General features: G+C 46.3%; 3 protein-coding genes and 2 non-coding genes across 6 annotated transcripts; 4 read left to right on the top strand and 1 right to left on the bottom strand.

The window, feature by feature from the left end:
* Positions 1 to 13,943: 13,943 nt before the first annotated feature.
* Positions 13,944 to 44,701, top strand: CTBS (chitobiase). 2 transcript variants are annotated; one of them, XM_038745738.1, is made up of 7 exons: positions 13,944 to 14,040; positions 18,622 to 18,760; positions 19,306 to 19,514; positions 26,205 to 26,376; positions 30,450 to 30,547; positions 33,739 to 33,900; positions 43,664 to 44,701. In XM_038745738.1, exons 1-7 carry the CDS (start codon positions 13,954 to 13,956, stop codon positions 43,847 to 43,849), a joined length of 1,053 nt encoding a protein of 350 aa, XP_038601666.1. In that variant the 5' UTR covers positions 13,944 to 13,953; the 3' UTR covers positions 43,850 to 44,701. The 2 variants fall into 2 exon arrangements, with proteins under 2 accessions (XP_038601666.1, XP_038601667.1); XM_038745739.1 differs by lacking the exon at positions 13,944 to 14,040 and adding an exon at positions 17,270 to 17,680.
* Positions 44,702 to 48,997: 4,296 nt separating this feature from the next.
* GNG5 (G protein subunit gamma 5) lies at positions 48,998 to 71,040 on the top strand. The gene is made up of 3 exons (XM_038745424.1): positions 48,998 to 49,242; positions 59,927 to 60,078; positions 70,816 to 71,040. The coding sequence occupies exons 1-2, from the start codon at positions 49,162 to 49,164 to the stop codon at positions 60,050 to 60,052; spliced, it is 207 nt and encodes a 68-aa protein (XP_038601352.1). The 5' UTR covers positions 48,998 to 49,161; the 3' UTR covers positions 60,053 to 60,078; positions 70,816 to 71,040.
* A 677-nt stretch (positions 71,041 to 71,717) lies between these two features.
* Positions 71,718 to 102,228, bottom strand: RPF1 (ribosome production factor 1 homolog). The gene is made up of 9 exons (XM_038745088.1): positions 102,025 to 102,228; positions 91,309 to 91,365; positions 90,170 to 90,250; positions 86,078 to 86,173; positions 84,574 to 84,727; positions 81,606 to 81,688; positions 80,230 to 80,411; positions 77,745 to 77,871; positions 71,718 to 72,032 (listed from the first exon to the last, which is right to left on the bottom strand). Exons 1-9 carry the CDS (start codon positions 102,211 to 102,213, stop codon positions 71,991 to 71,993), a joined length of 1,011 nt encoding a protein of 336 aa, XP_038601016.1. The 5' UTR covers positions 102,214 to 102,228; the 3' UTR covers positions 71,718 to 71,990.
* A 22,409-nt stretch (positions 102,229 to 124,637) lies between these two features.
* LOC119927812 lies at positions 124,638 to 124,752 on the top strand. The gene has a single exon (XR_005450781.1). It is a non-coding gene; the product is annotated as a U5 spliceosomal RNA (small nuclear RNA).
* Positions 124,753 to 125,952: 1,200 nt separating this feature from the next.
* Positions 125,953 to 126,067, top strand: LOC119927801. The gene has a single exon (XR_005450770.1). It is a non-coding gene; the product is annotated as a U5 spliceosomal RNA (small nuclear RNA).
* Positions 126,068 to 144,179: the final 18,112 nt, after the last annotated feature.

Below are 144,179 nucleotides of genomic sequence, written 5' to 3'. Positions count from 1 at the left end.
CCGGGCGCAAAAAAAGGGGGCGGGGCCGGGAGGCACGCGGACTGGGCCGGGTGCACAGAAAGGGGCGGGGCCGGGAGGCACGCGGACTGGGCCGGGTGCAGAGAAAGGGGCGGGGCCTGGAGGCGCTTGGTGACGCGCAACGGGCGGGGCGCGGGGGGCGGGTGCAGAGAAAGGGGCGGGACCACGAGGGGGGAAGGGGCCGGGAGGTGCGCAAAGGGGCGGGGCGCAAAAAAGGGGCGGGGCCGGGAGGCGCGCGGAGGGCGGGGTTATGAGGAGGGGCGGGGCGCCTGGAAAGGGGGCGGGGCGCAGAGAAAGGGGCGGGGCTACTTGAAGGGGCAGCGTGGCTCAGTGGAAAGAGCACCGGCTTGGGAGTCAGAGGTCACGGGTTCGAATCCCGCCTCCGCCACCTGTCAGCCGTGTGACTATGGGCAAAGTCACTTCACTTCTCTGGGCCCCAGTTCCCTCATCTGTAAAATGGGGATTAAGACTGTGAACCCCCCGTGGGACAACCTGGATCACCTTGTATCCCCCCCACCCCCCACCCAGCGCTTAGAACAGTGCTTTGCAAATAGTGAACGCTTAATAAATGGCTTTATTATTATTATAAATGGGGATGAAGACTGTGAGCTGCCCGGGGGACAACCTGGTCGCCTTGGAACCTCCCCAGCGCTTAGAACAGTGCTTTGCACATAGTAAGCGCTTAATAAATGCCGTTATTATTATCATCTTTTAGACTGTTAGCCCCCTGTTGGGTAGGGACCGTCTCTATATGTTGCCAACTTGTACCTCCCAAGCGCTTAGTACAGTGCTCTGCACACAGTAAGCGCTCAATAAATACGGTTGATGATGGTGACGGGGGGGGGGGCGCAGATAAATGGGCGGGGCTACGCGGAGGGGCGGGGCTACGAGGAAGGGGCGGAGCCTGGAGGGGCGCAGCGGGAAGGGTCGGGGCTAACAGGAAGGGGCGGGACCGAGGGAAAGGGGCGGGGCCGGGAGGAGCGCGGAGGGGCGGGGCGCAGAGAGAAGGGGCGGGGCTACGAGAAAGGGGGCGGGGCCTGGAGGCGCGCGGAGGGGCGGGGCTGTGAGGGAGGGGGCGGGGCTGGGAGGAGAGCCGAGGGGCGGGGCTTGGAGGGAGGGGGCGGGGCCTGGAGGCGCGCGGAGCGGGGAGGAGGGGGCGGGGCCGGGAGGGGCGCGGCGCTGTGGGGGGGGCGGGGCCGGGGGGCGCGCGGAGCTGGGGGGACGGGGGGCGGGGCCGGGGGGCGCTCGGGGCTGGGGGGAGGGGGCGGGGCCGGGGGGCGGGCGGAGCTGTGAGGGAGGGGGCGGGGCCGGGGGGTGGGCGGAGCTGGGGGGAGGGGGGCGGGGCCTGGGGGCGCGCGGAGCTGTGTGGGAGGGGGGCGGGGGCCGGGGGGCGCGCGGGGCTGGGGGGAGGGGGCGGGGCCGGGGGGCGCGCGGAGCTGAGGGGAGGGGGCGGGGCCGGGAGGCGCGCGGAGCTGTGAGGGAGGGGGCGGGGCCGGGGGGCGCGCGGAGCTGGGGGGAGGGGGCGGGGCCGGGGGGCGGGCGGAGCTGTGAGGAAGGGGGCGGGGCGGGGGGTGGGCGGAGCTGGGGGGAGGGGGGCGGGGCCGGGGGCCGCGCGGAGCTGTGGGGGAGGGGGGCGGGGCCGGGGGGCGGGCGGGGCTGTGGGGAGGGGGGCGGGGCCGGGGGGCGCGCGGAGCTGTGGGGGAGGGGGGCGGGGCCGGGGGGCGCGCGGGGCGGGGGGGGGGGGGGCGGGGCCGGGGGGGCGCGGGGCGGGGGGGGGGGGGCGGGGCCGGGGGGGGCGCGGGGGGGGGGGGGGGGCGGGGCGGGGGGGCGCGCGGGGCGGGGGGGGGCGGGGGCGGGGCCGGGGGGCGCGCGGGGCTGTGAGGGGAGGGGGGCGGGGCCGGGGGGCGCGCGGGGCTGAGGGGGAGGGGGCGGGGCCGGGGGGCGGGCGGAGCTGGGGGGAGGGGGCGGGGCCGGGAGGCGCGCGGAGCTGTGAGGGGAGGGGGGCGGGGCCGGGGGGCGCGCGGAGCTGAGGGGGAGGGGGGCGGGGCCGGGGGCGCGCGGGGCTGGGGGGGAGGGGGGGCGGGGCCGGGGGGGCGCGCGGAGCTGGGGGGGAGGGGGGAGGGGGGGCGGGGCCGGGGGGCGCGCGGGGCGCGCGGGGCTGGGGGGGGAGGGGGGCGGGGCCGGGGGGCGCGAGGAAGCGCGCGGAGTGTCAGGTCGGCTCTCTGCGTCCGGGCCGTGAGGATGCAGGCGCTGCAGCGGAGGGAGGTGCAGCGGTTGCAGCAGCAGCAGCAGCAGCAGCAGCAGCAGCAGCAGCGTGTTTTCCGTCGCAGAGCGTCGGCGGCGGTCGCGGAGCTGGGGGCCGCGGCGCTGAGCCTGCTGTGGGCGGCCGCCGTGGCGGGGGCCGGGGCCGGTGGAGGGGGGGCGGGGGGCCCCGAGCCCTGCCCCGGGCCCTGCCCCTGCGCCCGCCCCGCGCTCTGCCGCCCCGTCGCCCGCACGCCGACCCCGCCCGAGGTCCGAGCCCTCTGACTCCCTTTATTCAATCAATCAATCAATCGTATTGATTGAGCGCTTACTGTGTGCGGAGCACTGTGCTGAGCGCTTGGGAAGGACGAGTTGGCAACCCAGAGAGACAGTCCCTCCCCAACAGTGGGCTCACAGTCACTCCTACACATTCATTCTATTTCTTTGATTTCTTTGGATAAATGACGGCATTTATTAAGCGCTTACTATGTGCAAAGCGAGTCTTCTAGACTGTGAGCCCGCTGTGGGGTAGGGACCGCCTCTAGATGTTGCCGACTTGCCCTTCCCAAGCGCTTAGTACAGTGCCCTGCACACGGTAAGCGCTCAATAAATACGATTGATTGATTGAATGAATGATGGCATTTATTAAGCGCCTACTATGCGCAAAATCTAGGCCGTGAGCCCGCCGTTGGGTAGGGACCGTCCCTATCTGTTGCCAACTTGGACTTCCCAAGCGCTTAGTACAGTGCCCTGCACACGGTAAGCGCTCAATAAATACGACTGAATGAATGAATGAATGATGGCATTTATTAAGCGCTTACTATGCGCAAAATCTAGACCGTTGGGTAGGGACCGTCTCTCTATGCTGCCGACTTGTCCTTCCCAAGCGCTTAGTACAGTGCTGCACACGGTAAGCGCTCGATAAATACGATTGAATGAATGAATGATGGCATTTATTAAGCGCTTACTATGTGCAAAGCGAGTCTAATAGACCGTGAGCCCGCTATTCGTTCGAGACCCTCCCTACATGTTGCCGACTTGGACTTCCCAAGCGCTTAGTACAGTGCTCTGCACACAGTAATCGCTCAATAAATACGAATGAATGAATGAATTTATTACTCCATTCATTTTATTTGTATATATTTATTCTATTTATTTTATTTATTTAGTTAGTTAATATGTTTTGTTCAGACTTCCCAAGCGCTTAGTCCAGTGCTCTGCACACGGTAAGCGCTCAATAAATACGATCGAATGAATGAATGATGGCGTTTATTAAGCGCTTACTATGTGCAAAGCGAGTCTAATAGACCGTGAGCCCACTATTCGTTCGAGACCCTCCCTACATGTTGCCGACTTGGACTTCCCAAGCGCTTAGTACAGTGCTCTGCACACAGTAAGCGCTCAATAAATACGAATGAATGAATGAATTTATTACTCTATTTTATTTGTATATATTTATTCTATTTATTTTATTTATTTTGTTAATATGCTTTGTTTTGGTGTCCGCTCCCCCCTTCTAGACTGTGAGCCCGCTGTTGGGTAGGGACCGTCTCTAGATGTTGCCAACTTGGACTTCCCAAGCGCTTAGTCCAGTGCCCTGCACACGTAAGCGCTCAATAAATACGATTGAATGAATGATGGCATTTATTAAACACTTACTATCCGCAAAGCGAGTCTTCTAGACCCTGAGCCCGCTGTCAGGGAGGGACCGTCTCTATCTGTTACCAGCTTGTACTTCCCAAGCGCTTAATACAGTGCTCTGTACACAGTAAGCGCTCAATAAATACGATTGAATGAATGATGGCGTTTAATAAGCGCTTACTATGCGCAAAGCGAGTCTTCTAGACTGTGAGCCCGCCGTTGGGTAGGGTCCGTCTCTATGTGTTGCCGACTTGGACTTCCCAAGCGTTTAGTCCAGTGCTCTGCACACGGTAAGCGCTCAATAAATACGATTGAATGAATGAATGAACAAACGCCACGGCCTACTGTTATTAACAAAATTATTAAATGGTGCTTAAAGTGCTTAAGTGCTTAAAGAGCCCGGGCTTGGAAGTTAGTTAAGGGTTGGTGGGTTGTAATCCCGGCTCCTCCGCTTGTCAGCTGTGTGATTTTGGGCAGGTCACTTCATTTCTCTGGGCCTCAGTGGCCTCATCCGTAATATGGGGATGAAGACTGTGAGCCCCCCGTGGGACTGATCACCTTGTAACCTCCCCAGCGCTTAGAACAGTGCTTGGCTTCTCACAGTTTTGACACCTGTCTACGTGTTTTGTTGTCCGTCTCCCCCATCTAGACTGTGAGCCTGTTGCTGGGTAGGAACCGTCTCTATATGTTGCCGACTTGTCCTTCCCAAGCGCTTAGTCCAGTGCTCTGCACACAGTAAGCGCTCAATAAATACGACTGAATGACTATAGTAAGCGCTTAACAAATACCATCATTATTATTACTGTGTGCCAAGCAGAGTACTGAGCATGGGAATTGTTGCAAGATCAGGGGTTTCTCCTCGAATACAGCACCCGTTTCCTCTCCTCCTTCCTTTCCCTGCCCCCTACACAAGAAACGGACTGGGTTTCTGTCAAGAGGAGATGGGATTTGGCTGAAGGGGATGGTTTGGGAGAGTGAGATTAAATCCGGGTCCAAAGAGCAGGTGTCTCCACAGCTGCTTGATTAGAAGTTGGGCTACAATTGTGTGCCTTTCTGCCCTGCGTGGGAGCCTTGTGGACTTCTAGATTCGGTTCAGAGCAAAGATAAGAGTTAATATTAACCGTTGGGTCAGAAGAGCGTTGAATCGAAATTCCCGAAATCTTCAATCTGTTCCTCCTGATCTTCGTGACAACAGCGGAGCAAGGCACCATTTTCCAATGGAAAGAGAGCACAGGCCTGGGGGACAGAGGGCCTGGGTTGTTTTGTTGTTTGTTAATGGCATTTATTAAGTGCTTACTACATGCCAAGCACTGTTCTAAGCACTGGGGAGGGTGCAAGGTGATCAGGTTGTCCCACGGGAGGCTCACGGTCTTCATCCCCATTTTCCAGATGAGGGAACGGAGGCCCAAAGTCACCCAGCTGACGGTTGGCGGAGCTGGGATTTGAACCCATGACCTCCGACTCCAAAGCCCGGGCTCTTTCCACTGAGCCACGCTGCTTCTCCTTAATCATCATCATCATCATCATCATCAATCGTATTTATTGAGCGCTTACTGTGTGCAGAGCACTGGACTAAGCGCTTGGGAAGTACAAATTGGCAACATATAGAGACAGTCCCTACCCAACAGTGGGCTCACAGTCTAAAAGGGGGAGACAGAGAACAAAACCAAACATACTAACAAAATAAAATCATCATCATCAATCGTATTTATTGAGCACTTACTATGTGCAGAGCACTGTACTAAGCGCTTGGGAAGTACAAATTGGCAACATATAGAGACAGTCCCTACCCAACAATGGGCTCACAGTCTAAAAGGGGGAGACAAAACCAAACATACTAACAAAATAAAATAAATAGAATAGATATGTACAAGTAAAATAAATAAATAAATAAATAGAGTAATAAATATGTACAAACATATATACATATATACAGGTGCTGTGGGGAAGGGAAGGAGGTAAGATGGGGGGGATGGAGAGGGGGAAATAATAATGATGGCATTTGTTAAGCGCTTGGGGGGATACAAGGTGATCAAGTTGTCCCACGTGGGGCTCACAGTCTTAATTCCCATTTTACAGATGAGGGAACTGAGGCTCAGAGAAGTTAAGTGACTTGCCCAAGGTCACACAGCATCCCTCCTTAATCCCTTAGAAGGGTTCTCATCCCTTCCCGGCTACTTGTCTGCCGTGTGACCTTGGGCAAGTCAGGTTGGCAGCATGTAGAGATGGTCCCTACCCACCGGCGGGCTCACGGTCTAGAAGGGGGAGACAGACAAGAAAACACATTAACAAAAAATAAACAGAACAGTAAATATGTACAAGTAAAATAATAGAGTAATAAATATAACAGGTATAGTTGTCTTTTGTATTCCCCTTCTCAGATGATGGCTTCACCTGGAAGTGTGACTGAAAAGGCCGTCCTTTGTGTTACTGTATTTAATGTTTTCAGCACCGTGTGCTGTTTTCCCTTTTGCCTCCTCGCCTCAGAGTCATTCCTTTCTGGAGTGACACGCACTATTTTTGTGCCGTGCCATTTGGTAAGGGAAAGGTTTTCGGTCTACATTTACTAAACTCTCACTTGCTAAGGGGATTTACGAGAGGCTGAACAAGACAAGGTACCTAACCTTGAGGATCTTTCAATCTAATAAAGACATGGGGTGCAAAATAATTGATGTAGAAAAAAAAAATCCGTGCCTAGCTTGCACCCCGGAGGTCAGAAATAAGAATTCTATATCGAGAAGTCACGGAGATAAAAACCTGGAGGTTGTATCTGCCAAAACTTTCCAACCCTCTGCACTGACTCACAGTGTTTTTTAAGGCATTTATGTGCTTAATATATCATAATATATTATAATGTATAATAATATAATATAGTATAATATAATTATATACAATATTATAATATATAATATAGTTATAATATAATATTATATATAATTATAATATAATTATAGTATTATAATATAATATAATATAATAATAATGGTGGTATTTGAGCACTTACTCCCAGACTAGCACCCTCCTTCCTCTCTCCCTCCTCCCCCTACCCCCCACCTTACCTCCTTCCCCTCCCCACAGCACCTGTATATATATATATATATATATATATAAATATATTTGTGCATATTTAGTACTCTATTTTACTTGTACATATTCTATGTATTTTATTTTGTTAATATGTTTTGTGGTGTTGTCTGTCTCCCCCTTCTAGACTGTGAGCCCGCTGTTGGGTAAGGACCGTCTCTATATGTTGCCAACTTGTACTTCCCATAGCGCTTAGTACAGTGCTCTGCACACAGTAAGCGCTCAATAAATCCGATTGAATGAATGAATGAATTTAACTTCTCTGGGCCTCAGTTCACTCATCTGAAGAATGGGGATTCCATCCCCGTTCTCCCTCCTACCGCCAGTGTGAGCCCCATGTGGGGATCTGATGATCTTGTATTTAGCCCAGCGCTTAGTACGGTGCTCGGCACACGGTGAGCGCGTAACCAGTACAATTATCGTTATTATTATTGTTAATAATTAACAATATTATCATTATTATTATTATTAAGTGCTTACTATGCATCAAGCACCGTTCTAAGCATTAGGAGAGGTACAATTTAATCGGGTGGGTCACGGTCTAAATAGGAGGGAGAACGGGTATCGTTTAATCCCCTCCCGTTTTACGGATGAGGAAACTGAAGTGGAGGGAAAAGACTCACCCAAGGTCACCCAGCAGGCAAATGGCCGATCCCGGATTAGCCGCCGACTCCCAGTTCTGGGCTCTTTCCACGAGGCCAGGCCGCTTCTCGCGTTTCCATCTGCCCCGTGGCAAGATGTGCCCTTCTGCCCCTTGGTGAGCTGAAGGTTGAGGACTGGCATTTGGATCATCTCCCAGCAGGCAGGTTTTCTAGGCTCCTGACTCCCCGCTCCCTCCGTAATCTCTTCATCCCATTTTGGGAAGTCCAAGGAGCCAGGAGGGAGGATGGGGTGTGGAGGCTGGGAGCCTGGGAACTTCCAACTCTGTCTAGCCCCTTAATCCCAGAAATCCTATGTTCCCAACACGATTGGAGCAGGGTTGGAGACCCCGGGGAATTAAGAGTTTTCAGGGAAGGAGACTGAGCCCCTTCCTTCCTCTCCCCATCGTCCCCCTCTCCATCCCCTCCATCTTACCTCCTTCCCTTCCCCACAGCACCTGTATATATGTATATATGTTTGTACATATTTATTACTCTATCATCATCATCATCAATCGTATTTATTGAGCACTTACTATGTGCAGAGCACTGTACTAAGCACTTGGGAAGTACAAATTGGCAACATAGAGAGACAGTCCTTACCCAACAGTGGGCTCACAGTCTATTTATTTATTTTACTTGTACATATCTATTCTGTTTATTTTATTTTGTTAGTATGTTTGGTTTTGTTCTCCGTCTCCCCCTTCTAGACTGTGAGCCCACTGTTGGATAGGGACCGTCTCTATATGTTGCCAACTTGTACTTCCCAAGCGCTTAGTACAGTGCTCTGCACACAGTAAGCGCTCAATAAATACGATTGATTGAGAAGCTTCAGCGTGTCTTACTGGAAACAGCACGGGCTTGGGAGTCAGAGGTCCTGGGTTCTATTCCCGGCTCCGCCGCTTATCAGCTGCCTGACTTTGGGCAAGCCACCGAACTTCTCCGGGCCCCAGTTCCCTCGTCTGGAAAATGGGGATTAAGACTGTGAGCCCCACATGGGACAACCTGATGACCTTGTATCTACACCAGTGCTTGGCATATAGTAAACCCTTAACAAATATCATCAGTATTATTCTTCTAAGCCCCCGTCCTGCCATCGACCATGTGATTCCATCTCATCCCAGGCTGTATCTTGCCAAATGTGAACCAAATTACGGACAAGCCTTTGCTAGGCTGGGTTAAATGGGGGTGACCCCTTAATAACGCTTGCCCTGCACTGTGCTGGCGGCGCTCCTGCAGCCCTGGGATCGGGGGGCTTGGATTTCCCACCCCCGTATAAGAAATCTTCCCTCCCTTCCCCACCACCCCAGCCACCCAGCCAGGTGAGGAAAGAAGAGCTACAGCTGCAGGATGTGCGGTCGAAGAGAATAGCAGAGGCTTGAAGGTCCTCAGGAAAACTCTCCCTGCCTGTCTGTCTCTCTGTCTCTCTCTCTCTCCCTGCCTGTTTCTCTCCCTCCCTGCCAGTCTCTGTCTCCCTCTCCCTGCCAGTCTCTTTCTTTCTTTTCTTTCAATCGTATTGAGCGCTTACTGTGTGCCGAGCACTGTACTAAGCGCTTAGGAAGTACAAGTCGGCAACACGTAGAGACGGTCCCTACCCAACAGCGGGCTCACAGTCTAGAAGGGGGAGACAGACGACAAAACAAAACATATTAACAAAATAAAATAAATAGAATAGGAAATATGTCTGTTCATTCATTCATTCTTTCAATCGTATTTATTGAGCGCTTACTGTGTGCTGAGCACTGTACTAAGCTGTCTCTCCCCCTGCCTGTCTCTCTCTCCCTGCCTGTCTCTCTCTCCCCCTGCCTGTCTCTGTCTCTCTCCCTGCCAGTCTCTGTCTCTCTCCCTGCCAGTCTCTGTCTCTCTCCCTGCCTGTCTCTCTCTCCCTGCCAGTCTCTGTCTCTCTCCCTGCCAGTCTCTGTCTCTCTCCCTGCCTGTCTCTCTCTCCCTGCCTGTCTCTGTCTCCCTGCCTGTCTCTCTCTCCCTGCCTGTCTCTCTCTCTCTCCTTGCCAGTCTCTGTCTCTCCTTGCCAGTCTCTGTCTCTCCTTGCCAGTCTCTGTCTCTCTCCCTGCCTGTCTCTCTCTCCCTGCCAGTGTCTGTCTCTCTCCCTGCCAGTCTCTGTCTCTCTCCCTGCCAGTGTCTGTCTCTCTCCCTGCCAGTCTCTGTCTCTCTCCCTGCCAGTCTCTGTCTCTCTCCCTGCCTGTCTCTCTCTCCCTGCCAGTCTCTGTCTCTCTCCCTGCCTGTCTCTGTCTCCCTGCCTGTCTCTGTCTCTCCTTGCCAGTCTCTGTCTCTCTCCCTGCCAGTCTCTGTCTCCCTGCCTGTCTCTGTTTCCCTGCCTGTCTCTGTCTCCCTGCCTGTCTCTGTCTCCCTGCCTGTCTCTCTGTCTCTCTGCCTGTCTCTCTCCCTGCCTGTCTCTTTCTCCCTGCCTATCTCTGTCTCCCTGTCTGTCTCTGTCTCTCCTTGCCAGTCTCTGTCTCTCTCCCTGCCTGTCTCTCCCTGCCAGTCTCTGTCTCTCTCCCTGCCAGTCTCTGTCTCTCTCCCTGCCAGTCTCTCTCTCTCCCTGCCAGTCTCTGTCTCTCTCCCTGCCTGTCTCTCTCTCCCTGCCTGTCTCTCTCTCCCTGCTTGTCTCTCTCTCTGCCTGTCTGTCTCTCTCCCTGCCTGTCTCTTTCTCGCTCCCTGCCTGTCTCTCATCCCTCTCGCTCCCTGCCTGCCTATCTCTCTCTCTCATGCTCCCCGCCTGTCTCTCTCTCTAATCATAATAATAATTATGGTATTTATTAAGCGCTTACTATGTGCCAAGCACTGTTCCAAGTGCTGAAGTAGATACAAGGTAATCAGGTTGTCCTACGTGGGGCTCACAGTCTTAATCCCCATTTTACAGATGAGGTAACTGAGGCCCAGAGAAGTTAAGTGGCTTGCCCAAGGTCACACAGCAGACAAGTGGCGGAATCGGGATTAGAACCCATGACTTCTGACTCCCAAGCCCGGGCTCTTTCCACTAAGCCAGGCTGCTTCTCTCTCCCTACCTCTCTCTCTCTCTCTCTCCCTGCCTGCAGGGATGAGCCCTAGCCGAGGCCATAAGAACGGGCCCAAAATGTCCAGTTTTACTGGATATTCCAAAACCTTTGCTACAGAGAAGCAGTGGGTCATGGGTTCAAATCCTGGCTCCGCCAATTGTCAGCTGTGTGACTTTGGGCAAGTCACTTCACTTCTCTGGGCCTGTTACCTCATCTGTAAAACGGGGATTGACCGTGACCCGCCCCCCCCCGAGGGACAACCTGATCACCTTGTAACCTCCCCAGTGCTTAGAACAGTGCTTTGCACATAGTAAGCGCTTAATAAATGCCATCGTTATTATTATTATTATTATTATTATTATTATTACGAGTAACTGATTATTCCTCCATTATTTGTAGTAGTTTAGTAACAATGAAAGAGGCTGGGTGGAATCTGATTGCGGTGTACATACCCCAGTGCTTGGGTTGTGAGCCCGTTGTTGGGTAGGGACCGTCTCTATATGTCGCCAACTTGTACTTTCCAAGCGCTTAGTACAGTGCTCTGCGCACAGTAAGCACTCAATAAATACGATTGAATGAATGAATGAATGAATGAATGGCCATAAGCCAGTAACAAATGCCACAGTTATTAGTAGATCAGGGGCTGGCCTTTTATTTTCAGGCTTCATTTTAAGAAATTGCAGAAATTTAGATGACTTTTTCAGGCTCTTTTTCTGGCTTCCACACTAACTCTCCGTGTGTGCCCACGCACACATACGTAAAAGCTTTTTCATGGGTCCCTTTCTCTCACCTTACTCTGCACTCTCTCCCACAGCTTCAGCTACTAACTAAACACCTCTGTGGGGTGGACTTCTGAGCCTAGGTTGCTTGTCCCCTGTCCTTCTCTGCACTTTTACATTTCCTCCTGCCTCCAGATCATGGGTAGAACGCGGGCCTGAGAGTCAGGAGGACCTGGGTTCTAATCCCACCTCCGCCATGTGTCTTCTGTGTGACTTTGGGCAAGTCGCTTCACTTCTCTGGGCCTCAGTTCCCTCATCTGCAAAATGGGGTTAAGACTGTGAGCCCCATGTGGGACAGGGACTGTGACTGAACTCCTTGTCTTCCCTCCCAAACCCTGCCCTCTCCCTGACTTTCCCGTCACTGTAGACGGCACCGCCATCCTTCCCGTCCCACAAGCCCGCAACCTTGGTGTCATCCTCGACTCCGCTCCCTCATTCACCCCTCACATCCAATCCATCACCGAAACCTGCCGGTCTCAGCTCCGCAACATCGCCAAGCTCCGCCCTTTCCTCTCCATCCAAACCACTACCCTGCCCGTTCAAGCTCTCATCCTATCCCGTCTGGACTACTGCATCAGCCTTCTCTCTGATCTCCCATCCTCGTGTCTCTCTCCACTTCAATCCATACTTCATGCTGCTGCCCGGATTATCTTTGTCCAGAAACGCTCTGGGCATGTTACTCTCCTCCTCAAAAATCTCCAGTGGCTACCGATCAATCTGCGCATCAGGCAGAAACTCCTCACCCTGGGCTTCCAGGCTGTCCATCCCCTGGCCCCCTCCTACCTCCCCTCCCTTCTCTCCTTCTCCAGCCCAGCCCGCACCCTCCGCTCCTCCGCCTCTAATCTCCTCACCGTTAGGCCTCGTTCTCGCCCGTCCCGCCATCGACCCCCGGCCCACGTCATCCCCCGGGCCTGGAATGCCCTCCCTCCCTCTGCCCATCCGCCAAGCTAGCTCTCTTCCTCCCTTCAAGGCCCTGCTGAGAGCTCACCTCCTCCAAGAGGCCTTCCCAGACTGAGCCCCTTCCTTCCTCTCCCCCTCGCCCCCCTCTCCATCCCCCCATCTTACCTCCTTCCCTTCCCCACAGCACCTGTATATATGTATATATGTTTGTACATATTTATTACTCTATTTATTTATTTACTTGTACATATCTATTCTATTTATTTAATTTTGTTAGTATGTTTGGTTTTGTTCTCTTTCTCCCCCTTGTAGACTGTGAGCCCACTGTTGGGTAGGGACTGTCTCTATATGTTGCCAATTTGTACTTCCCAAGTGCTTAGTACAGTGCTCTGCACATAGTAAGCGCTCAATAAATATGATTGATTGATTGAGCCCCTTGTTGGGTAGGGCCCGTCTCTTTATGTTGCCAACTTGTACTTCCCAAGCGCTCAGTACAGTGCTCTGCACACAGTAAGCGCTCAATAGATACGATTGAATGACTGAATGAATGAACCTGATTTGTTTGTGTCCATCCCACGGCCTGGAACATAGTAAATGCTTAACCAATACCGCAAGAATTATGATTAGATCCTGCCACCACCCCAAAATCAATGGGTCTAAAGCTCAACTCTTCTTCCTTCCCAAATCCCCTCCTCCTCCTCAATTTTGCAGCCGTCGACAACGGCACCGTTCTTCCTGTCTCCGAGGCTTGCAGTCTTGGCACTATTAATTAATCAGTGATTGTTATTGAACGCTTGCTGTGTGCAGAGCACTGCACTAAGCGCGTGGGACTGTACAGGACAAGAGAGTTGGCAGACTCCTTCCCTATGCACATAAAGCTTACAGCCTAGAAGTAAATACAGGTGTTATAATTAATTATGGATATGTCCATAAATCCTGTGGGTTGAGGGTGTGGTGAATACGGAGTGCTTGAAGCACTCAGAGAAGCAGCGTGGCTCAGTGGAAAGAGCACGGGCTTTAGAGTCAGGGGTCATGGGTTCGAGTCCTGGCTCTGCCAACTGTCAACTGTGTGACTTTGGGCAAGTCACTTCACTGCTCAGTGCCTCAGTTCCCTCATCTGTAGAATGGGGATTAAGACTGTGAGCGCCCCGTGATCTCCTTGTAACCTCCCCAGCGCTTAGAACAGTGCTTGGCACGTAGTAAGCGCTGAATAAATGGCATTATTATTATTATTATTCAGATTCAAGTGCATAGGTGATGCGGAAGGGAGGGGGAGTAGAGGAGACGAGGGCTTAGTCAAGGAAGGCTTCTCGGAGGAGAGGTGAATTTAGTCATCGTTGAAGGAAAAGAGAGCGGCGGTCTGAAGCGGGAGGGAGTTCCAGGCCCAAAGGAGGATGTGAGCAAGGGGTTGGAGGTGAGATAGTGGTGTGTGTCTGTTTATTGTGGTATTGTCCTCTCCCAAGCGTTCAGTACAGTGCCGCGCACACAGTAAGCGCTCGATAAATTTGACTGACTGAAAGATAGATGAGATTGAGGTACAGTGAGATGGAGGGCGCTTAGAACAGTGATTGTCACAGAGTAAGTGCTTAACAAATACGATAATTATTACTATTATTATTATTATCAGAAAAACAGATGACCCAAAGAAAGACTAAGGTCCTGAACTCTTTAGAGAGTCTGACATATAATGATCCGATTATCGACGAGGACAAAAATATCACGGTAATGAATGGAAGAAAAGCACAACTCAGAAATGTGAATGTTTTGTTTTGTTGTCTGTCTCCCCCCTTCTAGACGGTGAGTCCATTTCCAAGAGCCACTGTCTTGGTTTGTTGGTTTGTTGGGTTTTTTTGGTATTTGTTAAACGCTTTCTATGTGCAAAGCACCGTTCTAAGCGCTGAGGAGGTTACAAGGTGATCAGGTTGTCCCACAGGGGGGCTCACAGTCTTCATCCCCATTTTCCAGATGAGGGAACTGAGGCCCAGGGAAGTGAAGCGACTTGCCCAAAGTCACACAGCTGACAGTTGAAGGAGCCGGGATTTGAACCCATGACCTCTGACTCCAAAGCCCGGGCTCTTTCCACTGAGCCACGCTGCTTCTAGGCGGCGAGCCCATTGTGGGCAGGGATTGTCTCTATTTGTTGCTGATTTGTACTTTCCAAATGCTTAGTACAGTGCTCTGCACACAGTAAGCGCTCAATAAGTACTATTGAATGAGTGAATAAATATAAAGCTAGTATTAAGGAGTTTCCGCTTGATGCAGAGATGGTGCTCTGCACACAGTAAGCGCTCAATAAATATGATTGATTGATTGATTGATTGGATGGGCAGCCACTGGAAGTTAAGGAGTGGCGAGACATAGGCTGAACAATTTTTTAGAAAAAGCATCCCAGCGGCAGAGTGAAGGAGGGACCGGACTGGGGGAAGAGTTAGAGAACAGGAAGATAAGGAATTATTCTTAATTTCAACCTCTCTTTCAGCCCTTAGATTGTCACATGTTTCCAAGAGCCACCCGTTACTTCCCGACCAATGGCTGCTTTGTTGGTTTGTTTTGGGGTTTTTTTTGGTATTAAGCGCTTACTATGTGCAAAGCACTGTTCTAAGCGCTGGGGAGGTTACAAGGTGATCAGGTTGTCCCACGGCGGGGGGGGGCTCACAGTTTTAATCCCCATTGTCCAGATGAGGTAACTGAGGCCCAGAGAAGTGAAGTGACTTGCCCACGGTCACACAGGTGACAGTTGGCGGAGCCGGGATTTGAACCCATGACCTCTGACTCCAAAACCCGGGCTCTTTCCACTGAGCCACGCTGCTTCTCTGGCTCAGACACTCTGACTCGGACACTGGTTCATTCATTCATTCATTCAATCGTATGTATTGAGCGCTTACTGTGTGCAGAGCACTGTACTAAGCGCTTGGGAAGTACAAGTCGGTTCAGACAGTGGTAGTAACCCAGCGTGATTACTACTTCAGCCTCCTTGCTGAGCTCGGCCTGTCTCCTCTCTCTCCCTTCTCCAATCCATTGTGCCACCCAGGTGAGTCTTTTAGACTGGGAGCCCACTGTTGGGTAGGGACTGTCTCTATATGTTGCCAACTTGGACTTCCCAAGCGCTTAGTACAGTGCTCTGCACACAGTAAGCGCTCCATAAATCCGATTGATTGATTGATTGATTCTCCTAAAACATCCTGCTCCTGAGAAACGTCTGCATCGAGCGGAAACTCCTCACGGAGTTTAGATATTCAGTCAGCTCTCTCCCTCCTTCTTATCAATCAATCAATCGTATTTATTGAGCGCTTACTGTGTGCAGAGCACTGTACTAAGCGCTTGGGAAGTACAAGTTGGCAACATATAGAGACAGTCCCTACCCAACAGTGGGCTCACAGTCTAAAAGGGGGAGACAGAGAACAAAACCAAACATACTAACAAAATAAAATAAATAGAACACTTATCCGCTCTGTTCTCTCATTACATCCCACCTTGCATTCTTCGCTCCTCAATCAATCAGTTGTATTTCCTGAGCACTTACTGTGCACAGAGAGCACTGTACTAAGCGCTGGGAAAGTACAGGTAACAGAGTTGGTAACAATAATAATAATAATAATGATGGGATTTATTAAGCGCTTACTATCTGCAAAGCAGTGTTCGTTGCACGTGGTAGACACATTCCTTGACCACAGTGAGCTAGAGGGGGAGACAGACATTTATAGAAATAAATAAATTACAGATATGTACATCAGTGCTGTGGGGCTGAGGGAGGGGGGAATAAAGGGTCCAAATTCAAGTACAAGGGCGTCACAGAAGGGAGTGGGAGAAAAGGAAATGAGGGCTTAGTCAGGGAAGGCCTCTTGGTGGAGGTGGGCCTTCAATAATAATAATGATGGTATTTATTAGGCGCTTACTATGTGCAAAGCGCTGTTCTAAGCGCTGAGGAGGTTACAAGGTGATCAGGTTGTCCCACGGGGGGCTCACGGTTTTAATCCCCATTTTCCAGCTGAGGGAACTGAGGCCCAGAGAAGTGAGGTGACTTGCCCAAAGTCACACAGCTGACAGTTGGTGGAGCCGGGATTTGAACCCATGACCTCCGACTCCAAAGCCCGGGCTCTTTCCGCTGAGCCACGCTGCTTCTAGGCTTTGAAGGTGGGGCGATTACTCGCCTGATGGAAATGAAGAGGGAGGGTGCTTCAGGCCAGAGGCAGGATATGGCCAAAACATCATTCATTCAGTCAGTCAGTCATATTTATTCATTCAATTGTACTTATTGAGCACTCATTCATTCAATCGTATTTATTGAGCGCTTACTGTGTGCAGAGCACTGTACTAAGCGCTTGGGAAGTCCAAGTTGGCAACATATAGAGACGGTCCCTACCCAACAGTGGGCTCACGGTCCTGTTTGTAGAGCACTGTACTAGGCACTTGGGAAGTACAAATCGGCAATATATAGAGACGGTCCCTGCCCGAGCACTTACTATTTGCAGAGCACTGTACTAAGCGCTTGGAAAGTACAATTCAGCAACAAAGAGAGACAATCCCTGCCCACAACGGGCCCACAGTCTAGAAGGGGGGAGACAGACATCAAACCAAGTAAACAGGCGTCAATAGTATCAATATAAATAGAATTATAGATATACACTTCTAAGCAAGTATTAATATAAATAAATATACTCTATATGTACATATATGCACCAGTGCTGTGGGGCCGGGACGGGGGTAGAGCAGAGGGAGGGAGTCGGGATGACGGGGAGGGGACGGGGAGCTGAGGAAAAGGGGGGCTTAGTCTGGGAAGCCTTCCTAGAGGAGGAGAGCCTTCAGTAGGGCTTTGAAGGGGGGAAGATTGGTGCGGTGAGATAGATTCATTCATTCAGTCAGTCGTATTTATTGAGCGCTTACTGTGTGCAGAGCGCTGTTCTAAGCGCTTGGGAAGTACAAGACCGTATAAAGACGGTCCCTACCCAACAGCGGGCTCACGTAGATGACTCCGCCTCATTCTCTTCTCAACTGTGGCCCACTTCTTGCTGAGACCTCACACTCCCTTTCATAGCCAGCTCTCCTGAAAGCCCTTCTGAAATCACACCTCCTCCAAGAGGCCTTCCCCGCTTGATTTCCAGCCTCCCCACCGTATGTTTCCCAACTTTCAAAAGCCACCTAATCACCCACGTTCTCTCAATCTCATTTAACACTTACGCACGCATCTATTATCCTCTCTTACTTCCTCCTATTTTCAATGCGTACCTCATCCCGCTCGATTGTAAGCTCCTTGAGGGCAGGGTCACGTCTTCTTGCTCGGTTGTACTCTACCAAGCGCTTAGTGCTGTCTTCCGCCTGAGCCGGAAGGCGGATGATGAACCAAGGCAACGGTCAATCAATGGTATGGATTGAGTGAACCATTCATTCATTCAATCGTATTTATTGAGCGCTTACTGTGTGCAGAGCACTGTACTAAGCGCTTGGGAAGTACAGGTCGGCAACACATAGAGACGGTCCCTACCCAACAGTGGGTTCACAGTCTAGAAGGGGAAGAGAGAGAACAATTTGTACATATTTATTACTCTATTTTACTTGTACATATCTATTCTATTTATTTTATTTTGTTAGTATGTTTAGTTTTGTTCCCTGTCTCCCCCTTTTAGACTGTGAGCCTGCTGTTGGGTAGGGACTGTCTCTATATGTTGCCAACTTGTACTTCCCAAGCGCTTAGTACAGTGCTCTGCACACAGTAAGCGCTCAATAAATACGATTGATTGATTGATAGAAGGGGGAGACAGACGGCCAAACAAAACAGCAAGCACTTAATCTTGAGAAGGCACTTAATGTCATCACTCGTGATATTCCCAGTCATGAATGATAATTCATCAAATCAAATATAATTGTGATATTATTGTATTCCAAATATTGGCAGCTATTCAATGAAGATGGAGAACAGTCTGCCCAGCCCTCCCTGTCGTAAGCTGCTTGGCCGCAGGGAAAGCGGCTACCAACTCTGTTGCGTGGACTCTTCCAAACGTTTAGTGCAGTGCTGTGCATAGAGTAAGCGCTCAATACATACAATTGATTGATAGGCAAGCCCACTTTTGGCCTAATACCCTTCAAAACTCAAGTAGGTTTGATAATATTGCATTTTTTGGAAGACGGAGCCCTCGTTTTTTATACTATTTAATAGGTATCGAGTAGGAAACGTATAGAGAAATAACGTACCTGAACCGGTGTCATTTAAATTAGGGTGAGGAAAAGTGCTTGGTTGTTTTTTTTTTCCAGTTTAAGTGAAGGCCTTTAAATGGAATGCTTGACTTTCCATTGGTTTTCCCGCAGGTCTTTGTGTTTGATGTTGGAAAGAAAACCTGGAAGTTTTATGATTGGTCTCAAATTACAACCGTGGCAGCATTTGGAAAGTATGACCCGGAACTCATGTGTCACGCTCATTCGCAAGGCTCCAGGATAGTGCTGAAAGGTCAGTTAAAGTCGGAATTTGGGGTCGTTCATTAGATTTTAGTTGGAAGAATCTCGAGCCGTCTCCATCTTCCTCAGTTTTTCAAGTAGGAAGTGTTTTCAGGACTTTATTCCGTTCTTATCTCTTTGTCAGATACCAGAACATCATCAATCGTATTTATTGAGCGCTTACTGTGTGCAGAGCACTGTACTAAGCGCTTGATAAAGGACTTTTCAGAAATCTCAAAAGTCCTTTTGTGTAGTTCTGCTTTCTTTACCTCGTGAGTCTAAGCCTTTTTAAAACAAGAATGCCTAGTGAAGGTGTCCGGTGGTGTCCCTGGGTCTCTAAATTGGAAAAAATGGTTTGTCGTGATTGCTTAAAAGATGCTCTTGGGAATTAATGAGGTAGTGGCATTTTTTTGTTGACCTGTAGCCTCTTTAAAGAGAAACGGTACAAACGGAGGGGAAACAGGCCGGAGCACCGTGGTGTGTGATGTTTGCTAAGCATTTCAATCTCACTAGAAGACGTTCGCGTTCAGGTGAAATCTTATGCTTTATTATCTCTAGGAGATGTCCCCTTAAAAGATATTGTTGATCCGGCATTCAGAGCGTCTTGGGTAGCCGAACAACTGGATTTGGCCAAGAAACAGTATATGGATGGAATTAATATAGATATAGAGCAAGAAGTTAACGACTCCTCACCAGAATATGACGCATTGACCGCTTTGGTTAGAGAGACGACGGAAGCATTCCATTCGGAAATTCCAGGATCACAGGTGAAAAGACGAAAATGGACTTTCGCAACTTGAGATATATGCATTTTCTCCTCTCAATCAATCAATCGTATTTATTGAGTGCTTACTGTGTGCAGAGCACTGTACTAAGTGCTTGGGAAGTACAAGTCGGCAACATATAGAGACGGTCCCTACCCAACAGCGGGCTCTCAGTCTAGAAGGGGGAGACAGAGAACAAAACCAAACATACTAACAAAATAAAATAAATAGAATAGATAGGTGCAAGTAAAATAAATAAGTAGAGTAATAACCTAAGAGCGCGGGCCTGGGCGTACGAGGACCCGGGTTCTAATCTTGGCTCTGCCACACACCTGCTGTGTGACCTTGGGCAAGTCACTGAACTTCTGTATGTCTCAGTTCCCTCATCTGCAAAATGGGGATTTTCCACCCTCCTGCTTAGACGGTGAGTCCCCTGTGAGACCTGATTATCTTGTCACAAACCCAGCACTTTGTACAGTGTTTGACATATAGTAAGTAATAATTAGTAATTGTGGTATTTGCTAAGCACTTGCTACGTGCCAGGTACTGTACTAAGCGCTGGGGTGGATACAAGCAAATTAGGTCGGACACAGTCCCTGTCCCATGTGGGGCTCACAGTCTCGGTCCCCACTGGGACCGTCTCTGTGTGTTGCCGACTTGTACTTCCCAAGCGCTTAGTCCAGTGCTCTGCACACAGTAAGCGCTCAATAAATACGATCGATTGATTGATTGATTTTAGAGATGAGGTAACTGCGGCCCAGACGAGTGGAGTGACTTGCCCAAGGTCACACAGCAGACGAGTGGTGGAGCCGGGATGAGAACCCCTGACCTTCTGATTCCCAGGCCTGGGCTCTATCCACAATGCCACGCCATGTGAGTGCATAACAAATACCACAATTATTATTATCGACAATAATACATTATATATTATAATAACATATAATTATAACGTATAATTAATATGATAATACTACATGTTATATGCAGATGTATAATATACATGTTATATGTATATTATATGTATATGTATAATATACATATTATATGTTGCCAACTTGTACTTCCCAAGCGCTCAGTACAGTGCTCTGCACACAGTAAGCACTCAATAAATACGATTGATGATGATGATTGATGATGATATATATTGTAATTAGAACGCTATATACAATACAATACTATTAATATATCATTAATATATAATAATATTATCGATAATAATAATAATAAAAAATAGATTTTTCAAGAGCCTAATGGGGTTATTTGGAGACGTTTTGAAGCGTCTTGTGGAAGACACGGTTAGTTACGGAAGTAAAAGAATTTTACTAAAACGTAGTCGGTAGTTCAGACTCTTCTTTGCTAGCGGAAACACCCTTCTTCATCCCAGACCGAACAACTTCCCCTTCTCGATCTCTCTTCCCTTCCTGGGCTTCACGCTCCCCGGCCCATCATTCACTTCATTCACAGTATACTTTCACCTGTATATATGTATATATGTTTGTACATATTTATTACTCTATTTATTTATTTATTTTACTTGTACCTATCTATTCTATTTATTTTATTTTGTTAGTATGTTTGGTTTTGTTCTCCGTCTCCCCCTTTTAGACTGTGAGCCCAATGTTGGGTAGGGACTGTCTCTATACGTTGCCAATTTGTGCTTCCCAAGCGCTTAGTACAGTGCTCTGCACACAGTAAGCGCTCAATAAATACGATTGATTGATTGATTAATATATAATTAATATATACTAATATTATCGATAATAATAATAAAAAATAGATTTTTCAAGAGCCTAATGGGGTTATTTGGAGACGTTTTGAAGCGTCTTTTGGAAGACACGGTTAGTTATGGAAGTAAAGGAATTTTACTAAAATGTAGTCAGTAGTTCAGACTGTTCTTTGCTAGCGGAAACACCCTTCTTCATCCCAGACCGAACAACTTCCCCTTCTCGATCTCTCTTCCCTTCCTGGGCTTCACGCTCCCCGGCCCATCATTCACTTCATTCACAATATGCACCATTCACCTGTATATATGTATATATGTTTGTACATATTTATTACTCTATTTATTTTACTTGTACATATCTATTCTATTCTATTTTATTTTGTTAGTATGTTTGGTTTTGTTCTCCGTCTCCCCCTTTTAGACTGTGAGCCCAATGTTGGGTAGGGACTGTCTCTAGATGTTGCCAATTTGTGCTTCCCAAGCCCTTAGTACAGTGCTCTGCACATAGTAAGCGCTCAATAAATACGATTGATGATGATGATTCACTTCCACTTTTGCTGTCTGTGTTCCCCTCCGCTGGTCTTTATGTTTGCTAATCCCTTTTCTGTTCATCTTTCTCCCCACTTATTTTGTCCCTGTCACTGTGCCCCCACCCCCGTCCTCCTTCCTCTATTTCCCTCGTCACGTGCTCTGACTTCTGTTTGCCGTCTCGTCGTCCTCTTTCGCTCGGTGTCCCTCTGCTTCTTGCTTCCTCTGATCTTCTGGTTTCCGCTGCCCTGAAATCTTGAGAAGTAGTGGAGGAGAGTGGAAAGAGCGCGGGCCTGGGCGATAGAGGATCTGGGTTCTAATCCTGCCTCTGCCGCTCACCTGCTGGGTGACCTTAAGTCACTTCTCTGGGCCTCAGATCCCTCCCCTGAAAAATAGTGACTAAATCCTACTCCCGTCTGTTTTTTTAATGGTATCTTTTAAGCCCTTACTTTGTGCCAGGCACTGTACTAAGCGCTGGGGTAGATACAAGCGAATCCCCCTTCTAGGCTGTGAGCCCACTGTCGGGTAGGGACCGTCCCTATATGTTGCCAACTTGTATTTCCCAAACGCTTAGTACAGTGCTCTGCTCACAGTAAGCGCTCAATAAATACGACTGATTGATTAGAACAGTGTTTGGCACATAGTAAGCGCTTAAAAGGAAGTAAGTGAGGAAGTAACAGTGCTTGGCACATTGTAAGCGCTTCATGAATACCATCATCGTTATTATTATTATCCTAGGCAACTCTGTCAGGTCAGCTAATAGAGACATAAAATTCTACCGAGGTTCCGGGACGCCTGGGTTCCAGTCTTGTTCATCATCGGGCCGAACACAGTCCGTGTCCCGCCTGGGGTTCACAGCCTTAATCCCCATTTTCCAGATGAGGGAACTGAGGCCCAGAGAAGTGAAGTCTCTTGCCCAAGGTCACACAGCAGACAAACGGCAGAGCCAGGATTAGAACCCAAGTCCTTCCGACTTCCAGGACGATGCTCCATCCACGAGAGCACGCCGCTTATCAGCTGTGTGATTTGGGGCAAGTCACTTCACCTCCTCCAGGAGGCCTTCCCAGACTGAGCCCCTTCCTTCCTCTCCCCCTCGTCCCCCTCTCCATCCCCCCATCTTACCTCCTCCCCTTCCCCACAGCACCTGTAATATATATATATATATGGTTGTACATATTTATTACTCTATTTATTTATTTATTTTACTTGTACATATCTATTCTATTTATTTTGTTAGTATGTTTGGTTTTGTTCTCTGTCTCCCCCTTTTAGACTGTGAGCCCACTGTTGGGTAGGGACTGTCTCTATATGTTGCCAACTTGTACTTCCCAAGCGCTTAGTACAGTGCTCTGCACATAGTAAGTGCTCAATAAATAGGATTGATGATGATGATGATGATTCTATTTATTTTATTTTGTTAGTATGTTTGGTTTTGTTCTCTGTCTCCCCCTTTTAGACTGTGAGCCCAATGTTGGGTAGGGACTGTCTCTATATGTTGCCAATTTGTACTTCCCAAGCGCTTAGTACAGTGCTCTGCACATAGTAAGCGCTCAATAAATATGATTGATTGATTGATTCTCTGGGCCTCAGTGGCCTCATCCGTAATATGGGGTGAAGGCTGTGAGCCCCCCGTGGGGCTGATCACCTTGTAACCTCCCCAGCGCTTAGAACAGTGCTTGGCTTCTCACAGTTTTGACACCTGTCTACGTGTTTTGTTGTCCGTCTCCCCCTTCTAGACTGTGAGCCTGTTGCTAAATCTCTATATGTTGCCGACTTGTCCTTCCCAAGCGCTTAGTCCAGTGCTCTGCACACAGTAAGCGCTCAATAAATGCAATTGAATGAATGAATGCTTCTCCTAGTCAGAATGTGAACCTCAGATGGTACAAAGATGCCATCTGACCCGATTTTCTTTCATTCATTCAGTCGTATTTATTGAGCGCTTACTGTGTGCAGGGCACTGTACTAAGCGCTTGGGAAGTACAGGTCGGCAACATACGGGCTTTGGAGTCAGAGGTCATGGGTTCAAATCCCGGCTCCGCCAATTGTCAGCTGTGTGACTTTGGGCAAGTCACTTCACTTCCCTAGGCCTCAGTTCCCTCATCTGGAAAATGAGGATTAAGACTGGGAGCCCCACGTGGGACAACCTGATCACCTTGTAACCTCCCCAGCGCTTAGAACAGTGCTTTGCACATAGCGCTTAATAAATGCCATTATTATTATTATTATTATTATTTTATAGTCTTTTAGACTGTGAGCCCACTGTTGGGTAGGGACTGTCTTTATATGTTGCCAACTTGTACTTCCCAAGCACTTAGTACAGTGCTCTGCACACAGTAAGCGCTCAATAAATACGATTGATTGATTGATTGATATAGAGACGGTCCCCACCCAACAACGGGCTCACAGTCTCGAAGACTTTCTTGTATCTGCAGTGCTTAGTATAATGCTTGGCACTTACTAAGTGCTTAACAAATACCGCTTCAGTATTATTATGATTAATAATCATAATAATAAGAGTCCTCCCTTTTGCCTCGCCGCTTCCGTCCCCCACGGTGTTTTTTCTTTTTCCGGCTAATCTCCCTTTCTATTTTTCAGCAACCTCTTTGCTCCCCGTCCTTTAGTACTTACTCCGAGAACTCAGAAGAGGCGAGCCCCATGCCCCCCACTTCAACCTCCCCCTCTCCCCCATTCTCCATTGGACCTCAGACGTGCACAGTTCGAACAAGACTGGGACCCAGGCATCCTGAATCCTCCGTAGAATTTCCTGTCTCTATTAGCTGACCTGACAGAGTTGCCTAGGATAATAATAATCAATCAATCAATCAATCGTATTTACTGAGCGCTTACTGTGTGCAGAGCACTGGACTAAGCGCTTGGGAAGTACAAGATGGCAACATATAAAGACAGTCCCTACCCAACAGTGGGCTCACTGTCTAAAAGATAACGACGAACAACTGGATTTGGCCAAGAAACGGTATATGGATGGAATTAATATAGATACAGAGCAAGAAGTTGATGACTCCTCACCAGAATATGATGCACTGACCACTTTGGTTAGAATAGGATAATAATAATAACGATGATGGTATTCATTAAGCTCTTTTTATATGCCAAGCAAGTGCCGGGGGAGATAGAAGGTAATCGGGTTGGACACAGTCAATAGAGTAATAAATCTGTACAAATATACATGTTTGTGAAGCAGCGTGGCTCAGTGGAAAGAGCACGGGTTTTGGAGTCGGGGGTCAGGGGTTCGAATCCCGGCTCTGCCACATGTCTGCTGTGTGACCTTGGGCAAGTCAGTTAACTTCTCGGAGCCTCAGTTCCCTCGTCTGTAAAATGGGGATGATGACTGTGAGCCCCACGCGGGACAACCTGATCACCTTGCATCCCCCCAGCGCTTCGAACAGTGCTTTGCACATAGTAAGCGCTTAACAAATGCCATTATTGTTATTATTATACAGAGTCTTAATCCCCTTTTTACAGATGAGATAACTGAGGCACAGAGAAGTTAAGTGGCTTGCCCAAAGTCGTACAGCGGAGAAGGGGCAGAGCCGGGATTAGAACCCGGGTCCTCTGACTCCCAAGCCCGTGGTCTTTCCACTAAGCCACGCTGCTTCAATAATAATTACGGTGTCCGTGAAGCGCTTGCTCCGTGCCAAGCACTGTCCTAAGTGCTGAGGCAGGTACAAGGCAATCAGGTTGGACAGGAGGCTCACACCCTTCATCCCCATTTTCCAGACGAGGCAACTGAGGCCCATCATCATCATCATCATCAATCGTATTTATTGAGCGCTTACTATGTGCAGAGCACTGTACTAAGCGCTTGGGAAGTACAAATTGGCAACATCTAGAGACAGTCCCTACCCACCAGTGGGCTCACAGTCTAAAAGGGGGAGACAGAGAACAAAACCAAACATACTAACAAAATCAAAGTGACTTGCTCCTGGTCACAAGGCAGACAAGTGACAGAGCCAGGATTAGACTGTGAGCCCACTGTTGGGTAGGGACTGTCTCTATGTGTTGCCAATTTGTACTTCCCAAGCGCTTAGTACAGTGCTCTGCACATAGTAAGCGCTCAATAAATACGATTGATTGATTGATTAGAATGAGACGACGTAGACGAGAGTTGGGCATTGAGATAAATAAGCCAGAGGCATAGTAAGCACTTAAGTACCATAATAATAATAATTATTATTACTGTTAATAATAATTAACAGTACAAGCGTGCAACAGTTCTTCACCCTGCCAGTGAATTTGTTTGTCGGGTCACTTGACCATCCGAGGTTGAACAAATTAAAGGGGCGATATTCAGCGTGCCGAGCTGCGGCTAAATATCCGCAATGAGACTAAGCTATTCCCTTGGTTGCGGGGAATTCTGCCTGGTCTTGCAAGAGGAAATACCCATTTCCCAAAGAACGGCAAGCTGTGCCTTCCTCCCGCAGGTAACTTTTGACGTAGCTTGGTCTCCGAAGTGCGTTGACCGAAGATGCTACAACTACAGCGGGATCGCGGAGGCCTGTGACTTCCTATTTGTGATGTCTTACGACGAACAGAGTCAGATCTGGACGCAGTGCGTCGCAGCAGCCAACGCGCCTTACAACCAGACCCTGCTCGGTGAGAAAAATCTGGCGACGTTTTCTCGGTCTCTAAAAGGGCGTAGGTCCCCCTTTTAGACTGTGAGCCCACTGTTGGGTAGGGACTGTCTCTATATGTTGCCAATTTGTACTTCCCAAGCGCTTAGTCCAGTGCTCTGCACACAGTAAGCGCTCAATAAATATGATCGATGATGATGATGATCATCTGGGTTTTCCAATTACTACAACCCGTATTCCCGGTCTGCGCATTAATGCTTTCTCAGAACAGCTAGTCCGATGGCCTTTTACGGATCGTCTTGAGGTACCGGTGACGCCAACTTGTACTTCCCAAGCGCTTAGTACAGTGCTCTGCACACAGTAAGCGCTCAATAAATACGATCGATGATGATGATGATCATCTGGGTTTTCCAATTACTACAACCCGTATTCCCGGTCTGCGCATTAATGCTTTCTCAGAACAGCTAGTCCGATGGCCTTTTACGGATCGTCTTGAGGTACCGGTGACGCCAGCTTGTACTTCCCAAGCGCTTAGTCCAGTGCTCTGCACACAGTAAGCGCTCAATAAATACGATCGATGGTGATGATGATCATCTGAGTTTTCCAATTACTACAGCCCGTATTCCCGGTCTGCGCATTAATGCTTTCTCAGAACAGCTAGTCCGATGGCCTTTTACGGATCGTCTTGAGGTACCGGTGACGCCAACTTGTACTTCCCAAGCGCTTAGTACAGTGCTCTGCACACAGTAAGCGCTCAATAAATACGATCGATGATGATGATGATCATCTGGGTTTTCCAATTACTACAACCCGTATTCCCGGTCTGCGCATTAATGTTTTCTCAGAACAGCTAGTCCGATTGCCTTTTACGGATCATCTTAAGGTACCGGTGATGCTAACTTGTACTTCCCAAGCGCTTAGTCCAGTGCTCTGCACACAGTAAGCGCTCAATAAATACGATTGATGATGATGATGATCAAAGCGTGCGGTCTTAAATGCGCGGAAAATTTGATAGCAAGTAAATGTCTGCAGTTTTTGAAGGTAATTCATCGCCCACGTTCTGCGGCCTTGGTGCTGAGTCAAACTAAAGTAAGGCCACGATGTCTAGCCGATAATTTATAATTGTTAGATATATAGAATATCATCATCATCGCAGAGCACTACTGAGCACTTGGGAGAGTTCAGTATAACGGCGCTGGTAGACACTTCCCTGCCCACCATGAGTTTACAGTCTAGAGAAACAACGTGGCCAGGGCACGGGCCTGGGATTTGATTCATTAGTCAGTGATATTTGTTGAGCGTATTGAGTGTGAGAAGGACCTGTGCACCTGTATATATATGTTTGTACATATTTATTACCCTATTTATTTATTTATCTTTCTTGTACATATTTATTCTATTCTATTTTATTTCGTTAGTGTGTTTGGTTTTGTTCTCTGTCTCCCCCTTCTAGACTGTGAGCCCGCTGTTGGGTAGGGACCGTCTCTATGTGTCGCCGACTTGTACTTCCCAAGCGCTTAGTCCAGTGCTCTGCACACAGCGCTCAATAAATGCGATTGACTGATAATTAATCCTGGCTCGGCCACTTGTCTACTGTGTGACTTAATAATAATAATAATAATGGCATTTATTGAGCGCTTATTATGTTCAAAGCACTGTTCTAAGCGCTGGGGAGGTTACAGAGTGATCAGGTTGTCCCACCTGGGGCTCACAGTCTTAATCCCCATTTTCCAGATGAGGGAACTGAGGCCCAGAGCAGTGACGTGACTTGCCCAAAGTCACACAGCTGGCAATTGGCGGAGTTGGGATTTGAACCCATGACCTCTGACTCCAAAGCCCGGGCTCTTTCCACTGAGCCACGCTGCTTCTCCGACTTCACTGTGCCTCAGTTACTTCCTCTGTAAAATGGGGATTTCTAGACTGTAAGCCCACTTTTGGGTAGGGACAGTCTCTATATGTTGCCAACTTGGACTTCCCAAGCGCTTAGTACAGTGCTCTGCACACGGAAGCGCTCAATAAATACGATTGATTGATTAAGACTGTGAGCTCCACGCGGGACATGGGCTGTGTCCAACTTGATTATTTCGTAGCTACCCCAGTACTTAATAATAATGATGGTATTTGTTAAGCGCTTCCTCTGTGCGAAGCGCTGTTCTAAGCGCTGGGGAGGTTACGAGGTGATCAGGTTGTCCCACGGGGGGCTCACAGTCTTCATCCCCGTTGGCCCAGAGAAGTGATGTGACTTGCCCAAAGTCACACAGCTGACAGTTGGCGGAGTCGGGATTTGAACCCATGACCTCTGACTCCAAAGCCCGGGCTTTTTCCACTGAGCCACGCTGCTTCTCCGACTTCACTGTGCCTCACTTACTTCCTCTGTAAAATGGGGATTAAGACTGTGAGCTCCACGCGGGACATGGACTGTCCAACCTGATTATTCTGTAGCTACCCTAGTACTTAATAATAATGATGGTATTTGTTAAGCGCCTCCTCTGTGCAAAGCACTGTTCTAAGCACTGGGGAGGTGACTAGGTGATCAGGTTGTCCCACGGGGGGCTCACAGTCGTCATCCCCATTTTCCAGATGAGGTCACTGAGGCCCAGAGAGGTGAAGCGACTTGCCCAGAGTCACACAGCTGACAGTTGGCGGAGTCGGGATTTGAACCCATGACCTCTGACTCCAAAGCCCGGGCTCTTTCCACTGAGCCACGCTGCTTCTCAGAGCCTAGCATGTAAGCACTTAACAAATGCCGTTAAATCAAAAATACGTTTCTGTGCTTACAGCAGACCAGCAAGTAGATGACCCGACTTCATTTTAGTTTCAGAACAGTGAAAATTCCTCATCATAGGAGCGTTCGAAAGATTCGAAAGGCTCAGCTAGGAAGGGTTACGGAATACCTCGAGAAGAGCCCAACTTGATTCCTAGCATTCTGTGAATCACCTTAAAACGCTGCTCACAGTAAGCGCTCCATAAATTCATTCATTCATTCATTCATTCAATCGTATTTATTGAGCGCTTACTGTGTGCAGAGCACTGTACTAAGCGCTTGGGAAGTACAAGTCAGCAACATATAGAGGCAGTCCCTACCCAATAGCAGGCTCACAGTCTAGAAGGGGGAGACGGACAACAAAACGAAACATATTAACAAAATAAAATAAATAGAATAAATATGCACAAGTAAAATAGAGTAATAAATCTGTACAAACATATATACATTCATTTATTCAGTTGTATTTATTGAGCACTTACTGTGTGCAGAGCACTGTACTAAGCGCTTGGGAAGTACAAGTCGGCAACATCTAGAGGCGGTCCCTACCCAATAGTGGGCTCACGGTCTAGAAGGGGGAGACAGAGAACAAAACAAAACATATTAACAAAATAAAATAAATAGAATAAATATGCACAAGTGAAATAGAGTAATAAATATGTACAAACATACATACATAATACAATTGAATGAATGAATGAATGGTTTGTCTTGTATTGGAGTAACATCTACTTTTGTACTTTTGTTGGGAGAAGATTCAGAAGATTCAGCTGAATTTTCTCTGATCATTTCCAGCAATTCTCGCTAATATTTTGGGTAAATACTTGCAAGATACCAAGACTCTTTAAGTACATCTCTCGTAGTAGTTACAAGGACCAGTTCAGTTTTTTTCCTTGCTTCTTTTTTAAGCGTAGACATCACAGAACAGACTTCCCAGTGAGGTATTTTACCAGATAATCTCAGTCTCAATCAGCCGACAATTTATTTTATTTTGCTAATATGTTTTGTTGTGTTCCCTTCTAGACTGTGAGCCCACTGTTGGGTAGGGACCGTCTCTAGATGTCGCCGACTTGGACTTCCCAAGCGCTTAGTACAGTGCTCTGCACACCGTAAGTGCTCAATAAACACGAATGAATGAATGACGGTGTTTATTGAGCGCTTACTGTGGACAGAGCACTGTACTTGCAGTAAGGAGAAGGAACTGTGTATCATAAAAGCACTAATCAACATGACTTGATTTCTATTTCGATAACTTTTACTGCCTTGCTGATGCAGAGTTGAGGTAAGCCAATTAAATAATTAAATCGTATTTTTTTTTTCATTTTAATTAGGGTATGAAGACTATATTCGAATGGGCATCAGCCCAGGGAAACTTGTTATGGGCGTTCCCTGGTACGGTTATGATTACACTTGCATAGATTTATTAGAGGTAATAGTTCATTTTAATATGTTGTAGAGTATTTTTCTTTCTAATTTAAACACGTCTGTTTCATGTTTGATTTTTGCATGAAGGAATGAAGGCAATTAAGACATGATTGCTCACATACCATTTGGGACTGAATACCACATGATGCTAAATGATGTTTACAATCATTCCATATACCAAATGATGCTAAAATGATGTTTACAATCATTCCATTTACCAAATGATGCTAAAATGATGTTTACAATCATTCCATATACCAAATGATGCTAAAATGATGTTTACAATCATTCCATATACCAAATGATGCTAAAATGATGTTTACAATCACTCCATATACCAAATGATGCTAAAATGATGTTTACAATCATTCCAGATACCAAATGATGCTAAAATGATGTTTACAATCACTCCATATACCAAATGATGCTAAAATGATGTTTACAATCACTCCATATACCAAATGATGCTAAAATGATGTTTATAATCATTCCATATACAAAAATGATGCTAAAATGATGTTTACAATCATTCCATATACCAAATGATGCTAAAATGATGTTTACAATCATTCCATATACCAAATGATGCTAAAATGATGTTTACAATCATTCCATATACCAAATGATGCTAAAATGATGTTTGCAATCATTCCATATACCAAATGATGCTAAAATGATGTTTACAATCATTCATATACCAAATGATGCTAAAATGGTGTTTACAATCATTCCATACACCAAATGATGCTAAAATGATGTTTACAATAATTCCATATACCAAATGATGCTAAAATGATGTTTACAATCATTCCATACACCAAATGATGCTAAAATGATGTTTACAATCATTCCATACACTAAATGATGCTAAAATGATGTTTACAATCATTCCATATACAAAAATGATGCTAAAATGATGTTTACAATCATTCCATATACCAAATGATGCTAACATGATGTTTACAATCACTCCATGCACAGAATGTTTTTGAATATTATTCTTTTTTAAATTGAATCTTAACATCTATCTTTTTGCCTGATTATTTATTTTCAAGGTAGGTCGTGCTATCTATTGACCGGTCAGTCCCATTCTGTGCAGAGCACTGTGCTAAACGCTTGACACTGAACTAGGGACACGAATCCATTATTGGGGTTGTAGTATGTTTTCAGCACCCACTTGGTGCGGCGCACTGTGCTAGGCGTTTGGGAAGCAGAGAATAACTAAGCGACATGTTCCCTGCCCACAAGAAACGTGCACTCTCACGGGGGGAGACAAACATAAAAATATTTACAGTGAAATAAATGAGTGCACATGTGTATATCCATGAGTGCCATGGAGGGTGGAATTACTTGTACATATCTATTCTATTTATTTTATTTTGTTAGTATGTTTGGTTTTGTTCTCTGTCTCCCCGTTTTAGACTGTGAGCCCGCTGTTGGGTAGGGACTGTCTCTATATGTTGCCAATTTGTACTTCCCAAGCGCTTAGTACAGTGCTCTGCACATAGTAAGCGCTCAATAAATACGATTGATGATTGATGATGATGATTAATAATAATAATAATGATAGCATTTATTAAGCACTTACTATGTGCAAAGCACTGTTCTAAGTACCGGGGAGATTACAAGGTGATCACGTTGTCCCACGGGGGGTTCGCAGTCTTCATCCCCATTTTACAGATGAGGGAACTGAGGCCCAGAGTGACTTGCCCAAAGTCACCCAGCTGACAATTAGCGGAGTCGGGATTTGAACCCATAACCTCTGACTCCAAAGCCCGGGCTCTTTCCACTGAGCCACACTGATTAAGTGCTAGAGTTGGATCAGTCGGTCAGTCATATTTATTGAATGCTCACCGTGTGAAGCGCATTGCTCAGTGGAAAGAGCCCGGGCTTTGGAGTCAGAGGTCATGGGTTCAAATTCCGGCTCCGCCAACTGTCAGCTGGGTGACTTTGGGCAAGTCACTTCACTTCTCTGGGCCTCACTTACCTCACCCGTAAAATGGGGGTTAAGGCTGTGAGCCCCACGTGGGACAACCTGATCACCTTGTGACCTCCCCAGCGCTTAGGACAGCGCTTTGCACATAGTAAGCGCGTAACAAATACCATCATCATTATTATTATCATTATTACTAAGCACTTGGAGTCAATCATATTTACTGAGCGCTTACTGTGTGCAGAGCACTGTACTAAGCCCTTGAGAAAGTACAATATGTTTGTATATATGTTTGTACGTATTTATTACTCTTTTTTTATTTTACTTGTACATATCTATTCTATTTATTTTATTCCGTTAATATATGTTGTTTGGTTCTCTGTCTCCCCCTTCTAGACTGTGAGCCCACTGTTGGGTAGGGACTGTCTCTATATGTTGCCAACTTGTACTTCCCAAGCGCTTAGTCCAGTGCTCTGCACACAGCAAGCGCTCAATAAATACGATTGAATGAAAGAATGAATTTATTCTATTTATTTTATTTAGCTAATATGTTTTGTTTTGTTGTCCGTCTCCCCCTTCTAGACTGTGAGCCCGCTGTTGGGTAGGGCCCGTCTCTATATGTTGCCAACTTGTACTTCCCAAGCGCTTAGTCCAGTGCTCTGCACATAGTAAGTGCTCAATAAATACAATTGAATGAATGAATGAATTTATTCTATTTATTTTATTTAGCTAATATGTTTTGTTTTGTTGTCCGTCTCCCCCTTCTAGACTGTGAGCCCACTGTTGGGTAGGGACCGTCTCTGTATGTTGCCAACGTGTACTTCCCAAGTGCTTAGTCCAGTGCTCTGCACACAGTAAGCGCTCAATAAATACGATTGAATGAATGAATGAATGAATGAATTCTATTTATTTTATTTAGTTAATATGTTCTGTTTTGTTCCCTGTCTCCCCCTTCTAGACTGTGAGCCCGCTGTTGGGTAGGGCCCGTCTCTAGATGTTGCCGACTTGGACTTCCCAAGCGCTTAGTCCAGTGCTCTGCACACAGTAAGCGCTCAATAAATACGATTGAACGAATGAATGAATGAATACAATACAACAATAAATGGACACATTCCCTGCCCACAATGGGAATACAGTGGTAGAGCAGAGTTGACAGACACATTTCCTGTCCACAGTGAGCGGGTTTGGCTTAGAGGGCTTAGGCCACCACGCCGTGAAGCTTTTCTTGATGTGTAGTGAGCGCTCCGTTGTCGTTCTCCTAGGATCGCGTGTGTACCCTTCCCAAAGTCCCTTTCCGAGGGGCTCCATGCAGCGATGCCGCGGGACGGCAAATTCCCTATGGAGCCATAATGAAGCAAGTGAACGGCTCCATCTCCGGAAGCCAGTGGGACGAGGAGCAGCAGGCCCCGTATTATAACTACAGGGTAAGAGAACTCGGATGCGTCCACACGGAAGAAATATTTAATAATAATAATAATGGAATTTATTAAGCGCTTACTAAATGCCTGCTGAGTGACTAGGGCAAGTGACTTCACTTTTTTGTGATTCAGTTACCTCCTCTGGGAAATGGGGATTCAGGACCTGCTAATAATAATAATAATAATGACATTTATTTTACAATAATAATAATAATAATGGCATTTATTAAGCGCTGACTAAATGCCTGCTGGGTGACTAGGGCAAGTCACTTCACTTTTTTGTGATTCAGTTGCCTCCTCTGGGAAATGGGGATTCAGGACCTGTTAATAATAATAATAATAATAATGACATTTATTAAGCGCTTACTATGTGCAAAGCACTGCTCTAAGCACTGGGGAATTTACAAGGTGATCAGGCTGTCCCGCGGGGGGCTCACAGTCTTCATCCCCATTTTACAGAGGAGGGAACTGAGGCCCAGAGAAGGGAAGTGGGTTGCCCAAAGTCACCCAGCTGACAAGTGGCGGAGCCGGGATTTGAACCGATAATAATAATAATAATAATGTTGGCATTTGTCAAGCGCTTACTATGTGCAAAGCACTGTTCTAAGCGCTGGGGGGGATACAAAGTGATCAGGTTGTCCCACGGGGGGCTCACAGTCTTAATCCCCATTTTACAGATGAGGTAACTGAGGCTCAGAGAAGTTAAGTGACTTGCCCAAGGTCACACAGCAGATATGTGGCAGAGCCGGGATTCGAACCGATGACCTCTGACTTCAAAGCCCGGGCTCTTTCCCCGGAGCCACGCTACTTCCCTACTTCCCAAGCGCTTAGTCCAGTGCTCTGCACACAGTCAGCGTTCAATAAATGCGATGGAATGAATGAATGAATAAAGCACTTTTCTAAGCACTGGGGGGTTACAAGGTGATTCAGGTTGCCCCCAGCGGGGCTCACAGTCTTCATCCCCATTTCCCAGATGAGGGAACTGAGGCCCAGAGAAGTGAAGTGACTTGCCCAAGGTCACACAGCTGACAAGCGGTGGAGCCGGGATTTGAACCCCTGACCTCGGAGTCCAAAGCCCGGGATCTTGCCACTGAACCACACTGCTTCTCTATACTGTACTGTAGTATATACTATTTATACTATCCTATTCCCAAGCGCTTAGTACAGTGCTCTACACACTGTAAGCGCTCAATAAATAAATACGATTGAATGAATGAATGAAGGGTACAGTCCCCAAATCTCTATCAAGCATGTAGTAGACACCCAAGGCTAGAAGTCTATCCACTTAGAATCTCACATAGAGGAGACCCATTATCCAGGTACCCGAGGGAATCGTAATAACGATCGTAATAATGATGTTATTTGAGAAGCAGCGTGCCTCAGTGGAAAGAGCCCGGGCTTTGGAGTCAGAGGTCATGGGTTCAAATCCTGGCTCCGCCAGTTGTCAGCTGTGTGACTTCACTTCTCTGAGCCTCAGTTCCCTCATCTGTCAAATGGGGATGAAGACCGTGAGCCCCCTGTGACAACCTGATCACCTTGGAACCTCCCCAGCGCTTAGAACGGTGCTTTGCACATAGTAAGCGCTTAATAAATGCCATTTATTATTATTATTTTTAAACGCTTGCTATGTGTCAAGCACCGTTCTGAGTGCTGGGGTAGATACAGACTAATCCGGTTGGACAAAAAAGTCCACGGCCCACATGGGAGCTCCCGGTCTTGATCCCCGTTTTACAGATGAGGTAACTGAGGCCCAGAGAAATCAAGTGACTTGCCCACGGTCACGCAACAGACAAGTGGCGGATCTGGGATTGGAACCCAGGTCAATCAATCAATCAATCGTATTTATTGAGCGCTTACTGTGTGCAGAGCACTGTGCTAAGCGCTTGGGAAGTCCAACTTGGCAACGTCTAGAGACGGTCCCTACCCAACAGCGGGCTCACAATCTAGAAGGGGGAGACAGACAACAAAATCAATCAATCATATTTATTGAGCGCTTACTATGTGCAGAGAAGCAGCGTGGCTCAGTGGAAAGAGCCCGGGCTTTGGAGTCAGAGGTCATGGGTTTGAATCCCGGCTCTGCCGCACGTCTGCTGTGTGACCTTGGGCAAGTCACTTAACTTCTCTGAGCCTCAGTGACCTCATCTGTAAAATGAGGATTAAGACTGTGAGCCCCACGTGGGACAACTTGATCCCATTGTATCCCCCCAGTGCTTAGAACAGTGCTTTGCACATAGTAAGCGCTTAACAAATGCCATCATTATTATTATTATTATTACTAAGCGCTTGGGAAGTACAAGTTGGCAACATATAGAGACAAAACCAAACATATTAACAAAATAAAATAAATAGAATCGATATGTACAGGTAAAATAAATAAAGAGTAATAAATCCGTACAAACATATATACATATATACAGGTGCTGTGGGGAAGGGAAGGAGGTAAGACAGGGCGGGGGGGAGGTCCTTCTGACTCCTAAACCCGTGCTCTAACCACTGATCCACACTGATGAACCGCTCCCATTCCCGAAAGCCAGTGGGATTCATTCATTCAATTGTATTTATTGAGCGCTTACTGTGTGCAGAGCACTGTACTAAGCGCTTGGGAAGGACAAGTTGGCAGCATATAGAGACGGTCCCTACCCAACAGTGGGCTCACAGTCTGAAAGGGGGAGACAGACAACAAAACCAAACATACTAATAAAATAAAATAAATAGAATAGATATGTACAAGTAAAATAAATAACTAGAGTAATAAATATGTACACGTATTTATTGAGCACTGTACTAGGTGCTTGGGAAGGACAATTGAGAGGGATGAGACTGTGAGCCCACTGTTGGGTAGGGACTGTCTCTATATGTTGCCAATTTGTGCTTCCCAAGCAGTTAGTACAGTGCTCTGCACACAGTAAGCGCTCAATAAATTCGATTGATTGATTGATTGAGTAGCAGACGCCGTATCGTAAGTACAGAGTAAGAGAACTCGGATGCATCCGGACCGAAGGAGCGTTTATGGGCCTGTATTAGCACCCAAGGCTAAATTTCTATCCGCTGAGAGTCGCACGTAGAGGGGACCCAATCATCCAGGGTATTTGAGGAAACAGATCTCCGGCTCCTAGGAGAAACGGGAATTTCCGTCTCTAGCTGTCCTTCCGGGATTCGACCTGGCTTCCCTCCCAAACCGTGGATAGTGGGCTCGCCATCCCGGACTCCGGGCGGGCCCCAGGATGTTGGTTCTCCTGAGCACCAGGCCGCAGAAGCCTCCCAAGTAGCCAAACTCGAACAGCGCTCAATAAATACGATTGAATGAATGAATGAACTCTAATAATTGTAGACTGTGAGCCCACTCTTGGGTAGGGACTGTCTCTATATGTTGCCAACTTGGACTTCCCAAGCGCTTCGTGCAGTGCTGTGCACACAGTAAGCGCTCAATAAATACGATTGATTGATTAATGTAGTCTCCCAAGAGCTTAGCCCAGTGCTGTGCCCACAGTAAGTGCTCAATAAATATGAGCCAAGCACATTTTGGCTGATTTTTTGGCTTCAGAGAGGGAGAAAACTGCCCGTAGGTTTTGATTTCTAGACTTCTAGACTGTGAGCCCGCTGTTGGGGAGGGACCGTCTCTAGATGTTGCCAACTTGGACTTCCCAAGCGCTTAGTCCAGTGCTCTGCACACAGTAAGTGCTCAATAAATGCGATTGATTGATTGATTGATTAATGCAGTCTCCCAAGAACTTAGCCCAGTGCTGTGCCCACAGTAAGTGCTCAATAAATATGAGCCAAGCGCATTTTGGCGGCTTTTTTTGCTTCAGAGAGGGAGAAAACTTCCCGTAGGTTTTGATTTCTAGACTTCTAGACTGTGAGCCCGCTGTTGGGGAGGGACCGTCTCTAGATGTTGCCAACTTGGACTTCCCAAGCGCTTAGTCCAGTGCTCTGCACACAGTAAGTGCTCAATAAATGCGATTGATTGATTGATTGATTAATGTAGTCTCCCAAGAGCTTAGCCCAGTGCTGTGCCCACAGTAAGTGCTCAATAAATATGAGCCAAGCACATTTTGGCGGCCTTTTTTGCTTCAGAGAGGGAGAACACGGGTTCCCGTAGGTTTTGATTTCTAGACTTGTAGACTGTGAGCCCGCTGTTGGAGCTGGAGCTCAAGAGCCTGGATTCTGCAGTGGGGGACACGTCCCGTCTTCCCAGTCCGAGCTCACGCCCCTTGTCCCGCTCCCATTTTGTGTGGCTCCTTTTTTTTGAAATGTTGTTAGCACTTACCCTGAACCGGGCTCTGTTCTACGTACTGGTGTAGATTCAAGCTCAGCAGGTTGGACACGGTCCAAGTGCCACAGTCTTAACCCCATTTTGTGTGTGTATATATATATATATATATATATATATATATACATATATATATATATATACACACACACACACACACACACACATATATATATACACACACACATATATATGTGTATATATGTATGTATATATGTCCTGTATATATGTATATATGTTTGTACATATTTATTACTCTATTTTACTTGTACGTATCTATTTTATTTTGTTAATATGTTTGGTTTCGTTCTCCGTCTCCCCCTTCTAGACTGTGAGCCCACTGTTGGGTAGGGACCGTCTCTCTATGTTGCCAACTTGGACTTCCCAAGCGCTTAGTACAGTGCTCTGCACACAGTAAGCGCTCAATAAATACGATTGATGCTGATGATGATTTTGTGTATATATGTATATATGTCCTGTATATATGTATATATGTTTGTACATATTTATTACTCTATTTTACTTGTACGTATCTATTTTATTTTGTTAATATGTTTGGTTTCGTTCTCCGTCTCCCCCTTCTAGACTGTGAGCCCACTGTTGGGTAGGGACCGTCTCTCTATGTTGCCAACTTGGACTTCCCAAGCGCTTAGTACAGTGCTTTGCACACAGTAAGCGCTCAATAAATACGATTGATGCTGATGATGATTTTGTGTATATATGTATATATGTCCTGTATATATGTTTGTACATATTTATTACTCTGTTTTACTTGTCCATATCTATTCTATTTATTTTATTTTGTTAATATGTTTGGTTTTGTTGTCTGTCTCCCCCTTCTAGACTGTGAGCCCGCTGGTGGGTAGGGACCGTCTCTCGATGTTGCCAACTTGGACTTCCCAAGCGCTTAGTACAGTGCTCTGCACACAGTAAGCGCTCAATAAATACGATTGATGATGATGATGATTTTGTATATATATATATATATATATATATGACCTGTATATTTGTTTGTACATATTTATTACTCTATTTTACTTGTATGTATCTATTCTATTTGTTTTATTTTGTTAATATGTTTGGTTTTGTTCTCTGTCTCCCCCTTCTAGACTGTAAGCCCGCTGTTGGGTAGGGACCATCTCTAGATGTTGCCAACTTGGACTTCCCAAGCGCTTAGTACAGTGCTCTGCACACAGTAAGTGCTGAATAAATACGATTGATGATGATGATGATTTTGTATATATATATATATATATATATATATATATATATATATATGACCTGTATATATGTTTGTACATATTTATTACTCTATTTTACTTGTATGTATCTATTCTATTTGTTTTATTTTGTTAATATGTTTGGTTTTGTTCTCTGTCTCCCCCTTCTAGACTGTGAACCCGCTGTTGGGTAGGGACCATCTCTAGATGTTGCCAACTTGGACTTCCCAAGCGCTTAGTACAGTGCTCTGCACACAGTAAGCGCTCAATAAATGTGATTGATGATGATGATTTTGTGTATATATATATGTATATATGTCCTGTATATATGTTTGTACATATTTATTACTCTATTTACTTGTACATATCTATTCTATTCTATTTTATTTTGTTAATATGTTTTGTTCTCTGTCTCCTCCTTCTAGACTGTGAGCCCACTGGTGGGTAGGGACCGTCTCTAGAGGTTGCCAACTTGGACTGCCCAAGCGCTTAGTACAGTGCTCTGCACACAGTAAGTGCTCAATAAATACGATTGATGATGATGATGATTTTGTGTATATATATATATGTATATGCATCCTGTATATATGTTTGTACATATTTATTACTCTATTTTACTTGTACGTATCTATTCTATTTATTTTATTTGGTTAATATGTTTGGTTTTGTTCTCTGTCTCCCCCTTCTAGACTGTGAGCCCACTGGTGGGTAGGGACCGTCTCTAGAGGTTGCCAACTTGGACTCCCCAAGCGCTTAGTACAGTGCTCTGCACACAGTAAGCGCTCAATAAATACGATTGATTGATTGATTGATTTCCCTTCTTCCCTCTTTGGAGCTTTTATAGCCTTACACCGGCCTGGTCGAGGTGGAGAAAAATCATCCCCTCGGGCAGATGCCTGCCCGCCTGGAGCCCCGAAAGTGGGCATCGGAGGCTGGGCTGGACCCCCCTCCAGCTCACAGGCACGTGAATTGGGATGGTTCTGCTTCCCCACAGCACCTGTATATATGTTTGGACGTATTTATTACTCTATTTATTTTACTTGTACACATCTATTCTGTTTATTTTATTTTGTTAACACGTTTGGTTTCGTTCTCCGTCTCCCCCTTCTAGACTGTGAGCCCACGGATGGGTAGGGACCGTCTCTAGAGGTCGCCGACTTGGACTTCCCAAGCGCTTAGTCCAGTGCCCTGCACACAGTAAGCGCTCGATAAATACGATTGATTGATTGATTGACTCTGCTGACACACGGCAGCTGCCGTGGCCTCCTTCCTCCCGTATTTCAGAGCCAGGAAGCTCTGTTATCTATCGAAGACTATAGCGACTGATTCCAGATGAGTCACGGGGGGTGCCGAGGGAGAGCGTTTTCTCCACCTCTTCCTAATTCACTCAGTCGTATTTATTGAGCGCTTACTGTGTGCAGAGCACTGTACTAAGCGCTTGGGAAGTCCAAGTAGGCAACATATAGAGACAGTCCCTCCCCAACAACGGGCTCACAGTCTAGAAGGGGGAGACGGAAAACAAAACATCCCCCCTCACCCTCTTCTCCTTTCCATCTTGCCAGCTCCAATGTCCACAACGTACCATGAGCCAGGCACTGTACTGAGCGCTGGGGGGGTACACAAGGTGATCAGATTGGACACCAGTCCCTGCCCCGCGGTCTTAATCCCCATTTTACGGATGAAGAAACTGAGGCCCAGGGAAGGGAAAGCGACTTGCTCAGGGTCACAGAGCAGGCAAGTGGCAGAGCCGGGATTAGAACCCATGACCCTCTGACCCCCAAGCCTGTGATCTATCCAATAGACAGTGCTCAAGCGCTTAGTACAGTGCTCTGCACACAGTAAGCGCTCAATAAATACGATTGATTGCTTAACTCGTAGATTGTGCGTGATGGGGTTCCCAAGAAGTGGACTCCGGATATCTACAGTCCCGGCGCTGTGTGACTTTGGGCAAGTCACTTCACTTCTCTGTGCCTCAGTTCCCTCATCTGTCAAATGGGGGTGAAGACTGTGAGCCCCCGTGGGACAACCTGATCGTCTTGTAACCTCCCCAGCGCTTAGAACAGTGCTTTGCACATACTAAGCGCTTGATAAATGCCATCATCATTATTATTATTAACCCAATTTCCTTTTGAGAAGCAGCCTGGTGTCGTGGATGGAGCCTGGGCCTGGGAGTTGGAAGGTCATGGGTTCTAATCCCTGCTCTGCCACTCGTCTGCTGTGTGCCCTCGGGCAAGTCACTTCACTTCTCTGGGCCTCATATGGAAAATGGGGTTGGAGACTGTGGGCCCCATGTGGGACAGGGACTGTGTCCAACCTGATTCGCTTGGATCCACCCCAACGCTTAGTACGATACGACGCTGAGAAGCAGCGTGGCTCACTGGAAAAGAGCCCGGGCTTTGGAGTCAGAGGTCATGGGTTGAAATCCCGGCTCCTCCAATTGTCAGCCGTGTGATTTGGGGCACGTCACTTCTCTGGGCCTCAGTTCCCTCATCTGTAAAATGGGAATAAAGACTGTGAGACCCCCATGGGACAACCTGATCACCTTGTAACCTCCCCAGCGCTTAGAACAGTGCTTTGCACATAGTAAGCGCTTAATAAATGCTATCATTATTATTATTATTAAAATGGGGATTAAGACTGTGAGCCCCCTGTGGGACAAACTGATCACCTTGTAACCTCCCCATTGCCTAGAACAGTGCTTTGCACATAGTAAGCACTTAATAAATGCTATTATTATTATTACTATTATTACTATTATTATTATTATTATTATTAAAATGGGGATTAAGACTGTGAGCCCCCTGTGGGGCAACCTGATCACCTTGTAATCTCCCCAGCGTTTAGAACAGTGCTTTGCATATAGTAAGCACTTAATAAATGCCATTATTATTATTATTATTATTAAAATGGGGATTAAGACTGGGAACCCCCTGTGGGACAACCTGATCACCTTGTAACCTCCCCAGCTCTTAGAACAGTGCTTTGCACATAGTAAGTGCTTAGTAAATGCCTTTATTATTATTACAGAGCCTGACACATAATGAGCACTTAACAAATACCACAATTATTATTATTATTGTGTTGGAAAATGGGGGAGATGCCCGTTTTACCTCATGGTTGTGAATCACTGGATTGACGAAGCTACTTCCTCTTCTACTATCAATCAATCAATCAGTCGTATTTATTGAGTGTTTACTGTGTGCAGAGCACTGTACTAAGCGCTTGGGAAGTACAAGTTGGCAACATAAAGAGACGGTCCCTACCCAACAGTGGGCTCACAGTCTAGAAGGGAGAGACAGAGTTCGAGCCCGGCCGGGCTTTGGAGTCAGAGGTCGTGGATTCAAATCCCGGCTCTGCCAACTGTCAGCTGTGTGACTTTGGGCAAGTCACTTCACTTCTCTGGGCCTCAGTTCCCTCATCTGGAAAATGGGGATGAAGACTGTGAGCCCCCCGTGGGACAACCTGATCACCTTGCAACCTCCCCAGCGCTTAGAACAGCCCTTCTAGACTGTGAGCCCACTGTTGGGTAGGGACTGTCTCTATGTGTTGCCAACTTGTACTTCCCAGGCGCTTAGTATAGTGCTCTGCACACAGTAAGCGCTCAATAAATTCATTCATTCATTCAATCATCATCATCATCAATCGTATTTATTGAGCGCTTACTGTGTGCAGAGCACTGTACTAAGCGCTTGGGAAGTACAAATTGGCAACATAGGGACAGTCAATCATATTTATTGAGCACTCACTGTGTACAGAGCACTGGACTAAGCGCTTGGGAAGTCCAAGTTGGCAACATCTAGAGACGGTCCCTACCCAACAACGGGCTCACGGTCTAGAGGGGGGAGATGGAGAACAAAACACATATTAACTCAATAAAATAAATAGAATAAATTCGATTGATTGATTCGCACATAGTAAGCGCTTAACAGATGCCAACAGAGAAGCAGCGTGGCTCAGTGGAAAGAGCGCGGGCTTGGGAGTCACAGGTCATGGGTTCGAATGCCGCCTCCCCCACATGTCTGCTGTGTGACCTTGGGCAAGTCACTTCACTTCTCTGGGCCTCAGTTCCCTCATCTGTAAAATGGAGATTAAGACTGTGAGCCCCACGTGGGACAACCTCATCTCCTTGTGTTCCCCCCCAGCGCTTAGAACAGTGCTTTGCACATAGTAAGCGCTTAACAAATACTAAAAAAAAAACCCAAAACATGATTATTATTATTATTATTATTATTATTATTATTATTATTATTCAGTTCTCTTTTCTCCTGAATTTGCTCAGGACCCTGCTGGCCGCTTTCACCAAGTGTGGTACGATGACCCACGGAGCATTTCCGCAAAGGCAGCCTATGCCAGGGACCGGGGCTTAAGGGGCATCGGCATGTGGAATGGAAATAGCCTTGACTACTCCGGGGGGCCCGAGGCCCAAAAAGAGACGGAGGAAATGTGGCAGGCCTTAAAACCTTAGCTCCGACACACCGAGCGGGAACGATCGGAGAGCCCGGAACGTGCGCTCGAGCGCGACTTCTTCTTTTTAAAGACAATTTTCTCTATATATACTGAACTTTAATCACGCTCACAGCCTAATGTCGCCCATGCTAGCCAACATTTCCAGGAGGTTGGGACGAAGAAAACGCTGCCATTATCCGACGGAAGTTCGCTTCTTCACGAAGTCGGCCTTGCAGATGGCAAAATACCCATTCTTTAAAAAAAAAAAACTTTTTGAAAATAATCCCCGTTTTTGCATCCGATATCGTGAATATTTAAAATTGACTGCGCAGCGTCTTCTTTTAGGGCTATCTAGCCGTTGCAAATGGCGGGTGAGATCTTTGCTCTGGCGAGGCAGATAATGTCGGGAAGAAATTTTCCGTTCGGGGTGGCAAGCGATTCTCCCTGCCGTCCTTGACGATATTCCGAATCGCACCTCACCTTTTACAGCGCCCTGCGCCCAGTAAGCGCTCAATAAATACGGTGGATTTTACAGTTACTGAACGTTCTGCTCATTAGACTGTGAGCCCACTGTTGGGTAGGGACCGTCTCTATACGTGGCCAACTTGTACTTCCCAAGCGCTTAGTACAGTGCTCTGCACACAGTAAGCGCTCAATAAATACGATTGATGATGATGATGATTAGAAGCTTTTCGGCTTTAACCTTTTCGTTTTCAAGTGTTCATTTTTTTTTTTTTTACATTTGTATCGCTTCCAGTTTCAAATATCTTGACGCTGTGTTCTCGGCGGGTGTTCCTCTTTCTAAATGAACTTCCCATTTCTGCTTTTTCTGCTCTTTTTCGTGTGATTATTAAACGATCTTAGTTAAGCAGCTTGGAAAACCGCGTGTTCTGTTCTCTCCCCTACTTAGACTGTGAGCCCCGTGAGCCCACGTCCTCCCACTGGCCCGGAATGCCCTCCCTCCGCAGATCCGCCTTTGCATATAGTAAGCGCTTAATAAATGCTATCATTATTATTATTATTATCCGCCAACCTAGCTCTCTTCCCCCCTTCAAAGCCCTACTGAGAGCTCACCTCCTCCAAGGGGCCTTCCCAGACTGAGCCCCCTTTTTCCTCTCCTCCTCCCCATCCCCCCCGCCCTACCTCCTTCCCCTCCCCACAGCACCTGTATAGATGTTTGTACAGATTTATTCTATTTATTTTACTTGTGCATATTGACTATTCTATTTATTTTGTTAATGATGTGCATTTAGCTTTAATTCTATTTGTTCTGACGACTTGACAATCAATCAATCAGTCGTATTTATTGAGCACTTACTGGGTGCAGAGCACTGGACTAAGCGTTTGGGAAGTACAAGTTGGCAATATATAGAGACAGTCCCTACCCAACAGTGGGCTCCCAGTCTAGAAGGGGGAGACAGAGAACAAAACCAAACATATTAACAAAATAAAATAAATAGAATAGATATGTACAAGTTAAATAAATAGAGTAATAAATATGTACAAACATATATACATATATACAGGTGCTGACACCTGTCCACATGTTTTGTTGTCTGTCTCCCCATTCTAGACTGTGAGCCCGTTGTTGGATAGGGACCGTCTCTCTATTTTATTTAATAATGGCATTTATTAAGCGCTTACAATGTGCAAAGCACTGTTCTAAGCGCTGGGGAGGGTACAAGGTGATCAGGTTGTCCCACGGGGGGCTCACAGTCTTCCTCCCCATTTTCCAGATGAGGGAACTGAGGCCCAGAGAAGTGAAGTGACTTGCCCAAAGTCACACAAATGACAGTCGGCGGAGCCGGGGTTTGAACCCATGATCTCTGACTCCAAAGGCCGTGCTCTTTCCACTGAGCCACGCTGCTTCTCTTTAATAATAATGGCATTTGTTAAGCGCCTACTGTGTGCCAAGCACTGTTCCAAGCTCCGGTGAGGGGTGGAGTGGGGGCACACAAGGTAATCAGGTTGTCCCACATGGGGCTCACAGCCTTAATCCCCCTTTTACAGATGAGGGAACTGAGGCCCAGAGAAGTGAAGTGACTTGCCCAAAGTCACGCAGGTGATAAGTGGCGGAGGCGGGATTAGAACCCGTGACCTCCGACTCCCAAGCCCGGGCTCTTTCTACCTGTTACCTCAGACTCACTGATGGCAGGGTTACAGAGGGGCGGGGGGCATATTCATTCATTCATTCATTCAATTGTATTTATTGAGCGCTTACTGTGTGCAGAGCACTGTACTAAGCGCTTGGGAAGGACAAGTCGGCAACATATAGAGACGGTCCCTACCCAGCAATATACACGAGAATTAGCGTGGCTCAGTGGAAAGAGCCTGGGCTTTGGAGTCAGAGGTTACGGGTTCAAATTCCGGCTCTGCCGATTGTCAGCTGGGTGACTTTGGGCAAGTCGCTTCACTTCTCCGGGCCTCAGTTCCCTCATCTGTAAAAAAATGGGGATGAAGACTGTGAGCCCCCCGTGGGACCGCCTGATCACCTTGTCACCTCCCCGGCGCTTAGAACAGTGCTTTGCACATAGTAAGCGCTTAATAAATGCCATCATTATATACACAGACACACCGACTGAAATCCGATTCTTGGGCCCGCGGTGGAGGGCTCGGAAATAAGCAAGCACAGGAATGCGGATACGTTTTCAGCCCAACACAGGCATTCACCTAGAGATTATGATTATTATTTAGGAAGAGGGTGGCCAAAAGAACATTAGGAACATTATTACTCTATATATTTATTTTACTTGTACATATCTATTCTATTTTATTTTGTTAATATGTGTTGTTTTGTTCTCTGTCTCCCCCTTCTAGACTGTGAGCCCGCTGTTGGATAGGGACCGTCTCTAGATGTTGCCAACTTGTACTTCCCAAGCGCTTAGTACAGTGCTCTGCACACAGTAATCGCTCCATAAATACAATTGAATGAATATATTTATGGAGCAGAGCACTGTACTAAGTGCTTGGAGAGTTTATGGCCATCCCTCCCCAATTCCCCCCCCCCCGACTTACCTCCTTCCCCTCCCCACAGCGCCTGTATATATGTATAGATGTTTGTACGTATTTATTACTCTATTTTATTTGTACGTATTATTCCATTTATTTTATTTTGTTAATATGTTTGGTTTTGTTGTGTGTCTCCCCCTTCTAGACTGTGAGCCCGTTGTCGTGTTATCGACAAGTAGGGTGCAAAATAGGTTAAATCGGTGTAAATCGGCCGCAGGGTTCTTGTACCCAGGGTGGTGACGCAGATAGGAAAAATGACTCGGAGACATGAGTTCAGAGAGAGCAGCAAAGAAGGAAAGTGGCTACCTGCCCGGTCACCTCCCGGGAGAGGGACGAGCGACCAGCAGCCCCGATCCCATTCTCACTGTGTCTTTTATTGAGTTACAGCAACATGGGAGCGGAGCAATTGGGAATTTCGGGAATCCAATTAGGACCGACAGGATGTTATACATTCTCATTATTCTCTGTTTTCACTGCCTTGTGCAGGTTGTTGTTATCATCTGCCCTATGGCCTTGCACAGATAGGTGTTACTGGCCTTGAAGACATCTGTTGCTGAGCCTTGCATAAAATACAAAAAAAGGAGTTGTTCTCACGGCCTGCACAAGATGGAGGGTTACTGTCAGCAAACACAAAATGGAGTCAGTCATGTCAAGTCCGCTAGTGGACAACACTACCTGCCCGTTCACCTCCCGGGAGAGGGACGAGTGACAAGCAGCCCCGATCCCAATATCACTGTGTCTTTTATTGAGTTACAGCAACATGGGAGTGGGGCATTTGGAAATTTCAGGAATTCAGTTGGGACCGGCAGGGTGTATGTATATCTGTTTGTACATATTTATTACTCTATTTATTTCTTTATCTTACTTGTACATATCTATTCTATTTATTTTATTTTGTTAGTATGTTTGGTTTTGTTCTCTGTCTCCCCCTTCTAGACTGTGAGCCCGCTGTTGGGTAGGGACCGTCTCTATGTGTTGCCGACTTGTACTTCCCAAGCGCTCTGCACACAGTAAGCGCTCAATAAATATGATTGATTGATTGATCAGCAGGGTGTTACAAATTCTTTGTTCTCCGTTCCTAGGGCCTTGTGCAAGATGTTGTTATTTGCCCTGTGGCCTTGCACGGATAGGTCTGCAAATTCTCCTAAATAGGGATGTAAATTCTCCTTAGGAAGGGTGTTACTTGATGGCCTTGAAGGCATCTGTTGCAGACTTGTTCTCTCGGCCTGCACAAATGGAGGGCTACTGTCAGCATACACAAAATGGAGTCAGTCATGTCAAGTCCGCTAGTGGACAACACTGTATATACGTATAGATGTTTGTACGTATTTATTACTCTATTTATTTTATTTGTACATATTATTCTATTTATTTTATTTTAATATGTTTGGTTTTGTTCTGTGTCTCCCCCTTCTAGATTGTGAGCCCGCTGTTGGGTAGGGACCGTCTCTACATGTTGCCAACTTGGACTTCCCAAGCGCTTAGTACAGTGCTCTGCACACAGTAAGCGCTCAATAAATACGACTGACTGACTGACTGAATCCCTCCCCTCCCGTTCAGGGGTAAAAGTCCGAGGGAACCGTATAAACGTCCCTCAAGACCCGCCCATTTGCTGTCTTCCAACCATTTGCCTCAGGCCGCCATGGGCCTTTCCTATCCTTCCCTTCCCTTTGGCCCGCTCTCTTCTCGCGAGAACTGGAGAATGATCGGGGCGGGCCCGAGCGAGAGAGTCGTCCTCGGAGGAAGGGGCCGCGGCGCATGCGCGCGGCCCGCTCTATTCTCGCGAGAACTGGAGAATGAACGGGGCGGGCCCGAGCGAGAGGAGAGTCCTATGAGGGAGGGCACGCGGCGCATGCGCGCAGCCCGCTCTTTTCTCGCGAGAACTGGAGAATGATCGGAGCGGATCCGAACGAGAAGAGAGTCCTCGGAGGGAGAGGCCGAATTGCATGCGCGCAGCCCGCTCTCTTCTCGCGAGAACTGGAGGATGATCGGGGCGGGCCCGAGCGAGAGGAGTCCACGATGCGCGCAGCCCACTCTGTTCTCGCGAGAACTGAAGATGGATCGGGGCGGGCCCGAACGAGAGGAGAGTCCTCGGAGGGCGGGGCCGCGGCGCATGCGCGCAGCGCGCTCTCCTCTCGCGAGAACTGGAGAATAATCGGGGCGGGCCCGAGCGAGAGGGGAGGAGAGTCTTCGGAGGGAGGGGCCGCGGCGCATGCGCGCAACCCGCTGGCCGCTCAGTCGGTGAAGAGCCGGAAACTTGGGAGACAAAGTTAGGATCGGCACCGCCTCCTTCTCCCGCCCGCCCGTCCCGGTTCTCGCGCCATGTCGGGCTCCTCCAACGTGGCCGCCATGAAGAAGGTGGTGCAGCAGCTGCGGCTGGAGGCCGGCCTCCACCGGGTGAAGGTGAGCTGAGCGGGGGGCCGGCGAGGGGGAGGCGGGGCCTCGGGGTTAGGTTGACGGGGCTCCGAGGGGGCGGGGCCTCGGGGCGACGTCGGCGGGGACTCCGAAGGGGCGTGACCTCGGGGCGGTGACAGGCGGGGCTCCCGATGGGCGGGCCCTCAAAGGGGCGGGGGCTTCTCGGGCGGAGCCGTGTGCAGAGGGGTGGGGCCTCCAGGGGGCGGGGCCGTGTGCAGAGGGGTGGGGTAGGGGACAGGGTTTACAGGGGGTGGGGCCGTGTGCCGAGAGGCGGGGGCTCCAGGGGCGGGCCCGCGGGGGCCGTGTGCAGAAGGGCGGGGCTCCCAGGGGAGGGGTAGTGGGGCCGTGTGCAGAGGGGCGGGGCTGTGGGACCGTGTGTGGGCGGGGCCGTGTCACCGTGTGTAGAGGGGCAGGGCGTGCAAGGGGCGGGGCTTTCAAGGGGCGTGGTTGTGAGGCCGTGCGCAGAGGGGCGGGGTCTCCAGGGGTGAGGCCGTGGGACCGTGTGCAGAGGGGCGGGGCCTCCAGTTGTGGGGTAGTGGTGTCGTGTGCAGATGGGCGGGGCCTCCAGGGGTGGGGCCGTGGTGTCGTGTGCACAGGGGGCGGGGCCTCCAGGGGTGGAGCTGCTTCTAAGAGAAGCGGTGTGCCTCAGTGGAAAGAGCCCGGGCTTTGGAGTCAGAGGTCATGGGTTCAAATCCTGGCTCTGCCAATTGTCAGCTGTGTGACTTTGGGCAAGGCACTTAATTTGTCTGGGCCTCAGTTCCCTCATCTGTAAAATGGGGATTAAGACTGTGAGCCCCAGGTGGGACAACCAGATCACCTTGTGTCCTCTCCAGCGCTTAGAACAGTGCTTTGCGCATAGTAAGTGCTTAACAAATGCCATTATTATTATAATAAGCGCTTAGTACAGTGCTCTGCACACAGTAAGCGCTCAATGAATACAATTGATTGATTGGAGCCGTGGTGTCGTTTGCGGAGGTGCGGGGCCTCCAGGGGCGGAGCCGTGGTGTCGTGTGCACAGGGGGCGGGGTCCCCAGGGGGCGGAGCCGTGGTGTCGTGTGCAGAGGGGCGGGGCCCCAGCGGGCGGGGCCGTGCGCAGAGGGGCGGGGTGTGGCAGGGAGAATAATCATTCATTCAGTCGTCTTTATTCATTCATTCAGTCAGTCGTCTTTATGGAGCGCTTACTACTACTACTACTACTAATAATAATAATGGCATTTGTTAAGTGCTTACTATGTGCAAAGCACTGTTGTGGGAGAGGACAAATCGGCAACATTAATGTCCCCTCCCCAACAGCGGGCTAATTAATAATAAGCAGTAATAATTGTGGGATTTGTTCAGCGCTTACTATGTGCCAGGCACTGTACTAAACAGTGGGGTGGATCCAAGCAAATCGGGTTGGACACCGTCCCCGTCCCGCAGAAGGCTCACAGTCTCAATCCACATTTTCCAGATGTGGTCACCGAGGCACAAGGAAGTATAATAATAATAATAAGAAGAAGAAGAAGAATGATGATGGCATTTATTAAGCGCTTACTATGTGCCAGGCACTGTACTAAACACTGGGGTGGATCCAAGCAAATCGGTTTGGACACCGTCCCCGTCCCACAGAAGGCTCACAGTCTCGATCCACATTTTCCAGATGTGGTCACCGAGGCACAAGGAATAATAATAATAATAATGGCATTTATTAAGAGCTTACTATGTGCCAGGCACTGTACTAAACACGGGTGGATCCAAGCAAATCAGGTTGGACACCGTCCCCGTCCCACAGAAGGCTCACAGTCTCAATCCACATTTTCCAGATGTGGTCACCGAGGCACAAGGAAGTATAATAATAATAAGAATAAGAATAATAATGATGGTGGCATTTATTAAGTGCTTACTATGTGCCAGGCACTGTACTAAACACGGGTGGATCCAAGCAAATCGGGTTGGATGCAGTCCCCGTCCCACAGATGGCTCACAGTCTCAATCCATGTTTTCCAGATGTGGTCACCGAGGCACAAGGAAGTATAATAATAATAATAATAATGATGATGATGGCATTTATTAAGCACTTACTATGTGCCAGGCACTGTACTAAACACTGGGGTGGATCCAAGCAAATCGGTTTGGACACCGTCCCCATCCCACAGAAGGCTCACAGTCTCAATCCACATTTTCCAGATGTGGTCACCGAGGCACAAGGAAGTATAATAATAATAAGAAGAAGAAGAATGATGATGGCATTTATTAAGTGCTTACTATGTGCCAGGCAGTATACTAAACACGGGTGGATCCAAGCAAATCGGTTTGGACACCGTCCCCGTCCCGCAGAAGGCTCACAGTCTCAATCCACATTTTCCAGGTGTGGTCACCGAGGCACAAGGAAGTATAATAATAATAATAATAATAATAATAATAATAATGATAATGATGATGGCATTTATTAAGTGCTTACTATGTGCCAGGCACTGCACTAAACACCGGGCTGGATCCTAGCAAATCGGGTTGGACACCGTCCCCGTCCCACAGAAGGCTCACAGTCTCAATCCACATTTTCCAGATGTGGTCACCGAGGCACAAGGAAGCATAATAATAATAATAATAATGATGATGGCATTTATTAAGTGCTTACTATGTGCCAGGCACTGTACTATACACTGGGGTGGATCCAAGTAAATCGGGTTGGACACAGTCCCCGTCCCACAGAAGGCTCACAGTCTCAATCCACATTTTCCAGATGTGGTCACTGAGGCACAAGGAAGTATAATAATAATGATGATGATGATGATGGCATTTATTAAGCGCTTACTATGTGCCAGGTACTGTACTAAACACAGGTGGATGCAAGCAAATCGGGTTGGACACGTCCCCGTCCCACAGAAGGCTCACAGTCTCAATCCACATTTTCCAGATGTGGTCATCGAGGCACAAGGATGTATAATAATAATAATAATAATAATGATGGTGATGATGACGGCATTTATTAAGCGCTTACTATGTGCCAGGCACTGTACTAAACACGGGTGGATCCAAGCAAATCGGGTTGGACACAGTCCCCATCCCACAGAAGGCTCACAGTCTCAATCCACATTTTCCAGATGTGGTCACTGAGGCACAAGGAAGTATTATAATAACAATAATAATGGTGGCATTTATTAAGCACTTTCTATGTGCCAAGCACTGTTCTAAGCACTGGGGAGGTAACAAGGTGACCAGGTTGTCCCACGGGTGGCTCACAGTCTTCATCCCCATTTTCCAGATGAGGGAACTGAGGCCCAGAGAAGTGAAGTGACTTGCCCAAAGTCACCCAGCTGACAATTGGCAGAGCTGGGATTTGAACCCATGACCTCTGACTCCAAAGCCCGGGCTCTTTCCACTGAGCCACGCTGCTTCTCAAGCGGCGATCTCCACTCTCCCTCTGAGTTAGGACGCCCGGGTGGGAACTAACCAGGGTCTTTTCGAATCCATGCCTTGATCGACAGCGGGTGTGAATCTGCACGACCGTTGCTTCCAAAATCCGCCCAAGGCAGGAGAGTATCATGGGAAGAACGTTCCCTAATTCCCTGACGGTGTTCATCATCATCATCAGTCGTATTTACTGAGCGCTTACTGTGTGCAGAGCATTGGACTAAGCGCTTGGGAAGGACAAGTCGGCAACATATAGAAACGGTCCCTACCCAACAGTGGGCTTATGGTCTAGAAGGGGGAAATTCATTCATTCATTCATTCAATCGTATTTATTGAGCGCATACTGTGTGCAGAGCACTGGACTAAGTGCTTGGGAAGTACGAGTCGGCAATGTTTAGAGACGGTCCTGACCCAACCACGGGCTTATGGTCTAGAAGGGGGAAATTCATTCATTCATTCATTCATTCAATCATATTTATTGAGCGCTTCCCGTGTGCAGAGCACTGGACTAAGCGCTTGGGAAGTACAAGTCGGCAACGGGTAGAGACGGTCCCTACCCAACAACGGGCTCACCGTCTAGAAGGGGGAAATGGGGATTGAGGCCCTGAGCCCCACATGGGCCAGGGACTGCGTCCAACCCGATTTGCTTGGACCCACCCCAGCGCTTAGCACAGTGCCTGGCACATCCTAAGCGCTGAACAAATACCACAATTATTACTATTATTATTATTTCATTCAGTCACCCAACTCTGGAGAGCGTTTCCACGCGGAGGAAACCAGACGGTGAGCCCGCCGTTGGGTAGGGACCGTCTCTATCTGTTGCCGACTTGGGCTTCCCAAGCGCTTAGTACAGTGCTCTGCGCACAGGAAGCGCTCAATAAATACGATTGAATGAATAAATGATGAGGTCTCGGGGCGGACCCTCTGAGGGACGGGGGGGCTCTGGCGTCCTTCAAAGCCACCATGCTGCCCCGCCGGCCCCCGCCTAAGTGAAGGCAGCCCTGCCGCTCCTCTTACTGAGTTTCAGGAGCGCTTAGTAAATGCCATTATTATCATTATTATTATTATTATTATTATTACTGTTATCATTATTAGTACACCATACTGCTTCTCTTCCAGACTGGGAGCCCGTTGTTGGGTAGGGAAGAATCAATCAATCAATTGATCAATTGATCAATCAATCAATTAGAGGAGCAGCGTGGCTTAGTGGAAAGAGCCCGGGCTTTGGAGTCAGAGGTCATGGGTTCGAATCCCGACTCCCCCACATGTCTGCTGTGTGACCTTGGGCAAGTCGCTTAACTTCTCTGAGCCTCAGTTACCTCATCTGTAAAATGGGGATTAAGACTGTGAGCCCCCCGTGGGACAACTTGATCACCTTGTAACCCCCCCCCCCAGCGCTTAGAACAGTGCTCTGCACATAGTAAGCGCTTAACAAATGCCATTATTATTAATTGTATTTATTGAGCGCTTACTGTGGAATTGTGAGGTAAACAGCGAATGGGCCCCATTCTCCCCTCGCTCCCTCCCAGAAATATCAAACTCGCACATACCGCTCCAGCCTTCCAGAGTTTTGGGCCTCAATAATAATAATAATAATAATAATAATGATAATAAAAATAATAATATTTATTAAGCGCCTACTATGTGCCAAGCACTGTTCTAAGCGCTGGGGAAGATACAGAGTAATTAATTAGGTTGTCCCACGTGGGGCCCACAGTCTTAACGTGGCTCAGTGGAAAGAGCCTCGGCTTGGGAGTCAGAGGTCATGGGTTCAAACCCCGGCCCTGCCCATTATTAATAATAATAATAATAGTAATGGCATTTATTAAGCGCTTACTCTGTGCAGAGCACTGTTCGAAGCGCTGGGGAGATTACAAGGTGATCACGTCAATCAGTCGTGTTTATTGAGCGCTTCCTGTGTGCAGAGCACTGTGCTAAGCGCTGGGGAAGGACAAGTTGGCAACATCTAGAGACGGTCCCTACCCAACGGGGGGCTTACAGTCTTCCTCCCCATTTTCCAGATGAGGTAACTGAGGCCCAGAGAAGTGCCCACTGTTGGGTAGGGACTGTCTCTATATGTTGCCAATTTGTACTTCCCAAGCGCTTAGTACAGTGCTCTGCACACAGTAAGCGCTCAATAAATACGATTGATGATGATGATGATGGAGTGCCTTCCCCGAAGTCACACAGCTGACAATTGGCGGAGGGGGGATTTGAACCCATGACCTCTGACTCCAAAGCCCGGGCTCTTTCCACTGAGCCACGCTGCTTCTCCAGTTGTCAGCTGTGTGACTTTGGGCAAGTCACTTCACTTCTCTGGGCCTCAGTTACCTCAGCTGGAAAACGGGGACAACCTGATCACCTTGTAACCTCCCCAGCGCTCAGAACGGTGCTTTGCACTTAGTAAGCGCTTAATAAATGCCATTATTATTATTATTATTATTATTGTTATTATTCCCCATTTTCCAGATGAGGGAACTGAGGCCCAGAGAAGTGAAGTGACTTGCCCAAGGATACACAGCAGACAAGTGGCGGAGCCGGGATTAGAACCCACGTCCTCTGGCTCCCAAGCCCGGGCTCATTCCACTAAGCCATGCCGCTTAAGGCTGCAATGGGTAGTAGTTATCATTTTTATTAAGTGCTTATTGTGTGCAGAGCAGTGTACTGAGCGCTGGGGTGAGGGAGATTCACTCATTCATTCAATTGTATTTATTGAGCGCTTACTGTGTGCAGAGCACTGTACTAAGCACTTGGGAAGTACAAGTTGGCAACATATAGAGGCGGTCCCTCCCCAACAACGGGCTCCCAGTCTGGAAGAGAAGCAGCATGGTGCAATAATTATAATAATAATAATAATGGCATTTATTAAGTGCTTACTATGTGGAAAGCACTGTTCTAAGCGCTGGGGAGGTTACAAGGTGATCAGGTTGTCCGACGGGGGACTTACAGTCTTAATCCCCATTTTACAGATGAGGGAACTGAGGCCCAGAGAAGTGAAGTGACTTGCCCAAAGTCATTCGTTCATTCAGTTGTATTTATTGAGCGCTTACTGTGTGCAGAGCACTGGACTAAGCGCTTGGGAAGCACAAGTCGGTAACATCTAGAGACGGTCCCTACCCAACAACGGGCTCACAGTAGAAGGGGGAGATGGACCACAAAACAAAACGTGTAAAAAATCTTTTCAGGGTGGACTCTGAGGAAATCCCAGGTTTCTCTCTGTCACATTTCATTCAATCGGTCGTATTTATTGAGCGCTTCCTGTGTGCAGAGCACTGTACTAAGCGCTTGGGAAGTCCAAGCTGGCAACATCTAGAGACGGTCCCTACCCAACAGCGGGTTCACAGTCTAGAAGAAGAAACAAGGTAATCAGGTTGTCCCACGGGGGGCTCACAGTCTTAATCCCCGTTTTACAGATGAGGGAACTGAGGCACAGAGAAGTGACGTGACTTGCCTGAGGTCACACAGCAGACAAGTGGTGGAGCCGGCATTAGAACCCATGACCTTCTGTCTCCCAAGGCGAAGTCCCCCAGCTGACAAGTGGCAGAGCTGGGATTTGAACCCGTGCCCTCGGACTCCAAAGCCCGGGCTCTTTCCACGCTGCTTCTCTGACGTTCAGATTACATTTAAACGGCTTAAGTGTAAGAACAAAATTAGCACTTTGATGGGCGTTTCTATCCACCTGCCATCCTGATACCATTGAAAATATTTATTCAATGGTATTTATCGAGCGCTTACTGTGTGCAGAGCACTGGACTAAGCGCTTGGGAAGGACAAGCCGGCATGTGTCCTGACCCCTGGGTAATATTATTATGGTATATTTTTAAAGGTATTTGTTATGCGCTTGCTATGTGCCAGGCACCGTACAAAGTGCTGCAGGGGTAGGTGATCACAATAATAACGATTTATTTTATTTTGTTAATATGTTTTGTTTTGTTGTCCGTCTCCCCCCTCTAGACTGTGAGCCCACTGTTGGGTAGGGACCGTCTCTAGATGTTGCCAACTTGGACTTCCCAAGCGCTTAGTACAGTGCTCTGCACACAGTCAGCGCTCAATAAATACAATTGATTGATTGATTGATTCCCCACAGCATCTGTATATATGTATATATGTTTGTACTGATTTATTACTCTATTTATTTATTTTACTTGAACATATCCATTCTATTTATCTTATTTTGTTAATATGTTTTGTTTTATTCTCTGTCTCCCCCCTCTAGACTGTGAGCCCACTGTTGGGTAGGGACCGTCTCTAGATGTTGCCAACTTGTACTTCCCAAGCGCTTAGTACAGTGCTCTGCACACAGTAAGCGCTCAATAAATACGATTGATTGATTGATTCCCCACAGCATCTGTATATATGTATATATGTTTGTACTGATTTATTACTCTATTTATTTATTTTACTTGTACATATCTATTCTATTTATCTTATTTTGTTAATATGTTTTGTTTTGTTCTCTGTCTCCCCCCTCTAGACTGTGAGCCCACTGTTGGGTAGGGACCATCTTTATATGTTGCCAATTTGTACTTCCCAAGCGCTTAGTACAGTGCTCTGCACATAGTAAGCGCTCAATAAATACAATTGATGATGATGATATGTTTGTACTGATTTATTACTCTATTTATTTATTTTACTTGTACATATCCATTCTATCTTATTTTGTTAATATGTTTTGTTTTGTTGTCTGTCTCCCCCCTCTAGACTGTGAGCCCACTGTTGGGTAGGGACCGTCTCTATAGGTTGCCACCTTGTACTTCCCAAGTGCTTAGTACAGTGCTCTGCACACAGTAAGCGCTCAATAAATACGATTGATGATGATGATATGTTTGTACTGATTTATTACTCTATTTATTTATTTATTTTACTTGTACATATCCTTTCTATCTTATTTTGTTACTATGTTTTGTTCTGTTCTCTGTCTCCCCCCCTAGACTGTGAGCCCACTGTTGGGTAGGGACCGTCTCTATATGTTGCCACCTTGTACTTCCCAAGCGCTTAGTACAGTGCTCTGCACACAGGAAGCGCTCAATAAATACGACTGATTGATTATGGTATTCGTTAAGTGCTTACTATGTGCCAAGCTAAGCACTGGGATAAATACAAGATAATCGGTGGGGCACAGTCCATGTCCCGCAGTGGGCTCACAGTCTTCATCTCCATTTTACAGATAAGGGAACTGAGGCACAGAGAAATGAAGGGGTTTTCCCAGGATTCATTCATTCACTCAGTCGTATTTATTGAGCGCTTACTGTGAGCAGAGCACCGGACTAAGCGCTTGGGAAGTCCAAGTCGGCAACATCTAGAGACGGTCCCTACCCAAAAGCGGGCTCGCAATCTAGAAATTGAGATCTAGTCTAGAAATCTTGTAATCTTCCCGCACGCAGAATCACTATCTTGTCTTCTGCAAGAGCAATCGAATGCTTGATCAGATTTCTGCAATAGTCATTCATTCATTCAATCGTATCTATTGAGCGCTTACTGTGTGCAGAGCACTGTACTAAGCGCTTGGGAAGTACAAGTTGGCAACATCTAGAGACGGTCCCTACCCAACAGTGGGCTCACGGTCTAGAAGGGGGAGACAGAGGACAAAACAAAGCATATTAACAAAATAAAATAAAGAGAATAAATATGTACAAATACAATAGAGTAATAAATCTGTACAAACATATACATATATACAGGTGCTGTAGGGAGGGGAAGGACTGTGAGCCCACTGTTGGGTAGGGACCGTCTCTAGATGTTGCCAGCTTGGACTTTCCAAGCACTTAGTACAGTGCTGTGCACACAGGAAGCGCTCAATAAATATGATTGATTGATTGGTTGATTACTGCATTTATTTTTCTTGTACATATTTACTATTCAGTTTATTTCGTTAATCTGTTTTGTTTTGTTGTCCATCTCCCCCTTCTAGACTGTGAGCCCGCTGTTGGGTAGGGACTGTCTCTAGATGTTGCCAACTTGGACTTCCCAAGCGCTTAGTACAGTGCTCTGTACACAGTAAGCGCTCAATAAGTACGATTGACTGATTGATTGATTACTCCATTTATTTTACTTGTACATATTTACTATTCTGTTTATTTTGTTAATGTTTCGTTTTGTTTTCTGTCTCCCCCTTCTAGACTGTAAGCCCGCTGTTGGGTAGGGACTGTCTCTATATGTTGCCAACTTGGACTTCCCAAGCGCTTAGTACAGTGCTCTGCACACAGTAAGCGCTTAATAAATATGATTGATTGATTACTCCATTTATTTAACTTGTACATATTTACTATTCTATTTATTTTATTTTGTTAATATGTTTTGTTTTGCTGTCTGTCTCCCCCTTCTAGACAGTGAGCCTGCTGTTGGGTAGGGACCGGCTCTAGATGTTGCCAATTTGCACTTCCCAAGCGCTTAGTACAGTGCTCTGCACACACTAAGCCCTCAATAAATAGGATTGATTGATTACTCCATTTATTTTATTTTGTTAATATGTTTTGTTTTGTTCTCTGTCTCCCCCTTCTAGACTGTGAGCCCACTCTTGGGTAGGGACCGTCTCTAGATGTTGCCAACTTGGACTTCCCAAGCGCTTACTTAGTACAGTGCTCTGCACACAGTAAGCCCTCAATAACTACGATTGATTGATTGATTACTCCATTTATTTTACTTGTACATATTTACTCTTCTGTTTATTTTATTTTGTTAATCTGTTTCGTTTTGTTGTCCGTCTCCCCCTTCTAGACTGTGAGCCCGCTGTTGGGTAGGGACCGTCTCTACATGTTGCCAACTTGGACTTCCCAAGGGCTTAGTACAGTGCCCTGCACACAGTAAGCGCTCAACAAATACAATTGATTGATTGATTGATTGCGGAGGGGGAGAGGAAGGAGGGGGCTCAGTCCGGGAAGGCCTCCACTATCAAATCACTTGTGTAGGCCTAGAGTTTAACTCGGTGCTAGCCCAGCCAAAGATGAAAATACACCGTGTCCTAGCCTGTTTCGGTCAGCGGTATTTATTGAGCGCCTCCGATGTGCAGAACACCGTACCAAGTAAGCACTTGGGAGGGTACAACAGGACCTGAAATATTTATACGTGTGGATTAGTCAGATGGCCCGTCTGCTGGGCTTCAACGAGTCAAAAATCTCTTTGAGGCGTGAGAATGTGTTTGAGGGTGTTTCCTGGGGTTTTCAATAAGACCATCTTCGCGCTTAGTACAGTGCTCTGCACACAGTAAGCGCTCAATAAATACAATTGATTGATTGATTGATCTTCGCACCCATTACCTCTCTTTTCTGTTCCCAAATAGGTTTCTCAGGCGGCCGCAGATCTGAAGCAGTTCTGTCTGCAGAATGCACAGCACGATCCCCTGTTGACCGGCGTATCCTCAAGCACAAACCCTTTTAGACCCCAGAAAGTCTGTTCGTTTTTGTAATGAGGGGAATTTCCAGGTTTTCAATGGTAAGTTGCCCTTTCATTTTTGCTCTTTAATTCATTCGGTCGTATTTGTTGAGCGCTTGCTGCGCGCGGAGCGCCGTACCAAGCGCTTGGGAAGTACAAAGAATGGGGATTGAGACTGGGAGCCCGCCGTGGGACAACCTGATCACGTTGTAACCTCCCCAGCGCTTAGAACAGTGCTTTGCACATAGTAAGCGCTTAATAAATGCCATAATTATCATTATTACTATTATTATTATTACAAGTTGATTGGAACCGGGTCGTGCTTTCCTTTCCCAATCTAGGTAGCTTTCATTCATTCATTCATTCATTCAATCAATCATATTTCTTGAGCGCTTACTGTGTGCAGAGCAGTGTACTAAGTGCTTGGGAAGTACAAGCTGGCAACATAGACGGTCCCAATCAATCAATCGTATTTATTGAGCGCTTACTGTGTGCAAAGCACTGTGCTAAGCGCTTTGGAAGTACAAGTTGGCAACATAGTAGTAATAATAATAATGATGGCATTTATTAAGCGCTTATTATGTGCAAAGCAGAGAGACCGTCTCATCACGCCCTCCTTTTCCAATCTAGGTAGCATTCATTCATTCAGTCGTATTTATTGAGCGCTCACTGTGTGCAGAGCACTGTACTGAGCGCTTGGGAAGTACAAGCTGGCAACATAGACGGTCCCTATCAATCAATCAATTGATCGTATTTATTGAGCGCTTACTGTGGGCAGAGCACTGTACTAAGCGCTTGGGAGGTACAAGTTGGCAACATAATAATAATAATAATGATGGCATTTATTAAGCGCTTACTATGTGCAAAGCAGAGAGACCGTCCCGTCATGCCCTCCTTTCCCAATCTAGGTAGCATTCATTCATTCATTCATTCATTCAGTCGTATTTATTGAGCACTCACTGTGTGCAGAGCACTGTACTAAGCGCTTGGGAAGTACAAGTTGGCAACATAGAGAGACGGTCCCTATCAGTCAATCGATTGTATTTATTGAGCGCTTACTGTGTGCAGAGCACTGTGCTAAGCGATTGGGAAGTACAAGTTGGCAACATAGTAATAATAATAATGATGGCATTTATTAAGTGCTTATTATGTGCAAAGCAGAGAGACCGTCTCATCACGCCCTCCTTTTCCAATCTAGGTAGCATTCATTCATTCAGTCGTATTTATTGAGCGCTCACTGTGTGCAGAGCACTACTGAGCGCTTGGGAAGTACAAGCTGGCAACATAGAGAGACGGTCCCTATCAATCAATCATATTTATTGAGCGCTTACTGTGTGCAGAGCACTGTGCTAAGCGCTTGGGAAGTACAAGTTGGCAACATAATAATAATAATAATAATAATGATGGCATTTATTAAGCACTTACTATGTGCAAAGCAGAGAGACGGTCCCGTCACACCCTCCTTTCCCAATCTAGGTAGCATTCATTCATTCATTCAATCGTATTTATTGAGCGCTCACTGTGTGCAGAGCACTGTACTGAGCGCTTGGGAAGTACAAGTTGGCAACATAGATGGTCCCTATCAATCAATCGTATTTATTGAGCGCTTACTGTGTGCAGATCACTGTACCAAGCCGCTTACTGTGTGCAGAGCACTGTGCTAATCAATCAATCAATCGTATTTATTGAGCGCTTACTATGTGCAGAGCACTGTACTAAGCACTTGGGAAGTACAAATTGGCATCACATAGAGACAGTCCCTACCCAACAGTGGGCTCACAGTCTAAAAGGGGGAGACAGAGAACTGAACCAAACATACCAACAAAATAAAATAAGTAGGATAGAAATGTACAAGTAAAATAAATAAATAAATAGAGTAATAAATATGTACAACCATATATACATATATACAGGTGCTGTGGGGAAGGGAAGGAGGTAAGACGGGGGGATGGAGAGGGGGACGAGGGGGAGAGGAAAGAAGGGGCTCAGTCTGGGAAGGCCTCCTGGAGGAAGTGAGCTCTCAGCAGGGCCTTGAAGGGAGGAAGAGAGCTAGCTTGGCCGATGGGCAGAGGGAGGGCATTCCGGGCCCGGGGGAGGACGTGGGCCGGGGGTCGATGGCGGGACAGGCGAGAACGAGGCCTAACGGTGAGGAGATTAGCGGTGGAGGAGCGGAGGGTGCGGGCTGGGCTGGAGAAGGAGAGAAGGGAGGGGAGGTAGGAGGGGGCGAGGGGATGGACAGCCTTGAAGCCCAGGGTGAGGAGTTTCTGCTTGATGCGCAGATTGATCGGTAGCCATTGGAGGTTTTTGAGGAGGGGAGTAATATGTCCAGAGCGTTTCTGGACAAAGATAATCCGGGCAGCAGCGTGAAGTATGGATTGAAGTGGAGAGAGACACGAGGATGGGAGATCAGAGAGAAGGCTAGTGCAGTAGTCCAAACGGGATAGGATGAGAGCTTGAATTAGCAGGGTAGCGGTATGGATGGAGAGGAAAGGGCGGATCTTGGCAATGTTGCGGAGCTGAGACCGGCAGGTTTTGGTGACAGCTTGGATGTGAGGGGTGAATGAGAGAGCGGAGTCGAGGATGACACCAAGGTTGCGGGCCTGTGAGACGGGAAGGATGGTAGTGCCGTCAACAGAGATGGGAAAGTCAGGGAGAGGACAAGGTTTGGGAGGGAAGACAAGGAGCTCAGTCTTGGACATGTTGAGCTTTAGGTGGCGGGCGGACATCCAGATGGAGATGTCCTGAAGGCAGGAGGAGATGTGAGCCTGGAGGGAGGGGGAGAGAGCAGGGGCAGAGGTGTAGATCTGGGTGTCATCAGCGTAGAGATGATAGTTGAAGCCGTGGGAGCGAATGAGGTCACCAAGGGAGTGAGTGTAGATTGAGAACAGAAGGGGACCAAGCACTGAACCTTGGGGAACCCCCACAGTAAGAGGATGGGAGGGGGAGGAGGAGCCTGCAAAAGAGACTGAGAAAGAACGACCGCAGAGAAAAGAGGAGAACCAGGAGAGATCGGAGTCTGTGAAGCCAAGGTCAGATAGCGTGTTGAGGAGAAGGGGGTGGTCCACAGTGTCAAAGGCAGCTGAGAGGTCGAGGAGGATTAGGACAGAGTAGGAGCCGTTGGATTTGGCAAGCAGGAGGTCATTGGTGACCTTTGAGAGGGCAGTTTCCGTGGAATGAAGGGGACGGAAGCCAGACTGGAGGGGGTCGAGGAGAGAGTTGGCAACATAATAAGAATGATGGCATTTATTAAGCGCTTACTATGTGCAAAGCAGAGAGACGGTCCCTACCCAACAGTGGGCTCACAGCCTAGAGGAACGCCGCCATTCTAGCATGATCTAGCATGATCTCGTCATGATCTAGCGTGACTTGTAGCATGAAGTCACATTTGGAAAAATTTTTTAAAGACAGTAAACTTTTCAGGGTGTTTCTAAATCTTTCCTGCCCGAGGGGAAATGTCTGTGGGCAAAAAGGAAGTGCTAATGAGGTTTCCGTTTAGCCTCAAATCGAGTGGCAAGAATATGAAAGCAAGTTTGACCCAAATAATACCACAGATTTGCTGGTCGCTCTCGTCTTCTCCTCACGATGTCCCTGGGAAAGAAGGGATGATTTGATCATCTCCATTTTTACACCAGGAAACTGGAGCGCACAGTGAATAAAAACCTTTCCCAGGGTTTCCCCGGACTCCCAGTGGTTCACACATGGCCGAAAAAGGTTACTGTTTGCTGTTTAGTAGAAGCCAGGACTAATCAATCAATCAGTCATATTTATTGAGCACTTACTGTGTGCAGAGCACTGTACTAAGCGCTTGGGAAGTCCAAGTCAGCAACATGTAGAGACGGTCCCCACCCAACAGTGGGCTCACAGTCTAGAAGGGGGAGACTAGACCGTGAGCCCGCTGTTGGGTAGTGATCGTTTCAATATGTTGCCGACTTGGACTTCCCAAGCGCTTAGTGCTCTGCACACAGTAAGCGCTCAATAAATATGATTGAATGAATAAGACCCAGGACCCTTATTCTTCCCACTAGCCCTCCCCCCGCGTAAGGCCTGGGCTCTTCCCATTAGGCCTTGCTGCCTCTCAAGTATACATGTTTGTACATATTTATTACTCTATTTTACTTGTACATATTTATTCTATTTATTTTATTTGGTTAATAGGTTTTGTTTCGTTGTCCGTCTCCCCCTTCTAGACTGGGAGCCCACTGTTGGGTAGGGACCGTCTCTAAATGTTGCCGACTTGGACTTCCCAAGCGCTTAGTCCAGTGCTCTGCACACAGTAAGCGCTCCATAAATACGATTGAATGAATGAATGAATGCGATTGATTGATTGATCTTCCCTCAGCTGTAAAATGGGGCTAAGATTAAGATAAAATGGGGCTTGCCCTGAAGGGGACAGGAGCTGCGTTGGATTTCCTAACGTCATCTCTACCCCAGCCCTTAGCCGATAGGGCCCCGTCATTATAGCCGCCGACTCTTGACTGAAATGAAAAGTGAGGGTCTCAGAAACACTGACAGGGGTGGCAGGGGGAAAAAACCCAAAAAGGACAAGAAAATTAGAAGGAAAACTTACTGCATTTGTTACTTATCCTGTCCTCCTCGTTCCATTCTGGCGCCCTAGCCAAACAATCCGAATTTTCCGGTCCTCTAAGTGGTCGGAGGTAAACCAATCCTTTCCTTTACTGGGCTTCGCTATAATAATAAAGGCCTGGCCTTGGATTATAATAATAATAATAATGGCATTTATTAAGCGCTTACGATGTGTAAAGCACTGTTCTAAGCGCTGGGGAGGTTACAAGGCGATCAGGTTGTCCCACGGGGGGCTCACAAGTCTTCATCCCCATTTTACAGATAAGGGAACTGAGGCTTGGAGAAGTGAAGTGACTTGCCCAAAGTCACACAGCTGACAGTTGGCAGAGCCGGGATTTGAACCCATGTGACCTCTGACTCCAAAGCCCGGGCTCTTTCCACTGAGCCACGCTGCTTCTGTATGCCACTCTCAAACACCTATTAGCTTTTGCTGAATTTTTCTCTTTTTAGATGGTATTTAAGTACTTTGTGCCCAGCACGGTACAACGCACTGGGGTAATAATAATAATAATAATAATGGCACTTATTAAGCGCTTACTACGTGCAAAGCACTGTTCTAAGCGCTGGGGAGGTTATAAGGTGATCAGGTTGTCCCACGGGGGGCTCACAGTCTTAATCCCCATTTTACAGAGGAGGGAACCGAGGCCCGGAGAAGTGAAGTGACTTGCCTAAAGTTACACAGCTGACAGTTGGCAGAGGCGGAATTTGAACCCATGACCTCTTAAGTTCCCTACTTTCATTCATTCAGTCGCATTTATTGAGCGCTTACTGTGCGCAGAGCACTGTACTAAGCGCTTGGGAAGTACAAGTTGGCAACATATACTTCAGCTCAGCCTCCACGCTTCAATTCTCTAGTGTGGGCTTGCTCACTGTGCCCTGATGATGATGGTGGTGGTGGTGGTGGTGGTGGTATTTCAGCGTTTGAACCCGTGACCTCTGATTCCAAAGCCCGGGCTCTTTCCACTGAGCCACGCTGCTTCTCCATTGTCCTTCCCAAGCGCTTAGTCCAGTGCTCTGCACACAGTAAGCGCTCAATAAATACGACTGAATGAATGAATGCTCAGGAAGCAGCTCCCTAAAATATAATCCATAACTTTATTAGGCATTGTGGAGTTGGGAGTAGATAGGAAGTCATCAGTGTGTGGAGTTTGGCAGCAGGGCCTTCAGGAAGTAGTGACTACAGAGACAAGCGCTTAGTACAGTGCTCTGCACACAGTAAGCGCTCAATATCTATTCTATTTTATTTTGTGAATATGTTTGGTTTTGTTGTCTGTCTCCCCCTTCTCGACTGTGAGCCCGCTGTTGGGTAGGGACTGTCTCTGGATGTTGCCAAGTTGGACTTCCCAAGCGCTCAGTACAGTGCTGTGCACACAGTAAGCACTCAATAAATACGATTGATTGATTGAATAAATACAATTGAATGAATGAATGACCACAGCAGCAGGAAAAGACATTACAACATCTATTTTTCCATGACTAGCAATTGCTGTTCCACTTTAACACTTCATTTTCACACAACTGGTTTTGGTCAGAATTGACCCTCCTAAATGAAGAGACCGTAATGTACATTTCCCCCCTTCTAGACTGTGAACCCGCTGTTGGGGAGGGACCGTCTCTGTATTCATTCATTCAGTCATATTTATTGAGCACTTACTGTGTGCAGAGCATTGGACTAAGCGCTTGGGAAGTACATTCATTCATTCATTCGTATTTATTGAGCGCTTCCTGTGTGCAGAGCACTGGACTAAGCTCTTGAGAAGTACATTCATTCAATCATATTTATTGAGCACTTCCTGTGTGCAGAGCACTGTACTAAGCGCTTGGGAAGTACATTCATTCATTCAGTCGTATTGAGCGCTTCCTGTGTGCAGAGCACTGGACTAAGCATTTGGGAAGTACATTCATTCAGTCGTATTTATTGAGCGCTTCCTGTGTGCAGAGCACTGGACTAAGCGCTTGGGAAGTACATTCATTCAATCATATTGAGTGCTTACTGTGTGCAGAGCACTGTACTAAGCGCTTGGGAAGTACATTCATTCAGTCGTATTTATTGAGCTCTTCCTATGTGCAGAGCACTGGACTAAGCACTTGGAAAGTACATTCATTCAATCATATTTATTGAGCGCTTCCTGTGTGCAGAGCACTGGACTAAGCGCTTGGGAAGTACATTCATTCATTCAGTCGTATTTATTGAGCACTTCCTGTGTGCGGAGCACTGGACTAAGCACTTGGGAAGTACTTTCATTCAGTCGTATTTATTGAGTGCTTCCTGTGTGCAGAGCACTGGACTAAGCGCTTGGGAAGTACATTCATTCATTCAATCATATTTATTGAGCACTTACTGTGTGCAGAGCACTGGACTAAGCGCTTGGGAAGCCCAAGTTGGCAACGTCTAGAGACGGTCCCTACCCAACAGCGGGCTCACAGTCTAGAAGGGGGAGACAGACAGCAAAACATATTAACAAAATGAAATAAATAGAATATGTACAGAGTAATAAATACGTACAAACATATATACATATGCTTGTACTTCCGTGCTCTGCACACGGTAAGCGCTCAATAAATACGATTTAATGAATGAATTTCATCCGAGGCTTTTCGGCTAAGCTCCATGAAGGCAGGAATCCTGTTTTCTTCCAGTCCCCTCAGGCCTAGAAGCGTCTTTCACACGATGTGCGGTCCTCCATCCTGGTGATGAGTGGGCTTTTGACCAGTTGATTCATTCAATCGTATTCATTGAGCGCTTCCTGTGTGCAGAGCACTGTACTAAGCGCTTGGGAAGTCCAAGTCGGCAACGTCTGGAGACGGTCCCTCCCCAACAGCGGGCTCACGGTCTAGAATGAAATGAGGGTTTAATCAAGGAAGGCCTCTTGAATCAATCAATCGTATTTATTGAGCGCTTACTGTGTGCAGAGCACTGTACTAAGCGCTTGAAGGAGATGTGCCTTCAGTAAGACTTCGCAGGTGGGGAGAGTAATTGTCTGTAGGATATGAAGAGGCCAGAGGCGGGATGTGAGAGGTCAGCGGCGAGGTGGACGACGTCTAGGTAAAGCGAAAACGTTAGCACGAGAGGAGCGAAGCTTGCAATTTGGGTTATAGTGGGATATCAGGGAAATAAGACTGGGAGCCCCCCGTGATCACATTGTAACCTCCCCAGCGCTTAGAACAGTGCTTTGCACATAGTAGGCGCTTAATAAATGCCATGATAAAAAACCAGGGCAGTAAGGTAAGAGATTGAATGCTTTAAAGCCAATGGTAAAGAGTTTGCGTTTGATGCAGATGGACACCCGGTAATGCCAGCACGTCAATTCTTCATCTCCTCCCCTGTGTTCTTTGCTTAATAAGCTTCTCGAGGGCAAGAATTGGGCCTACCCACCGCACCCACCCGTTCAGTGCTCCGCACAAAAAAAGCACTTAGGAAATACCACTGGTTGGTCGAGCGATAGTCCTGAATTTAGTTGTAGGAGGGAGAGGGTCCTAAAGGATTCCTTTGGCAGCTCAGGAAGCTGGAACCCTCTTGGGTGGCACCTCTTGGGTGCCTCATTCTTGCCTGTCCCGCCATCGACCCCCGGGCCTGGAATGCCCCCAATCCCTCTGCCCATCCACCAAGCTGGCTCTCTTCCTCCCTTCAAGGCCCTGCTGAGAGCTCACCTCCTCCAGGAGGCCTTCCCAGACTGAGCCCCTTCCTTCCTCTCCCCCTCGTCCCCCTCTCCATCCCCCCCATCTTACCTCCTTCCCTTCCCCACAGCACCTGTATATATGTATATATTTGTACATATTTATTACTCTATTTTACTTGTACATATCTATTCTATTTATTGTATTTTGTTAGTATGATAATACTAATAATGGCATTTATTAAGCGCTTACTATGGGCAAAGCACTGTTCTAAGCGCTGGGGAGGTTACAGGCTGATCAGGTAGTTCCACGGGGGGGGCTCACAGTCTTAATCCCCATTTTACAGATGAGGTAACTGAGGCACAGAGAAGTTAAGTGACTCGCCCAAAGTCACACAGCTGACATGTGGTGGAGCCGGGATTTGAACCGATGACCTCTGACTCCAAAGCCTGGGCTCCTTCCACTGAGCCACGCTGCTTCTCTGTGTATGTTTCGTTTTGGTCTCCCCCTTTTAGACTGTGAGCCCACTGTCGGGTAGGGACCGTCTCTATATGTTGCCAACTTGGGACTTCCCAAGTGCTTAGTACAGTGTTCTGCACACAGTAAGCGCTCAATAAATACGATTGATTGATGTAATAATATGGCTCAATAGTTCAGCTGTCGGAAATGAGGGAAGTTCGGCGTGCAGGGATGGGGACAGGAAAGCTACTAGAAAGGAAGGAGATTGGATGGAGGGGACAGGGAGGGAAATACTGCCTTGGGCCAGGGCATATTCATTCATTCATCCATTCATTCATTCATCAGTTGTCCGTTGAGTGCTGGGAACAAAGCTAGGAATAAAAGCCAAGCAGAATGGTTGGGCGGGTGGCTTACCTAAGCGACATTCTCATTCATTCTGTCGGATTTATTGAGTGCTTACCCTGTGCGGGGCATTGATTCTCAAATAGGCCCCGCTAAATGTCTAACAAGGGTACATTCGTTCATTCAATCGTATTTATTGAGCGCTCACTGTGTGCAGAGCACTGGACTAAGCGCTTGGGAAGTACAGGTTGGCGGCATCGTCAGAGGCTGCTGAATTCCTTTCGGTCGTCTTTTAGGGAGGGGATCTGAGACAGGGCGAACGGGTTAGGGGACAGAATACGAGGTCAGCGCTAAAATGTTCCTATTTAAGCGCTTACTATGTGCAAAGCACTGTTCTAAGCGCTGGGGAGGTTATAAGGTGATCAGGTTGTCCCACGGGGGGCTCACAGTCTTAATCCCCATTTTCCAGCTGAGGGAACTGAGGCCCAGAGAAGTGAAGTGACTGGCCCAAAGTCACCCAGCTGACAGTTGGCAGAGCTGGGATTTGAACCCATGACCTCTGACTCCAAAGCCCGGGCTCTGTCCACTGAGCCGCAGCAGCTTCTCAGAAGTTGGCTTCTTCAGCTAAAACTGAAGACAAGAGAAAAGCGGCCCTAAAGAAGTGCTGTTGATGACGTCTACTAGTGGTTCACGGTCATGACTGAGGGAAGAAATCCCATTTTGGCCCCAGGAATCTTCTCCCTAAAGTTGGTCTGGTCGCCACAAGAACGGGAAGAGAACGGGCCTGGGAAATGGGATCTGGGTTCTAATCCCCCACCTTGCCACTTTCATTCATTCAATCGTATTTATTAAGCGCTTACTGTGTGCAGAGCACTGTACTAAGCGCTTGGGAAGTAAAATTAGCAACATGTAGAGATGGTCCCTACCCAACAACGGGCTCACAGTCTAGAAGACTGCCTGCTCTGTGGCTTTAGACAAGTCCCTTAACTTCTCGGGGCCTCAGTTACCTCATCCGCAAAATGGGGTCTCAGTGTCAGTTCCTTCTACTTTGATTGTGTCCATCCTGTTATCTTGTATCACTTAATACAGTGGCACGTAAGTGCTTAATAATAATGGCATTTATTAAGCGCTTACTATGTGCAAAGCACTAAGCGCTGAAAAACTCATTAGCAGAGGATGATTAATACAATCATTAGCCACCAAAAAGTTGGTCTACTGAGCCCTACTCCGTACATTTCAGTGATTTCCCCCTGCCCCACAAGGCGGAGAAAATAATGGTATTATTTAAATTCGTTACGGGCCAAGCACTGTATTAGCGCTGGGATACATACAGGATAATCAGGTTAGAGACAATTCCCCGTCTAAATCGGAGTGAGTGGTATTCAGTCATTTTACAGATGAGAAAGCTCAGGCCCAGAGAAGGTACGTGATTTGCCCGAGGTCACACAGCAGACAAGTGATGGAACTGGGATTAGAACCCAGGTCCTCTGGGTCCCAAGCCCAAACTCTTTCCACTAGACCATTAATAATGGCATTTATTAAGCGCTTACTATGTGCAAAGCACTGTTCTAAGCGCTGATTCTGCTTCCCACTGCCTTAATTCCTAATCGCTTGGGAATTGGTCTGTTCAAAAATATTCGTCTTGACCTTTGTATTTCAAGAGGGCAGCTTTCGGCAATTCGGTCACACCAGTGGGGCTTTACATCTTTTTTTCCCCCCTCTTTTCATCTTTTGGCAATTCCGTAACACCAGTGGAGTTTAAAAAAAAAATCGTTTTTTTTCCCCTCTTTTCAGATTTTCTCAACTCGTACGAGGAGACGGATGATGCCATTCAGACCAGGGACGTGATTCTTCCGCCTGTACAAAAGCTTAGCCTTAACCTGTGCCAAGTTAACTGTATAAATTTCTACTTTTGTCAAACTAACATCTACCTCTCACTTCATTAATTTCTCTTATGAGGGCAGTATAATCAATTTTATACATTTACAGAGCAACGGCAATAAAATGGTTGGATAATGAGTGTTGTTTGGTTTTTTTTTTTCTTTTTTGGAGGGAGAGAAATGCAGGCCCATCCCAAGAAGGCTTTTTGTTCTCCCAGGGCCTGCTTCGCCCTTCGATGGCGAGTGGAAGCCAAGCCGATGGGAAAATCCGGAGTTTGGGGTGTACGGGAAGTCGTATGAAGGGGCTTTAACTTACCCCAGCCTTCGGTTTTATTACTTATCTAACCCCGTAAGACTCGAGATCATCATCATCATCATCAATCGTATTTATTGAGCGCTTACTATGTGCAGAGCACTGTACTAAGCGCTTGGGAAGTACAAATTGGCAACATATAGAGACAGTCCCTACCCAACAGTGGGCTCACAGTCTAAAAGGGGGAAACAGAGAACAAAACCAACCATACTAACAAAATAAAATAAATAGAATAGATATGTACAAATAAGTTAAATAAATAGAGTAAAAAAATATGTACAAACATATAGACATATATATATAGGTGCTGTGGGGAAGGGAGGGAGGTAAGATGGGGGGATGGAGACGGGGACGAGGGGGACAGGAAGGAAGGGGATGATGATGATTATGTTGCCAATTTGTACTTCCCAAGCGCTTAGTACAGTGCTCTGCACACAGTAAGCGCTCAATAAATACAATTGATGATGATGATAAGTGAGAGACGGCAGAATTAAGACCAAGGCTCAACAAACCTGTTATTAAAAATAACTTTCCATACTCCCTTTATTTTAGTTCCTCTGGCAGGAAGGATGTGATGAAACAATCCACTGCAGCTTGTCCAACTGCAGGCTATAAAAAGGTCAAAGAATAAGCAACGGTCGTGTCTGGGCTGTTGGCAAACACATCTGTGGTCCCGGCTCGGAAGAGGCCGTCCAAAATAACTTTAGGTGGAGAAACCTTCCAGGGCAGCCAGGCCCAGGTGACCGATTCAACAAGGTACCATTTCCTCGCTTGCTTTATAAATGGAATTTCCTCCTACTCGTATCCATTTCACGTGGCTGAAATGTAAAACAGGAAGACCTCATGGTAACCGTGGCATTTGAGAAGTGAAACACGAGCGACGGCAATATTGGTAAACAGCCTCTAATTTAGCATGCACGCATTTGACTACATACTTAATATTAAACCTAACTTGAAAGAGGCCAAGTGCAGGTATATCTCTGCGCTTCGATTCCACCTGAGCCTTGAGCAGTACATCCTTATTGATCCCCAAACACCAGCTGTTTCAACTTTAGCTTCCTCTTCACAGGAAGAGGAACTTCCTATTCCTCTTCAAATCCCACCTCTCGCCCCTAACGAACAAATTTGCCACCTATTTCATCAGTAAAATTCCTATTCCTCTTTAAATCCCACCTCTCGCCCCTAACGAACAAATTTGCCACCTATTTCATCAGTAAAATTCCTATTCCTCTTCAAATCCCACCTCTCGCCCCTAACAAACTTGCCACCTATTTCATCAGTAAAATTCCTATTCCTCTTCAAATCCCACCTCTCGCCCCTAACAAACTTGCCACCTATTTCATCAGTAAAATGGAAACTATCATCAGGAGTCATCTCCCTACAATTTGCATCTCTCCATCCTTCCAATGCTGCAAGGGGTAGAAATCCAGCCGCAGAGTAAATCTTCCTCCTAAAATTCTTGCCCGCTCCCCTACAACTCTCTCCACTAGGTCCTTCCCCTATGTCTTCAAAAAAATACAACAAAATAAAGTAGTGTTTTGACTCCCTCTGGTTATCATCCCACCATTTCTTTCCCTCTGAGATCTCATTCTCACTACCTTCACTCCTCATGAAACAGAGAAGTGAAGTGACAGGCCCAGGGTCGCACAGCAGACGGATGGAGGTGGTAGGATTAGAACCCAGGCCCGTCCTCCATCCACCCTCCCTCCCTTCAAAGCCCTACTGAGAGCTCACCTCCTCCAGGAGGCCTTCCCACACTGAGCCCCCTCCTTTCCTTCCCCACAATCAATCGTATTTATTGAGCGCTTACCGTGTGCAGAGCACTGGACTAAGCGCTTGGGAAGCACAAGTCGGCAACATCTAGAGACGGTCCCTACCCAACAACGGGCTCACAGTAGAAGGGGGAGACAGACAGCAAAACATGTAAAAAATCTTTTCAATCAATCGCTTACTGTGTGCAGAGCACTGGACTAAGCGCTTGGGAAGCACAAGTCAGCAACGACAACAAAACATGTAAAAAATGTTTGTGTTATTTATTTTACTTGTACATATTTATTTTATTTTGTTAATATTTTTGTTTTGTTCTCTGTCTCCCCCTTCTAGACTGTGAGCCTGCTGTTGGGGAGGGACCGTCTCTATATGTTGCCAACTTGTACTTCCCAAGCGCTTAGTACAGTGCTCTGCACACAGTAAGTGCTCAATAAATACGATTGATTGATTGATTGATGTTGCCAACTTGTAATAATAATAATAATAATAATAATGGCATTTATTAAGCACTTACTATGTGCAAAGCACTGTTCTAAGCACTGGGGAGGACCAAGGTGATCAGGTTGTCCCACGGGGGGCTCACAGTCTTCATCCCCATTTTACAGATGAGGTAACTGAGGCCCAGAGAAGTGAAGTGACTTCCCCAAAGTCATACAGCTGATAGTTGGCGGAGCTGGGATTTGAACCCGTGACCTCTGACTCCAAAGCCCAAGCTCTTTCCACTGAGCCACGTGGCTTCTCTAATTGCGATGATCAGAGCAGGGTTTTTTTTTTTTTTAGTGTTGGACTAGTTTAGATTAGCTGTGGGCAAATTTCCTGTTTGGTTACAACCTTATCTTTCATTCATTCATTCAATCGTATTTACTGAGCGCTTACTGTGTGCAGAGCACTGGACTAAGCGCTTGGGAAGTCCAAGCTGGCAACATCTAGAGACGGTCCCTACCCAACAGCGGGCTCACAGTCTAGAAGGGGGAGACAGAGAACATATGCAAAGCACTGTATTAAGCGCTTGCCTTAACTAGCCTTAACTTGGCAAAATATGAATGTTGATACAGAACAAATTTAGGGCTGTGCCAAGAACAAAAATCTTTATAACAGTTAGGAGGCCTTCCCAGACTGAGCCCCCTCCTTCCTCTCCCCACCCCCTTGCCTTACCTCCTTCCCCTCCCCACAGCACCTGGATATATGTTTGTACGGATTTATTACCCTATTCATTTTACTTGTACATACTTATTCTATTTTATTTGGTTAATATGTTTTGTTTTGTTGTCCATCTCCCCCTTCTAGACCGTGAGCCCGCTGTTGGGTAGGGACCGGCTCTATGTTTCATTCAGTCGTACTTCCCCAGCGCTTAGTCCAGTGCTCTGCACACAGTAAGCGCTCAATAAATACGATTGAATGAGTGAATGGATGAAAACCAACCCCTCTGACATCCTTCTAGCCAAATCCAACGGGCGGCTACTCCATGCTAACCTTGCTTGGCCTCTCAGTGGCCTCCTACGTTGTGTTTTCCCCTCCTCACTCCCGGAAAAATTCCAACTTTGGCTTGGCTGCCGTTGTCCTCTCCCGGTTCTCCTTCTACCTGTGGCAGCTCCTTAATGCCTTTCATGCTTCTAGACTGTGAGCCCACGGTTGGGTAGCGACCGTCTCTATGTTGCCAACTTGTACTTCCCAAGCGCTTAGTACAGTGCTCTGCACACAGTAAGCCGTCAATAAATACGATTGATTGATTGATTGATTTCATCAGCTCCTCTTCCTCCTTAATGCCTTTCATGCTCCTAGACTGTGAGCCCGCTGTTGGGTAGGGACCGTCTCTATATGTTGCCAACTTGGACTTCCCAAGCGCTTAGTACGGTGCTCTGCACACAGTAAGCGCTCAATAAATACGATTGATTGATTGATTGATTGATTTTCATCGGCTCCTCTTTTTCCCGGCTCCTAACTCAGGGGGATCCCTAGTTCAGTTCTGAGTGCCTTTCTATTCTCCGACTCCATCCGCGCCCTTAGAGACAGAAAGGCCCCCACAACTCAGCTTCCACTTGCTTCCCGTCTCTATATGTTGCCAACTTGTACTTCCCAAGCGCTTAGTACAGTGCTCTGCACACAGTAAGCGCTCAATAAATACGATTGATTGATTCCCTTGACTTCAACTCCAATCCCATGAAGGGAGATTCCCCAATCCCCCTTTTCAACCCCAACTTCTCTCCTCTCCAGTATTACTCTACTTACTGATTTATTTTACTTGTACACATCTATTCATTTTATTTTGTTAATACGTTTTGTTTTGTTGTCTGTCTCCCCCTTCTAGACTGCGAGCCCACTGTTGGGTAGGGACCGTCTCTCTATGTGTTGCCAACTTGTACTTCCCAAGCGCTTAGTACAGTGCTCTGCACACAGTAAGCGCTCAATAAATACGATTGATTGATTGATTCCCTTGACTTCAACTTTGATCCCATGGAGGGAGATTCTCCAATCCCCCTTTTCAACCCCGACCTCTCCCCTCTCCAGTATTACTCTATCTTATTTTAATATGTTTTGTTCTGTTCTCTGTCTCCCCCTTCTAGACTGTGAGCCCAGTCGGGTAGGGACCGTCTCTCGCCGTTGCCGACTTGTCCTTCCCAAGCGCTTAGTACAGTGCTCTGCACACAGTAAACGCTCAATAAATACGATTGATTAAGTACTTCATCCTGCTGCCATCCCCATCTTGACATGTCATCTAAAATGCAGACTCATCTTTCCACCCTCAGTGTGGCTCAGTAGGAAGAGCCCAGGCTTTGGAGTCAGAGGTCATGCGTTCAAATCCTGACTCCACCACTTAGCTGTGTGACTTTGGGCAAGTCACTTCAATTCTATATAGAAGACATCTAGAGACGGTCCCTACCGAACGGTGGGCTCAGTCTTTAACTTCTAGACTGTGAGCCCACTGTTGGGTAGGGACCGTCTCTATGTTGCCAACGTGTACTTCCCAAGCACTTAGTACAGTGCTCTGCACACAGTAAGCGCTCAATAAATACGATTGATTGATTGACTTGCCCAAGGTTACCCAGCTGACAAGTGGCAGAGCTGGGATTCGAACCCATGACCTCTGACTCCAAAGCCCGGGTTCTTCCCACTGAGCCACGCGGATCTCCTCCAAAAATCCTTCCCCAACTGAGCCCTCACTTCTGCATCAAACGGGGATTTGTACCCTTTAACCACGCCCTATTTACCCCACAGCATTAAAATTTATTTTAATGCCTGTCCCACCTCTAGGCTATAAGCTCTTTGTGGGCAGGGAACGTGTCAACCGAATCTGTTAAACTGTACTCTCCCAAGCGCTTAGTACAGTGAAGAAGCAGGGAACAAGTGTGGCTCGGTGGAAGGAGCCCGGGCTTTGGAGTCAGAGGTCATGGGTTCGAATCCCCGCTCCCCACTTAGCTGTGTGACTTCAGGCAAGTCACTTCGCTTCTCTGGGCCTCAGTGACCTCATCTGGAAAATGGGGATGGAGACTGTGAGCTCCACGTGGGATGACCTGATCACCTTGTGCTTAGAACAGTGCTTGGCACATAGTAAGCGCTTTAACAAATTTATTCTATTTATTTTATTGTGTTAATATGTTTGGTTTTGTTCTCTGTCTCCCCCTTCTAGCCTGTGAGCCTGCTGTTGGGTAGGGACCATCTCTCTATGTGTTGCCGACTTAGTACAGTGCTCTGCACACAGTAAGCGCTCAATAAATACGACTGACTTGTACTTCCCAAGCGCTTAGTCCAGTGCTCTGCACACAGTAAGCGCTCAATAAATACGACAATGAATGAAAATATTATAGCGCTCGGCGCACGGTAAGCATGACTGATTGCTATGCACCCCTTCGGCATTAACTGCCGATAAGCCACAGATCTGGCAATAATCAATCTACGACCAGTTTCGATCGTGCACTTTCAATCAGTCTTTCCATCGTATTTACTGAGCACTTACTGTGTGCAGAGCACTGTACTAAGCGCTTGGGAGGTACAAGTTGGCAACACATAGAAACGGTCCCTACCCAACAATGGGCTCACAGTCTAGGCAAGGCACTGTACTAAGAGCGTGGGAGAGTACAATATAAGGTAGACGTGATCCCCCCCCATAAGGATGAATATATATTTGTACGTATTTATTATAATGGCATTTATTAAGCGCTTACTATGTGCAAAGCACTGTTCTAAGCGCTGGGGAGTTTACAAGGTGATCGGGTTGTCCCACGTGGGGCTCACAGTCTTAATCCCCATTTTACAGAGGAGGGAACTGAGGCACAGAGAAGTTAAGTGACCTGCCCAAAGTCACACAGCTGACAAGCGGCGGAGGCGGAATATGAACCCATGACCTCTGACTCCAAAGCCCGGGCTCTTTTCCACTGAGCCACGTTGTTTAACTTGTACATATTTACTATTCTATTTATTTTACTTTGTTAATATGTTTTGTTCTGTTGTCTGTCTCCCCCTCTAGACTGTGAGCCCGCTGTTGGGTAGGGACCGTCTCTAGATGTTGCCAACTTGGACTTCCCAAGCGCTTAGTACAGTGCTCTGCACACAGTAAGCGCTCAATAAATACGACTGAATGAATGAATAAGGAGCTTACAGTCTACCGGGGGGAGACGGACATGAAAATAAATTACAGATCGGGGAAAGGAGAGAGTCCAAGGAGAGGTACGGAAGTACAAAACCTCCTTTAGGGCTATGGGTTGTGAAGAATCCTGAGCTGCTTGTTCTGCGACATTTCAAACCAGGACAGGCCAACGTACCTTATGGACCCATTCGTACTCTCCGTATTTAGAGTCAAAGGTTCCTTTCTGAAGAGACCGGAGTTTTAAGGTAAAACGGGGGCCCAGCTCTTGAATTCCCACCTTCTTCTCACTTTGAAAAATGTACCTTCGGAGACAAAAGCCACGAGGAACCGTGTCAGTGGAAGAACTGAAAAGGCGACAAATCTGACCCGTGAATTAAGGCTCCCATAGCCCTTATCGGACAGGAAGAAAAAAAACCCCCTCAAAACTCCGTTTTCCCAGGTGTGTAAAATGGGGATAAATGCAGGAACGATATTGCCTTGGAGAAGCAGATTTTTTTCAGCGGGACAGTTGGACTGTGAGCCCACTGTTGGGTAGGGACTGTCTCTATATGTTGCCAACTTGTACTTCCCAAGCGCTTAGTCCAGTGCTCTGCACACAGTAAGCGCTCAATAAATACGATTGATTGATTGAATCTTTCTTTAAACGTAATAGTTAAACCTGAAAACGTAAGGTGGTGTATTGTGGAAGCCTCGAGCAGTGTGTGCTTGCAGCACGGCCAAGGAGAAAGAGACTGGGCTCCACGGGACCTGGATTATTTATTTTACTTGTACATATTTACTATTCATTTTGTTAATGATGTGCACCTAGCTTTATTTCTATTTCTTCTGATGACCTGACCCCTGTCCCCATGTTTTGTTTCATTGTCCATCTCCCCCTTCTAGACTGTGAGCCTGTTGTGGGGTAGGGACCGTCTCTATCTGTTGCCAACTTGTACTTCCCAAGCGCTCAGTACAGTGCTCTGCACACAGTAAGCGCTCAATAAATACGATTGAGTGAATTTGCCTGTCATGAGACATTGGGCAAGCGACTTCACTTCTCCGTGCCTTAACTTCCTCGTCTGCAAAATGGGACTCTAATGCCCTTTCTGTCTCCCTCTGAGACTGAGCCCTGTGTGAGACAGGGTGTGTGTCCGATCTGCTTCTACAGTTTCAATCCCAGTGCTTAGTGCAGTGCTCTGCACACAGTAAGCGCTCAATAAATACGATTGACTGAATGGATGAATTTGCCTGTCATGAGACCTTGGGCAAGCGACTTCACTTTTCTGTGCCTTAACTTCCTTGTCTGCAAAATGGGAATCTAATGCCCTTTCTCTCTCCTTCTGAGACAGGGTGTGTGTCCGATCTGCTTCTGTAGTTTCAATCCCAGGGCTTAGCGCAGTGCTCTGCACACAGTAAGCGCTCAATAAATACGATTGAATGAATGGATGAATTTGCCTGTCGTGAGACCTTGGGCAAGCCACTTCACTTCTCCGTGCCTTAACTTCCTCGTCTGCAAAATGGGAATCTAATGCCCTTTCTCTCTCCCTCTGAGACTGTGAGCCCCGTGTGAGACAGGGTGTGTGTCCGATCTGCTTCTACAGTTTCAATCCCAGTGCTTAGTGCAGTGCTCTGCACACAGTAAGCGCTCAATAAATAGCACATTGACAATGCATCAGTGTTTCTTCCTTCTCCCCTCTCTGCGAACTTTCCCGTAAACTCCTTGTGGGCAGGAGATGAGTTTGCCAACTCTGTTGTACTGTACTCTCCTAAGAGTTTAGTACGGTGCTCTGCACACGGCAAGCACTCAATAAATAATAATAATGACAGTATTTATTAAGCACTTACTATGCACAAAGCACTGTTCTATACAAGGTGATCAGGTTGTCCCACGGTGGGGGCTCACAGTCTTAACCCCCATTTTACAGATGAGGGAACCGAGGCCCAGAGAATAATAATAATAATGTCGGCATTTGTTAAGCGCTTACTATGTGCAAAGCACTGTTCTAAGCGCTGGGGGGGTACAAAGTGATCAGGTTGTCCCACGTGGGGCTCACAGTCTTAACCCCCATTTTACAGATGAGGTAACTGAGGCTCAGAGAAGTTAAGTGACTTGCCCAAGGTCACACAGCAGAGATGTGGCGGAGCCAGGATTCGAACCCATGACCTCTGACTCCAAAGCCCGTGATCTTTCCACTGAGCCACGCTGCTTCTCCGAAGTGAAGTGAGGTGAGGTAACTGAGGCTCAGAGAAGGGAAGTGACTTGCCCACAGTCACACGGCTGACAAGTGGCGGAGCCGGGATTTGAACCCATGACCTCTGCCTCCAATATACCGTTGATAGACTGAACGACTGGGTAACCCAGAGTCTATTTCTGTTTCATCAAAGTCTCATTATTCTACTCACTCGCTATACAATCCCAACCTCAAAACCAAGGTTTGGATACTGTCCCGTGGGGGATCGACGTCGGAGGCCAACATTTTCAATCGAGCGAAACCGTTCCGCGGGCCGGCTGGGATACTCATCCCCGGTTCAGCCGTTTGCAAACCCTGGAGGGGACGGGGGTGTTACCGTAGCAACTGCCACGAACGGTCAAACTTGAAATTTTGGAAACTTAAACCCCGATAATTACCCCCTGGGTCACCCCAGGATCGAAACCCTCTGGGTTAAAACTTCCCTTTCACCTGTGGAATCGGAAAAAGATGTAATCCCGCTGGTTGTGGAACGTGGCAACTTGTCTCCCGACGAACTGGGGGTCGTGCGGAAAGAGCGAAGCAAGCATGCGTCCGATGGAATGACCCAGGCGCGTGGTGAAATTATTCAGAATGACTTCGGGTAAATGTTCAGTGGGTGCCTTCCCCTTTCTCTGGAAAAGTTACCGGCGAATAATTACTACAGGATAAGGAGGCTGAGGACATGGCGGCAGACGCCAAACCCCCAGCGGCTGCGTCTTTTTACGTTAAAAAAAAAATTTCCGCCCAATTAGGGAATTTCACGCTTCAGATTTGAAAAGGGCACTCTGCTCAGACGAATCTACAACTCGGATCTGAAAAGCTGATCGCGTGATCAGTGACCTCATCTGGAAAATGGGGATGGAGACTGTGAGCTCCATGTGGGATGACCTGATCACCTTGTGCTTAGAACAGTGCTTGGCACATAGTAAGCGCTTTAACAAATTTATTCTATTTATTTTGTTAATATGTTTTGTTTTGTTGTCTGTCTCCCCCATCTAGACTGTGAGCCCGCTGCTAGGTAGGGACCGTCTCTCTATGTGTTGCCGACTTAGTACAGTGCTCTGCACACGGTAAGCGCTCAATAAATACGATTGATTGATTGACTTGTACTTCCCAAGCGCTTAGTACAGTGCTCTGCACACAGTAAGCGCTCAATAAATACGATTGAATGAATGAATGAATATCTCGCAGAGAGATGGAAAATTAGAGACTGCGATAAACCCACAGAGAAGGAGGCAGACCCGGGGTTTGGAGAAAGAAGGGGGGGAAGAAAATAGAGACAAGGAGGCAGATGAGAGGGGGAAAGAGGTTCGGAAGTAAGAACGGGAGGAAAAAAAAGTCAGGCCAAGATTAAGTCAGAGAAACAGAATGAAGAGTAATTAAATAGGAGAGTGCAGAGTTGGCAGATTAAGTGAGTGGGGTAAGGGGATGGGAAAGAGCCAGTAGGTCTGTTTTAAATTCAGTGGTAGTCACAGCCATTAGCTTCAATGACTCTTTCTAAATTGTAGGTATTAAATAAGATCCTTTTATCCAGCGCAATTGCCTCAAAAGAAAAGATTAGGCTCAGTTCTTTGAACTACTCTGAACAGACGGCTCAACTTCTCGTTAAACTGGCGACGGGTAACGTGGCAGTAACATTTCCTTATAAAACTGGAGAAGTGGTTGGCATTTGCAAGGAATGGCAACTCTTCCAGGTTTCCCTCACAGTAAAAATCACTCTCCACAGAAACACAAACCACCGAGGACTTGAACCACGCAGGCCCAGCACGAACGCACGGAGGAACTTGAGGGGTGTAATTTTAAAAGACGCACAATAAACTCCTCACCTTGATTTCTTTTCGCAGGCGAACGCTGCTCATTCTGAAGTGAGCGGTGGGGCCATTCGGCAGATGACTTAATACGAGGCCATCTGTTTATAAGGTTAAGAACACGAACACGCAGATTCAACTTTCAGCTGAGGTAGATGAATGGGTGGGTTCTCGCGTGCCCGGCACGCCGGGTTGGAGGATGGATCGGGATTAAGCCCCGCTGCCCCTGTTACACTGTGTCCCTGACTGGATTTAAACAGCCACCCTTCCCATCAAAAAACCCACTTCCGGATGAACACCACCACAGAAGCCTAATCCTGAGCCTGGTGTCCCCGGTAATGAGGTCAAGGACACGGGGAGCCCCCAAACTCCCGCGGTAATCCAAGTTTATCGGAGACCGGCTGCTCTAAGATGGACTCTGAGGAAATCCCAGGTTTCTCTCTGTCACATTTCATTCAGTCAGTCGTATTTATTGAGCGCTTACTGTGTGCAGAGCACTGTGCTAAGCGCTTGGGAAGCACAAGTCAGCAACATCTAGAGATGGTCCGTACCCAACAACGGGCTCACAGTAGAAGGGGGAGACAGACAACAAAACACGTAAAAAATCTTGTCAAGGTGGACCCTGAGGAAATCCCAGGTTTCTCTCTGTCACATTTCATTCAATCATATTTATTGAGCGCGTACTGTGTGCAGAGCACTGTACTAAGCGCTTGGGAAGCACAAGTCGGCGACATCTAGAGACGGTCCCTACCCAACAACAGGCTCACAGTAGAAGGGGGAGACAGACAACAAAACAAAACATGTAAAAAATCTTTTCAAGGCTGTCACATTTCATTCAATCGTATCTATTGAGCGCTTACTGTGTGCAGAGCACTGTACTAAGCGCTTGGGAAGCACAAGTCGGCAACATCTAGAGACGGTCCCTACCCAACAACAGGCTCACAGTAGAAGGGGGAGACAGACGACAAAACAAAACATGTAAAAAATCTTGTCAAGGTGGACCCTGAGGAAATCCCAGGTTTCTCTCTGTCACATTTCATTCAATCATATTTACTGAGCGCGTACTGTGTGCAGAGCACTGTGCTAAGCGCTTGGGAAGCACAAGTCGGTAACATATAGAGACAGTCCCTACCCAACAACGGACTCACAGTAGAAGGGGGAGACAGACAACAAAACGAAACATGTAAAAAATCTTGTCAAGGTGGACTCTGAGGAAATCCCAGGTTTCTCTCTGTCACATTTCATTCAATCGTATTTGAGTGCTTACTGTGTGCAGAGCACTGTACTAAGCGCTTGGGAAGCACAAGTCGGCAACATCTAGAGACGGTCCCTACCCAACAACGGGCTCACAATAGAAGGGGGAGACAGACAAAACAAAACATGTAAAAAATCTTGTCAAGGTGGACTCTGAGGAAATCCCAGGTTTCTGTCACATTTTAATCAATTGTATTTATTGAGCACTTACTGTGTGCAGAGCACTGTACTAAGCGCTTGGAAAGCACAAGTCGGCAACATATAGAGACGGTCCCTACCCAACAATGGGCTCACGGTAGAAGGGGGAGACAGACAACAAAACAAAACATATAAAAAATCTTTTCAAGAAGCCAGTCTCCCCCGACTCTGAATGTACGGGCTAGCAGGAGAAGCGGTGTGGCTTAGCGGACAGAGCCCGGGCTTGGGAATTGGAGGACTGGGTTCTAATCCCAGCTCTGCCACTTGTCTGCTGTGTGACCTTGGGCAGGTCACGTAAGTTCTCTCTGCCTCAGTTCCCTCACCTGTAAAATGGGGCTAGGGACCGTGAGCTCTGGATGGGATAGGGACTGTGTCCACCCCAATTACCCAGTAGCTACCCCAGCCCTTAGTACAGTGCCTGGCACGTAGGAAGCGCTAAACAAACATCGCCATTATTTTTCTTCTTGTCATGACTCATTGAATTGTATTTATTGAGCGCTTACTGTGTGCAGAGCACTGTACTAAGCGCTTGGGAAGTACAAGTTGGCAACATATGTGACACGGGTGGAGGGAAGGGAAAGGGATAAGGCGGCTTTCATCCCTCAATCGCCTTGGGTAATTGTGGCCTGGGTCAAGGTGGGTGATCTGAACATTCATTCGTATTTCTTGAGCGCTTACTGTATGCAGAGCACTGTACTAAGCGCTTGGGAAGTACAAGTTGGCAACATATAGAGACGGTCCCTACCCAACAACAGGCTCACAGTCTATCTGTAGCACTCATCTTGTGCAGCTACAATGCCCAGAAACACTTTAAAATCGAGCCATTTTTAGTTGTAGGTTTTGGATTTCAATCAATTAAGTCCAGTGTTCAGTACAGTGCCTGGCACATCATAATGATGGCATTTATTCAGCACTTACTATGTGCAAAGCACTGTTCTAAGCGCTGGGGAGGTAACAAGGCGATCAAGTTGTCCCACGGGGGGCTCACAGTCTTCATCCCCATTTTCCAGATGAGGGAACTGAGGCCCAGAGAAGTGCCTTGTCCAAAGTCACACAGCTGACAACTGGCGGAACTGGGATTTGAACCCCTGACCTGTGACTCCAAAGCCCGGCCTCTTTAAACCGAGCCACACTGCTTCTAAGTAACGAAGTTACTTACTAAGTTACTCAGGAACATAGTAAGCCCTTAATATAATAATAATAATTATTATGTTCATTAAGTCGCTGAATTTGGACCTACCAACTTCAGTAAAGATGCCGAAGGATCAAGATGGGAGAGAATTCACCGGTTTTCCTAAAGAGTGCTTCGGCGGGTGATAATTACAGGACGCCTGAGGAAGCAAAGCACGCCTGAGAGCAGGTGATAGACTACCTATCTTACACATTAGGGCAGTATATGATCGTCGGTACCTAAAGGAAATTAGAATGAGAAACAACAGCACATCCTGATGACTTTATCTTGGATTCAGCAGTAAGGGCACGATCACCTCACGCGAGACAACTGGAATACGGTGACTTATTTTTCAAAGGATACTCGGTACTTTGCGATCTTCGTTGATGACGATCAGATCGGTGAAATCTCTGGCGACACACTGCGGGATGATTTTCTTCAGGGCCAGGCCTCTTCGGTAATAAACGTGCGAGTTCGGTATGACAGTGGACAGCTGTTCACAGAATCTCACGGTTCTCTGTAAAACGGAAATCGCAGCGGCTAAAACGGGCTCAAAAATCACCTGGCGTCAGGTTGTCCTGCTATATCAATCAATCGTATTTATTGAGCGCTTACTGTGTGCAGAGCACTGTGCTAAGCGCTTGGGAAGTACAAGTTGGCAACATAGAGAGACGGTCCCTACCCAACAGTGGGCTCACATATCCCGAGAAGCAGCGTGGCTCAGTGGAAAGAGCCCGGGCTTTGGAGTCAGAGGTCATGGGATCAAATCCCCGCTCCGCCAACTGTCGGCTGTGTGACTTTGGGCAAGTCACTTCACTTCTCTGGGCCTCAGTTCCCTCATCTGGAAAATGGGGATGAAGACTGTGAGCCCCACGTGGGACAACCTGATGACCTGGTAACCTCCTCAGCGCTTAGAACAGTGCTTGGCACATAGTAAGTGCTTACCAAATGCCATCATTATTATTATAACGTGCACTGACTGTGAGCCCCTTCTAGACTGTGAGCCCACTGTTGGGTAGGGACTGTCTCTAGATGTTGCCACCTTGTACTTCCCAAGCGCTTAGTACAGTGCTCTGCACACAGTAAGCGCTCAATCAATACGATTGATTGCTTGATTCTACTGCGTGATTCGGACTGAGCGCTCCTGAGCAACTGGAGAGCGTTCCTCTCGCGTCTAGAATCGAGACCAAACCAGCTGGCCCGAAGAGACGCAATGCGGGAAGGACTGTGGTCTTGTGTCTGTGTAAAGCATCGGTCAGTTTTCTTTTACCCGAGATTTACCAAAAACAGAACTGGGAAACGAAAAGTGACGGAAACAAATCAATGGGATGAAAAAGAAAACCCAAAAAAGATGCGCCGGGAGGCTTCCTGGACAGAACACAGGCCCCTGCTAAGAATCTGAACCTCAAGGACATCGTATTTAGGCTACACGAATCTGAAGAGAAGCAGCGTGGCTCAGTGGAAAGAGCCCGGGCTTTGGAGTCACAGGTCATGGGTTCAAATCCCCGCTCCGCTGTCAGCTGGGTGACTTTGGGCAAGTCACTTCTCTTCTCTGGGCCTCAGTTCCCTCATCTGTAAAATGGGGATGAAGACTGTGAGCCCCACGTGGGACAACCTGATCACCTTGAATTCCCCCCCGGCGCTTAGAACAGTGCTTGGCACATGGTAAGTGCTTAACAAATACCATCATTATTATTATTATTCCGTGGGGACCACGGGGAATGTGAAGGGGCGAGACGGTCACGTCATTCGGCCTGACTTCACTCAGATTTTTCAACCTCTTCGACACAGAACACGATGATTCTCTGTACGAGTGCCAGAACCGAACGGAAGGGTTCCGGCATCAGACTTCAGGAGATAGGTTTACCCCACGAGGTCTGTCCGACGTTGTGACGAGGATCTTGGGAGACGTCTGTCTGTTGAAATATGAAGCAAATTCATCTGTCGCCTCATCAAAAGTCACCTGAGAAGAAAAGGGATGAATTGAATAAAATATATGGATATACCTTCCACTGTAGACAACTGGGCCTGGGGCACGGAGAAAGGTGGGTTTCACCTCAATTTAACTCTGCTGATGCCCCTTTAAAGAGGCTTTAATCATGTACGTTCATGGGCCATAATCTTTAAGAGACTTTTAGACCATGGCCCTTAAATGATTCAGTAAGCTCCTCCATTAGAGTGTCAGCTCCTTGACAGCAGGAACTGGGTCTCTACAAGCAGAAAATAGCGCTCGACAAACACTACTAGACAAATCCAATTTAACGTCCTAATACAACTGAGCCAAGGACTCGACCACAGTGGCAAAGTAGCCCTTCTAAATAATGTTAAAAATCTGTTCAGGATTAATCCTACCTGATTTTAGCCAACGACTGGAGTCACCATTTGCCAAACACCGGGGCTAGAAGGGACCTCTCCTCAAATATATCTCAAGTTTTTGCCCAGGGCAGATTTTTTAATCACTCAGGGGTATTTATTGAGTACTATGTTTGGAGCACTGTACTAAGCGCCCGGGACAGTACATCTTTTAAGAGTTTTTAGCCAGTACAGTACTGTACCCAGTACAGTACATCTTTTAAGAGTTTTGTTCTCTGTCTCCCCCTTTTAGACTGTGAGCCCATTGTTGGGTAGGGACTGTCTCTATATGTTGCCAATTTGTACTTCCCAAGCACTTAGTACAGTGCTCTGCACACAGTAAGCGCTCAATAAATACGATTGATGATGATGATTTACACGTCACTTCTACATAAGAGTTCCCAGCTCAAACAGACCCCATGAAACAGGGTGGTCCTAATGGATAGAAAACCGGCCTGGAAATCAGAAGGACCTGGGTTCTAGTCCCAGTTCTGCCACTCATTCATTCATTCATTCAATCGTATTTATTGAGCGCTTACTGTGTGCAGAGCACTGTACTAAGCGCTTGGGAAGTACAAGTTGGTAACATATAGAGACGGTCCCTACCCAACAGCAGGCTCATAGTCTAGAAGGGGGAGACAGACAACAAAACATATTAACAAAATAAAATGAATAGAATAAACATGTACAAGTAAAATAGAGTAATAAATATGTACAAACATATATACAGGTCTATATACTCGTCTGCTGGGTGACACTGGGCAAGTAGCTTAACTTCTCTGTGCCTCAGTTACCTCGCCTGTCAGTCGAGGATTAAACCGTTGAGCCCATGAGGGCCATGGACTGTGCCCAATCTGATTAGCTTGGATCTACCCCAGCGCTTAGTACAGTGCGTGGCACACAGTAAGCGCTTAGACCGTGGCCCTTCAATGACTCAGTAAGCTCTGTAAGTCTTCTACACTGTGAGCCTGCTGTTGGGTAGGGATCGTCTCTATGTGTTGCCAACTTGTGCTTCCCAAGCGCTTAGTCCAGTGCTCTGCACACAGTAAGCGCTCAATAAATACAACTGAATGAATGAATGAACAAATACCATTAAAAAGAACATAAAACCCAACAGGGCCAGGGCCAGCAATGCCTCCATGGGATGATGGCTCCTTCTCTTCTCCATCCAAACAGCGACCGCTCTTTTTACCAACTCAAAGATGTTACTGCATCAGCCTTCTCTCCCACTCCCACGCTGTGATACACACCCTCTGAAACCTCGCTAGGCCGGTATTTCTCCGCTCCAAAAATTTCAACGAGTACCCACCACCCATCTTACACATCACCTCTGGTCCCCTGCTCCTCCAAAATTCACCTCCTAACTGGACACGAGAAGCGGCGTGGCTCAGTGGAAAGAGCCCGGGCTTGGGAGTCGGAGGTGGTGGGTCCTAATTCCGGCTCCGTGCCTCTGGGCAAGTCACTTCACTTCTCTGTGCCTCGGTGACCTCATCTGTAAAATGGGGATGTCAGCCCCACGTGGGACAACCTGATTACCTTGTATGTCCCCCAGTGTTTAGAACAGTGCTTGGCACATAGTAAACGCTTAACAAATGCCATTATTATCTCCCTCCCGACTCTCCTGCCTGATCCTTGGCTCCTTGGCTGTTGCCCTGGCATAGATTAGAAACACCCTGACAGAATGAAGCGTGTGTGTCTGCTTCTATTTCACCCTCTCAAGCACTTAGTGTAGTGTTTTATCCTCAAGACGGCAACCCATCAACAGTATTTGTTGAGCGATTATGCGCAGAGCACCGTTCTAAAGCACTCGACGGTACGACAGTCTTAATAGAGACGTTCCCTGCCCACAACAAGCTTTCAGTCTAGAGAGGGAGACAGACAAAAACATTCACTCATTCATTCAATCGTATTTGTTGAGCGCTTACAGTGGGCTCACAGTCTTGTCTGTTGTGTCGTGCTCTCCCTAGTCGCCCATGGTTGGGTAGGGACCGTCTCTATGTGTTGCCAACTTGTACTTCCCAAGCGCTTAGTGCAGTGCTCTGCACACAGTAAGTGCTCAATAAATACGATCGAATGAGTGAATGAATGAATGAGTCCTTAGTACAGTTAGTAAGCGCTCAGTAAATCCCACGAAGGGAATGATGGAGGTAGTGACAGAGGGAATGTGATAGAACCTGACACAGAGAAGCAGCGTGGCTCAGTGGACAGAGCCCGGGCTTTGGAGTCAGAGGTCATGAGTTCGAATCCCGGCTCCACCACAAGTCTGCTGTGTGACCTTGGGCAAGTCACTTTACTTCTCTGAGCCTCAGGTACCTCACCTGTAAAAATGGGGTTTAAGACTGTAAGCCCTACGTGGGACAACTTGATCACACTGTATCCCCCCCCAGCGCTTAGAACAGTGCTTTGCACATAGTAAGCGCTTAACAAATGCCCTTATTATTATTATGAATAATTCGTAACATTATATAATTTACAGACATGTACACAAGTGCTGGGGGGAAGGGGGTGGCGTGAATATCAAATGCCCTAACGTCACAGATCCAAAGCATCGGTGATATACGAGGATATGATGATATTAAGAGGCTTAATCGGGGAAGGCCTCTTGGAGGGGATATGACCGTAATAATGCTTTGTATATAGAGGGGGACGGAGCTCAGGGCAAGGGGGAGGATGTGGGAAAGGGGTCGGCGGTGAGATAGACGAGGCTGGGGCATAGTGAGGACGCTGGCTCTAGCGGAGCAGAGTGTGTGGGCTGGAGGAAATCAGCAAGGTGAGGTAGGAGGGGGCGGGCTGAGTGCTTTAGAGCTGACGAAAAGGAGTTCCTGTTTGATGCAGGAGTAGGTGGGCAATCGCTGGAGGCTCTTGAGGAGTGGGGAGATGTGGACTGATTTTGCTGAAAAATGACCCACGCTGCAGAGTGAACTATGGACTGGAGTGGGGAGAGGCGGGAAGTCCGTGAGAAGGCGGATGCGTTACTCAAAGCGCGACAGTAAATAACAATTTCTAGACCGTGAGCCCGCTGTTGGGTAGGGACCGTCTCTACATGTTGCCAACTTGGACTTCCCAAGCGCTTAGTACGGTGCTCTGCACACGGTAAGCGCTCAATAAATATGACTGAATGACGGTGCTAAATACCACTTCTTGAACTATCTTGAAACCAAGTGTGAGACACTAAAATATACAAACACACACCTCTAGGCACCAAAAAAGTAATGAAATCTCACAAGGCAAAATAGTCAAGTTCAAATTCTAACAATCTGGCTAAAATAACACTTGATAATTTAACTTGTAGGTAGGGGAGAAACGGACAGTTATCAATAAATAACGGCAAAGCAGATAGAATGTCAGGCGATCCAAGGAATTCAAAGCCTTAAACTCGTCGAAAAATTAGAGCGCGTAATTGCGAACGGGATCGTCAAATTTCCCGTATAACGCATATCACATTTTGGGAATCCACACCCTGACTTAGCACGAACAGCGATTTATCAGAATTCAGAAAACAGCTGAATCGCCGTTATTCCGTCAAAATTTTGGTTCAAAAACTGCAGTTTACAAGCATGTGGTAGAAACAAGGCTGGCATTTCTCCAGGTAAAACGATAAAATTACCTCTTCGTCATTAGGGTCCACTATGGTTTCGTCGTAAACTCGCTGGTTGTCGATGGTCTTGGGCACTGGTTTGGGTGGCGCCTGGCGAACGTGGTCGGAAAGAATGGAGTTATTTACTTTCTCTATGTTCGCAAAAGCAACTGAAACTGTCAGACGATCGGCAGAACACGTTTTTTACTCGTTAGGAAATATGGGGGCAGGGGGCTTTAACTGTCAAATCATTAGCAGAGTAAGTTATTTATGCATTGGGGCCTATGGGAAGCCCACAGAATCACCGTCCTCACAGAACCGCCGAAAAATGATTTTGTCCACCGTTCCCGTCCTCCTGCTCCAAACCATTCAGCGGAGCTCCCGGTACGATCGACATCGGTGTTTTCTCTTTGCTAAAGCTGCTAACAAGTCTGAGAAGCCGCGTGGCTCGGTGGGAAGAGCCCGGGCTTTGGAGTCAGAGGTCATGGGTTCAAATCCCCCGGCTCTGCCGACTGTCAGCTGGGTGACTTTGGGCAAGTCACTTCGCTTCTCTGGGCCTCAGTTCCCTCATCTGGAAAATGGGGGTGAAGACTGTGAGCCCCCTGTGGGACAACCTTGTACCTCTCCCAGTGCTTAGAACAGTGCTTTGCACATAGTAAGCGCTTAATAAATACCATTATTATTATTAAGTCATGAAGTGGCCAAGCAGTTGGCTGGAGGGAAGAGAAGCCCAGAGCATCTCCAACCTAGATCATCGTCCTTCACAATAAAACGCTAGAGTAGGATCTAGGTCATCTGGAGCAGCGCGGCTCAGCGGAAAGAGCCCGGGCTTTAGAGTCAGAGGTGATGGGTTCGAATCCCGGCTCCGCCATATGTCTGCTGTGTGACCTTGGGCAAGTCACTTAACTTCTCTGAGCCTCAGTTACCTCATCTGTAAAATGGGGATTAAGACTGTGAACCCCACATGGGACAACCTGATCACTTTACATCCCCCCCAGCGCTTAGAACAGTGCTTTGCACATAGTAAGCGCTTAACAAATGCCAACATTATTATTATTATTATTATTATTATCTGGAGCCCGGTAAACCACCCCGATCAATTGAAAAAGGCCAACCGACTAAAACTAAAGGCTGCAGGGCCTAAGACAGAAAAGAGTGATCTCATTTACCTTATCTCCGAGTGCCTCTCTCTCCTTTTTTAGCTTCTTCTTGGCAGCCAGCTTCTCCTACAGCACAGAGTTAAGAAACGACTCGTTAGTAAGAACCTGGAGGTCAGATCGTGGCGTATTTAAAAACAAAAACCATCTTCAACCATTAAGAGAGGACGTATCTTTGGGTGACTTCTTAAATACAGGTTATGGGGCAGTGATGCCCGTGACTACAAAGGGAAAGAAACGATGTAGCAGCTCCTCACACCTCTCTGGCTGTTGGCACCTTATTTTTTTCCGATTGCAAAGTCGTACTGTTTCCCTGGAGGGGTTCCCTAGCTTCTATACATGGGCAAAAATCGAGGGGTGGGGATGCGTGAAAGAATCCGGATGCAAAGGTCAATCTCTGTGTGTGCTCTGCACACAGTAAGTGCTCAATAAATATGATTGATTGATTGATGAGGTCAAACGGTGCTGCCGGTCCTGGCTTCAAACCAGCGACCCGTGAAACGGGCAAGGGAGCTGGGGTCGGTCAGGGTCCAAATCCCCCTGCCTTTTTCTCACCCATAACTCAATCAAGCACGTCAAATACACAGCCTGCTACGCCGTACTCGCCCAAATGTCTCGTCCAGAGCGCGGCCCGCACGGTAAGCGCTCAATAAATACCGCCGACTGATCGATGGATTTCTAGACCGTGAGCCCGTTGTCGGGTAGGGATCGTCTCTGCCCCCGACTTGTACTTTCCGAGCGCTTAGTACAGTGCTCTGCACACGGTAAGTGCTCAATAAATACGACTGAATGCATGAATTGATTGCTAGGCTCCGGGCCCCCTTAGTAGGCAGCTGGCTACTGTGGGAGGAAAACGGGAGGAGAGAGGAGGTCCCGGTTGGCCCTTCCCCACCTCTGGAAGCCCCCGGCCTTCCCCTGTCCCCCCGTAAGCCCCGGAGAGCAGACCCTGTCAGCGGCAGCCTGGAGGAATTATAATAATAATAATAATGATAATAATGGCATTTATTAAGCGCTTACTATGTGCAAAGCACTGTTCTAAGCGCTGAAAAGCCCCCTGCCCTCCATTTAGCTCCACTTATTTACCTCCCACGGTACAGAGCACCCCGGGGAATACGTCCGTAGCTTCTCCTCCCGGCTTCTCGCTAATCTTGGCGTACTGCCCCGTCTCCGGGGAACCGAGCCCACTAACAGTGCAGCTGCAAGAACTGAATGCTACCGCTGCTTCCCCTTATTCTCTTCGAGTCGGAAGGTCACGGGTTCTAATTCCGCCTCTTGTCCGCTGAGGCAAGTCGCTTCACTCCTCCGGGCCTCGGTCACCTCAGCTGTAAAATGGGGATCGGGACTGGGAGCCCCACGTGGGACAGGGACTGTGTCCAACTTGATTTGCTTGTATCCACCCAAGCACCTAGTAAAATGGCTGGTACAGAGTAAGCGCTTAACGAATACTATAATAATAGCTGTTATTATTATTATTAATTATTACACTATGAGGCCCACACACGAGGAGCCAATCATCATCATCATCAATTGTATTTATGGAGCGCTTACTGTGTGCAGAGCACTGTACTAAGCGCTTGGGAAGTCCAAGTTGGCAACATATAGAGACAGTCCCTATAGTGGGCTTCTCATTCATTCATCCACTCAATTCATTCAATCGCATTTACTGAGCACTTACTGTGTGCAGAGCACCGTACTAAGCGCTTGGGAAGGACAAGTTGGCAACACAGAGAGACGGTCCCTACCCAACAACGGGCTCACAGTCTAGAAGGGGGAGACAGACAACAAAACAAAACACGTGGACAGGTGTCAAGTCATCAGAATAAATACAAGAAAAGCTAGATGCACATCATTAACAAAATAGAATAGTAAATATGTACAAGATGCAGGAACCAGCATGGCACACCTGGTGTTTTTTTAAGGACAAAGTACAACAAATCCCCCAACAGTGCTGCATCTCGGCTAAAGTCTGGAAGTCGACTGGCAAGCCCAGCGGACTGCCATCCGACGATTTTGACACCTGTCTACATGTTTTGTTTCGTTGTCCGTCTTCCCCTTCTAGACTGTGAGCCCGCTGTTGGGTAGGGACCGTCTCTATATGTTGCCGATTTGTACTGCCCAAGCGCTTAGTACAGTGCTCTGCACACAGTAAGCGCTCAATAAATACGACTGAATGAATGAATAAATGGATGAGAGTACAACAGAACAACAGATAGACCGATTCCCTGCCCACAATGAGTTGAGAGTCAGAAGACCTGGCCGGGTTCCTTCACTCATATTTACTGAGAGAAGCAGCGTGGCTCAGTGGAAAGAGCCCGGGCTTTGGAGTCAGAGGTCATGGGTTCAAATCCCGGCTCCGCCAATTGTCAGCTGGGTGACAACTTCTCTGTGCCTCAGTTCCCTCATCTGCAAAATGGGGATGAAGACTGTGAGCCCCCGTGGGACAACCTGATCACCCTGTACCCTCCCCAGCGCTTAGAACAGTGCTTTACACATAGTAAGGGCTTAACAAATGCCGTTATTATTATTATTGAGCGCTTAGAACAGTGCTTTGCACAAAGTAAGGGCTTAACAAATGCCATTATTATTATTATTGAGCGCTTAGAACAGTGCTTTGCACATAGTAAGGGCTTAACAAATGCCATCATTATTATTATTATTATTGAGCGCTTACTGTGTGCAGAGCACTGTATTAAGTGCTTGGAAAGTACAATACAGCAATAAAGAGAGACAATCCCTGCCCACAATAGGCTCACAGTCTTGGGGGGGGGGCGGACACAGACCTCAATAGACAAGCACCAATATAAATATTGGTAGACAAGCACCAATATAAACAGAATTATAGCTCTAGACATAAGTGCTGTGGGGCGGGGAAGGGGGAACAGCAAAGGGGGCGAGTCAGGGTGATGCGGAAGGGAGGGGGAGATGAGGAAAGTTTGGGAAGGCCTCCTGGAGGAGGTGAGCTCTCAGTAGGGCTTTGAAGGGAGGAAGAGAGTTGGTTTGGTGGATGTGTGGAGGGAGGGCATCCCGGGCCAGGGGGAGGATGCGGGCCGGGGGTCGACGGCAGGACAGGCGAGAACGAGGCCCAGTGAGGAGGTTAGCGGTGGCAAAGGAGCAGATGGTGCGGGCTGGGCTGGAGAAGGAAAGGAGGGAGGTGAGGAAGGAGGGGGCGAGGTGATGGACAGCCTTGAAGCCGAGAGTGAGGACTGTTTGCTCTAATCCCGACTCCACTGCTCGACGGCTGTGCGACGCTGGGCGAATCACTTCACTGTGCCTCTATAAAATGGGGGATTAAAAGTGCGAGCCCCATAATGATAATAATATGGTATTTGTTAAGCGCTTACTATGTGCCAAGCATTGGGTAGATTCAAGCTAATCAGGTTGCCCCACTGGGGCTCCGCCTTCATCCCCATTTTACAGATGAGGTAACCGAGGCCTGGAGAAGTGAAGCGGCTTGCCCAAGGTCACCTAGCAGAACCCATGACCTTCTGACCCCGAAGCCCAGGCTCTTGCCACTAAGCCACGCTGCTTCTCTAATTGGGACAGGGCCTATGTCCAATCTGAGTAATAATAATAGTAATGATGGTATTTGTTACGTGCTTACTATCTGCTAGACGCTGGGGTGGATCCAAGGTGATCAGGTTGTCCCACGTGGGGCCCACGGTCTTAATCCCCATTTTACAGATGAAGCAACTGAGGCCCAGAGAGGAGAAGTGACTTGCCCAAAGTCACACAGCTGATAAGTGCCGGAGCCGCGATTAGAACCCACGTCCTCTGATTCCCAAACCCGGGATCTTTCCTCTAAGCCACACTGCTTCCAGTAGTTTGTATCCGCTGCAGCGCTTAGTACAGTGCCTAGCACATTATCATCATGGTATTTGTTAAGCGCTTCCTCTATATGTTGCCGACTTGTCCTTCCCAAGCGCTTAGTACAGTGCTCTGCACACAGTAAGCACTCAATAAATACAACTGAATGAATGAATGAATGCTTCTCCTATTCAGAATGTGAACCTCCGCCAACTGTCAGCTGTGTGACTTTGGGCAAGTCACTTAACTTCTCTGTGCCTCAGTTCCCTCATCTGTAAAATGGGGATTAAGACTGTGAGCCCCCCGTGGGACAACCTGATCGCCTTGTTTTCCCCAGCGCTTAGAACAGTGCTTTGCACATAGTAAGCGCTTAACAAATACCATTATTATTATTATTATTACTCCGTGCCAAGCACTGTTCTAAGCACTGGGTGGATACAAGGTTATCAGGTTGTCCCACGTGGGGCTCACCGTTTCTAATCCCCATTTTCCAGATGAGGTAACTGAGGCACAGAGGAAGTGAAGCGACTTGCCCAAAGTCACAGCTGACAAGTGGGGGGACTGAGATTAGAAGCCACGACCTCTGACCCCCAAGCCCGGGCTCTTTCCACCGAGCCATGTTGCTTCTTAATTAATAATGACGGTGGCATTTGCTAAGCACTTACTATGTGCCAAGCACTGTTCTAAGTGCTGGGGTACATACAGGCTAATCAGGTTAATCCCCATTTGCCAGATGGGGGAACTGAGGCCAAGAGAAGTGAAGCGACTTGCCCAAGGTCACACAGTGGACAAGTGGCGAAAGCAGGGTTAGAACCCATGACCATCTCTCTCCCGCTGCTTCTAGTAGTGTGTATCCGCCCCAACGGTTAGTAGTAATAATAAAAATGATATTTGTTAAGCGTTTACTATGTGCCAAGAACTGCTCTAAGCGCTGAGGGGGATACAAGGTGATCAGGTTGTCCAACGAGGGGCTCACAGTCTTAATCCCCATTTTACAGATGAGGGAACTGAGACTCAGAGAATAATAATTATGATGATGGTATCTGCTAAGCGCTTACTATGTGCCAAGCACTGTCCTGAGCGCCGGGGAGGATACAATGTGATCGGGTTGTCCCACGTGGGGCTTACAGTCTTAATCCCCATTTTCATAATAATGTTGGTATGTTAGCGCTTACTATGTGCCAAGCACTGTTCTAAGCATTGGAGGTGATACAAAGGGAATCAGGGCTCACAGACTTCATCCCCATTTTACAGATTAGGGAACTGAGACTCAGAGAATAATAATAATAATAATGATGGTATTTGCTAAGCACTTACTATGTGCCAAGCACTGTTCTGAGCGCCGGGGAGGATACAATGTGATCAGGTTGTCCCACGTGGGGCTCACAGTCTTAATCCCCATTTTAATAATAATGTTGGTATTTGTTAGCGCTTACTATGTGCCAAGCACCGTTCTAAGCACTGGGGGTGATACGAAGGTAATCAGGGCTCACAGACTTCATCCCCATTTTACAGATGAGGTAACTGAGTCCCAGAGAATAACAATACTAATAATAATATTAATGAAGGTATTTGTTATGCACCTACTATGTGCCAAGCACTGTTCTAAGTGATGGGGAAGATACAAGGTGATCAGGTTGCCTGACGTGGGGCTCACAAGCTGAAGCAGCGTGGCTCAGTGGAAAGAGCCCGGGCTTTGGAGTTAGAGGCCACGGGTTCAAATCCCGGCCCCGCCACGTGTCAGCTGTGTGACTTTGGGCAAGACACTTCACTTCTCTGGGCCTCAGTTCCCTCATCCGGAAAATGGGGATGAAGACTGTGAGCCCCCCGTGGGACAACCTGATTACCTTGTATCTACCCCAGCACTTAGGACAGTGCTTTGCACATAGTAAGCGCTTAATGAATACCAACATTATTATTATTATTATTATTATCCCCGTTTTGGATGAGGTAACTGTGGCACAGAGGAAAAAAAAACATTTGTTAAGCGCTTACTCTGTGCCAAGCACTGTTCTAAATGCTGGGGAAGATACAATCAATCAATCGTATTTATTGAGCGCTTACTGTGTGCAGAGCGCTGTACTAAGCGCTTGGGAAGTCCAAGTTGGCAACATATAGAGACGGTCCCTATCCAACAGAGGGCTCACAGTCTAGAAGGAGGAGACAGAGAACAAAACCAAACATACTAATAAAATAAAATAAATAGAATAGATAGGTACAAGTAAAATAGAGTAATAAATATGTACAAACATATATACATATATACAAGGTGCTCAGGTTGTCCCACGGGGGGGCTCAATCCTAATCCCCATTTCACAGATGAGAGAATAAGCGCTCAATAAATACGATTGAATGAATGAATGAATGAATGATGACGGTATTTATTAAGCGCTTACTCTGTGCCAAGCACTGTTCTAAGTGCTGGGGAAGATACAAGGTGATCAGGTTGTCTCACGTGGGGCTCACAGTCTTCCTCATAATAAGATTCCCTACCTTCGGCCTCTCCCTTCCTTTGCTCTTTTTAATTTTCTCACGCTCGTGACAGGTTGGCTGCTGGGCTTTGAACGGGTCCAAACATTGGGTAGACTTTTACTCCTCCCTGCGCTGTACAGTCCTCTAGACTGTAAGCTCGTTGCGGGCAGGGAGTATGTCTGTTTCTAGACTGTGAGCCCGCTGTTGGGTAGGGACCGTCTCTAGATGTTGCCAACTTGTACTTCCCAAGCGCTTAGTACAGTGCTCTGCACACAGTAAGCGCTTAATAAATACGATTGATGATGATGATGATGATGACTGTCTCTATATGTTGCCAACATGGACTTTCCAAGCGCTTAGTACAGTGCTCTGCACACAGTATACGCTCACTAAATATGATTGATTGATCGACTGATTAGGCCTCAGTTCCCTCTTCTGTAAAATGGGGATGAAGACTATGAGCCCCCCCGGGACAACCTGATCACCTTGTAATCTCCCCAGCGCTTTGAACAGTGCTTTGCACAAAGTAAACGCTTAACAAATACCATTATTATAGAGAAGCAGCGTGGCTCAGTGGAAAGAGTCCGGGCTTTGGAGTCAAGAGGTCATGGGTTCAAATCCCGGCTCTGCCACTTTGGGCAAGTCACTTCACTTCTCTGGGCCTCAGTTACCTCACCTGTAAAATGGGGATGAAGACCGTGAGCCCCCCGTGGGACAACCTGATCATCTTGTAACCTCCTCAGCGCTTACAACAACAGTATGTTGCACATAGTAAGCGCTTAACAAACACCATTATTATAGAGAAGCAGCGTGGCTCAGTGGAAAGAGCATGAGCTTCGGAGCCGGAGGTCATGGGTTCAAATCCCGGCTCCGCCACTTGTCAGCTGGGTGACTTTGGGCAAGTCGCTTCACTTCTCTGTGACTCAGTTCCCTTATCTGTAAAATGGAGGTGAAGACTGTGAGCCCCCCATGGGACAACCTGATCACCTTGTAACCTCCCCAGCGCTTAGAATAGTGCTTTGCACATAGTAAGCACTTAACCAACACCATTATTATAGAGAAGCAGCGTGGCTCAGTGGAAAGAGTCCGGGCTCTGGAGTCAAGAGGTCATGGGTTCAAATCCCGGCTCCGCCACTTGTCAGCTAGGTGACTTTGGGCAAGTCACTTCACTTCTCTGGGCCTCAGTTACCTCACCTGTAAAATGGGGAAGACTGTGAGCCCCCCATGGGACAACCTGATCACCTTGTAACCTCCCCAGTGCCTAGAACAGTACTTTGCACATAGTAAACGCTTAACAAACACCATTATTATAGAGAAGCAGCGTGGCTCAGTGGAAAGAGCACGAGCTTTGGAGTCAGGGGTCATGGGTTCAAATCCCGGCTCCGCCACTTGTCAGCTGGGTGACTTTGGGCTAGTCACTTCACTAGGCCTCCCCCTTCTAGACTGTGAGCCCACTGTTGGGTAGGGACCGTCTCTAGATGTTGCCAACTTGTACTTCCCAAGCGCTTAGTACAGTGCTCTGCACACAGTAAGCACTCAATAAATATGATTGATTGATTGATTAGGCCTCAGTTCCATCATCTGTAAAATGGGAATGAAGACTGTGAGCCCCCTGTGGGACAACCTGATCACCTTGTAACCTCCCCAGCGCTTAGAACAGTATGTTGCACATAGTAAGCGCTTAACAAACACCATTATTATAGAGAAGCAGCGTGGCTCAGTGGAAAGAGCCCGGGCTTTGGAGTCAGAGGTCAGGGGTTCAAATCCCAGCTCCGCCACTTGTCAGCTGTGTGACTTTGGGCAAGTCGCTTCACTTCTCTGGGCCTGTTACCTCATCTGGAAAATGGGGATGAAGACTGGGAGCCCCCCGTGGGACCTGATCACCTTGTAACCTCCCCAGCACTTAGAACAGTGCTTGGCACATATTAAGCGCTTAATAAATGCTATTATTATTATTATTAAAATGGGGATTAAGACTGTGAGCCCCTTGTGGGACAACCTGATCACCTTGTAACCTCCCCAGCGCTTAGAACAGTGCTTTGCACATAGTAAGCGCTTAACAAATACCATTATTATAGAGAAGCAGCTTGGCTCAGTAGAAAGAGCGCGAGCTTTGGAGTCAGAGGTTATGGGTTCAAATCCCGGCTCCGCCACTTGTCAGCTGGGTGACTTTGGGCAAGTCACTTCACTTCTCTGGGCCTCAGTTACCTCACCTGGGGGATGAAGACAGTGAGCCCCCCGTGGGACAACCTGATCACCTTGTAACCTCCCCAGCGCTTAGAACAATGCTTGGCGCATAGTAAGCGCTTAATAAATGCTATTATTATTATTATCATTAAAATGGGGATTAAGACTGTGAGCCCCTTGTGGGCCAACCTGATCACCTTGTAACCTCCCCAGCGCTTAGAACAGTATTTTGCACATAGTAAGCGCTTAACAAACGCCATTATTACAGAGAAGCAGCGTGGCTCGGTGGAAAGAGCGCGAGCCTTGGAGTCAGAGGTCATGGGTTCAAATCCCGGCTCCGCCACTTGTCAGCTGGGTGACTCCGGTCAAATAAATAAATAAATATTTTATTTATTTATTTATTTTACTTGTACCTATCTATTCTATTTATTTTATTTTGTTAGTATATTTGGTTTTGTTCTCTGTCTCCCCCTTTTAGACTGTGAGCCCACTGGTGGGTAGGGACCGTCTCTATACGTTGCCAACTTGTACTTCCCAAGCGCTTGTCCAGTGCTCTGCACACAGTAAGCGCTCAATAAATACGATTGATGATGATGAAGTCACTTCACCAGGCCTCAGTTCCTTCATCTGTAAAATGGGGGTGAAGACTGTGAGCCCCCCGTGGGCCAACCAGATCACCTTGGAACCTCCCCAGCGCTTAGAACAGTGCTTGGCACATAGTAAGCGCTTAATAAATGCTATTATTATTATTATCATTAAAATGGGGATTAAGACTGTGAGCCCCTTGTGGGCCAAGCTGATCACCTTGTAGCCTCCCCAGCGCTTAGAACAGTATTTTGCACATAGTAAGTGCTTAACAAACGCCATTATTACAGAGAAGCAGCGTGGCTCGGTGGAAAGAGCACGAGCTTTGGAGTCAAAGGCCATGGGTTCAAATCCCGGCTCCGCCACTTGTCAGCTGGGTGAATCTGGTCAAGTCACTTCACCTCTCTGCGCCTCAGTTCCCTCATCTGTATAATGGAGGTGAAGACTGTGAGCCCTCCATGGGATAACCTGATGTCCTTGTAACCTCCCCAGCGCTTAGAACAGTGCTTTGCACATAGTAAGCGCTTAACAAACGCCATTATTAGAGAGAAGCAGCGTGGCTCGGTGGAAAGAGCCCGAGCTTTGGAGTCAGAGGTCCTGGGTTCAAATCCCGGCTCCGCCACTTGTCAGCTGGGTGACTCCGGCCAAGTAAATATACAAATAAATACTCTATTTATTTATTTATTTTACTTGTACCTATCTATTCTATTTATTTTATTTTCTTAGTATGTTTGGTTTTGTTCTCTGTCTCCCCCTTTTAGACTGTGAGCCCACTGTTGGGTAGGGACCGTCTCTATATGTTGCCAGCTTGTACTTCAAGCGCTTAGTACAGTGCTCTGCACATAGTAAGCGCTCAATAAATACGATTGACGATGATGAAGTCACTTGACGAGGCCTCAGTTCCTTCATCTGTAAAATGGGGGTGAAGACTGTGAGCCCCCCGTGGGCCAACCAGATCACCTTGGAACCTCCCCAGCGCTTAGAACAGTGCTTGGCGCATAGTAAGCGCTTAATAAACGCTATTATTATTATTATCATTAAAATGGGGATTAAGACTGTGAGCCCCTTGTGGGACAACCTGATCACCTTGTAGCCTCCCCAGCGCTTAGAACAGTATTTTGCACATAGTAAGCGCTTAACATTAATAATAACATTGATTATCATTATTATTACTAATTATTAATAACATTATTATAGAGGAGCAGTGTGGCTCCGTGGAAAGAGCCCGAGCTTTGGAGTCAAAGGTCATGGGTTCAAATGGCTGGGTGACTCCGGTCAAGCAAATAAATACATAAATACTTTACTTATTATTTATTTATTTATTTTACTTGTACCTATCTATTTATTTTATTTTCTTAGTATGTTTGGTTTTGTTCTCTGCCTCCCCCTTTTAGACTGTGAGCCCACTGTTGGGTAGGGACCGTCTCTATATGTTGCCAACTTGTACTTCCCAAGCGCTTAGTACAGCGCTCTGCACATGGTAAGCGCTCAATAAATACGATTGATGATGATGAAGTGACCTGACGAGGCCTCAGTTCCTTCATCTGTAAAATGGGGGTGAAGACTGTGAGCCCCCCGTGGGACCACCTGGTCACCTTGGTAACCTCCCCAGCGCTTAGAACAGGGCTTGGCACCTAGTAAGCGCTGACTAGATGCTGTCAAGGGTCGTCGGCCCGGCACCTTGCGCTGCTGCTGCTTCCAGCGGAGGAACATGAAGTGGCGCCGCTGCTTGTTCTTGATTTCGGAGATGGAGAAGGCCGGGGGGAACAGGGCCGGGACCGGGCCCGACCCGGGGGAAGAACCGTCCGCCATCGTCGTCGTCGTCGCCGCCGCCGCTGTGGTGACGGTGGTCGCCCCGCCGGCCGCCATGATGGCGCCGCTCTCCCTCCTGCCGCCTCACGCGGCGACCCGGAAGCGCCGCGCGCCCCCTCGCGTTCACTTCCGGGGCACCGCCCTCCCACACCGGAAGCGCCGCGCGCCCCCGCGCGTTCACTTCCGGGGCACCGCCCTCCCACACCGGAAGTGACGCCCCTGTTGCCCGCCCGGGCCTGAGGCCTAAACGCGTCCCCTCCCCTCCTTTTTAAATAATAATAAAAGTAATGATAACAATAATGATAATAATGGTGTTTATTACGTAAATATACTTACTATGTAAATACACTTACTATGTAAAAGCCCTGTTTGAGTCGCTATCCTCCCTTTTTAAATAATAATAACGGTATTTATTAAGCGCTTACTAGGTGCAAGCCCTGTTTTAAACGCTATCCCCCCCTTTAAATAATAATAATAATAATAATAATAACAATAATAATAATGATAATAACGGGTTTATTAACTGCTTACTATGTGCAAGCCCTCTTTGAAGCGCTGTCCTCCCTTTTTAAATAATAATAACGGTATTTATTAAGCGCTTACTATGTGCAAGCCCTATTTTAAGCGCTATCCCCCCCTTTAAATAATAATAAAAATAATGATAATAACGGGTTTATTAACTGCTTACTATGTGCAAGCCCTGTTTGAAGCGCTATCCTCCCTCTTTAAATAATGATAACGGTATTTATTAAGCGCTTACTATGTGCAAGCCCTGTTTTAAGCGCTATCCCCCCCCTTTAAATAATAATAAAAATAATGATAATAATAATGATAATAACGGTGTTTATTAACTGCTTACTATGTGCAAGCCCTCTTTGACGCTCCCTTTTCAAATAATAATAATAACGGTATTAAGCGCTTACTATGTGCAAGCCCTGTTTTAAGCGCTATCCCCCCCCTTTAATTAATAATAATAATAATAATGATAATAACGGTGTTTATTAACTGCTTACTATGTGCAAGCCCTGTTTGACGCGCTATCCCCCCCTTTTTAAATAATGATAACGGTATTTATTAAGCGCTTACTATGTGCAAGCCCTGTTTTAAGCGCTATCCCCCCCCTTTAAATAATAATAATAATAATGATAATAACGGGTTTATTAACTGCTTACTATGTGCAAGCCCTCTTTGAAGCGCTATCCTCCCTTTTAAAATAATAATAATAACGGTATTTATTAAGCGCTTACTATGTGCAAGCCCTGTTTTAAGCGCTATCCCCCCCTTAATAATAATAATAATAATAATAATAATAATAACGGTGTTTATTAACTGCTTACTATGTAAAAGCCCTTTTTGACGCGCTACCCTCCCTTTTTAAATAATGATAACGGTATTTATTAAGCGCTTACTATATGCAAGCCCTGTTTTAAGCGCTATCCCCCCCCTTTAAATAACAATAAAAATAATGATAATAATAATGATAATAACGGGGTTTATTAACTGCTTACTCTGTGCAAGCCCTCTTTGAAGCGCTATCCTCCCTTTTTAACTAATGATAACGGTATTTATTAAGCGCTTACTATGTGCAAGCCCTGTTTGAAGCGCTATCCCCCCATTTAAATAATAATAAAAATAATGATAACAATAATGATAATAACGGTGTTTATTAACTGCTTACTATGTGCAAGCCCTGTTTGGCGCGCTATCCTCCCTTTTTAAATAATAATGATAACGGTATTTATTAAGCGCTTACTATGTGCAAGCCCTGTTTTAAGCGCTATCCCCCCCTTTTTAATAATAATGATCATAATAATAATAATGATAATGCATATTAAGCGCTTACTATGTGCAAGCCCTGTTTTAAGCGCTATCCCCCCTTTTTAATAATAATGATCATAATAATAATGATAATATATATTAAGCGCTTACTATGTGCAAGCCCTGTTTTAAACGCTATCCCCCCCTTTTTAAATAATAATAATAATAACGGTATTTATTAAGGGCTTACTATGTGCAAACCCCGTTTTAAGCGCTATCCCCACTATTTAATAATAATGATCATAATAATAATAATGATAATATATACTAAGCGCTTACTATGTGCAAGCCCTCTTTTAAGCGCTACCCTCCCTTTTTAAATAATAATAATAACGGTATTTATTAAGCGCTTACTATGTGCAAACCCCGTTTTAAGCGCTATCCCCACTATTTAAGAATAATGATCATAATAATGATAATATATATTAAGCGCTTACCATGTGCAAGCCCTCTTTTAAGTGCTATCCTCCCTTTTTAAATAATAATAATAATGGTATTTATTAAGCGCTTACTATGTGCAAGCCCTGTTTTAAGCACTATCTCCCTTTTAATAATAATGATGATGATAATACTAATAGTAATAATAATAATGATATATATTAAGTGCTTACTATGTGCAAGCCCTCTTTTAAGCACTATACCCCCTTTTAAATAATAATAATGATAACATGGTAACTGCTTACCATGTGCAAGCCCTATTTTAAGCACTATCCCCTGTCTCTCTTGTTGTTTCTGTTGACAGTAAGTGCACACAGTAAGCGCTCAATAAATACGATTAATTGACTCACTAAATCTGGCTCTATTGGCTGGGCCAGGAGAGGGAAGAGGAGGGGGAAGAGAAAAGAAAGAAAGCAGTGGGAGTCTGGAGGCAGAAGGACAGACAGGTCTTTCTGGAATGATTAGGGGGTACTTAATAATAATAATAATGGCATTTATTAAGCGCTTACTACGTGCAAAGCACTGTTCTAAGCGCTGGGGAGGTGACAAGGTGATAAGCAGAGAAGCAGCATGGCTCAGTGGAAAGAGCCCGGGCTTTGGAGTCAGAGGTCAGGGGTTCAAATCCCGGCTCCGTCAATTGTCAGCTGGGTGACTTTGGGCCAGTCACTTCATTCATTCATTCAATCGTATTTATTGAGCGCTTACTGTGTGCAGAGCGCTGTACTTCACTTCTCCGGGCCTCAGTTCCCTCATCTGTAAAATGGGGATTAAGACTGTGAGCCCCCCCCCGTGGGACAACCTGATCATCTTGTAACTTCCCCAGCGCTTAGAACAGTGCTTTGCACATAGTAAGCGCTTAAAAAATGTCATTATTATTATTATTATTGTAAGGTTGTCCCACGGGGGGCTCAGTCTTAATCCCCATTTTACAGATGAGGGAACTGAGGCACAGAGAAGTTAAGTAGTATGGCTCAGTGGAAAGTGTACGGGCCTTAGAGTCAGAGGTCATGGGTTCAAATTCTGGCTCCACCACTTGTCAGCTGTGTGACTTTGGGCAAGTCACTTCACTTCTCTGGGCCTCAGTTCCCTCATCTGTCAAATGGGGATGAAGACTGTGAGCCCCCCGGGGGACAACCTGATCACCTTTTAACCTCCCCAGTGCTTAGAACAGTGCTTTGCACATAATAAGTGCCTAATAAATACCATTATTATTATTATTCTTATTAGAACAGTGCTTTGCACATAATAAGTGCTATATAAATGTTATTATTATTATTACTATTATTATTATTAATCCCCATTTTACAGATGAGGGAACTGAGGCCCAGAGAAGTTAAGTGACTTGCCCAAAGTCACACAGCTGACAATTGGCGGAGCCGGGATTTGAACCCATGACCTCTGCCTCCAGAGCCCGTGATCTTTCCACTGAGACCAGCTGCTTCAATTGTACTTTCCCAGCGCTTAGTACAGTGCTCTGCACACAGTAAGCGCTCAATAAATATGATTGAATGAGGGAATGATCTTGTAGCTACCACAGTCCTTAGAACAGTGTTGGACAAAGCACTTAACAAATATCATCATCAATATTATTATTACAATGCTCAATTGTATTTATTGAGCACTTCCTTAAGTGCTTACTATATGCTGCTACTTATTTATTCACCTATGTATCTAATAATAGTAGTAATAATAGTAGCACTTGCTTAATTAATTAATTAATGAGGGCATTTATTAAGCGCTTACTATGTGCAAAGCACTGTTCTAAGCGCTGGGGAGGTTACAAGGTGATCAGGTTGTCCCATGGGGGACTCACAGTCTTAATCCCCATTTTACAGATGAGGTAACCTGAGGCCCAGAGAAGTGAAGTGACTTGCCCAAAGTCACACAGCTGACAAGTGGCAGAGCAGGGATTTGAACCCATGACCTCTGACTCCAAAGCCCGGGCTCTTCCCACTGAGCCACGCTGTTTCTCTGCTGCTTGGAGTCAGCGGTCATGGGTTCGAATCCCGACTCCGCCACATGTCTGTTGTGTGACCTTGGGCAAGTCACTTCACTTCTCGGAGCCTCAGTTCCCTCATCTGGAAAATGGGGATTAAGACTGTGAGCCCCACGAGGGACAACTTGATCACCTTGGATTCCTCCCGGTGCTTAGAACAGTGCTCTGCACATAGTAAGCGCTTTACAAATGCCATTATTAGTATTATTATTATAATAAGTGCTCCCCTCGTCCCCCTCTCCATCCCCACCATCTTACCTCCTTCCCTTCCTCACAGCACCTGTATATATGTATATATGTCTGTACATATTTATTACTCTATTTATTTTACTTGTACATATCTATTCTATTTATTTTATTTTGTTAGTATGTTTGGTTTTGTTGTCTGTCTCCCCCTTTTATACTGTGAGCCCACTGGTGGGTAGGGACCGTCTCTATATGTTGCCAACTTGGACTTCCCAAGCGCTTAGTCCAGTGCTCTGCACACAGTAAGCGCTCAATAAATACGATTGATTGATTCATAAACACTATTATTTTAATTACTACCATTATTATTCAATTCTGCCTTGCCTACGAGCCCCATTTCATCTCCCTGTCTAGACTCCAGGCCCTTGCGGGCAGGGAACGTGTCTGCTGATCCGATCCTGATCTGGTCTCTATATTGTCCGTCTCCCCCTTCTAGACTGTGAGCCCACTGTTGGGTAGGGACCGCCTCTATATGTTGCCAACTTGGACTTCCCAAGCGCTTAGTACAGTGCTCTGCACGCAGTAAGCGCTCAATAAGTACGATTGAATGAATGAATGAATGAGAGTACAGTACAACCATAACTGTACAACTTGACACCCGTCCACATGCTTGGTTTTGTTGTCCGTCTCCCCCTTCTAGACTGTGAACCCGCTGTCGGGTAGGGACCGTCTCTATATGTTGCCAACTTGGACTTCCCAGGTGCTTATTACAGTGCTCTGCACACTTTAAGCGCTCAATAAATACAATTGAATGAATGAATGAATGCGAGTACAGTACAACCATAACTGTACAATTTGACACCCGTCCACATGTTTTCTTTTGTCGTCTGTCTCCCCTTTCTAGACTATGAGCCCACTGTTGGGTAGGGACTGTCTCTATATGTTGCCAGCTTGTACTTCCCAAGCGGTTAGTACAACGCTCTGCACACAGGAAGCACTCAATAAATACGATTAAATGAGAGTACGGTACAACCATAACTGTACAATTTGACACCCATCCACATGTTTTCTTTTGTCGTCTGTCTCCCCTTTCTAGACTGTGAGCCCACTGTTGGGTAGGGACCGTCTCTAGATGTTGCCAACTTGGACTTCCCAAGCGCTTAGTACAGCGCTCTGCACACAGGAAGCGCTCAATAAATACGATTGAATGAATGAGAGTACAGTACAACCATAACTGTACAATTTGACACCCGTCCACATGTTTTGTTTTGTTCTCTGTCTCCCCTTCCTAGACTGTGAGCCCACTGTTGGGTAGGGACCGTCTCTAGATTTTGCCAACTTGGACTTCCCAAGCGCTTAGTACAGTGCTCTGCACACAGTAAGCGCTCAATAAATACGATTGAATGAATGAACGGAGGCTGAATCACAATTCTTGGAAGGAAATAGGGATCTGCTGAAATCCCGTTTCCCAAGAGGAAACGTGACATCCCAGGTTAACTGGGATACCTGGATCCTGACAGATCTAAAATCAGATGAGGCACTTCAGGTTTTGCGTGGCTCAGTGGAAAGAGCTGGGGCTTTGGAGTCAGAGGTCATGGGTTCGAATCCTGGCTCTGCCACACGTCACCTCACTTCTCTGAGCTTCAGTGACCTCATCTGGAAAATGGGGATTAAAACTGTGAGCCCCATGTGGGACAACCTCATCGCCTTGTAACCTCCCCAGCGCTTAGAACAGTGCTTTGCACATAGTAAGCGCTTCATAAATGCCCTCATTAATTAATTAATTAATTAATTATGCAAGTGCTGCTATTATTACTATTATTATTAGATACACAGGTGAATAAATAAGTAGCAGCATATAGTAAGCACTTAACAAGGAAGTGCTCAGTAAATATGATTGAGCATTGCAATAATAATATTGATGATGGTATTTGTTAAGTGCTTTGCACATAGTAAGTGCTTAACAAATGCCATTATTATTATTATTATTATTATTATTATTATTATTATTATTATTATTATTATTGTCTAAATTTTAAGGACGCCAGGGCTCACCCCATCACAGCCTTACTGGGCAGTGAATGTGAGGAGTCAGGGTGATCAGAAGGTATGTAAGTAGCTGCCAAACAGGGAAATCAATCAATCAATGGTATTTATTGAGCGCTTACTATGTGTAACTATGTGTGACCTCCTGTCGGTGGTATTTTACTTTCCCAAGCACTTAGTACAGTGCTCTGCACATAGTAAGCACTCAATAAATACTATCAGTTGATTGACCTTCTCCCCTCTCATTTTCCAAACTGTGCCTCTCTCTATTTTACTTGGACATAGTTACTATTCTATTTATTTTATTTTGTTAATGAGGTGCATCTAGCTTTACTTGTATTTATTCTGATGGCTTGACACCTGTTCACATGCCTTGTTTTGTTGTCTGTCTCCCCCTTCTAGACTGTGAGCCCGTTGTTGGGTAGGGACCGTCTCTAGATGTTGCCAGCTTGTATTTCCCAAGCGCTTAGTACAGTGCTGTGCACACAGTAAGCACTCAATAAATACAATTGAATGAATGAATGAATGAATGTGCAGAGCAATATCCTGGGAGGGTACAACAGAACGGTATAACAGACACAATACAGCCTAGCGAGGGAGACAGACATTGATATGTTGCCAACTTGTACTTCCCAAGCGCTTAGTACAGTGCTCTGCACACAGTAAGTGCTCAATAAATACGAATGATTGAGTGATTGATATAAATAAATCATTTATAGTATATAATTTTAAGTGCATAGGTGAGGCAGTAGGGAAAGCGAGCCAGGGAAAAGAGGCCTTAATCTGGGGAGGCCTTCTGACGCTTCTCAGTACTTAAGTATATATCAATATATAGACAGGTGGCAGAAAATCTACTTCTGCTACTTATTTATTCACCTATGTATCGAATAATAATCATAATAATAGTAGCACTTGTTGATTCATTCATTCAATCGTATTTTTGAGCACTTCCTTAAGTGCTTACTGTACGCTGCTACTTATTTATTCACCTATGTATCTAATAATAATCATAATAATAGTAGCACTTGTTGATTCGTTCATTCAATCATATTTATTGAGTGCTTCCTTGTTAAGTGCTTACTATATGCTGCTACTTATTTATTCACCTATGAATCTAATAATAATCATAATCATAGTAGCACTTTATCGATAGATTCATTCAATCGTATTTATTGAGTGCTTCCTTGTTAAGTGCTTACTATATGCTGCTACTTATTTATTCCCCTATGTGTCTAATAATAATTGTAATAATAGTAGCACTTGTTGATTCATTTATTCAATTGTATTTATTGAGCGCTTCCTTGTTAAGTGCTTACTATACGCGCTACTTATTTATTCACCTATGTATCTAATAATCATCATAATCATAGTAGCACTTGTTGATTCATTCATTCAATCGTATTTATTGAGCGCTTCCTTATTAAGTGCTTACTATACGCTGCTACTTATTTATTCCCCTATGTGTCTAATAGTAATTGTAATAATAGTAGCACTTGTTAATTCATTAATTCAATCGTATTTATTGAGTGCTTCCTTAAGTGCGTACTAAATGCTGCTACTTATTTATTCACCTATGTATCTAATAATAATCGTAATAATAGTAGCACTTGTTGATTCATTCATTCAATCATATTTATTGAGTGCTTCCTTGTTAAGTGCTTCCTACATGCTGCTACTTATTTATTCACCTATGTATCTAATAATAATCATAATAATGGTAGCACTTATTGATTCATTCATTCAATCGTATTTATTGGGCACTTCCTTGTTAAGTGCTTACTATATGCTGCTACTTATTTATTCACCTATGTATCTAATAATAATCATAATAATAGTAGCACTTGATTCATTAAATCGTATTTATTGAGCGCTTCCTTAAGTGCTTACTATATGCTGCTACTTATTTATTCACCTATGTATCTAATAATAATCATAATAATAGTAGCACTTGTTGATTCATTCATTCAATTGTATTTATTGGGTGCTTCCTTGTTAAGTGCTTCCTATATGCTGCTACTTATTTATTCACCTATGTATCTAATAATAATCGTAATAATAGTAGCACTTGATTCATTCATTCAATCATATTTATTGAACGCTTCTTTGTTGAGTGCTTACTATATGCTGCTACTTATTTATTCACCTATGTATCTAATAATAATCATAATAATAGTAACACTTGTTGATTCATTCATTCAACAGTATTTATTGAGTGCTTCCTTAAGTGCTTACTATATGCCGCTACTTATTCACCTATGTATCTAATAATAATTGTAATAATAGTAGCACTTGTTGATTCATTCATTCAATCGTATTTATTGAGCGCTTCCTTGTTAAGTCTTTACTATATGCCAAGCACTGTTCTAAACACTGGGGTAGATACAAGTTAATACCTATATACACATAATAATAATAATAATTAAGGTATTTGTTAAGCGATTGCTTTGTGCCAAGCACTGTTCTATGTCATCTTTCCTTACTCATGCTACTACTACTACTACTAATAATAATAATGATGGCATTTGTTAAGCGCTTACTATGTGCAAAGCACTGTTCTAAGCACTGGGGGGGATAAAATGGGATCAAGTTGTCCCACGTGGGGCTCACATCTTAATCCCCATTTTCCAGATGAGGTAACTGAGGCTCAGAGAAATTAAGTGACTTGCCCAAGGTCACACAGCAGACATGTGGTGGAGCTGGAATTCGAACCCATGACCTCTGACTCTTTCCACTGAGCCACGCTACTACTAATAATAATAATGATGGTATTTCTTAAGTGCTTCTTAGAACAGTGCTTCGGCACTTAGAACAGTGCTTGGCACATAGTAAGCGCTTAATAAATGCCATCCTTATTATTATTATGTACCAGGCACTGTACTAAGCGCTGGGGTGCGTACAAGCAGTTCGGGTTGGACACAGTCTCTGTCCCGCATATTTATTGAGCGCTTACTATGTGCAGAGCACTGCACTGAGTGCTTGGGAAGGTGTAACAGAACAATATAACAGACACATTACAGTCTAGAGAGGGAGGCGGACATTAATATAAATAAGTAATTTAAAATATAAATTTAAAGTGCAGAGGTGAGGCAGAAGGGAGAACTGTTGCTCCCAGTCTCAATCCCCATTTTTTACAGACGAGGTATTTGAGGCACAGAGAAGTGAAGCAACACACAGCTGTAGCCTTGCTCTGGTGATTTATAAATCATTTTATTCATAATAATAATGATGATGATGGCATTTATTAAGCGCTTACTGTGCGCAAAGCACTGTTCTAAGCGCTGGAGAGGTTACAAGGTGATCAGGTTGTCCCACGAGGGGCTCAGAGTCTTCACCCCCATTTTCCAGATGAGGTAACTGAGGCCCAGAGAAGTGAAGCGACTTGCCCAAAGTCACACAGCGGACAATTGGCAGAGCCGGGATTTGAACCCAGGACCTCTGACTCCAAAGTCCGGGCTCTTTCCACTGAGCTACGCCTCTGTTCTGCATTACAGTGTCAGCTCCTCGAGGGCAGACATCATTTAAGCCTTTACTTTGGGCCAGGCCCTGTACTAAGCACTGGGGTAGATACAAGTTAATCAAGTTGGACACAGTCCCTGTCCCACGTGGGGCTCACAGTCTTCATCCCCATTATACAGATGAGGTAACTGAGGCCCAGGGAAGTTAAGTTCATTCATTCATTCATTCATTCATGTTTATTGAGTGCTTACTGTGTGCAGAGCGCTGTACTAAGCGCTTGGAGAGTACAATTCAGCAACAAATAGAGACACTTCTTGCCCACAACGGGCTCACAGTCTAGAAGGAGGGAGACAGACATCAAAATGAGGAAACAGGCTTCAATAGCATCGATGTAAATAAATAGAATAATAATAATAATAATAATAATAATAGCATTTTGTAAGCGCTTATTATGTGCAAATCACTGTTCTAAGAGCTGGGGAGGATACAGGGTGATCAGGTTGTCCCACGGGGGGCTTACAATCTTAATCCCCATTTTACAGATGAGGGAACTGAGGCCCAGAGAAGTGAATAATAATAATAATAATAATAATAATAATGGCATTTATTAAGTGCTTACTATGTGCAAAGCACTGTTCTAAGCGCTGGGGAGGATACAAGGTGATCAGGTTGTCCCACGGGGGGCTCACAGTCTTCCTCCCCATTTTACAGATGAGGTAACTGAGGCCCAGAGAAGTGAAGTGACTTGCCCAAAGTCACACAGCTGACAAGTGGCGGAGCCGGGATTTGAACCCATGACCTCTGACTCCAAAGCCCGGGCTCTTTCCACTGAGCCACGTTGCTTCCCTATGGGCAAGTGAAGTGACTTGCCTCCTAGACTGTGAGCCCATTGTTGGGTAGGGACCATCTCTATATGTTGCCGACTTGGATTTACCAAGTGCTTAGTACAGTGCTCTGCGCACAGTAAGCACTCAATAAATATGATTGATTGATTGATTGATTGCCCAAAGTCACACAGCTGACAGTTGGCAGAGCTGGGATAGATATATACACATCGTTAATATAAATAAATAGAATTATAAATATGGGAAGGGAGAGCAGAGGAATAGGGGGGCTTAGCTGGGTAAGATATGTATGCATCATTAATATAAATAAATGGAAATATGGGAAGGGAGAGCAGAGGAAAAGGGGGGCTTATCTGGGATAGATATGTATACCTCATTAATATAAATAAATAGAATTGTAAATATGGGAAGGGAGAGCAGAGGAAAAGGGGGGCTTAGCTGAGATAGATATGTATACATCATTAATATAAATAAATAGAATTATAAATAGGGGAAGGGAGAGCAGAGGAAAAGGGGGGCTTAGTCTGGGATAGATATGTATACATCATTAATATAAATAAATAGAATTATAAATATGGGAAGGGAGAGCAGAGGAAAAGGGGGGCTTAGCTGGGATAGATATGTATACATCATTAATATAAATAAATAGAATTGTAAATATGGGAAGGGAGAGCAGAGGAAAAGGGGGGCTTAGTCTGGGATAGATATGTTTACATCATTAATATAAATAGAATTATAAATATGGGAAGGGAGAGCAGAGGAAAAGGGGGGCTTAGCTGGGATAGGTATGTATACATCATTAATATAAATAAATAGAATTGTAAATATGGGAAGGGAGAGCAGAGGAAAAGGGGGGCTTATCTGGGATAGATATGTATACATCATTAATATTAATAAATAGAATTATAAATATGGGAAGGGAGAGCAGAGGAAAAGGAGGGCTTAGCTGGGATCGATATGTATACATCATTAATATAAATAGAATTGTAAATTTGGGAAGGGAAAGCAGAGGAAAAGGGGGGCTTAGCTGGGATAGATATGTATGCATTATTAATATAAATAAATAGAATTATAAATATGGGAAGGGAGAGCAGAGGAAAAGGGGGCTTAGCTGGGATAGGTATGTATACATCATTAATATAAATAAATAGAATTGTAAATATGGGAAGGGAGGGCAGAGGAAAAGGGGGGCTTAGTCTGGGAAGGCCTCCTGGAGGAGGTGAGCCTTCAATAATAATAATAATAATAATAATAATAGCATTTATTAAGCGCTTACTATGTGCAAAGCACTGTTCTAAGCGTTGGGTAGGGCTTTGAAGGAGGGAGGTGTGATTGGCGGATTTGAGACGGGAGGGCTTTCCACGCCAGAGGTAGGACGCGGGCCAGGGATGGACGGCGGGACAGGCGAGAAGGAGGCACAGTGAGGTTATTACCAGAGGATTGGGCTGTAGGAGGGGGCAAGGTGATGGAGAGCTTTGAAGCCGATTGTGAGGAGTTTTTTGCTTGATAGGTGACCACCAGAGATTTTTCAGTCATTCAATCGTATTTATTGAGCGCTTACTGTGTGCAGAGCACTGTACTAAGCGCTTGGGAAGTACAAGTTGGCAACATACAGAGACGGGCCCTACCCACCAGCAGGCTTACAGTCTGGAAGGGGGAGACAGATAACAAAACATTAATAAAATAAGTAGAACAGTAAATATGTACAAGTGAAATACAGTAGAGGAAGGAGGGGGCGAGGTGATGGACAGCCTTGAGGAGGGGGTGCCCAAAACGTTTCTGTAGAAAGATAATCCAGGCAGCAGAGAGAAGTGTATGCTGAAGTGGAGAGAGAGAGGAGGTTGGGAGATCAGAAAGGATGCAGTAATCCAGTCGGGATAGGATGAGGGATTTTCCCAACGAGGTACCGGTTTGGATGGAGACGAAAGGGTGGATCTTGACGACGTCGTGAAGGAGATTCCAGCAGGTTTCGGTGATGGACTGGATCTGTGGGGTTGAATGAGAGAGCAGAGTCAAGGATGACACCAAGGATGCGGGCTTGTGGGACGGGAAGGATGGTAGTGCCGTCAACGGTGATGGGAAAATCAGGGAGAGGGCAGGGTTTGGGAGGGAAGATGAGTAGCTCAATCTTGGACATGTTGAGTTTGAGGTGGCGGGCGGACAGCCAGGTGGAGATGCCCTCAAGGTAGGAGGAGATGCGCTTAGAACAGTGCTTTGCACATAGTAAGCGCTTAATAAATGCCATTATTATATTATTAGTATGCGAGCCTGGAGGGAGGGAGAGAGGACGGGAGGAGATGTAGATTTGGGTGTCATCCGCGTAGAGATCGTAGTCGAAGCCGTGGGAGCGAATGAGTTCACCAAGGGAGTGAGTATAGATGGAGAACAGAAGGGGACCAAGAACTTATATGTATTTATTACTCTATTTTACTTGTACATATTTATTCTATTTATTTTATTCTGTTAATATGTTTTGTTTTGTTGTCTATTTCCCCCTTCTAGACTGTGAGCCCACTGTCGGGTAGGGACCGTCTCTATATGTTGCCAACTTGGACTTCCCAAGCGCTTAGTCCAGTGCTCTGCACGCAGTAAGCGCTCAATAAATACGACAGAATGAATGAATGAATGAATTAACTGACCCTTGAGAAACCCCTACAGTTAGGGGATGGGACTTGCCCAAGTTCACACAGCAGAAAAGTGGTGGAGCTGGGAGATTAGAACCCAGGCCCTTCTGACTCCCAATCCAGTTTTCTATGTCTTGCTCCTGTTGAAGAGCTCTGGGATAATACTGTAGAATGACTGAAATACTAGCAGAAATCCCTGGAACATCTGGGGCATTTAAAATTATTCCTGTGGTCTTTACTTTTCTCAGTCCACGTCTCTATGTATATCTGCAGGCCTGAATGTCTCTGAGGTCATTCAGAAATCCTTTGGTAGCCATAAAAGAGTAATATTACTCATATTACTCGAGTAATATAGTACTACTCGAGTAGTATTACTCTAGTAGCTTTCTACCCAAGGGGCTAAAATATCCAATGGAGTGAGCTTCTGTGCCCAATTTTTCCATCAGGATTCATCTCCAGGGATCGGTTGGAACGTGCTGATGCATTGCTTTAATCAATCAATCAATCAATCGTATTTATTGAGCACTTACTGTGTACAGAGCACTGTACTAAGCGCTGGGGAAGTACAAGTTGGCAACATAGAGAGACAGTCCCTAACCAACAGTGGGCTCACAGTCTAAAAGGGGGAAACAGAGAACAAAACCAAACATACTAACAAAATAAAATAAATAGAATAGATATGTACAAGTAAAATAAATAAATAGAGTAATAAACATGTACAAACATATATACATATATACAGGTGCTGTGGGGAAGGGAAGGAGGGAAGATGAGGGGGATGGTCTTTTACTCTCCTATAGTGCTCCCTATGTATCCAGCAGAAAGGTGGACTTGGTTCATTCATTCATTCATTCATTCATTCATTCATTCATTCATTCGTATTTATTGAGCGCTTACTGTGTGCAGAGCACTGGACTAAGCGCTTGGGAAGTCCAAGTTGGCAACATCTAGAGACGGTCCCTACCCAACAGCGGGCTCCCGGTCTAGAAGGGGAAGGTGGACGACAAAGCAAAACATATTAACAAAATAAAATAAATAGAATAAATAGGTATAAATAAAATAAATCAATAAATAGAGTAATAAATCCTTACAAACACCTATACATATATACAGGTGCTGTGGGGAGGGGAAGAAGGGAAGGCAGGGGGGATGGGGAGCGTGAGGAGGGGGAGAGGAAAGAGGGGGCTCAGTCTGTTTTTTGGTTGCCAAAAATTGTCAAGTATCTTTTTTTTGGTTTAAAATGGCATTTGTTAAGCGCTTACTATGTGCAGAGCACTGTTCTAAGCACTGGAGAGTTTACAGGATGATCAGGTTGTCCCACGGGGGGCTCACAATCTTCATCCCCATTTTCCAGATGAGGTAACTGAGGCCCAGAGAAGTGAAATGACTTCCCCAAAGTCACACAGCTGACAGTTGGCAGAGCCAGAATTTGAACCCATGACCTCTGACTCCAAAGCCCGGGCTCTTTCCACCGAGCCACAATGCTTGTCTGTTTCTTGTTTCTGACATGAGCAAACTTGGGCGATCTGATAAGAACGCAACCTTAAGGCAACATTCATTTCCAGATCAGATCTCCCCTGTTCCTCTGATGCCCTTAACGCCCTTGGCCCTATCAGAGAAGCAGCGTGGCTCAGTGGAAAGAGCCCAGGCTCGGGAGTCAGAGGTCATGGGTTCAAATCCCGGCTCCTCCACTTGTCAGCTGTGTGACTTTGGGCACGTCACTTCACTTCTCTGGGCCTCTGTTCCCTCATCTGGAAAATGGGGATTAAGACTGTGAGACCCCCATGGGACTACCTCATCACCCTGTACCCCCCCAGCGCTTAGAACAGTGCTTAGCACATAGTAAGTGCTTAACAAATACCATTATTATTATTATTATTATTATTATTATCATTGTCAGCTGTGTGACTTTGGGCAAGTCACTTCACTTCTCTGGGCCTCAGTTCCCTCCTCTGTAAAATGGGGATGAAGACTGTGAGCCCCACGTGGGACAACCTGATCACCTTGTAGCCTCCCCAGCGCTTAGAACAGCGCTTTGCACATAGTAAGCGCTTAACAAATACCATCTTTATTATTATTATTATTGTCAGCTGTGTGACTTCGGGCAAGTCACTTCACTTCTCTGTGCCTCTGTTCCCTCATCTGTAAAATGGGGATGGAGACTGTGACCCCCCGTGGGACAACCTGATCACCTTGTAGCCTCCCCAGCGCTTAGAACAGCGCTTTGCACATAGTAAGTGCTTAACCAATGCCATCATTATTATTATTCATTCACTCATTTATTTTACTTGTACATATCTATTCTATTTATTTTATTTTCTTAATATGTTTTGTTCTGTTCTCTGTCTCCCCCTTCTAGACTGTGAGCTCGCAGTTGGGTAGGGACCGTCTCTAGATGTCGCCAACTTGGACTTCCCAAGCCCTTAGTACGGTGCTCTGCACACAGTAAGTGCTCAATAAATACGATTGAGTGATTGATTCATTCATTCAATCATATTTATTGAGCCCTTACTGTGTGCAGAGCACCGTACTAAGCGCTTGAATTATTATCAGGCAATAGACTGACCGTGTAATGACAGGTCTGAAACCATCAGCTCTTAGAGCAGTGTCTAACACATAGCGCTCAAAAAAATACCCTAATAATTATTATTATTATCTGTGCTTCCTACGGCCCTCAGCTAGTTATGCCCATCCTGTACTCTCTAGGCTGTAAGTTTGTTGTGTGCAGGCACTTTGTCTGTTATATTGTTTTGTTGTACTCTCCTAAACGCTTGGTACAGTGCTCTGCACACAGTAAGTGCTCAATAAATAATAATAATAATAATAATGGCATTTGTTAAGCGCTTACTATGTGCAAAACACTGTTCTAAGTGCTGGGGAGGTTACAAGGTAATCAGATTGTCCCACGGGGGGCTCACAGTCTTAATCCCCACTTTACAGTTGAGGTAACTGAGGCACAGAGAAGCTAAGTGACTGGCCCAAGGTCACACAGCTGACAAATACCACCGATTACTTGATTGTAGTGCCCTGAAAGCAATGTGGCTTAGCGGAAAGACCCCGGGATTGGGAGTCAGAGGTTGTGGGTTCTAATCCCGGCTCTGCCATTTACCAGCTGTGGGACTTGGAGTAAGTCACTTCACTTCTCTGGGCCTCAGTTACCTCATCTGGAAAATGGGGGTGAAGACTATGAGCCCCACGTGGGACAACTTAATTACCTTGTAGCTACCCCAGTGCTTGGAACAGTGCTTGGCACATAATAAGCGCTTAACAAGTATCATCATTATTATTATTATTCATTCATTCAATCATATTTATTGAGCGCTTACTGTGTGCAGAGCACTGTACTAAGCGCTTGGGAAGTACAAGTTGGCGACATAGAGAGACGGTCCCTACCCAACAGCGGGCTCACAGTCTAGAAGGGGGAGACAGAATCTGAGGATACCTTTGGTGAACTGCTCCTGTAGACAGATTTAGGGGCAATTTAGACCTTGCCTTGTCTGGTGATAATAACAATAATTGAGGCATTTGTTAAGCACTTACTGTGTGGCCAGCACTCTACTAGTTGCAAACTTGTACTTCCCAAGCGCTTAGTACAGTGCTCTGCACACAGTAAGCGCTCAATAAATACGATTGATTGATTGATTACTAGGTGCTGGGGTAGTTAATAATAATAATAATAATAATGATAATGATGGCATTTGTTAAGCGCTTACTATGTGCAAAGCACTGTTCTAAGCGCTGGGGGGATACAAGGTGAGCAGGTTGTCCCCCGTGGGGCTCACAGTCTTCATCCCCATTTTACAGATGAGGGAACTGAGGCCCAGAGAAGTGAAGTGGCTTGCCCAAGGTCACACAGCAGACAAGTGGCGGAGTCGGAATTCGAACCCTTGACCTTTGACTCCCAAGCCCGGGCTCTTTCCACTGAGCCACGCTGCTTCCTGTCCCACCTGGGGTTCACAGTTTAAGTAGGAAGAAGAATGGGACCTGAATCCCCATCAAGCGCTTACTACAGTGCTCTGTATACAGTAAGTACTCAATAAATACGATTGAATGAAATAATTTTATTGTTATTATCATCAAGTGCCGTTGTCATTTTTATGATTTAGAGCGACTCTGTAATAATAATAATAATGACATTTATTAAGCGCTTACTACGTGCAAAGCACTGTTCTAAGCGCCAGGGAGGTTGCAAGGTGATCAGATTGTTCCCCGGGGGGCTCACAGTCTTCATCCCCATTTTACAGATGAGGGAACTGAGGCACAGAGAAGTGAAATGACTTACCCAAAGTCACACAGCTGTGAGCCCACGGTTGGGTCGGGACCGTCTCTATATGTTGCCAATTTGTCCTTCCCAAGCGCTTAGTATGGTGCTCTGCACACAGTAAGCGCTCAATAAATACGATTGAATGAGGTGGCAGAGCCGGGATTAGAACCCATGACCTCTGACTCCCAAGCCCGGGCTCTTTCCACTGAGCCACGCTGCTTCTCGGCTTTCCCGGCACCGTGGATGGAATTTCAAAGACAGGCAAAGGGCAAGAACAGATGATAAAATGGCTTCGGCAAACTCCAAATGATCCTGGATTTTTTTTCTACATAATCTCATAAATTGACATATAGTTGGCCTGTAGTAAGTGCTTAACCAAACCAACTCTATGTCATTTTTCTCATAATCATAAAGAGAAATAATCTCTTTCTGGGGCACATCCATCGATATATAATTGGGGGCACACGACTTACGATAGGGGAAAAGGATTCGAAGGAAAATTTCACACAGACCAGTTTTTTGAAGATCCAGATTGGCGAAGACATAGTTGATACGTAGGGTTCCCAGGAGGCATCAACGAATTACCGTTATTTATAAAATGCTTACCGTGTGCAGAGCACTGCATTAATCAATCAATCAATTGTATTTATTGAGCATGTACTGTGTGCAGAGCACTGTACTAAGCGCTTGGGAAGTACAATTTGGCAACATATAGAGACAGTCCCTACCCAACAGAGGGCTCACAGTCTAAAAGGGGGAGACAGAGAACAAAACCAAACATACTAACAAAATAAAATAAATAGAATAGATATGTGCAAGTAAAATAAATAGAGTAATAAATATGTACAAACATATATACGTATATACAGGTGCTGTGGGGAAGGGAAGGAGGTAAGATGGGGGGATGGAGAGGGGGACGAGGGGGAGAGGAAGGAAACACTTGGGAGGATACAGTACGATTGGTAGAAATGATCCCTGTTCACAAGGAGTTTAAAACCTAGTGGGGAAGCCGGACAATAAAATAAAATATAGACACGGAATCAATCAAGCAATCAATCGTATTTATTGAGCGCTTACTATGTGCAGAGCACTGTACTAAGCGTTTGGAAAGCAACACGGAAAGCAAGAGAGTATAAGGCAATGTACAGACGTGCTGAGGGGGTCGGGTGAATATATGAATGTTTCTTCTGCCTTCTCCACTCTGTGGAAGTCACCTTCTCTAAGGTCGCCAGTGACCTTCATCTTACCAAATCTAACAGCCCCTACTCTGTCCTAATCCTTCTCAACCTCTTAGCTGCCTTCAACACCGCGGATCACCGATTTCTCCTGGAAACGCCATCCAACCTCGGCTTCTCCCGACACTGTCCTCTCCTGGTTCTCCTCTTATCTCTCCGTCTGTGCTCTTCCCAGTCTCTTTCTCTGGCTCTTCATCTGCCTCCCACCCTCAGTCTGTGGGGGTTCCTCAAGGCTCAGTTCTGGGCCCCCTTCTATTCTCCATCTACACCCACTCCCTTGGAGAACTCACTCACTCCCTCGGCCTCGACTCCCATCTCTCTGTGGATGATTCCCAAATCTGCCCACTGTTGGGTGGGGACTGTCTCTATATGTTGCCAATTTGTACTTCCCAAGCGCTTAGTACAGTGCTCTGCACATAGTAAGCGCTCAATACGATTGATGATGATGATGATGATCTCCATCTTCAGCCCTGATCTCTCTCCTTCTCTGCAGTCTTGCATTTCCTCCTGCCTTCAGGACACCTCTCCTTGGATGTCTTCAAGACCGTGAGCCCGCTGTTGGGTAGGGACCGTCTCTCTATGTTGCCAACTTGTACTTCCCAAGCGCTTAGTCCAGTGCTCTGCACACAGTAAGCACTCAATAAATACGATTGAATGAATGAATGTCCCCTCAATACCCCAAACATATCTCGTTCAAAACAGAACTCCTTGTATTTGCACTCAACTCGCTCCTCCCCACAACTTTCCCATCACTGCTGATATTAACATGATATTATGTTATTATGATATTATGTTGCCAACTTGTGCTTCCCAAGCGCTTAGTACAGTGCTCTGCACACAGTAATTGCTCAATAAATACGATTGAATGAATGAATGAATGATAAATTGTCAACTCTATGGTGAGAATGTAATATCCGAAAGCTGGACGGTGAAAAAACAGGACAGAGAGAACATCGATTCTTTTGAAATATGGTGTTGGAGAAGGCTTTTGCATATACCATGGACTTCCTGAAAGACAAAAAAAATGGGTTTTGGAGCAAATTAAACCCAAATGGTCTTTGGAAGGCCAAATGACTCACCTTAGATTAGCATATTTTGGACACATAATCAAGAGGAATAATTCTCTGTAAAATGGGGATTAATAATTATGGCTTTGGTTAAGCACTTACTATATGCCAAGCGCTGTTCTAAGCCCTGGGGTAGATATCAGATAATCAGGTTGGACACAGTCCCTGTCCCACATGGAGCTCACTGTCTTAATCCCCATTTTATAGACGAGGTAACTGAGGCTCAGAGAAGGGAAGTGACTTGCCCAAAGTCACACAGCAGACGAGCAGTGGAGCTGGAATTAGAACCCACGACCTTCTGATTCCCAGATCTGTTTTCTATCCGCTTCGCCATGATGACTGTGAGCTCCATGCGGGACAGGGATTGTACCCAACCTGGTTAGCTTGAAGAAAACTCTGTGGATACACTACCGGAACGATTGCAGACGGAGGCGGGGAGTTCTGGGTGAGATGCATCCACGGTCGTCATTGTGGGTCAGAGACGACTCGACAGCGCTTAGAACAGTGCTTTGCACATAGTTAGCGCTTAATAAATGCCATTATTATTATTATTATTATAAGACAAGACCCCTGCGCTTAGTTCCGTTCCTGGAACCTAGTAACCACTTAACCAATAACATAAAAATGAATAAATGAACTCATTCATTCATAAAAATGAATGAATAAAACAAACATCCAGCCCAAGACAAAAGCATTTAAAATACCAAAGGGAGGTGTCTTCTAAGACTCCATTATCTTTCAGGGTCAGTATTCAGGAGGTGCATTTTTATTAATATTAAGTGCCGTCGAGTCATTTCTGATTCGCAGTGACTCCATGGATGTACTTTCTCCAGAACGTCCTGTCCTCTGCCATAATCCACAACCTTTCTACTGATTCTTCCGTTATCGTTGTTATGGCCTCTATGCACCTATCTGTCAGTGTGCCTCTTCCACGTTTTCCCTGGACTTTTCCTAGCATTAATTTCTCCAGAGAATTATTCCTCTGTCCAAAATATGCTAATCTAAGTCGAGTCATTTGGCCTTCCAAAGACCATTTGGTTTTAATTGGCTCCAAAATCCACTTGTTTGTCTTTCGGGCAGTCCATGGTATATGCAAAAGCCTTCTCCAACACCACATTTCAAAAGAATCGATGTTCTCTCTGTCCTGTTTTTTTCACCGTCCAGCTTTCAGATCTGTACAGTCTCACTGCAAATACCGTAGAATTGACAGTTTGTATTTTTGTGGCACTCGTTACATCAATCAATCAAGCAATCATATTTATTGAGCGCTTACTGTGTGCAGAGCACTGTACCAAGCGGTTGGGAAGTACAAGTTGGCAACATACTTGAGCCTACATAAACAGGAATGCTCCCTGAATTTTTAAAATATATTTCAATGCTTGAACATCACTAAGCCCTCATTTTTATCTTAATCTGAATACCTGGGAGCTAATGCTTGAACATCACTAAGCACTCATTTTTATCTTAATCTGAATACCTGGGAGCTGTTGTGTGACTCAATCGATGGTATTTATTGAGTACATCAGCACATTTCGTGACTTTTTCCAGGCTCTTCAGAGCTAGTATCCCTAACATTAGTCTTCGGCGTATTTCTTGGCTTCTATTTCCTTTACTATTGATTATCGATCCCAGGAGAGAAAAATGTCATCAAGGAAGAAAGGTGCATTTTAGGCCTGACTAATCTCCCTGCCATTGTTTCCTCCTTGTGGCCCCAAAGCAGGCATGTGGCTCAGCGGGAAGCAGCGTGGCTCAGTGGAAAGACCCCGGGCTTTGGAGTCAGAAGTCGTGGGTTCAAATCCCGGCTCCGCCACTTGTCAGCTGGGTGACTTTGGGCAAGTCACTTCACTTCTCTGGGCCTCGGTTCCCTCATCTGGAAAATGGGGATGAAGACTGTGAGCCCTACGTGGGACAACCTGATTACCTTGTATCCACCCCAGCACTTTGAACGGTGCTTGGCGCATAGTAAGTGCTTAACAAATACCAACATTATTATTATGTGGGGGGGGTAATCAGGGCCCACAAGCCAAGAAGTGGCCACCCACTACTTTTTTTTTTTTCTTTTATGGTGTTTGTTAAGGGCTTACTGTGCATCAAACACTGTTTTAAGTGCTGGGGCAGGTACAAATTAATCAGTTCGTCCATAAGGCCTGTTCCCCATGGGGCTCACAGTCTAAATAGGAGAGACCCCTAATCTCTTCCTGGATCGGACCCTCCCCTTCTTCGCCCACCAACCGTGTTCTGCTTTCCCCTCCCTCCCACACCTCTGTCCTATTCATATCTGCCTCCCTCTCTAGACTATAAGCTCATTGTGGGCAGGGAGTATGTCTACCAATTCTGGTATAGTGTACTCTCTTCGAACAGTGCTCGGCACGTAGTAAGCGTGCAACAAATACCATCATCATTATTATTATTATTATTATTACTCTCCCAAGCGCTTAAGCAGTAAGCACTCAATAAATACGTTGGACCGACTAACTGGAAATCTGTCTGTCTAGCAATAATAATTACCCTCGTTTCCCTTCAAAGCGCATAAATCTTTCGCCTTTTACCAAAGATTTCCGTGGAGAGGAGTAACGGAGAAACTGAAGGCAATTTTTGATTTGAGAAGCAGCGTGGCCCAGTGGAAGGAGCCCGGGCTTTGGAGTCAGAGGTCATGGGTTCAAAGCCCGGCTCCGCCAATTGTCAGCTGTGTGACTTTGGGCAAGTCACTTCATCATCATCATCAGTCATATTTATTGAGCGCTTACTATGTGCAGAGCACTGTAGTAAGCACTTGGGAAGTACAAATTGGCAACATATAGAGACAGTCCCTACCCAACAGTGGGCTCACAGTCTAAAAGGGGGAGACAGAGAACAAAACCAAACATACTAACAAAATAAAATAAATAGAATAGATATGTACAAGTAAAATAAATAAATAAATAGAGTAATAAATATGTACAAACATATATACATATATACAGGTGCTGTGGGGAAGGGAAGGAGGTAAGATGGGGGGATGGAGAGGGGGACGAGGGGGAGAGGAAGGAAGGGGCTCAGTCTGGGAAGGCCTCCTGGAGGAGGTGAGCTCTCAGTAGGGCCTTGAAGGGAGGAAGAGAGCTAGCTTGGCGGATGGGCAGAGGGAGGGCATTCCAGGCCCGGGGGAGGACGTGGGCCGGGGGTCGATGGCGGGACAGGCAAGAACGAGGTACGGTGAGGAGATTAGCGGCGGAGGAGCGGAGGATGCGGGCTGGGCTGGAGAAGGAGAGAAGGGAGGGGAGGTAGGAGGGGGCGAGGGGATGGATGGAGAGCCTTGAAGCCCAGGGTGAGGAGTTTCTGCCTGATGCGCAGACTGATTGGTAGCCACTGGAGATTTTTGCGGAGGGGAGTGATATGCCCAGAGCGTTTCTGGACAAAGATAATCCGGGCAGCAGCATGAAGTATGGATTGAAGTGGGGAGAGACACGAGGATGGGAGATCAGAGAGAAGGCTGATGCAGTAGTCCAGACAGGATAGGATGAGAGCTTGAATGAGCAGGGTAGCGCTATGGATGGAGAGGAAAGGGCGGATCTTGGCAATGTTGCGGAGCTGCTCCCACACCTCTGTCCTGTTCATATCTGCCTCCCTCTCTAGACTATAAGCTCGTTGTGGGCAGGGAGTGTGTCTACCAACTCTGTTATAGTGTACTCTCTTAGAACAGTGCTCGGCACGTAGTAAGCGCGCAACAAAAACCATCATTATTATTATTATTATTATTACTCTCCCAAGCGCCTAAGCAGTAAGCATTCAATAAATACGTTGGACTGACTAACTGGAAATCTGTCTGTCTAGCAATAATAATTACCCTCGCTTCCTTTCAAAGCGCATAAATCTTTCGCCTTTTACCAAAGATTTCCGTGGAGAGGAGTAACAGAGAAACTGAAGGCAATTTTTGATTAGAGAAGCAGCGTGGCTCAGTGGAAGGAGCCCGGGCTTTGGAGTCAGAGGTCATCATCATCATCATCATCATCAATCGTATTTATTGAGCGCTTACTATGTGCAGAGCACTGTATTAAGCGCTTGGGAAGTACAAATTGGCAACATATAGAGACAGTCCCTACCCAACAGTGGGCTCACAGTCTAAAAGGGGGAGGCAGAGAACAAAACCAACCATACTAACAAAATAAAATAAATAGAATAGATAGGTACAAGTAAAATAAATAAATAAATGGGTTCAAAGCCCGGCTCCGCCAATTGTCAGCTGTGTGACTTTGAGCAAGTCACTTCACTTCTCTGGGCCTCAGTTCCCTCATCTGGAAAATGGGGATTAATACTGTGAGCCCCCCCGTGGGACAATCTGATCATCTTGTAACCTCCCCAGTGCTTAGAACAGTGCTTTGCACATAGTAAGCGCCTAATAAATGCCATTATTATTATTATTACTCAATCAATCATATTTATTGAGCGCTTACTGTGTGCAAAGCACTGTATTAAGCACCTTGGAGAACACAACATGATAATATAACAGATATATTCCTTGCCCACGGTGAGCTTACACAGTAGATGTTTTATTATTAAGTATTCTCATTATGGCTACCTTCCTTGAGCCAAGGCAGTCCACCTATAGGAAGTCCTGGGATTTCTGACCCAATCGTCTCCTGAAAAATATGTCTTTAATTGATATGTTTTATGTCAGACCATTTTTCTCCTAGGAACAATGCTCTTTATGGGGAACTGGTTTCTGAATCAATGTTAGATTCCTTCAATTACACTCTTAAAAGCACTTAGGACAGTGTTCTGCACACAATGGGCACTCAGTAAGTGTTACTTTTTTCCCCCAAATTACCCACAATTAGGGACTCATTCAATGATTGGAAAGTAATATAGCCACATAACAGTATTTATATTGGATAATACTAATGATGGTATTTGTTAAGTGCTTACTATGTGCCGGGCACCGTTCTAAGAACTGGGGTGGATACAAGAAAATTGGTGGGGCTCGGTCTCAATCCCCATTTTATAGATGAGGTAACTGAGGTCCAGAGAGGTGAAGTGACTTGCCCGAGGCCACACAGCAGACAAGTGGTGGAGTCAGGATTAGAACCCATGATCTTCTGACTCCCATGCTCACCGTGAGGTAGGTGATGATGATGATGATGATAATCATAATAATAATAGAGAAGCAGCGTGGCTAAGTGGAAAGAGCCTGGGATTGGGAGTCAGAGGTCATGGGTTTGAATCCCGGCTCCGCCAATTGTCAGCTGTGTGACTTTGGGCAAGTCACTTCACTTCTCTGGGCCTCAGTTCCCTCATCTGTAAAATGGAGATTAAGATTGTGAGCCCCACGTGGGACAACCTGATCACCTTATCAATCAATCAATCAATCGTATTTATTGAGCGCTTACTGTGTGCAGAGCACTGTACTAAGCACTTGGGAAGTACAAGTTGGCAACATATTGAGACAGTCCCTACCCAACAGTGGGCTCACAGTCTAAAATAAGCAGCGTGGCTCAGTGGAAAGAGCACGGGCTTTCGAGTCAGAGGTCATGGGTTCGAATCCCGCCTCCACCACATGTCTGCTGTGTGATCTTGGGCAAGTCACTTAACTTCTCTGGGCCTCAGCTCATCTGTAAAATGGGGATTAAGACTGTGAGCCCCACATGGGACAACCTGATCACCCTGTATCCTCCCTAGCGCTTAGAACAGTGCTTTGCACATAGTAAGCGCTTAACAAATGCTTATTATTATTATTATTATTATTATTATCATTATTATTATTATTATTATTATTAAAAGGGGGGCTCATATCCTCCCCAGCACTTAGAACAGTGCTTTGCACGTAGTAAGGGCTTAACAAATGCCATTATTCTTATTATCATCATTATTTGTTAAGGGCTTACTCTGCGTAAAGGACTGCGGTAGATTCGAGGCATTTAGATAAGACCCAGACCCTGTCCCAAAGAGGGGCAAGGAGAACAGGAATTTAAAGTCCATTTTTCAGATGAAGAAACGGAGGCTTAAAGGAATGAAGCGGCTTGCCCAAGGTCACACACAGCATGCAAGTGGAAGCAACTGGGGTTCGAACGCAGGCCTCCTGATGACCACTTCTGCTGCTTCTGGAAGTCGAGTTAGGGTAGCTGACTTTAAAACTTCCTCACCAGTCCAACAAAAGATCTTGACCCTCCCTGATTTGGGAATCAGAAAATAATAATAATAATAACATTTATTAAGTGCTTACTATGTGCAAAGCACTGTTCTAAGCGCTGGGGAGGTTACAAGGGTGATCAGGTTGTCCCACGGGGGGCTCACAGTCTTAATCCCCATTTTACAGATGAGGGAACTGAGGCCCAGAGAAGTTAAGTGACTTGCCCCAAGTCACACAGCTGACAGTTGGCAGAGCCAGGATTTGAACCCACGACCTCTGGCTCCAAAGCCCGTTACCCTTTCCACTGAGACACGCTGCTTCTCTAAAATCCTCTTTAGAAAATCCTCTTTCCTCCCTGCCTCCTGGCTCTTCCCACTCCTCACCCGACCATGGGGCCGCTTAATACCACCTCCCCTCCCTAGAACCTTTCTAGTTATCTTGAACCTTTGGAATTGTTTTCCCATTTTCTCTCAACTCCAAAGCACCACCCCACTCCACCCCACCATATACCCGCATCCTTCCCCCAGGGCTGGAGCCAGAAATAATGATGGCATTTATTAAGTGCTTACTATGTGCCAAGCGCTGTTCTAAGCGCTGGGGAGGTAACAAGGTGATCAGGTTGTCCCACGGGGGGCTCACAGTCTTCATCCCCGTTTTACAGATGAGGGAACTGAGGCACAGATAATAATAATAATAATAATAATAATAATAATAATAATAATGGCATTTATTAAGCACTTACTATATGTGCAAAGAATAAAAATAATGATGGCATTTGTTAAGCACTTACTACGTGCAAAGCGCTGTTCTAAGTGCTGGGGAGGTAACAAGGTGATCAGGTTGTCCCACGGGGGGCTCACAGTCTTCATCCCCATTTTACAGATGAGGGAACCGAGGCATAGATAATAACAATAATAATAATAATGGCATTTATTAAGCACTTACTATGTGCAAATAATAATAATAATAATGATGGCATTTGTTAAGCACTTACTATGTGCAAAGCGCTGTTCTAAGAGCTGGGGAGGTAACAAGGTGATCAGGTTGTCCCATGGGGGGCTCACAATCTTCATCCCCATTTTACAGATGAGGGAACTGAGGCACAGATAATGATAATAATAATAATAATAATGGCATTTATTAAGCACTTACTATGTGCAAATAATAATAATAATAATAATAGCATTTGTTAAGCACTTACTATGTGCAAAGCACTGTTCTAAGCGCTGGGGAGGTAACAAGGTGATCAGGTTGTCCCACAGGAGGCTCACAGTCTTCATCCCCATTTTACAGATGAGGGAACGGAGGCACAGATAATGATAATAATAATAATAATAATAATGGCATTTATTAAGCACTTACTATGTGCAAATAATAATAATAATAATAATGATGACACTTGTTAAGCACTTACTATGTGCAAAGCGCTGTTCTAAGCTCTGGGGAGGTAACAAGGTGATCAAGTTGTCCCACAGGGGGCTCACAGTCTTCATCCCCATTTTACAGATGAGGGAACTGAGTCACAGATACTACTACTACTACTACTACTACTAATAATAATAATAATGGCATTTATTAAGCACTTACTATGTGCAAATAATAATAATAATAATAATAATAATAATAATGAGGACATTTGTTAAGCACTTACTATGTGCAAAGCACTGTTCTAAGCACTGGGGAGGATACAAGTTGATCAGGTTGTCCCACGAGGGGCTCACAGTCTTAATCCCCATCTTACAAATGAGGGAACTGAGGCAGAGAGAAGTTAATTGACTTGCCCCAAGTCACACAGCGGACAACTGGTGGAGCCAGGATTTGAACCCATGACCTTTGACTCCAAAGCCCGGGCTCTTTCCACTGAGCCACACTGCTTCTATACACACATACTTCCCCCAGGACTGGAGCCAGAAATAATGACAGCATTTATTAAGCACTTATTATGTGCAAAGCACTGTTCTAAACACTGGGGAGGTATCAAGGTAATCCGGTTGTCCAACGAGGGGGCTCACAGTCTTCACCCCCATTTTACAGATGAGGGAACTGAGGCACAGAGAAGCCAAGTGACTTGCCCAAAGCCACCCAGCTGACAATTGGCGGGGCCGGAATTTGAACCCATGACCTCCGACTCCAAAGCCCGGGCTCTTTCCACTGAGCCACGCTATCGGAAAGATGAAACCGATAATTTCTAAAGCCGAAACAGGGTGCAAATTTAGAAACGTTGGAAGTGTCGTTCATCTTGACTCTAAGTGTCTTAAATCAAGGACTTCTTAGTACAGCCTCTAATCTTCCGTTGTCTAAATCCAGCTGGGCATGCCCTGCTGAGGATTTTGACGCTGTTTTGTTTTCTTGGGATTTAGAAAAACAGCTCAAAGGCATGGTGTGTTAAAATAGCTTAGCGTGTGTATAAGGCATAACTTGTCTCCTGTCTTCTGCAGCCTGAGCAGGAATAGAGATTTCGATCAGTACAGTCTCCCTCTTGACTGTAAGCTCGTTGCAGGCAGGAAATGTGTCTGTTTATTGTTGCAGTGTACTCTCCCAAGTAGTACAGCGCTCTGCACACAGTAAGCACTCAATAAATAGAATAATAATGGCATTTATTAAGTGCTTACTATGTGCAAAGCACTGTTCAGGTTACAAGGTGATCAGGTTGTCCCACGGGGGGCTCACAGTCTTCATCCCCATTTTGCAGATGAGGGAACTGAGGCCCAGAGAAGTGGAGTGACCTGCCCAAAGTCACACAGCTGACAAGTGGCAGAGCCGGGATTTGAACCGCTGACTCCAAAGCCCGAGCTCTTTGTCTTCAGCAGCCTGAGCAGGAATAGAGATTTCGATCTGTACAGTCTCCCTCTAGACTGTAAGCTCGTTGCAGGCAGGAAATGTGTCTGTTTATTGTTGTAGTGTACTCTCCCAAGTAGCACTCTGCACACAGTAAGCACTCAATAAATATAATAATAATGACATTTATTAAGTGCTTACTATGTGCAAAGCACTGTTCAGGTTACAAGGTGATCAGGTTGTCCCATCGGGGCCTCACAGTCTTCATCCCCATTTTGCAGATGAGGGAACCGAGGCCCAGAGAAGTGGAGTGACTTGCCCAAAGTCACCCAGCTGACAAGTGGCGGAGCCGGGATTTGAACCGCTGACTCCAAAGCCCGGGCTCTTTGTCTTCAGCAGCCTGAGCAGGAATAGAGAGTTCGATCAATACAGTCTCCCTCTTGACTGTAAGCTCGTTGCAGGCAGGAAATGTGTCTGTTATTGTTGTAGTGTACACTCCCAAGTAGTACAGCGCTCTGCACACAGTAAGCACTCAACAATAGAATAATAATGGCATTTATTAAGTGCTTACTATGTGCAAAGCACAGTCAGGTTACAAGGTGATCAGGTTGTCCCACGGGGGGCTCACAGTCTTCATCCCCATTTTGCAGATGAGGGAACTGAGGCCCAGAGAAGTGGAGTGACTTGCCCAAAGTCACACAGCTGACAAGTGGCGGAGCCGGGATTTGAACCGCTGACTCCAAAGCCCGGGCTCTTTGTCTTCAGCAGCCTGAGCAGGAATAAAGAGTTCGATCAATACAGTCTCCCTCTAGACTGTAAGCTCGTTGCAGGCAGGAAATGTGTCTGTTTATTGTTGTAGTGTACTCTCCCAAGTAGTACAGCGCTCTGCACACAGTAAGCACTCAATAAATAGAATAATAATGGCATTTATTAAGTGCTTACTATGTGCAAAGCACTGTTCAGGTTACAAGGTGATCAGGTTGTCCCACGGGGGGCTCACAGTCTTCATCCCCATTTTGCAGGTGAGGGAACTGAGGCCCAGAGAAGTGGAGTGACTTGCCCAAAGTCACACAGCTGACAAGTGGCGGAGCCGGGATTTGAACCACTGACTCCAAAGCCCGGGCTCTTTGTCTTCAGCAGCCTGAGCAGGAATAGAGATTTCGACCAGTACAGTCTCCCTCTAGACTGTAAGCTCATTGCAGGCAGGAAATGTGTCTGTTTATTGTTGTAGTGTACTCTCCCAAGTAGTACAGCGCTCTGCACACAGTAAGCACTCAATAAATATAATAATAATGGCATTTATTAAGTGCTTACTATGTGCAAAGCACTGTTCAGGTTACAGGGTGATCAGGTTGTCCCACGGGGGGCTCACAGTCTTCATCCCCATTTTGCAGATGAGGGAACTGAGGCCCAGAGAAGTGGAGTGACTTGCCCAAAGTCACCCAGCTGACAAGTGGCGGAGCCGGGATTTGAACCCATGACCTCTGACTCCAAAGCCCCGGCTCTTTCCACCGAGCCACGCTGCTTCTCTATGATCTATTTTTAGACTGGGAGCCCACTGCTGGGTAGGGACTGTCTCTATATGTTACCAACTTGTACTTCCCAAGCGCTTAGTACAGTGCTCTGCACACAGTAAGCACTCAATAAATACGATTGATGATGATGATGATGATCTATTCAATCAAATGTGATTGAATGGATGAATTCTGGCTGAGGCTCCTGTTCTAATGCGCTTTTTGCATTGTTTATTTAATGTCCAGGCTTGGGGAGACCCTTCAGAAAGAGAGCTGGAAATTGCTGAGAACCATGGATTAATTATTAAAAAATGGTTAATGGACACGCTCCTGAAAGTTCCTTCAGGTTGCCCAGTTTCCCCAAACCATTAATTCTGGCAACAAAGAAAGTCGCCCCATCACAGAAAGGAATTATTCCACATGCAGTTTTTTTGGGTTTTTTAATGTTATTTGTTGAAGCATTTACTTTGTGCCAGCCACTGTGCTAAGTGCTGGGGTAAGATACAAGATAATCCCCTATTTCTAAATTATTTTTTGTCTGTCTCCCCACCTAGATCATATATTCTAGGATACATATACTCATGGAGAAGCAGCGTGGCTCAGTGGAAAGAGCCCGGGCTTTGGAGTCAGGGGTCATGGGTTCGAATCCCGACTCTGCCACATCATCTTCAATCGGATTTATTGAGCGCTTACTGTGTGCAGAGCACTGTACTAAGCGCTTGGGAAGTACAAGTTGGCAACACATAGAGACAGTCCCTACCCAACAGTGGGCTCACAGTCTAAAAGGGGGAGACAGAGAACAGAATCAAACATACTAACAAAATAAAACAAATAGAATAGATATGTAAAATAAATAGAATAGATATTTCTGCTGTGTGACCTTGGGCAAGTCACTTCACTTCTCGGAGCCTCAGTTACCTCATCTGTAAAATGGGGATGATGACTGTGAGCCCCACACGGGACAACCTGATCACCTTGCATCCCCCCCAGCGCTTAGAACAGTGCTTTGCACATAGTAAGTGCTTAACAAGCGCTCAATAAATATGATTGAATGAATGAATGAATGAACAAAAGCCATCATTATTATTATTATTATAATCAGATTGGACACAGATCATGTCCCATATGGGACTCAGAGACTTAACCCCCGTTTTACAGATGAGGTAACTGAGGCCCAGAGAAGTGAAGTGACTTGCCCAAGGTCACACAGCGGACAAGCGGCAGGGCCGGAATTAGAACCCAGGTCCTTCTAACTCCAGGGCCCAAGTTCTACCCACGAGGACACGCTGCTTCTCAGTGCAATCTTTGTCTACAAAGAGTATATGATCTAGGTGGGGAGACAGACAAAAAATAATTTAGAAATAGGTGGAGGAAGGGGTCAAATAGTGAAGTATGTAGAGTGATACGTATAAAAGTGCAATGAGAAGTAGTGAGAAGGCAGAGGTGCTGAACCCGGGCTTTGGAGTCCGAGGCCGTGGGTTCAAATCCCGGCTCCGCCAATTGTCAGCTGTGTGACTTTGGGCAAGTCACTTCACTTCTCTGGGCCTCAGTTACCTCATCTGTAAAATGGGGATTAAGACTGGGAGTCCCCCGTGGGACGACCTGATCACCTTGTAACCTCCCCAGTGCTTAGAACAGTGCTTTGCACATAGTAAGTGCTTAATAAATACCATTATTATTATTATTATCAATCAATCAATCAATCATATTAATTGAGCGCTTATTGTGTGCAGAGCACTGTACTAAGCCCTTGGGAAGTACAAGTTGGCAACATTAAGGTAAGGTATTAAGGTAATGAGGGTGGGGAGGATGTGATTTCAGGAATTTCAGGAAGCGGCATGGCGTAGTGAGTTAGAGCTTCGGCCCGGGAGTCAGAAGGTCATGGGTTCTAATTCTGGCCCTGCCACTTGCCTGCTGTGTGACCTTGGGCAAGTCGCTTCACTTCTCCGGGCCTCAGTGATCTCATCTGTAAAATGGGGATTGAGACTGTGTGCCTGATGGGAGAGGACTGCGAGGGACTGTGCCCAGCCTGATTTGCTTGTTTCCCCCGGTGCTTAGTACAGTTCCTGGCACAAATTAAGTGCTTAACAAATGCTACTATTATTATTATTAAGAAGAAGAAGAAGAAGAGGGAGAGATCAAGTAAAGTGTCAGAACTGTGGGCTTTGAAAATAATAATAATATTCATTACTCAATCTTATTTATTGAGCACTTACTGTACTAACAGCTTGGGAAGTACAAGTCGGCAACGTATAGAGACAGTCCCTACCCAACAATGAGCTCACAGTCTAAGTAATTATGGTATTTATTAAGCACTTTCTGAATGTTTTAAGAGCTGGGGTGAAGGTATTCCAGTTGGACACAGTCCCTGTCCCACATGGGGCTCACACTCTTAATCCCCATTTTACAGATGAGGTAACTGAGATCCAGAGAAGTGAAAAGTGACTTGACAAAGGTCATACAGCAAAGGCGTGGCAGAGCCGGCATTAGAACACAGGTCGATGGCGTTATCAGCTGTAACGGGAGGGTTTGGTAGAGAAGAAGATATAGGAGGGAAAATGAGGAGCTCAGTTTTCAATATATCGGGTTCGAGATGGTGGCAGGATAAGGGTAGGGAACGTCTCTATATGTTGCCAACTTGTACCTCCCAAGTGCTTAGTACACAGTAAGCGCTCAATATGATTGAATGAATGAATGAATGAACCGTACAGGGGGGTGGGGGGTCTTGCAGGCTAGAGGAAATGAGAGATGGCAGACAGGGGAAGAGGCCAGGGCTAGTGACATAAATTGGAGAGTCATCAGCAAAGACATCATGGCTGAAGCCAGGGAGAGCAAATGAGCTCCCAGAGAGAGATAATATCAATCAATCGTATTTATTGAGCGCTTACTGTGTGCATAATATAAAGTGCATAATATATATAATAAATAATAAAGTGCATAATATAAAGAGCATAATATAAAGTGAGAAGAATATGGAGCCCAGAACAGAACCTCAAGGGACACCCATTGTTAGGGAGGAGGATGAGAAAGCAGTGAAAGAGACAGAGAAAGAGCGGCAAGAGAGGCAGGAGGAAAACCAGGAGAGAACTGTTCCGTTCATTCATTCGATTATATTCGTTGGTCGCTTACTCTGTGCCGATCACTCTTACTAAGCACTTGGGAGAGTACAATTCAACAATAAACAGACACATTCCCTGCCCACAACAAGCTTACAGTCCATAGGAGGGGAGACAGGCATCAATACAAATAAATAAATTGGAGATAGGTGCATAATTGCTGTGGAGCTGGCAGGGGGGAAGAGCCAAGGGAGTAAGTCAGGGCCATGCAGAAGGGAGTGGGAAACAGGAAAAGGGGGGACTTATTCTGGGAAGGCCTCTTAGAGGAGATGTGCCTTCAATAAGGCTTCAAAGAGGGGAAGAGTAATTGCCCGGCAGATTTGAGGAAGGGGGGAAGAGCCAAGGGAGTAAATCAGGGCCATGCAGAAGGGGGTGGGAAAGGGGAAAAGGGGGGAATTAGTCTGGGAAGGTCTCTTAGAGGTGATGTGCCTTCAATAAGGCTTCAAAGAGGGGAACAGTAATTGCCCGGCAGATTTGAGGAAGGGGGGAAGAGCCAAGGGAGTAAATCAGGGCCATGCAGAAGGGAGTGGGAAAGAGGAAAAAGCGGGACTTAGTCTGGGAAGGCCTCTTAGAGGAAATGTGCCTTCAATAAGGCTTATAAGAGGGGAACAGTAATTGCCCGGCAGATTTGAGGAAGGGGGGAAGAGCCAAGGGAGTAAATCAGGGCCATGCAGAAGGGAGTGGGAAAGAGGAAAAGGGGGCACTTAGTCTGGGAAGGCCTCTTAGAGGGAATGTGCCTTCAATAAGGCTTCAAAGAGAGGAAGAGTAATTGCCCAGCAGATTTGAGGAAGGGGAGGAAGAGCCAAGGGAGTAAATCAGGGCCATGCAGAAGGGAGTGGGAAAGGGGAAAAGGGGGCACTTACTCTGGGAAGGCCCCTTAGAGGAGATGTGCCTTCAATAAGGCTTCAAAGAGGGGAAGAGTAATTGCCCGGCAGATTTGAGGAAGGGGGGGAAGAGCCAAGGGAGTAAATCAGGGCCATGCAGAAGGGAGTGGGAAAGAGGAAAAGGGGGCACTTAGTCTGGGAAGGCCCCTTAGAGGAGATGTGCCTTCAATAAGGCTTCAAAGAGGGGAAGAGTAATTGCCCGGCAGATTTGAGGAAGGGGGGAAGAGCCAAGGGAGTAAATCAGGGCCATGCAGAAGGGAGTGGGAAAGAGGAAAGGGGGGCACTTAGTCTGGGAAGGCCTCTTAGAGGAGATGTGCCTTCAATAAGGCTTCAAAGAGGGGGAGAGTAATTGCCTGGCAGATTTGAGGAGGGAGGGAATTGCCGGCTAAAGCCAGGATTTGGGCTACCGATCTGCGGCGAGACAGGTGAGAGAGAGGCAAAGTGAGAAGGTTAGCACTAGAGGAGTACCTCAATGTACCTCGTTCTCGCCTGTCCCGCCGTCGACCCCCGGCCCACGTCCTCCCCCTGGCCTGGAATTTTCAATCGTATTTATTGAGCGTTTACTGTGTGCAGAGCACAGGACTAAGCGCTTGGGAAGTCCAAGTTGGCAACATCTAGAGACAGTCCCTACCCAACAGCGGGGTCCCAGTCTAGAAGGGGGAGACAGACGACAAAACAAAACATATTAACAAAATAAAATAAATAGAATAAATAAGTACAAGTAAAGGAAATAAATAGAGTAATAAATATGTACAAACATATATAGAGGGTAGGCACAGGGAGGAAAGCCTATGCGGGGGTGTCAGGAAGCAAGTCATTTCTCCAAAGTCATTTGGAGAAGCAGTGTGGCTCAGTGGAAAGAGCCCGGGCTTTGGAGTAGGAGATCGGGGGTTCAAATCCCGGCTCCGCCAATTGTCAGCTGTGTGACTTTGGGCAGATCACTTCACTTCTCTGGGCCTCAGTTACATTCATTCAATCGTATTTATTGAGCGCTTACTGTGTGCAGAGCACTATACTAAGTGCTTGGGAAGTACAAGTCGGCAACATATAGAGACAGTCCCTACCCATTTTACATTCATTCATTCATTCAACCATATTTATTGAGTGCTTACTGTGTGCAGAGCACTGTACTAAGCGCTTGGGAAGTCCAAGTTGGCAACATCTAGAGACGGTCCCTACCCAACAGCGGGCTCACAGTCTAGCAGGGGGAGACAGACATCAAAACTAAACATATTAACAAAATAAAATAGAATAAATATGTACAAATAAAATAAATCGAGTAATAAATACATACAAACAGATATACATATATACAGGTGCTGTGGGGAAGGGATGGAGGTAAGGTGGGGGGGGAGAGGAAGGAGGGGGCTCAGTCTGGGAAGGCCTAATAAATGCCATCATTATTATTATTATTTACCTTCTTGTTGGCCTCAGTCCCTTCAACTTTAAATAATCATATTTATTGAGCACTTACTGTGTGCAGAGCACTGTACTAAGCACTTGGGAGAGTACAATATAGCAATTTAACGGACATATTCCCTGCCCACAACAAGCTTACAGTTTAGAATGGGAATTAAATACCTGTTCTCCTTCCCTTAAGACTGTGAGCCCGGTACAGGACATAGACCGTAACGTATCTGATTATCCTTTATCTCTCCCCAATCTTAGGACAGGGCTTGGCACATAATAATTAAGTACTTAACATATGTTATTATTATTATTATTATTAGATTTTGAAAGCAGGTAGGAGGCTCTCCTCTTGAGAGATGACTGGGAAGAATGAATTAATTCATTCAATTTTATTTATTGAGTGCTTATTGTGTTCAGAGCACTGTACTAAGCACTTGGGAGAGTACAATCCAACAGTCCAACAATAATAATTGTTGTATTTGTTAAGCATTTATTATAAGCCAGGCACTGTACTAAGCGCCAAAGTAGATACAAGCATATCGGCTTGAACACACTCCCTGTCCCAAATGGGGCTCAGAGTCTTAATCCCCATTTTACAGATGAGGTAACTGAGGCACGGAGAAGTGACTTGCCCAAGGTCATCCAGCAGACAAGTGGCAGAGCTGGGATTGCAGAAGCGTGGCTCAGTGGAAAGAGCCTGGGCTTGGGAGTCAAAGGTTGTGGGTTCTAATCCCAGCTCCACCACTTAGCTGTGTGACTTTGGGCAAGTCACTTCACTTCTCTGGGCCTCAGTTCCCTCATCTGGAAAACGGGGATGAAGACTGTGAGCCCCACGTGGGGCAACTTAATCACCTTGTATCCCCCCAGCGCTTAGAACAGTGCTTGGCACATAGTAAGCGCTTAACAAATACCAACATTATTATTATTGTTATTATTTTTGGAACCCAGGTCCTTCTGGCTCCCAAGGCCCATGTTCTATCCACTAGGCCACACTGCTTCCACAGAATTGATTTATTTCTATTAACATTTGGCTCCTTCTCTAGACTGTAAGCTCGATGGGGGCAGGAATCGTCTTGTACTCTCCCACGGTAAGTGCTCAATAAATACCACTGATTGATTGATTGAGAATTTAGAACTGAGTCCCCGCTCAAAGGAATTGATATAATGGCAGCAGTGGCGTGCCCTAGACAACTCAAATTCTTGTTTCCGTCAGTCACGTTTCCATGGGCTGTGTGACTTAGTGCTCTGCACACAGTAAGCACTCGATACATACGATTGAATGAATTAAAAGTCACTTAGCTTCTCTGGGCCTCAGTTACCTCACCTGTAAAATGGGGATGAAGACTGTGAGCCCCCCGTGGGACAACCTGATCACCTTGTAACCTCCCCAGTGCTTAGAACAGTGCTCTGCACGTAGTAAGCGCTTAATAAATGCCATCATCATCATCATCATCATATGGAGGGCATTGAGCCAGGAGGCAAAGATACAGCCTATTAAAAACTGCATAGGAAGGACTTTTATTTGTGAGACCCATTTATGTCCAAAGTAAATAATAATAATAATAATAATGATAATAATAATAATAATATGTTCAGTGCTTACTATGTGCCAAGCACTGTTCTAAGCACTGGGGTAGGTGCAAGATAATCAGGTTGGACACAGTCCCTATCCCATATAATAATAATAATAATGATGGCATTTGTTAAGTGCTTACTATACGCGAAGGACTGTTCTAAGCGCTGGGGGGCATACAAGGTGATCAGGTTGTCCCATGTGGGGCTCACAGTCTTAATCCCCATTTTACAGATGAGGGAACTGAGGCACAGAGAAGTGAAGTGACTTGCCCAAGGTCACTCAACAGACATGCGGCGGAGCCGGGATTAGAACCCATGACTTCTGACTCCCAAGCCGCTGCTTCCCATATGGGGCACACAGTCTTCATTCATTCATTCATTCAGTCGTATTTATTGAGCGCTTACTGTGTGCAGAGCACTGTATTAAGCGCTTAGGAAGTACGATTTGGCAACATGTAGAGACGGTCCCTACCCAACAGTGGGCTCACAGTCTAGAAGGGGGAGACAGAGAACAAAACAAAACATATTAACAGAATAAAATAGATAGAATAAATATGTACAAGTAAAATAAATAAATAGAGTAATAAATCCGTACAAACATATATACATACATACAGGTGCTGTGGGGAAGGGAAGGAGGTAAGGCAGGAGGGATGGAGAGGGGGAGGAGGGGGTTAAGTCACTTAACTTCTCTGGGCCTCAGTTCCCTCATCTGTAAAATGGGGATTAAGACTGTGAGCCCCACGTGGGACAACCTGATTATCTTGTATCTCCCTCAGGACTCAGAACAGTGCTTGGCGCAAAGTAAGTGCTTAACAAATACCATAGTTGTTATTATTATTATTATTATTATTAAAATGGTCTGCTGGAGGTAGGGGGGATCTTTGAACCACAAATGACTAGGGCTAGTCCCGGGCGTCTAGTCCCAGTCAATCACTTATTCATTTATTCATTTGATCGTATTTATTGAGTGCTTACTATGTGCTAAGCACTCTACTAAGCGCAGTGTGGCTCAATGGAAAAGAGCATGGGCTTGGGAGTCAGAGGTCATGGGTTCAAATCCCAGATCCGCCAATTGTCAGCTGTGTGACTTTGGGCAAGTGACTTTACTTCTATGGGCCTCAGTTCCCTCATCTGTAAAATGGGGGTGAAGACTGTGAGCCCCACGTGGGACAACCTGATCACCTTGTATCCCCCCTCCAGCGCTTAGAACAGTGCTTCGCACATAGTAAGCACTTAACAAATGCCGTCATTATTATTATTATTATTATTATTACACTACAAGAGAAATTAGCAGACTTGTTCCCCGCCCTAACAAGCTTACAGACTAGAGGGGGAGCCAGGCATTAATATAAATAAGTCATTTATAATAAATAATTTAAAGATATGTACAATAACATGCCTACAGTCTAGAGGGGGAGACAGTCATTAATATAAATGAATAGACTGAGAGCCCACTGTTGGGTAAGGGACCAGTCTCTATGTGTTGCCAACTTGTACTTCCCAAGCGCTTAGTCCAGTGCTCTGCACACAGTAAGTGCTCAATAAATACAAGTGATTGATTATTGATTGATTAAGTTATCATAAATGATTTAAAGATATGTACAAAAGTGTTGTGGCAGTGGGACGAATATCAAACTAACTTCCTCATGCACCGCTTGAGTCATGCACCGCTTGACTAATCCATGAGTTTTGATTCCCCAAGCCAGGTGGGGCAGTTCCGCTCCACATAGATTTCTGGAGGCTTCCTTCCTGCAAACTGCTCCACGATGATTTCCTCGAGGAAACTTCTCCGCAGGCTCGGGCCTCCCCCTCCATTTGGGGAAATCCTCACTCGCCCTTCATCCTTCCTCTTTCCCTAAATACCCGGCGTGCTTAGAGGTCGGAGTCAGCCCTGGAGAGACCAGAGTGTTGGAGCAAGAGTAGCTCTGTTGCTCTTCTTCAACGAATACTACTACTACTACTATTACTACTACTACTACTAATAATAATAATGGCATTTATTAAGCGCTCACTATGTGCAAAGCCCTGTTCTAAGCGCTGGTACCACCGAATACCAATAAGTACCAATATGCTTGCCCCCTCCTAATCTTACCTCACTGATTTCCCACAACAACCCAGCCCACACCCACAGTAAGTGTTCAATAAATACGGTTGAGTAAACTTTGCTCCTCCCACCTATTCACTGTACCTCCATCTCTTCTCTCATCTTTTTTTTTTTTACTCTATTTAATTTATTTGTACATATCTATTCTATTTATTTTATTTTGTTAGTACGTTTGTTCTCTGTCTCCCCCTTTTAGACTGTGAGCCCACTGTTGGGTAGGGACTGTCTCTATATGTTGCCAATTTGTACTTCCCAAGCGCTTAGTACAGTGCTCTGCACATAGTAAGCGCTCAATAAATATGATTGATTATGATGATGATGATGATCTCATCGCCGAGCTCTCACTCACATCCTTCATCTGGCCCGGCAGTCCCACCCTGTTCGTCTTCAAAGCCAATCCTCCGAGAGACCTTCCCTGACCTAGTCCTCATTTCCCCTACTCCTTCTCTCTTCTGTGTCCCCTTTGCAGTTGGATTCATACCTTTCTTCACCCCATCGTCTACCCCACGGCACTTCTGTCCACATCTGTCACATATTTACTTATATTAATGTCTGCTTCCCCTCCTAGCGTTATTTATATTAAGTCTGCTTCCCTTCCTTGTGGACGGGTATTGTCTACCGACTCTGTTAAACTGTACTCCCCCAAGCACTTCGTATAATGCTCTGCACTCAGTATGCAGTCCGTAGACACAACTGATCGATTTACTGCTGGATTGGATATTAGCAGGAGCAGTTAGAGAGATCCCTGGGTCGGGTGAGATAGAGGTACAGTGAGAAGGTTGGCATTAGAAGCTTAGAACAGTGCTTTGCACATAGTAAGTGCTTAATAAATGCCATTATATATATACATATTTATAATAATAATAATGATGGCATCTATTAAGCGCTTACTATGTGCAAAGCACTGTCCTAAGCACTGGGGAGGTTACGGGGTGATCAGGTTGTCCCACTGGGGGCTCACAGTCTTAATCCCCATTTTACAGATGAGGGAACTGAGGCCCAGAGAAGTGAAGTGACTTGCCCAAAGTCACACAGATGACAAGTGGCGGAGCTGGGACCATGCCAACCTCGTTTACTTCAAGTTTACCCTTTCCTGCCTTAACTCAGCCCTCTCCTCTGCCAGACAAAACTATTTCTCCTCCCTTATTGACACCCATGCCCATCACCCCCGCCAGCTCTTCCGTACATTCAACTCCCTTCTCAGGCCCCCGGTTCCTCCCCCTCCTCCTTCCCTCACCCCCAACGATCTGGCCTCCTACTTCATTAACAAAATTAAATCCATCAGTTCCGACCTCCCCAAAATCACTCCCCCCCTTTTTCCAACCCCCCCGCTCTCTGCTACTCTCCCATCCTTCCCAGCAGTGTCCTCAGAGGAGCTCTCCTCCCTCCTCTCAAGTGCTACTCCGGCCACCTGTGCTTCTGACCCCATTCCCTCTCATCTCATGAAATCTCTCGCTCCATCCCTTCTCCCCTCCTTAACTTCCATCTTCAACCGCTCACTCTCCACTGGTTCCTTCCCCTCTGCCTTCAAACATGCCCATGTCTCTCCCATCCTAAAAAAACCCTCTCTCGACCCCACCTCACCTTCTAGTTATCGCCCCATATCCCTCCTACCATTTCTTTCCAAATTCCTTGAACGAGTTGTCTGCACACGCTGTTTCGAATTCCTCAACACCTACTCTCTCCTCAACCCCCTCCAGTCTGGCTTCTGTCCCCTACATTCCACGGAAACTGCCCTCTCAAAGGTCACCAATGACATCCTGCTTGCCAAAGCCAACGGCTCATACTCTATCCCAATCCTCCTCGACCTCTCAGCTGCCTTCGACACTGTGGACCACCCCCTTCTCCTCAACATGCTATCCAACCTCGGCTTCACAGACTCCGTCCTCTCCTGGTTCTCCTCTTCTCTCTCCGGTCGTTCATTCTCAGTCTCTTTTGCGGGTTCCTCCTCCCCCTCCCATCCCCTCACTGTGGGGGTTCCCCAAGGTTCAGTGCTTGGTCCCCTTCTGTTCTCGATCTACACTCACTCCCTTGGTGACCTCATTCGCTCCCACGGCTTCAACTATCATCTCTACGCTGATGACACCCAGATCTCCATCTCTGCCCCTGCTCTCTCCCCCTCTCTCCACGCTCGCATCTCCTCCTGCCTTCAGGACATCTCCATCTGGATGTCTGCCCGCCACCTAAAACTCAACATGTCCAAGAATGAACTCCTTGTCTTCCCTCCAAAACCCTGCCCTTTCCCTGACTTTCCCACCACTGTTGACAGCACTACCATCCTTCCTGTCTCACAAGCCCGCAACCTTGGTGTCATCCTCGACTCCGCTCTCTCATTCACCCCTCACGTCCAAGCCGTCACCAAAACCTGCTGGTCTCAGCTCCACAACATTTCCAAGATCCGCCCTTTCCTCTCCATCCATACCGCTACCCTGCTTGTTCAAGCTCTCATCCTATCCCATCTGGACTACTGCATCAGCCTTCTCTCTGATCTCCCATCCTCGTGTCTCTCCCCACTTCAGTACATACTTCATGCTGCTGCCCAGATTGTCTTTGTCCAGAAA

This window comes from Tachyglossus aculeatus, chromosome 4 (assembly GCF_015852505.1).
Source record: "Tachyglossus aculeatus isolate mTacAcu1 chromosome 4, mTacAcu1.pri, whole genome shotgun sequence".
NCBI classification, from domain to species: domain Eukaryota; kingdom Metazoa; phylum Chordata; class Mammalia; order Monotremata; family Tachyglossidae; genus Tachyglossus; species Tachyglossus aculeatus.
This window is presented reverse-complemented; position numbering and strand designations above follow the sequence as displayed.

Bases quoted from the DNA above. Each gene is read 5' to 3' on its own strand.
- GNG5 (XM_038745424.1), top strand. From the start codon at position 49,162: ATGTCGGGCTCCTCCAACGTGGCCGCCATGAAGAAGGTGGTGCAGCAG. The intron at 49,243-59,926 runs GTGAGCTGAGCG...GTTCCCAAATAG, and splicing joins CCGGCCTCCACCGGGTGAAG to GTTTCTCAGGCGGCCGCAGA.
- RPF1 (XM_038745088.1), bottom strand. From the start codon at position 102,213: ATGGCGGCCGGCGGGGCGACCACCGTCACCACAGCGGCGGCGGCGACG. The intron at 90,251-91,308 runs GTAAATGAGATC...CACGTTCGCCAG, and splicing joins GAGAGGCACTCGGAGATAAG to GCGCCACCCAAACCAGTGCC. The intron at 84,728-86,077 runs GTAAACCTATCT...TCCGTTTTACAG, and splicing joins CGTCGGACAGACCTCGTGGG to AGAACCGTGAGATTCTGTGA.
- CTBS (XM_038745738.1), top strand. From the start codon at position 13,954: ATGACCCAAAGAAAGACTAAGGTCCTGAACTCTTTAGAGAGTCTGACA. The intron at 14,041-18,621 runs GTAATGAATGGA...GTTTTCCCGCAG, and splicing joins ACGAGGACAAAAATATCACG to GTCTTTGTGTTTGATGTTGG. The intron at 19,515-26,204 runs GTGAAAAGACGA...TTCCTCCCGCAG, and splicing joins CGGAAATTCCAGGATCACAG to GTAACTTTTGACGTAGCTTG.